The sequence below is a fragment of the Molothrus ater genome, chromosome 1 (assembly GCF_012460135.2).
Source record: "Molothrus ater isolate BHLD 08-10-18 breed brown headed cowbird chromosome 1, BPBGC_Mater_1.1, whole genome shotgun sequence".
NCBI lineage: Eukaryota > Metazoa > Chordata > Aves > Passeriformes > Icteridae > Molothrus > Molothrus ater.
The window spans coordinates 83,442,892-83,587,070 of record NC_050478.2 but is presented as its reverse complement, the minus strand read 5'-3'; the positions used below and the strand labels follow the sequence as shown (position 1 = coordinate 83,587,070).

At 39.0% G+C, this 144,179-nt stretch overlaps 2 protein-coding genes across 2 annotated transcripts in view; both read right to left on the bottom strand.

Annotated features, from left to right (window-relative positions):
• Positions 1–12,808, bottom strand: part of SPATA48 (spermatogenesis associated 48) — a 19,845-nt gene extending 7,037 nt beyond the window's left edge. Inside the window, 8 exon segments of the mRNA XM_054514926.1 lie at positions 3,190–3,292; positions 3,825–3,865; positions 5,099–5,166; positions 5,622–5,760; positions 7,109–7,215; positions 11,494–11,578; positions 11,580–11,722; positions 12,560–12,808. Coding sequence (XP_054370901.1) covers positions 3,190–3,292; positions 3,825–3,865; positions 5,099–5,166; positions 5,622–5,760; positions 7,109–7,215; positions 11,494–11,578; positions 11,580–11,722; positions 12,560–12,808 — 935 coding nt within the window.
• A 31,975-nt stretch (positions 12,809–44,783) lies between these two features.
• Positions 44,784–99,238, bottom strand: VWC2 (von Willebrand factor C domain containing 2). The gene is made up of 4 exons (XM_036379023.2): positions 99,151–99,238; positions 97,229–98,010; positions 90,432–90,561; positions 44,784–45,261 (listed from the first exon to the last, which is right to left on the bottom strand). Exons 2-4 carry the CDS (start codon positions 97,940–97,942, stop codon positions 45,110–45,112), a joined length of 996 nt encoding a protein of 331 aa, XP_036234916.1. The 5' UTR covers positions 97,943–98,010; positions 99,151–99,238; the 3' UTR covers positions 44,784–45,109.
• Between the last annotated feature and the right edge of the window lie 44,941 nt (positions 99,239–144,179).

The following is a 144,179-nucleotide window of genomic DNA, read 5'->3' as shown; positions in this document are numbered from 1 at the left end:
ATCAATGTATTCAATGTACTCATTAATTGTTGGGATAAAAAGATAAGTTTTAAGCCTACACTACATGTGTTCTGACAGTGTAGCCTACTCAAGCACTGAGCTGTACAATGGGATTATAAGTTTTATAAAAATTTTTATGAGGTCTCTTGGTGAAAGAGGACTGCATCAGAGAGAGATTTTCAGAATGCTCTCCCACAACAGCTTCCTAATTTTTTGACTCTCACTTTCAAAAAAGAACTTATTTCTATGTCACCCTTGACAAAGATATGATAGAAGATTCCAGCTTTTAGGCATACATTGCAGCATATCTGGGGATGAAAAAGAGCAACAAGTTCATTTTAAAGCAAATTCAGGAGTGCATATACAAACCATGAATATTAAGAATGATGCTACATTCCAGGGCTGGAAGAGACCTCAAGAGACTATGCCATTCATGATTTTCCCCAAAGGCAGGTTTTAATGAAAGCCTGGAAGAGAATGAGAAGAACTGAATTATGATCCAGGATTTTTGGTCACCTGCAGAGAAGAGTCTGACCCAAAGAGCACATCCATAGCTCTCTTTGGGCCATTTTCACTGATTATTCTAGACTGCCACCAGATTACCCACACAGTTATTAATAAGTTCATATTCATAAATTTTGCACTTCTAGATGAATCACAACATTTATGACATGGCTTTTTACATGTGCTGCAAGCTCCCACAGTTATTCGATATCTGAACCACTGAGAAAAGCTGGATGACACATGATTATGATTCCTAAGTTTTCATTTTTATTTCAGCCTAATTTTAAAGAAGTATGACCATCACTTCATCCTAATTAATATTATATGAAACCAAGTTTGAGCAAAGAAATATTTGAAAAGCCTAAATATGAGAGTTCAGTTTAAAAAACAGTATGTTTGGGTTCAGGATATATGAAGCCTTTTTCCTAACTGTGCTGCAGATTCCAGGAATTCACCAGGAATATGGTGAATGACCTTATCACCAGTATTGCACCTGGATTTACATCTGTAAGACTTCCAAGTTGCATGGTAAGGGCTTCACAATATAACCTAGAATGCGGGATATATGCACAGCAGCTCTTCACAACACTGATCTTGTATTAGGGGCTTTTAGGCTCAACTACAGCTCAGGTTAAGACTTTTATCTTTTTTCTAATTCCTTAAGAAAAAAGAAAAACAGAAGATGGTTTCCTGTTCTGCCAAAAGGAAGAGAGGGTGGGTGCAAGGCTACCAGAAAAAACATGCCCAGGTTCACCACTCTTCCTGTTTGTCTCTGCAGCTACATGACAGATGACTCTTAGTTACTTTCAGCTTTGCTAATAATTTGAATGGCAACCACTTTCTTGCATAGTTTGGGGAAGAACAGTGTCTCACTCTGGAGTAATGCCTGGGCACTGATGCTGTTGCCCAAGTGCTGCAAGCAGGAAGTGCTGCTGCTACTCTGTGAGAGTGAAAGTGACTGTTTATTAAGAGAGATTTACACTTTATATTTACAAAGTATATATCTGACTTTTTAAGGATTTTGGTTGAGTTCAATGGCCTCTACACATCTTTCCAAAATTACTGGCGAACACACAAAGTGAGAAAAACAAATTATAGGCAAAATTTTATGCCTTCTGACTTCCTTCTTTCTTCTGCTCAAAATCATAGCAGTCTTGATGTCTGACAGTCATGGATGAATAATAAGTGTGAAAATCTTAATAAAATTTTCCAGATGGAATTGAGTGTTTTACAACTGAGTTTTTTTGAGCTTTGAGATGTCAGAATCTTTTAAATCTCAGAGGTCTTGGTCTCCCTGTTGCCAAAAATCAATTAAATCCATAGCCTCACTCACTAAAAAACAGAAAAATGAGATGCAGCATTCCAGAGAAGGCAATACAGAATCACTTATCCACAAATCTTCCATTACACCATTTGATGCAAATAGTCCCAGATAGGATGTCTGCCTGCAGCAGAGTGCACACATCTGCTTCTCTTCTTCAAAGTTCCACCATAACGGCAGTATAGCAGAACTAAAGGTTAACGACTCTGTAACCTCACCTCAACCCAGACATCTCTGTTCAGCACTATGCTGTATTCTGTATGTGCTGTATTTTGAAAGCACAGCCATTTCTCAATAACCATTTAAAACTGGTTTTGTCATAATTTCAAGCAGAAAAGTTAAATGCAGGCTCTGAGAAACCAGATGACTTATGCAGAACGTGAGATAAAATAATCAGAATGGTGCATTATGTCATAAAAGCTTGGGATTAATAGTCTTGTTTGCAGTAATGTGGATCAAATGTTACCTTACAATCTTACAATGATTAGCACCTCACTTTACCTGTGAATCTGCTGCTCTGTGAAGAATGATGTGCTGCTCCCCACACAGGTAACAGCATGTGATGCACTGCAAAAGGGTATACATTCACCCTGAAACAGATGTAAGAAACATAAATGAACAGATCTAAGCTGTAGCGCAAAAATTACAGCTACTCACAAGGCAGCTCCCAACAGCCAGGTGTGTTTAGCACATGCTCTGATGTAACACCCAGCATCAAGTCTTTCCTTCAGAACAGGGAGGGCAATATTTCTACCGCTTTTGACCCTCTGCTTTACCCAGTGAAGTATCCTTCCTGTACTTTCCTCACAAATGTGAGCTGGGGAAGACCATTTTAAGGACACACAAGAAAGGCTGATGAAAAGAGAAATTCTGTTTAAATTTAAAAAATAAAAAAAAGTCTAGTTTCTCTTTTGTTTTATTATTTTAATTCTTATAATTAAGCTGCTATTTTGCCATTTTCCTTTCTCAAAAGTTTACAAATGAGCACTTAGTAGCTCAAGCTACTAAAGACAGGTTTAGGAATGGCTTAAAGTGAAAACCTTCAAATTTAATGATCTAGCTAAAAGTATAGTTTTCCAATAGCACTCAGGGAGCTTTTGCACACTCAAAGGCCATCTAGTGACTAAAGTTAACAATCACACACTTTTGACATGGCAATATTCAAATCATATTACTCACCAAACATGCAACAGATCATTATACTAAATAACAGGAAATATTCGAAGTATGAAAGTATGGCATAGTTTCAAAATAAACATGTTTCCATTCTTTTCACCCAAGATCAGATTCTTACCAGTTTTTCCCTTTTCCCAAGTAACAAGAATGCAAGAGGCAGTGTCAAAATCATGCTAAGTGAAAAGTAGTGTGCAGTGCTTGTGTAGTGAGGTTTGGAAGTTTGAACATGGTTAAGTAGGACTAAGTCTACATCAGCACTGCCTTCAAAATTTACTGCACCAACACAGCAGATAGAAAGTAAATCAAATATATATACATTATTCATTAGACAGCTGGTGGAGGCAGCTGAACCACACACTGCATGCTCCAAAATTCTAGTTATTTATTAAAATGGTCCACAAGAAAAGAACACAGAGATGAACAGCCCTGTGTGCTTGGCATATCCCAAGATAAAAGCAATCATCTGCTGAACTTGCAGCACATAAAGATTGACAGCTCTAATGCATATGTTCAGAGAGGCTTGGGGGAAAATGGAAATAACATAGAAATGTGTCATCTCTCATCTTTTTGGCTATTCTTATCATCGGACTGGGATCCTCTTACAAAGCGGACAGAATAGATTCTGAGTCCTAGTTTACAGGTAAAAAGTTGGAGATACCCACAAGCAAAGGAGACTCAGCATACACTCTCCTCTGCCACCAGAAAAGGCCTTAAGTTTAAATAACATAGTCCAGCTACAGTTCTTGTTTCAGAAAATGAGAGACTGCTTGGGCTTAATAAAAAATGACAAAAGTTGAAACAACCTAGGGACACTATACTTACACATACAAAGGGATATGACAGATTTGAGAGCTTTGGCTTATACTTTTAAATACAAAATGGATCAATAACTTTTTTTCCACCAGACAGAACATTCTGATAGAATATTTATGAGGTCCCAAAGACAGGTTGTGACAAATCAAAGTTTTGCTCTTGGAATAATACAGTGCTCATTTGAATTTGGTAAAAGACTGGCAAATATTTAGCTTGGCATATATGCTAAATGAACCAGCTCAGCAGGCAGAATCTTATCTTTTAACCTCTGCTGATATTAGGACTTCAGTAAATTTCATAGGACAGTATAAGCAAATTTTCTTTAAAATTTAACTACTTCCCTTCTAGCAACACTTATTTCATTGAGTCCTTGAGAACAATTGAGACAATTTAACATCAGGTCTGAATTTCTTTCTTGGTCTGGCCCTGCAAGCAACTCTCACTGTCCACAACTATATTCCCTTGAAAGAGTGTCATTCAAGAAACCATGATAGCATTATCTATCTATCTACCTATCTATCTATCTATCTATCTATCTATCTATCTATCTATCTATCTATCATCTATCTATCTATCTATCTATCTATCTATCTATCTATCTATCTATCTATCTATCTATCTACCTATCTATCTACCTATCTATCTATCTATGCTTCCACCCTGCTGAGGTACCTGTCTCTCCCACTGTATGCCTGACCCTGCCCAGCAACTCACCTATCCATTGAGTTTGCCTGAGCAAACCTTCTGGCTCATAGTCCAGAAGGGAGACATATTCTTATTTTTCTATAATACTTTGCTCACTTGTCTTTCTTTGTCTCAACTTAGTTCTTATTTGACCCCTTTTAAGACTTCTGTGACCTTTTCTTGGACTCATCAAAAATGCTTAATTCTGAGATAGATTTAAATAGGTGAAATACAGAGTAAATAAAAGACACCAGTGCAGAAGTGATTGTTTTGGACACACAGCAAAAACCCCCTTTAGTTAGTGCATGGGTATAATTACCATGGTGTTTTCATAGATGTCATGTCTTAATGCAAACATCAGATGTAGGAAATCATGAGAATCATTCCCTTTACATGTTTCTTCTGTTCTACTTTTTATATTTAACTCTCTCACAGGAGAAACATGCAAAAAATGTTTTTGATACAGTTATTAACTGAATATCTTAATTTCTCTAGTTACAGAATGCTGCTGAATTTAGTCTGCTGAGATAATTAACTGTCCACAGACTTTGTAAAAAGACTGTTCAGACAACTCCAATATTCACAAAACCTGAAATTTACAAACCACTAGATCTCTGTGGAGAGGTAAAAGATCTTGTTTGGACTCTGTCCCAGAAGTCTCCGACAACCTAAAATCATAATAGCAAAGTAATGTTTCTTGTATGCAACATTAGCTAATTAATATGACTTAATAGTTTCTTCAGGCAATCAGAACCAATTGCAAGAATGAATTTTAGTTTTATTAAAAATAATAATTGTTACAGTTAATAATCACACGTAAACCAAATTAATGTGAGATTTATTAAGTTAGATCATTCCTATCGATCAATTTTTCATCAATACCCTTGTACTCTGTTTTGACATTCTGCATGCATGTCTTCTGTATCAATTTACGGGGGGCGCAGGGAAAAAATATGAAATGTTAAATAATATGAGGCCACATGTGGTGGTGACCTCTAATGCATACTTGGGATTATTTTTACTTGAAAATATTTTTGTGGGTTTATGTGGATGACCTATACAAAATTTAGGCTCCCTTTCATTAGCAAACCTAAAAACACTTACAAAGAAATTATTCATTGACTTGGCTTATTTTAGGTTTGGGATTGTATCTTCTTTTTGCGAAATACTGGGAAACAGGATCATCCAACATCTCCCCTGTTGATATTGGAGGCTATATTTTGGAAGAAAACATATTATCCCAAGGAACTCCTTTGTAAGCTCTAGATCAACAATTTAAAAAAAAGAGTAGAGAAAAAGTTCCCATATAGTCATTAATGAATGACACTGGTAGATAGTTATAAGGACTATGTAATGTAGATGTAGAAAGTAACAAAAGTATAGACTTCTTTTTTGATAGGAAATGAAAATCTGAGGATTATATGTTGCTTGCTGGGGAACAAGTAGTTACTGCACAGGATTTTTCATAGGATTGTCTTCTCTAAAATGGTCTCACTCCCTAAGTGAAAGAGGTAGCTTCTTCTCCAATAAGCTTACAGTGGTGAAGGGATTTATTTTGTCTGAACTTGAATAATCAGTTAAGGGAGAGGAGACATAAGTAGAGACTGGACACCAGGCACATCATACTTCTGACAGGTGCTGAAGACAGATGTACAGCATGCCCTTTTGGAAACTACAGTTTCTCTTCACTGTCTACAGGGGAAGTAGAGATGAAAGGCACAGACTGGATACAAACTTCTAGATAACTAAAGTTCATAGATAAATCCTATGCTAAATGACATTAAACAGCAGAAATTCTGATTGCTAGAAAATTTTTTTGTAGTCTTGTATGTTCTGGTATCTAAAAGTGCTTAGTAGCACCTTAGAAGATAAAAAATGAAGTGAAAACAAAAGCAAAAACTGTTTTAAAAAGAAACAGCTAGTATTTGACTTGCAGACACTATGTATTGGTTTTGACCCTTATATTTTAAAATTAGGAATATTAACTTTAGTGGGCCCAGCAACAGTTATGCTAAATAAATGACGTTAAAATTACTTTTCCAGATTCTTTCACTTGATTCTTTGGTTAATTATTCTATTTCTCTTTATATACAAACGATAAAGATATTAACATTATTTCTTGTCTCTCTTTTAGTCTTTTGAAAGAAAAGGCTACAAATGACTCCTTGAAAACTACTTGTAACTAAGCATAAACCTCACCAGTTTATATTGGAGAGAACATACATAGCAAAATAAGCAACAGAAAAAAACCTAAGTTGTTTAATTAACAATGAATTATTCTGCTATTGGGCAAGGAAGAACAAATGCAAAGTGAAATATGTAACTGTAAGTATGATAAATAATCTAACCCTTAGTAAAACAACAGTTGTTTTATTCAATGGCACTCAGCCTTAAAGAGATTATTTCAAGTCTTTTACCTTATTTCCAGATGATCTATTAGCTTATTAGGCAGTATGCTATTACACATTTCATTGTTTTATGGGTATTTAATAGCACAGATATTTTTGAATATGCTGTAGGACATTTTTCACAGAATCACAAAATAATCTGACTTGGAAGGGACCCTCAAGGATCATCGAGTCCAATTCCTGGCCCTGTACAGGACCATACCCAAGAGTCACACCAAATGCCTGGGAAGATTGTCCAAATACTTCTTGAAGTCTCTCAGGCTGATGCTGTGACCACTGCCCTGGGGAGCCTGTTCCAGTGCCCAGCACCTTCTGGATGAAGAACCTTTGTCTAATATCCAACCTAATATCCTCTGACTCAGCTTCAGGCCCTTCCCTCAGGTCCTGTCACTGGTCACCACAGAGAAGAGATCAGTGTCTGTCCCTCCTCTTCCCCTCATGAGGAAGCTGTAACTGCAATGAGATCTCCCTTCAGTCTCCTGCAGGCTGAACAGACCAAGTGACCTCAGCTGCTCCTCATATGACTTCCCCTCCAGACCCTTCACCATCTTTGCTGCCCTCCTTTGGAAACTCTCTAACAGTTTCATGTCTTTTTTATATTTTGGCTCCCAAAACTGCCCCCAGCACTCAAGGGGAGGTCACCTCTGTGCAGTGCAGAGCAGAGCAGAGCAGGACAATCCCCTCCCTTGCCCGGGTGGTGATGCTGTGCCTGATGCACCCCAGGACAGTGTTGGCTCTCCTGGCTGCCAGGACACTGCTGACTCATGGTCAGCTTGCCATCAAACAGGACTCCCAATTTCCTTTCTATGGCACTGCTTTCCAGCATCTCATTCCCCAGTCTGTTCATACAACCAGAGTGCAGATTCCATCACTTCCCCTTGTTGAACTTAATTTGGCTGGTCATTGTCTGGACATCTAATTTGTCAAGGTCTGAAAGTTTGTAAATACTTCACTTGTTGTTTTTCAAGTTGCACATTTCTTTTCACTTTACTTTTTTTTTTGCTTCTGATTAAACTTTCTTCTTTCTATTTCTACAGGCAGTCAGAACTTTTAACTTACTAAGTACCTAAATACCGCCTAAGGTAATTTTCTATCAATATTTGAAATGGAAAAGAGGCTGGAATCCTACCTTGAGATACCTCTCAGTCAGTGTGATGATTACTTCTCTAGAGTAATGATTACTGTGGAGAAAATGCTTACTGGTTCAGCAGAGGAACCACTGGGTTCCCTATTCAAAGGCCAGAGGGAAATTAATATAATGTGACCACAAATATTGTGGTCACATTATATTAATATTGTGAAATTAATATATTATAACATATATTGTGAAATTAATATATAATAATATATATTAATTGTGAAATTAATATAATGTTACCAAAAATGCAGTAAGTTCTGCATTAAGCCTCTTAAAGATACAGTAGAAGAAAAATAAGATCTTATCATGGAAAAATAATTGGTTAGAAGATCACAGATAGAAGGAAGGGATAAATAATCAGTTTTCCAGGTGGGTAGAGACCACTGGTAGAGAGACCTCCAGATAACCCATCTGGGCCTAGGACATTTTTGCCTAATATATTTACAAATTATCTGTAAGTAGGGAGTTAGAATGTATGCGATGTGCTCAAAAAGCAAATATATATATTAATGAAGACAAATCTGTGAATGCATGACTATTAAAACACACAGTCTCCTCGTTGTGTGGTGGAATCCCTGATCAACAAATCACCACATGATTGGAAAATATTTGGAGGAAGGATGATGACTTTATTAACTATCCACAGTCTCAGATGAAATGCTGGGCTACATGGGCTTTTGGAGAAATTTAAAAATCTAGTAGCAGCATGAGTAAACTACTTATATCTTTAAAAAGTGGTTACTACCAAGTCTATAAGTTAACTCTATAGTATTTCCTATTTCTCATTTCCCAGCTTTGGAGAAAACTGTGTCTTCAGATGTGTTAGCTTCCAGCAGGGGCAAGAAATCATCTCTGCTCTTTATCAGACTTGTCAGATAACCTGGTTCATTCTGCAATCCCCATAACCTCTGTGTTAAGGCTTACAAATAGAACAGTATTTACAAACTGGGCAGGAAGACTTCATAACCAGGTCCCCAGTACAAATACACCTGTATGGTCAAATTCTGAGGTCATCCTCCTCCTAACCACTGCAAAGAAAGCTTGAGACCACGGAGAAAAGGGTAGAAAATTCTGTTGTCATATGACTGAGAGAAGGGGACTCCACAGGCAATCATTATTAAGGCCTGGTCTTCCAGCACAGAGCACCTCCCCTGTATGGAATACGTGGAGAATAGCTCCTCAGCTGTTGTCCTTTCTCTGATTCTTCAGTCTTAGAACAACCTTCTTCACCAGCTTCTCACACTTGCTTTGTTATTACAGAACTTCACAGAGTTTGCTTTGCTCAGCAGATGCAAAAGTCTGCTAGAGAAGTTCAAAGTTGTGGACTGCCAAAGCCACAGTGCTACATCTTCTCACAATAGAGAACTGTCTGCTGCAGATGTTTTGTATACCACAGCTCATCTGTCTCAAAGGCTCCTTCTCTCTCTTTTTTTATGTTCATCCCAGACACAGTGGAGAAAGTGACTGTAGAATTTGCTTATAAAATGCCTGACTGATCTCTCTTTCAGCACAACTTCCCCAAATGACTTAGCTGTGGAATGTTTTGGGACTGGTATCTAGAAGGGTTAGCAAGTTTCATCACATGCTTGGGGGTTGGTAGTCAGGGTCTGAATCATAAAGCTAAAATCAGGATATTTTTTTGAGTTTCATTAAAAATAGCACCTAAAAACTCATCAACTTTTTATATTGATATTTACACATTTGAAGTTAATACCTCAGCATCACAAAAAAACCTTGTAAATGCGTATTAGGTTTGGAAGAGCACTTACACCACTTCCTTAAGAAATTTATGCTGCACTATATCTGTTTCAAGGTTTGTCCCTGAGTTCAGTTTTACTTTTCCTGACAACTTTAGCAGGGTCAGCATTTTAGTCTAACAGTGACTTTCCTGAATAAAATAACATCAGAAAGCCACCAGACAGTTTCTTTCTGCTTCCTATAACTACTGTCCATTTCAGAGCACTTTCTTGACTATAACCCAGATTACTGACTTGATGTCATTAATTTTCAGGTTTTGTCTGTGTTCATTTCAGGTGCGTCTCTATGTGCCAGAGTATGTCTCTCTCTGCCTGCTTTTCTTTGCATTGGAAAAAAATATTGGGCAGATAAAATTGCTTATCTGAAATCTTCCTTCCCCTTCACTTTTCCAGAGGATTGCAGAGAAAAACAGCTGAACATTTTTGACTGATATCTGTAGTATTGTTTTCATATGTAAAAGAAGAAAACAGTAAATGAGAAAGATAAATAAAGATAAATAAGAGTGAAATAAAGTGAAATAAAGATAAATAAGAGTGAAAATTGCATGGTATGGGAAAAAAAGAAAAAAAAAGGAAAATTATGTAGTTATTTTTTATCCCTTGTGGTTTCTTGGGTTCCTTACAGTTGTTTTATATGGCTGTATTAAGCAAGAAGTGATTTAAAATGCAAAGTTTGTACAGAAATTGGGAACCAAAACCACTGCCAGAATTTATGGTACTTAGAGACTTTTTTGCTTGCAGTAACGTGCATAAACTATTGTTAACTGTGCAGTAACTGCACTATTTTGTAGCAAAATGGAACTAGGAGTTTATTTACATTTTGCTACCATGTTCAAAGAAATGCCTCCCCTCATCTATGAGCATATAGCGTGAGATACCACAAAATTTTGTTCTAGCTGTATTGAGCATTTCTCTATGAAAGTCCCTGAAAGTAACTTCAAACATATTGCTTATTGTTAATTACATCCTTCCTTATAAATCCTGGGCAGGTATTTCTGCTTTCCACAATTTTTATCAGAAAATTCTGAAACCATCAAACCAATTTTACTTTATGTTATAAGGAGTGAATTTCCATTTTGGTGCTACAATCACTACAAAATAATCAGACTCAAATTTATCTGTAAGACACTGATATAAAGTAAGAGGGTAATGCGGTACTTTGACCAATATGTGATGGCAGTCTTCAAAAACTACTGTTCTCTGATTAACCAGACATTGTAACAGGTCTCTAAATGTGCTGCATTGCAACTTGTCAGGAAATACTAAAATACACAGAAGCATCCAGGGGATTTCCTAACTTTGGAGTGATTTTTAGTTTCTTAGTTTGCAATAAAGTGGGTGTTCATTAGAGCTATAGTAAATAATTTCACATTTTACATAATCAGATTTTTTAAAAAAACAGTTAATTACCTTTGAAGTTGTTTTCCATTTTTTTTAGCATTAGAATTCTCATTATAATTTGCTGACTGGTACCTCTTTGCTACAGCAGGAATAATGAATAATAAAAACACTTTACTGCAGTTGTTATATTCAGTTCCACAATGTAAGATTGTTCCTTTAGTATTGTTCCTTAAACATAAGATTGTTCCTTTAGGACACTGGGGAATGGAGTTCAGAAACTCATTTTATTTATTTGTTAAGCACCACCAGTTTCTTCAGTGATTAAAAAAACAGTTTACCTCTGAGTCATACCCTGCACTTCCCCCTTCTGTCCTGGCTGGTTTCCTCCAGGAGGTCTCCATGGTCAGGCTGGGCTCTCTCACCTGTGGTGGGGACACTGGGGAGGTTCCCAATCACTGTAATCTGCCAGGGATTCATTAGCTCTTCCAACACTGGGCTGCTGTTCAGCATCTGCTGCTGGACTCACAAAACCTGAGCAGGGATCTGCTAAAAATGGAACAAGGAGTTTATTTACATTTTGCTACCATGTTCCAAATTTTTCCTGGACTGTTCCTCCTTTCCCTTTTTTTGGACCTACTCGAACCTGCTCCGGACTGGGACCTGGGAACACCGAGAGTTTGCACCTTGTGGCCTGCAGCAGCTGCCCCAGCGCCGGAGGGACTGAGAACAGAGTGACCACCCCCAGGAGAGACTTTCTGAATTTGCCATCTTTTTCAGAGCAGTGAAAGAGTGGTGTCATCTGGTATTGTTCATTTTGTGTGCTGGGGGGTGCTGTGCCTGTTAAATAAGCAGGTTCTTTCCATTTCTTTCTGAGGAATCCTTCCCGAACCGGTTGCGGGGAGGGGCCGTGTGGGTTTGCTTTCTGGATGGGCCCCCTTTTGGAGGTTTTTTTCCCAAACTTGCTCTAAACCAGGACACCCTGGTTTCTATTTTTTTTAAGGAAGAGCTGCCGGGAGCGCAGTTTCCCGCGCCCCTGGCCGGGTGCAGCCCGCGCTGCCGCAAGCCTGGCTGCTCTAGAGGAGCTGTCCCTGGACAGGGGACGGCTTGGGACAAGTTAACCAAACCCAGCTGCCGGGCGATTTCGGATGGCACCGCGGCGGCAGCGGCAGCAGCAGATGTTTCCCTGGGGTTTGAGGATGTGAAAACCTCTGCTCTGCTCCCCTCCCTTCCCTGCTTTCGCCAGAGGTGAGGGCAGAGCTGGCGCTGCGGCCGGGAAAGCCCCACACGGCCGCCTCCGCCCGGGAGATGCAGGGAAGGGAAGAGCGGCGAGCCTGCCCTGAGGGGCCGGGCGGGGCGCGGGGCCGCCTCACGGGCCACCCCTGCTTCTTCACCTCCTCCCACTCTTCCTCCTGCCCACCCTCCTGCCGGCAACCCACGCAACCTGTTCCAGCACCTGACAGCCCTTTGCGTTGAAGGCATTTTTCCTGTCATCCCATCTGAACCTCCCCGGGTGCAGCTTGAGGCCGTTTCCTCTGGTCCTGTCGCTGTTCCTTGGGAGCACCCCCTTGGCAGCCTGGCAGTTTGAAGTTGGCGTTGCTCTCTGGGACACGCTGTTCCATAATGCAGGAGCTTTCCCCCGTGTGTTTTGTTTTACACCTGCCAGCATTTACATTGCCATGCCGGTTGGAATGGCAATGATTATAGTGGCGGATGTGAAGTATGCTCGGGTATCAATGTCGATTCCTACTGTGCATATGTGGTGGGCTCAGGCGATAAAGCCTAGCAATCTGATAGATAGTATAGCTCATACTATTCCCATAAAGCCAAATGGTTCTTTTTTCCTGCATAGTAAGTCGTGACATGAGAGATGATTCTGAATCCTGGGAGAATGAAGATGTAGACTTCTGGATGACCGAAGAATCAGAAAAAGTGTTAGTATAGAACAGGGTCTCCTCCCCCTGCAGGGTCGAAGAATGTGATGTTGAGGTTACAGTCTGTAAGGAATATTGTGATTCCAGCGGCAAGGACTGGAGGGACAGGAGTAGGAGTACTGCGGTAATTAGGACTGATCAGATGATTTAGCCATCTACGCTCACCCAGTGGGATTGAACTTCCTGTCCCTGTATGAATTTGCAGACGGACGCAGGAAAGCTAAAGGATTATTTAATTTGATTCCTTTCCCCCATAAAAAAAAAGCAGAGAGTGCTGGAGAGAGGGGTGTTTCGCTTTCCCATGTGCCAAAGAAGTTGCATGCCAGGGTGGAGGTAACAGTCTCTGCTTCCTAGTGAGGTTTGGAAATTCAAACACAGTAAATTGCTTAAGCTTTCTGGTAGTATTAAACTAGGTTATTTAATTAGAGTGTGGATCTTATTCTATGGTCTGGTTGTGATCAAAGATGAAATTCAAAGTTCTACTTTCTGACAAAAAAGGGAAACCCACAAGCAGTATTTTAGTACATAGTCACTAAAACATCAGAGTATTTATACTGTCTTTGGTTTGAGTAGGCATGAAAGACATTGTCTGCTCCAGAAAAGACATTTCCATATTATTGCACTAAAGTGTTATTAGTACAATCTGAGTTTCAGACTGATGTAAAGAACATGAGACTTTTAATGTTAGTTTGTTTATTTGTTGGTTTTTTTTTTAATTTTTTTGTTTGGTTGGTTTGTTTTGTTTTTCCCTAGGTTTTTTTTTGTTTGTTTGTTTTGTTGGGTTTTTTTTTTTTTAACTTACTAATGTTGACAGTTTTGGCATTACATTTTACCCTAACTGAATAATTAAACTTCTTGTGGACAATGTAGAGTGTGTTTCTTCAAGTGTCTTAATTACATTTGAGTTTTCTGAGCCATCTATAGGAAGTTTTGGTCTTACTGAAGAGATACTGCATTTTTAACTTTGGCATACTAGATGGTAAAGTTTCTTTTTAGACTCCCTAATTTAGGGAGTTAATTAGGGAACTTAGGAAACACATGAGTGGTGTAGTTGTCAGACAGAAAATATAGAGATCCACTTGCACAACGTAAAACAGCTTATATCTTGCAGGCTTTTTGTCTAAAGAGTTACACTTAAATGAGACAGATTAGAAACTGAAATTATTTCTCCTGTATGACTTTAAAATGACAAGTAATAGAAATGGTAATATTTCTGCACAGCACTTACCATGAATAGGAAATTTAGAAATGACAGCTGTCATTAAAGTACCTGGATCTAGAAAACCAATCTTGACTATTAGCATGATTGAGAAAAAGAATTTAAGTAAATAGAATTGCTATTAATATAATCTTTTGGTACAGAAATCTGTTTACTAAAACTATCTCAAAATATAATTACTTAAAAAAAAACTTCTGGCAGTTACCATGACTTAAATATTTTCCTATTACTTTATAGAATTTTAATTTCTAATACATGAACTAAACCAATGCCAATTGAACACTATATTATTATAATATAATAATACCGCACTTTATTAATTAATAAATTGACTTAATTATTTAAGGCTCATTCTAAACTGTTTCCTGCCAATGAAGGTTCAGACTAAATTTAATTTTCTCATAAATTATTGTGAAGATACTTGATTTTGCAACTCTAATGCTGATTTTAAGGTGGAAAGATTCCGAAAAAAATATTTTATGAAATATTAGGCATAGGAATAATGTTAATTTGGTCTAACATATCCTGGTTCCTCCTTTGGACAAGAAGTAGGATGTACTTGATGTGAAACTTTAAGGGGGTGAATGTCATTTCCTTTCAACTCAATGGGCATAGGAAAAATGTTAATTTGGTCTAATATATCCTGATTCCTCCTTTGGACAAGAAGTGGCAAGAGAGCCTTCTTTACCTGAAGCTGTTGTAACTTACTCCTCAGGGTGGAGCAGGAAGGTCTGTTTTCCTGTGCGGGAACAATCCACGTACTATTTCTCATCTTGAATTGAGACTCCTCCAACATGCAAAACCCCTTAGAAATACAAGAGCTCAATTTCTCTGTGTTTCAGTAGTGTCTGTACTGCTGCCCAAGTAGATTTAAAATGCATTGAACAGGATGTTAGCATTTTTCACTTGAGTTTAACTCACTGCAGGCTCTTTTGGCCTGTTTCCATGTCATAAATTGGTAGCAAAGCTGTTGAATTAACTCAGTCTGATTTTGAAGTTGAGCAAGGAATCCTCAAACAACAGGTACTTTATATGTCAAATGTACCTTTTGAGGGCATGGTCATATAAAACTGGGAGGTTTGAACTACCCTGGACTTGGGAGTGAATTGGCCCAAACTTCTATGTCTCTGATCACTATGTAAACTGTTTTTCTTCATATATGTTCTTCTGCAAAAGGAACTGCTGTTCATACTTTCTATAATGCCTGTAAAAAGCACAAGCCATTGAGGAATCAGACCCTATATATTTCTAGAGTATTTGGCTGATTAAAACACTTAATTAAGGAGTTAATTCAGAAATTCATTTATTTTTTTTCTCAGAGAGTACTGAAATAGAAGATTTTTCCTGCTGCTTGCTAAGGATGGGTTCAGACAGAAGAGATAATTACTTTAAAATGGGGTTAAAGCAGTTCCCTTGTGCTTCATTTTCTGTGGGTCTTTCTGTGGGACTTACTGAGTTCTTGATACTTTATTTTTTCCCTATGGAATGGGAGTCTTTAACCTGGTCACATTCACTCTTTAAACAGAGAGAAGGAATGGGAAAATCATTTGTACTAGACACTGCTGCAACAAGTACCATTTCAATTCCAAAGGAATTCCAGTAAGAAATCTAAAAAAAAGTTTTAAAAAAAATTTGAGAGACTGTCTCAAATGTGAGGAAAGAAGTGTTTGAGAGTTGGAATTCATTTGTGGACAGGAAGATTTGCAGAGTGAAATGGCTGCTATGCGAGTGAAATGTGTGTGCACATGAAAGAGAATTTAAACTGACTTTCTCACAATATAGCATGCAATGCCACTGAAGATGCTAAGTCAATCCAGAAGTTCTACAGTATCTTCCTTTGGTAACTGTATTGCTTTCACTTTTTCTGGTTCTTTTTAAATAAACAGTTCAAGAGCTCCATCTTCGGGTTTAAGGTGTTATTGTAAAAAAAAGATTTCTATTTGTATTAATTACTCCCTAAACCTCCTACAAGTTATGTAATGTACATCTTCGCATATCTTGTCAGTTTGCAGTGCTTAACGTTTCTAGATACATTTATTCCGTTGCATTTTGATAAACTTTGAACAGACTTTTTTTATTATTGTTTTCAGTTTTTCTTTCATTAACTCACTTGGTTTTGGTGGATTATTTTTTCCCTTTCAATTATGAGATATAAATTAATTTGATATTTCATAAAATATTTATGGACCATGACAGAAAATAGTGGCAGATGGAATTTTAAAACAGGCTGCTTTTCAGGTAGGTTTTGTTTTTTTGTTAGGAATTAGTATGCTTTTATTAAAATGAGAACATATGCTGATTTTTGTCAATGGGGAATCTGTTCAAGTTCTTTTGGGAGCAGAATTTTAATGAAACATTAGTTTTGTTTCTGCCAGTGCAGCAGAGCTCTAAAAGACTTAAATATTACAGTGAGAAAAATTTAATCAATTTTATTTTTCAATAAAAAGCCTCTAATATTCCATGAAGTCTTTGGGGAAAATAAAATTATTAGAAAAATTTTGCTCCTCAAACAAAGTTGTGAGACTGGTACATAACAAAAACATATTGTGAAGTAAATTAAACTGTTAATCACAGAAATCCACCATCTATGAGATACTCTTATCAGTATCTTCTGCCTTTTTTTTCCCTATCAAGTGAAGTTTTATTTCTTCCTACTTCCTAGGTATCTTCAGTGGCATACTCTGCTGATATTCTGACATGACAACTACAGGTAGTTCTTTTAACTTACCCTGATTGTCTTGTCCTTAGAGCCAGAGAATTTGCCTTGCTTCTGTTTTCCATAACAACACTGTAGAGAAGTACAATTGCAGGTTTTGTAATAGAAGGGGTGACTTGATGGTTACCCATTATTGCTTAAATTGTTATTTAAATCAAGATAAATCAAACCCAAGTTGTGGTTTGGCCTCATATTTCTTCTTGTATCCAGCAAATATCTCAATCTGTTACCAGTTCATGTGACTATTTATTGTTGCTATTAGTTTTTGACTACTTAATCTAAGTTAACAACAAGCACCGATCTGGTGTCACATAACTATTTAGCCTGCCTTCTTAAAATAATGGCAAATATGTTTAGTATTTTATTGTTGCCTTTTGTATTTGAGAGGTTCTCCTCCATTGTTATTTATTTTCTTTTCCAGATTTTTCCAAATGAATTAAAAATCACAATGCCTTATCTCCCTGTAACTCACATTCTTTCCAAGCAGAAGGTGGAGACAAAGAACACAAAATGCTGAGAGGCTGAAAGCTGTCCTTATCTTCCTGCTGGCTCCAGTTCTGTCCCTCAGAAAACTCTGTCAGAGAACCTCAGATCTGACTTGTACTAGAATGCCACCTGAACAAAATGTCAGTTTTCTTCCAGAAGCCTTGAGCATCTTGCAAATCTCTGCAGTCTTTCTGAACGCTTTTAATTCTATTTAAAATAAATGCAAATTACAGCAGAAATAAAATACCTTATATTTCATCTCATGAAGAAATTAAGAAGGTCACAGTCATGACAGAGCCCAAGTTCATTGCTTCATTGAGGGCTGATGTATAAATGGACTGACCTGCTGACTGAGGGTATTGTAACAAGGCAGCTGAATTTTATCCATGTTTTGGACAGTGCTTTTTCCCCTTTTCCTCATTATGGACAGTCTTAATTTAAAATATGACAGGTCTTTCTTAAAACATGAATATATTTAAAACAAAATTTAAACTTAAGTGTTATTTAAAATAAGGGTGATTTTTTGATATTAGGACTTTGGCATTGCTTTTTGTTGCTGCAATGAGTCATGGTTGCAAAGATACTAAGCAGATATTAAATGAATTGAAGAAAACAACTATTAAAGAGTGTAGATTAACCTAAAGTATGCTGATCATTTTTTCTTATATATTAAGTAGTTGTATTAATGCCATTGTTCTGTCTTCCAAGTTCAACTCTTAAAGAGATTCTAAGTGTGGCACCAAGACAAAACAGCTTAAAAATAGTGGGATATGTTTTCTTTCCACTCTTTTTCTTTAAATATAAAGTAACAAATTCAGTGAAAATATTTTTAAAAGAAAAGGCTCTTCTTTATCAAATCCCTTTTTACTGAGTGGTTTTAAATTATTTTAAGTGTTTTGATTAATTGCAATTCTGGACTGACTGATTTATGCTTATTAGGTCATCCAGCAGAATATAACTATTTTTTAAATATTTCTTTGGATTCATGCTCGTAATTTTAATGAAACCAAGATAATTATTTTCTGTGATTGTTTTAACACTAACAACCTTCTCTCCACTCTTCCACTTGTCTGTAGGACTGCTTCAAAATATTGCTTTTTTTCTACAGTAAGTATTCTGACTTCATCTAACTTGTTATACTCACAGAACCTGAAGCCTGAAGTTTAGGTTATATTCTAAAAAAAAAAAAAAAGGAAGAGTTAAGAATGTTTTGCTTTCTAAGTTGCCTGTATCTAACTTCAGAATACAAAGTTACCACTTTATTTTCTCTTTAAAAAGAACAATTACTGGAAAATCTGACAGTTATTTTTTTCTCTAAAGGTGAAACAATTCTGGGAAATAACTTAAAGATTTCTTTTATTAATTTGTAATATTATTTAATGTTCAATAATGACTCTGAGTGGTATAAAGTTTGTCCTATTAGTGTATTTTTTGTCTCTTGTGACTTTAATGCCTGTAAACATGACTACTACTTGAATGGCTCAGTGATATTTGAAAGTTAATAGGTAAGATGTAAATGTTTTATACCAACTCTGTTTCTAAATAATTTAGTATTAAGAAAGAATATTTTCACTATATCTGGGACAGACCATTGTGAGTATTCTAGGCTTGGCTCCAGTGTTCTTTTGAGATGCAGGGCAACATCTTTATTATACAGTGGTTTTTTTCTTTTTTCCCCACAAAAATTTGGTTAAATACAGTCCTGCACTTTTTAAATCCTCTAATTTTAAAATACCTGACATCAATGTTCTTTTTTTGGAACACTATCTAATCTAAGATAAATATTTTTATGAGGGAGAAAATATGAACAAAAAGAACAATAGAAAAGAACTTTAATTAAAGAGTAAGACTTTATTTTGAAAGGAAAAAGAAAAGGTTGCAGTTGTTTTTTTCAGCCTTCATTTTCTATCAGATGCCCTTCTGTATCCTATGATACAGCTTACAAAACTGTCATGGAAATTTACAGTGGTATGATAGAATTTACCACCTTGGCAGGTTATGATGATAATGACACAATAATTTCGTTACTTATGGATACATAGGGCTTTTTTCCCATTTCTACAAGAGAGAACAAAGTGACTTTGAGGAAATAAAAAAAATGTGAAGAGGGAAACCTGCAACATATAAAATTTTGCCCCAATAAACTAATAATAAACTTGCTGGTTAGTAAACTTTGAGAAAAACTGTTAAAGATTTGCATTGGAAAATGACTAATCAGACTGGCAAATGCATTAACATGTAGAATTCCTGGTAAGTTTCATGCTTCAAGGTTAAAATGCCTGTAAATGGTATTTATTTCCATTATATGGTATTATACAATTGGAAATTTATAGTATGCTGTTTTCTGCAATATAAGGTACAGTAAAAAATCTGAGTATTAGCTGGGATGTCCTACTGATCTTAAGAGTATCAAACTTCTTTTTCAGAAAGATGCCTCTAATGATGTCATTGTCTGAATAATCTAGTATGGCACCAAAACTCTATATTATTGTCTCTACATGGAATAATTTGGGTTACTTGTGTGTTTGTTATTTTTCTCAAATAATAAGGAGATTGCTTAGATATCATGACAGGCTCATCAACAACTTCTTTTGAAGTCAGAGCAGAGAACCCAAGTTCTGCTTTTTTGTTTCTTTCTATGCATGTCTCAATTACCCTTTAGTGTAATTTCATTTTTTACAAAGAATAGGAAGAATGTTATGATTAAATTATAAGCCTGTTTAATCTCTTATTAATTTTACAATTTAGAATGTGAACCATTAATCCTTTTACAAGGCAAATCCTATCCTATTTGCTTTCCTCTTAGCCTATACTAGCATCTATCAGAACTCTGTCCTTGGTCTGATATTTTCCTATTACACAATCTGAAAAAACATCTATATCATAGTTGTTATTCATTCTTAATCCTCTACATGCCAACCTTCATGGTAGAGCATCTCTCGTTTATGTGATTTTTATCTAATACTGCTCTGTGTTTTTGCTCTCAATCTGATGATGGACTTGGCCTTCTGAATTTTTAGCATTCTTTGCCTCAAAATGGTTTTGTTTATATTTAAGGCTGTGGGCAATGTCCTTGTAGTTGAAGCTGCTAATCTCCCTTTGGATGCACACACTCTGGTTATCTGAGTGCCCTGCACTGTAACTGATATATTTTGATGTCCAGTCTGTGATGCATGACAGACACAGCCAGGAGTGTTGTCATGTGTCTAAGTACTGAACCTTATCTGATCTGACAGAAGAAAACCTCTGATTCACAATTAACAAAAATTGCCCATTTCACTCCTCTGGCTTCTGTTTACTCGAACTGCAGTTTCATCTGTGTAAAACAGAAAACCATGGAGACCTCAGACTTCTTCCAGTTGACAGGGTTAAAATCCTTAGGGCAGATTGCTTGAGTAGTATCCCAAGTTGCTATGCCAACCTTGGTTCAGCAGCAAAAAAACCCCTATGGTGGCAGGGATTCTTGGCTCTGTGGCAACTTCAGGTGTACTGCAGTCAGCAGCAGGAGGGCAAAAACCACTTCAGTAAGAAAAGAAAACTTATGATTCCCTGATTTAACTTTGTATGGGGATGAGTTAGGTTTGGGAAAAAGTATTTTTTAAAAATGTTAATCAAAGGACTTCATCTTCAGCCACCCCAACTTGGTAAATACCATGGAGACACTCCTTATTTTAGAGCTTTGATACATTTTTTTAATTATTCAAAGAAAATATAAACGGACAAAAAGCTATTTAAACTTTCTAGCTCATTAAATGTTTGCTGTGTAAAAAGAAGAATTTGATCATTTGCCCTCCTGTAAAAATGGGTGTAATCCTCTCTACATAGTAAAAATTATCTGGGTTTTTGTGTGACTACTGAGTCTTCTAACACCTTTCACAGCAGGTCTCCATTACTGTAAGAAATTAGGATTCATAAACTTTGCTTGATACATCATTTTATTTTCAGTGTGGTTGTAGGGAAAAAAATGGAAATGATGAATTATCAATCAAGTTTTAGGAAAGACTAATAAAATACCTCTTCTTGGGATGCTTTAAAATAAATAAATGCAATTGTTTAAGCATAACATCTGCAGGAAGAGAACCTATTCTTCATTGCACTGTCTGTCAGAGCTGGAAAAACCAGATTCTCTTTCAGACACATTAGCCCTTGACCCATACACTCCCTAAGAAGGTGTTTTTTGCCCCAGAAGTCTGTCTAGCTACATGCTTTCAAACATCATGACTACAGTAAAAGCCCACAAAGTGCAATAAACACTTTCCTTTCTATAGCATTAAAACCCAGTTGTTTTTTGAACAAGCAACTTTGTTCACAGATTGTCCACAGATTGTTCCATGTATAGAGTTATGAAAAATTAAATACTGCATGAAATTTAATTTAAAATCGCTAAAACTTTAAAATTAGCAAACCATTTTTCTTCAGCTGGCATAGTGGCTCTTTTGTACTGAGATCTGGAAATTGTACTTTGAAGTTTTTGAGCAGCTGTTGGGCTGGCTGAGAATAAGATGTTTTTAAAATATACTTTGAATGGAGGGAAAAAACTCTTCAAAATAATTGCTTCTTGAGTTCAGGATCTTAGAGTTTTACTGCATTAACCAGAATTTTTGATCTTCTAAGCAGCCCAAATAGAACAAAGAAAAAGATAATGTTTCAATTTTTATTTCCAAATGCAAACATTGGAATAGGCCTGTTCCAACTGGGTGAAAATGAACATAGGAATTTAGATTTACAGGAAAGTGACTGATTTTCATACACATCAACCACTAATATATGCATAGAAGGAATATATGTGTGGCAAGATTGTGAATGTCCTTTCATACTGAAAAAAAGAGCATCCTAGAATTTTGTAAAACAAAGCAAATGAATAACTGAGAGATCAAACACCTGCAGTCAGCTTCTCAAGTACAAGCTAAAGTCCAGACATTCTAAAACCTTCTATTGCTAAACAAAACAGTTGTTCTGTGGATAGGAAACAAAAGAGAACCAGAAAAAATATGACACAGCTTATAGAAGATTGGTCTATCTGTATACTCATTTTATCCTTATGAATGGTACATGAGTTATTTCCTGATAAGATTGTCAGAGTCCTACAAAACAGAGTGTATTTCATCTCTAAGAAGCTTTTCAGTTAACTCAAGTTTATTATATATGTATATAAGTACATATATAAATATATACACACATATAAGTTTTATATGTACATATATTACTCTATATGTTACCTTTTGTTTCTGTACATGAATAATTAATCACTGAATTTAGACATCTTTATATATTGACATCTTTATATTATTGATTTATATGCACAATAGTTTAATCTGAATTTATGTTTTGGATTGATATCTGTTTCTAAATGTCTAAAAATTCTAATTTTGAAAAGCCCATCAGCATGATTCTGTTGACATTTAATTTTGTTCTTATTGTATAATTTCTAAATACAGAAGTTGATCTACTGTAAAACTCGTCTGAATAGGAGATGGGGAGTAACTTCATTTTTTATCTGAAAGAACTGGAAGAAGAATAATTCTGTTGGTTTTAAATCAAGTAAACAGATAAACTAAAAATAGGGACATTTGCTTCAGATAAAATTATACAAAGTTAAGGGATTCATAAACCTTGCTTGATACATCATTCATACTTGTTCAGTGGGATTTAGAATCCATAAGATAGTTCTCACAGAAACAGCTCTTCTTTGCATCCTTCTAATTCCAGAGGGTCCTGGAAAATGGTCTAGCTCCCTCTCTATCATTAATTTAAAAAAGAATTTCAGTTTTAAAACATGCCAATTTCCACCAGCTCCAGGGAATCTCTGAATTTTCGTTTGGTCCATGGTGCATGTGAAAAGCATCCTGTGTAATCACAGAGTCACAGAATAACCTCAGTTGGAAGGGACCCACAAGGATCACTGAGTCCAGCTTCTGGCCCTGCACAGCACCAGCCCCAAGAATGACACCATGTGCCTGAGAGCACTGTCCAAACATTTCCTGAGCTCTGTCATGCCTGGTGCTGTGACTATTTCTCTGGGGAGCCTGTTCCAGTGCCTGACCATTCTCCAGGTAAAGAGCCTTTTCCTGACAGCTACAGGAAATAAGAGGCTACATGCAATCCCAAAATCCGCAGATTTGGACAGGTTTACCCAAGAGAACTGCTAGAGGTTCATTTCTAGTTTTGTTTTTCTGTCTCTTACAGTGGCATATAAAGGATTGCTAGGGGGAAAATGTAATAACAGACCAAAAATGGAATAAAGTTTTCATGGTGTTGACTCTTGCTCTTGGCAATCTGCAGTTTAGAGATACCCTGAACCAAAGTTGGTGACGTTAGTCTCTGACATGACTTTTATAATTTTTAACTGCTTTTAAAAACAAAACTCTAACAAAAAAAACCCCCAAAACTCAAACAAAAACAACAACCAAAACAAAAAAACCCAAAAAACCAAAAAACCAAAAACAAAACAACAACCAAAACAAAAAACCAACCAAACAAAAAACCAAACAAAACAAACTAACAAAACAAACACCCCACCATTCAAGTATGTATAATATTAAAAATCAGTGGGTTTGGTTTGCTTTAAACTTATTTACTTTTCAATGGGTACCCCTCTTTTCTATACCACAACAAGTGCTGAAAAAATGTTTCCTTTACTCCCTCGTTTAGTTTTACAGTTAACAGCATCACAGAATCACTGAATAAACTCAGTTGGAACTGACCCTCAAGGGTCATCAAGTGCAACTCCTGGTTCTGCACAGCACCATCCCCAAGAGTTATGCCATGTTCCTGAGAGCATTGTCCAAATGCTTCTTGAACTCTGTCAGGCTGGCGCTGTGATCACTTCCCCAGGGAGCCTGTTCCAGTGCCCAACCACCCTCTGGGAGAACTTTTCTCCAATATCCAATCTAAACTTCCCCAGACTCAACTTCAGAACATTCCCTCAGGTCCTGTCACTGGTCACCACAGGGCACTGCTGACTCATGTTCACCTTTCAATCAATATATTGATTAATATTTAATCAATATTCACATCACAAACCTGCTCTCTTGTCTTACTGAACCTACTGCAGAGAAGTAACATGATAAAAATGCTAGATTTTAGGGAAGGGTGGATACCTTAGTCACTTAAAAAAATTTGCTTTAAAAATAACTGTATGTGAACACAAATTCAGCAGAGTAGGCAGTATTCATTTAGATAATCCCATGGAGTAAGGTATTTTAGGTCTGGTTTCATTTATAGAACTGAGGGGAAAAAACCACACAAACCAACAATAAAACAGGCTCATAATTACATGATCTGAAAGGAGATCCCTTACACTCAGACATACCATTAAAATAATTAATGGCTCCCATGTAGAAATTCTGATCTTTTCTGGTGTATGAAGCATTCACTGTTCTAGGTAGGATACAAATTCTACAATAAAGTCAGGGACTCAGTCCATCAGAAAACAATTTACTTTTCCATTGCTGCTGATGTACATTGAAAAAATATTCACTGATTTCCAAGCTTTGTCTTCTGCAGACTTCTTGTCATTTTTGTAGTTCAGTAACATGTTAGAACAAATCTGTCCTTGATACATTTTAAAGGTGTTCCAGCCATTCAGTCAACTAACAGTGTTCTTGCTTTTGGCCCACACAGGACAGTTGTGTATGTCAAAGATTAGAACTACCTGTAGTTCTTAAATTGGTGCAGTTTTTCTGACAATGTGAATCTATCTCAGCTGTTGCAGCCCACAAGAGAAAATGATGTCTAGTTCACAGGCTAAAAACCAAACCATCGTTCAAAAAATGAAGGCCAGTGCACCATTATTGTAAGACCCTAAGCAAATATGGAATCCCAAACCATTCTTGCCAAGGAACTTGCATTTTCTTTTTAATAGTGCTCCTTTTTACTAGCACTTCAATTTTTTTTAAAACACAGTCATCTATATAACAAAATTAATTAACAGCTTAGTTTCTTGTGGAACAAAGTTGTCCTATATCCTCCTGCAAAGTACTCGAAGAGATGCATTCAATTGTGTTATTTTTATTCCTCAATATCTTTCTTAAAATCACAAACCAAGAAAACCAGCATGTGTCTACAGTAACATGTTGTTTAGAATAGGAGTGTGACTTTGAAGTGAATTGCTTGATTGTACCCACTTACCACATTTTGTTTGGATCATTGTCTGGTTTCTTGAGTGCACAAACTAGAATAATTTTGGATGAAGCTTATTGAAGAGGTTTGCTTCAAAAAATATATGCTCAGCCTGTAAAACCAGATTAGGACTAGTCTGAAGTAAAAGCCCAAAGATATGTGTGATAGAGATATTACATTGATTTTTTTTCTCAGTCTAAAAATACACAGCTTTTGCACCACACTAACTGTCTGAGCTTGTGTTGTCTACATAAAAGATCTGAATTATTTAGATTGTTAAAAGTCTTGCGGGGGGGGGGGGGGTTGTTTGGTCTGAAAATGGACACAAAATATTTTTTCTCAAAATATTTTGAGATATTGTGATAATATCTCAAAATGGTGATGATTTTACCTTGAAATCTATTACAACTGAGTCCAATAAAATCTAATATAGGCTTTTTCAACAGCAAGATGGGCCGCATATCATTATTATTAAACCCTTTATTGTTACTGCCTGAAGACTTTTGAGGAAAGGACACAACAAGTGTCATCAAGTGACCCACATGCAAGGTCAGTGCTCAATCCAGACCTTTAACAGTGCTTCTCTTTCAAATTAAAAACTCAGTTACGGAGCCATGCTCATGGTCTGTCCTTTGAAGTAGAGCCTACTTCCTCTCTGCCTTGAGCTAAGGAGAAGTGTTAAGACTTTGGCCACCATGACAATGAATAGCTTTCCATTCAGAAGGGTTATTTTACAATTTTAAACACATTTCTTATTTTGGCATAGAAATACAATTTTTGAAAGTCCATTGTGCAATACTTGCTTAACATAAACTTGCTGTCTTTCTTACTTTGAGGTTTACTGCACGTTAACACCACCAGCAGCTAGCTCATAAATCAGTTACGAAGACTGAAAGGTTGCTAGTCTGTTTTACTATACAGAGGTATAAAGAGACTATTTACACACTTTGTTCTTTTTTCCAGTAATTTTTTTGAGTAGAGTCTGCATTTTTTCCCATTATTTATAAACAGCAGTGAAACCTGATAGAAGCCTCCAAGTAAACTACTTTGCTTATATTGAGTAATCAGTCTAGGTAAGTGGGATGGTCTTGTATTGGAGAAGTTTTACTTTTTAAAATATGTCTTGCTAATTTAAAATAAATGGGCTTATTCAGAATTTAATATGCAGAGATAGGAACATTCTGTTTCTCTGGGAAATAGTTTTAATATTAGTCACTACCAGGCAGTTCATTTAATGCCATTTACACAGCCTTAAGTGAAGCTCAGTGGCTGAGAAACTTATGATACAGCTCTTGACTAAAAAAAGAAAAAAATCCATTAAATGTAACAAATTGAATAGGCAGTAATCCTTAATAACACTAAAATACTATAATTTTAAAAAGTTACTCTTTAGGAGATTAATTTTAGCACAGCCATATGACTTCATTTCACACATGTTAATGCCTTGATTATTATCTGATTGTGTTTTTAAAGAACATATAATTTAATGATGTAATACTTGTATCTTATTTTTTCCTGCTCTGATTAAATTTTCTTCTGTCAGCAGGTAAAAAGTCTTTGATAAAGTGAAATACTGTAAAGGCAACATTATTTATTAATTAATAGCTCTTATTTTCTTCTTTAAAAGATATTCTCTTCTTGGGGAGATGTAGGAAAGAGCTCCTATTGCCCTCAGCAGGAACTAAATCTGTTCTTTAATTCACAATGCATACCAGTGCTCATTGAGAAACACAGTACAGCTCAATAACTTCAGTTAACCTCTGAGGAAGTTTAAAATTTGGTCATGAAGCCTTCATTCAGAATAATCATGATTTTAGCATCTGGCTTCCTTGACAGAACAGGATAGGAAAAGGTTTATTTGAAACAGTTTTGACAGAAATGTTACAGTTTACATATATACAAAAAAACCCCAAACCATGGTACCTCTTTTTAATTTCCTTATTTCTATTTTCTATTTAGCATTGTGTTGGTCTTAAGCTTGGATAAGCAGAGTAGTTATCATGAAATAACTAGAAAAATATACATGGTACATTGGATTACTTGTAAAAGATGCTCAACTATGCATTTAGCTTCATAGTAAATGTGAAATAGCCAATCCATTCATAAAAGTAAATTTCTTACCTATACAGAAACACTTTCAGTTGCTCACAGAGAAGGAATTCCTGTTCATCTATTAGTTCATCTAGTAGTTAATCTTCTAGCTCTCTGGGGAAGAGGATTTAGTTTTTACACCTCTGAAAGTACTTTTATGATAGTTGACTAAAAACACGTACTATAACTGGCCAAAATATGTGAGATGAAATATTGTGCCACGTACTAAAGTATATGCTGCATGTTTCTAACCTTAGAGTACATATTCCTGATTCTCTTACTGTAATCTTCTGTTAGTTTAGAAACTATAAAAGAAAAATTACAATAATAAAGAGTAAGACTTACTTATGGATGTAAACAAGAATGTTTAGTTGTAAAAATCTCGTTAGTGTTTCCAACTGGCCCAGCATATGCTATTTTATCATTTAAAATTCTGTATGGATGCAAAATAAGTTTAGTTTATACATTGAGGATTTAAACTGGAAATTTTATTTTCAAATATGCAAATACTTTTCTTCTTTTGATTTTATATTTGTTCCTCATCCTCTTCCACATTTTTTCTTGAAGCTTATTCTGACTCTAAAACTTACCATGAGTTCAAAGCCTGGTATCAAACAGCCCTCTGCAGCAGTTCCCATAACACTTCTGAGGAAGTATTGCTCCTGACACTAAGGAAAGTATTGTCTGAACTTTGTGAGCAGCCATTAAAGTCAACTTGACATCATATAAAAATGCAGAGAGGAGGTCTACAGAATCTTACATCTTCAGGTAAAAATCTGCCTTACTTTAAAAGTATGATTAGAATTTTTATTTTTAACAGTATTTACTGCTTACATGCAGAACATTTTGTAAAGATTTAATAATAAAGTTTCTTGACTGTAAAAGTACATCTAAGTATTGAACGTGAAATTCATGTCAATAGAAAAAGGATAGTTGATCTACTCAAAAGTGCATATTTGACATTATTTCAAATAGCTTTAGAACTTCTTATAGCTGTGGATAGATGAAGATGTTTCTAATTTTGTATCATAAACCATTATAATGTCCCTAGTTGCACAGTAACACAGGAAGGAAAGTGATACAGTGCATTCTTTAACCGCCCTGAGAGCCTTCATCCAGCCACGTACAGCAGGTGCATAAATCACTCCATAGATGCTCCTTGGTCTTTATAAACAGCTTCCCAATGATAGACTAAGGCTGGATGTCTGATTTTCAAGAATTTAGTTGAATTAGATGAACCTAAATAGTTTCCCCTCTTGAACTGGCACCAGTCAAAGAGAGAGATGTTATAATTTTACATTTCTTTAAAACAAAAGGAGCTTGGATAAAACTGAGTTGTCAGAAATATTGAGTTGGGTTGATTTATGACAAGAGATTAGGTGTCTTGGGAATATGTCACCAAATTACAGGATGTTTAAGGATTCTTAATGAGTGTGATTGTGTATTCTAATAATTATAAAACTTTATATTTGATATCTGGGTATTTAGATGTTTGATTTTATACATAAATGAAGACCCCTCAGTGTCTTAGTTATTAATTTGCCTTTGATAGTGTTGTTAAAAATACATTTTTGCTTCAACATGAATTTGCTTTTATAAAATACTTTCATTACCAGATTTTCACTAAAGGCATTAAGTGTGGAAGTCAGAAATCTCAGTGCCATGTCAATCCAAAAGATTTTTTTTCCCTGAGATTTTTTCTTAAACCCTTCATTCTAAACACTGAAGCCACATGAAAAAAAAAAAAGTTTCATTTATGCTTTGAGTTCTGAAGGAACCTATAACAGAGTTCCACTGTAAAATCAGTTCATTGAAGTACTTTGTTAGTAAAAGAGATATCTAAACCCCAAGGAGGTGCTACTTAAAATTGTTGAGCTGAATGTACATTAGAACTTCTGCAGTATTTTCTTGGACCCATTGTTTCTAATTATTTTGGTTCTAAAAAGGCCATTGTTTCCCTATGTTTTATTAGATTAGTCACTATGTATCAAGGTTTGCAATTTGAAAAGATCTCTTTCTGAACAAAGTGCAGCAATTATGCTTCATTTTTTTTCATTAAAGCATTGAAATCTTTAGTCTGTTGTGTTTCTCTGAAAACTGTATTTATAGTGATGTACTTGAAAAATCTGCTTCCTCTCATAGGTAGTTAGTTAATTCTAAGGTTTTTGAGACTACATAAATGAGATTTGGCCAATGTGCAGGCTTTATAGAATATTGGAATGTAAGTAGAAGAAAGTCTTCAGTGAGAGATTTTGATAATGTAAACTTTGATATGAGCCAGTCATAAACTACATGGTCTAAAGTAGCTCCAAATCTTAGAAAGTACTTTTTGATTTCTACATAGCATTTGGTATTTCAGAATAACATCCGTGACAGAGGTAAGTAAAGCTTGTAATATAAAGAGTTAAATTCAAATGCTAACAGTTTATTTCATTCTTTATATGGCAGCTTACTCTAATGTCAGTCCTGGAGAGCAGTCCAGCAGCTTAGTTAATAATTCCCCAGGTCTTGACCACAACATGTTGGTACTAGCCAGCTGACAAGAAGTGTGGGGCCACGCAAATGGATTACTAAAATGTAATTATGCTTTTTCTTCAGTCTGTACTTGAAATCTCCCTTTGTTCCTATGTGTCAGAGATATTCCAGGGAGAATATAAAGGTTGAGTGCAGGAGGCTGAAGAACTGATATGTTTGTGTAGGGGGCTGGGGCAGTGAAAGTCTTTAAAAGCACTAGATATTAACCTGATTGATTGCTTTTAAGGGAAAACTCAAGTCCATAACAGAAACAGCCAGGAGCTGGAACTATTATGGTTACTGTATGACTGTCTTATAAAGCTGAATCTTCATAAAACTACAACAGCAGGGAAGCTGTGAGGGAGTAGTTTAATTTTTTTAAGCAATTCTGATTATATAAATCTGGGGAAAGGCCAAAATTATACAGTTCCTTGCCATTAGAATTTGCAAATAAATGACAGTTCCCATGAAATATTTAAGTATACTGAAAATTAGGTGTAGATGTGTGATGTTTATTAGAGGGATAGAATTCCTAAATACCTGCAACAAAGCTGACTAGAATCTTAACCAAATAAATAAAATAATAAATTATTTACTTTACTTTGTTCTTCTATAATCAGATTATGTTTTGTTACAGTTGCTTCCTTAGACAGAGAAAAGAAATCAGCCTGTGTCAGCAGAGTGCTTGTGATGCACCTCAGAGACTAAGCAAGGTACTGTAGATGGAAGCATAAAACAGCACCTAACATAATAAGCTACTCTCACAATAAAGAGTAACAGCACTAAAAAAATGAAACTGCCTTTGTTTAGTAAATTAATAAATCGATAGAAAAGTCCTAGTGGATACAGAATTTTATCAGTTACAATTGCTAATATTCTATTGCCAGTATGGGTAAGGCAGATCACACTATCAATCTATATTAAGAACATAAAAAGTGGTGAGCCAACCAGGAACCTTTGAACGACTGCTATTTTATAAATAACCAACATGCTGCTCTGCAGTGGGAGTGCCTTTCCATCACTTCAAAGTGATATTGTTATTGATTGGGCAGAATTTTAGCTGCTTGAGGGCATTTGGCTGTTACACTGAAGAAGCAGAAGCCGGAGTCCTGCTTACCAAGTTAAGTGATAATTCAAAGATTCTTAGAGGGGAAAGTAAAAAGGGGAAGGGAAGTATGGGGGAATAGCAAGAAAGAAGTATACTTTTGTATACCTATTGTGCTTTGGGATTCCAACAGAGGGGTGAGGGAGTTTAAAATAACATTGTAGTCATTAAGCAGCTTCCATCTTGCCTACTGAAAAAAGTCTAAAAAAATCTGTAGGGAAAGCTTGCAACAAGAGTGAAACTTTTGACAAAAAGGGATGAAGTTAAGAGAGCATGAATAAATTTCTTTTTGCCAATTTATGTGTGTACTGAACCTTGTAAGCATTAAAAAGATTTATTTTTTTTACTATTCCTTCTTAGCTTTCTCTCTATATAACCAGAACCTTTATACAAATAAAGCAGTGTGTGGATATGAAGCACTGACAACTTTTAATGTCAATTTTTGTCAGATTGCTTATTTTCTTTTGTTCTGTATTCCAAGTTATTTCCATGTTCTGTATTCCATTTTAGCCAGTTGGAAGTCATATCTTCAAATTTAACTGCTATAACTGAAAACCTTTAATATTCAAATGTAAAATAGTGTATAAAAATAGTCCAAAATTCATAAGAAAGTAAAGCATTTTTAAAAACAACCATTGTCTTTGGCTAGGGAGATGGAATAGGTGTGATGGAATAGAGCTCCTTTGCATTCTAACATTTATGTGATTCTGTGCTGCAGACCCTACTTTGGTTGAAATGAATGTTTTCCATATCAAGGATTGTATTTGTACAAATATTTTTTAATAAGGGCATTAGTCTTCCATGATTATATTTGATTAATTAATCATTATCATCATCAACATCATCACCATCATCATCTTAATTTAACTTGGCTTCAAGAGACTTCTGGCATTTTTCTTTATTGAAAAAAAAGATAATAAAGATGGAAGTATTTCTGAAATATAAGTGGACATAAACAGTAGTATTTATGCAGATGGAAAGCTCCAAGTCTACCGAGGGTGGGCTCCAGCTCTCTAATGTAGGCAAAGTTGCCACAGATGAGCTTTGAAAGTTCTATTTGTATAATTCTGAACACTTTCAAAGACATTGAACTACTTGATCAAGGTTTATCTAAACTAAACCAAACATATCCAAGAATATTACTTGTCCTGTTTCCATTTAGCCACAGCCCAAAGATTCAGTGGTAGGTCCTTTACATCTTAATCCTAACTCATACCTAGATGGTTTTGTCTTGTATTCTGACTGCTTTAAATCAAAGATTCTGAAAAAAACTGTATGCTTCAATTTAGGCAAAACACTGTATGGGATGTTTTCATTCTGGAACTGCCTGAAGTCAGAAGGGAAATTCCTGATTTCTTCCCTGTAATACACCACACTGAAGGTACCCTGCAAATGGCAGGAGTTGATTGCTATTGTCCCAGGAGTACCCAGGGGATATCCATGGAATGAATGTTCTAATACATCCATACTGTTGTCTTAAGTGCCAAATTAATTTATCATTGGAAGTACTAAATGGTACAATGCTTTTTTTTCTCTGATTGGACTCAGTACTTTGATACTTAACTTAGTAAGATTATTATGCCAGACTGTTTTGGGACAAGCCTGTCAAGGTAACAAGCACTAGATCAGGCTAGAACTTAGCTAGAACTTTAATAAGACCTCATCGATTTAGATTTCATGCCTGACCCTAAATTTCTGTGGCCTGATTCTAATTAAAAACAATCAGATTGAGTTCAGACCTCTAAGTAGCAATGATATTTTTTTGTCATTAGGATATAAAATCTGTAATCTAGCAAGGTATGTTTCAAGGGCCCTTTTACAATGAGGCAAACAAGATAATTATTTTTGTTCTTGAATTTATAAAGAGGGTCATGATAATGCAATGCTTTCATCTAATTACAAATTCAAATGCCCCATTACAAATCTAAGTATAATAAGGATAATAGGTACAATAATCGCTCTCTATAAATTTGCAAAATAAATCTGAATTTGAAAATCAAGTTTAGAAAAGCAGGGTTTTTTTAGGATCACTTGCTTTGCATGGACTGCACTTTTGTTTTGGGCTTTCCCTCAGAATATTTTACTTGAGACTAAGTTAATTTGCATTTCTTTTTTTCTTCAAAACACAACTTTCATATTAGCTCTGGTGGCTGTTTAACATAAGTAGCAAAAAATAACACTGTTTTCTTAGCTTCCATGCTCCATTACCTCCTGCACCAGACAGAAACATCACACAGCCCTACCCCAGCATCAACCCAAGCAGCTGATTCCTGTTCGCTGGGGACTGCAGCAGACACATCTTTGGCAGAGGTTTTGGCAAGCTTTCACATTTGAAGAACCCAAGAATCTGAAACTGCCAATCCTGACACCTGATTGCTGCTACTTCCCATGGCTGAGGATGTCCCATAGTCTGAGTGTCAGCATGCCCAAAAATACACCAGTTTCCTAGGCTGACGTCTTGGTAAAATCAGGAATTTCCTTCCCCAGAATCCAAATCACATTGCTTATCATCCTCTGCTTATCATTCTAACTCAAGACAAGACATGAGCTTCAGTTATATCTGAGAGATGTATCCTCCATAAGCTTTAAAAACCCCAGTAAGGCTACACAGACTCTCAAGGAAATAAAACTCTGTACTGCACATCCTCACCACTGAAAAGCAAACCTGTATCCTATGTGTCATGTTTGATTTTAATATCCTCACATAGGGGTCACTAGATTGTAACATGGTATTTCATATGAGCTCTGACATGTGCCTTTTACATCATTAGTTCTTTTCTCTTGGTCTACAGAACCTCTTTTGCCAAAGATGTCACAGCACACACTTCCCCTTTCCATTGTGACTGTTTGTGCCCACAGTCCTCTTTAATCAAACAAATATACAGGCCACTCTCATTCTTCTGTTTCTTCCTGCCTATTTACACACTGTCTTTATTCATGGCTTCTCACACTCTTATTGTCAGCATTGTCAATTGGGACTTTTTATGATAAACTTGTTAGTGGAAATATTTAGTAAGCCTCTCTAAATGCAAGCTCCTGAGTAACCCCTTTAGCAATTTCTCTCTAGCTCTCATTTCCCTTTTAGGATTATTCAATAATCTTTCTAAAATTTCATTCTAAACATTGTCTTTTTTGTTTAATTACATTTATATATGATGTCATACCTGGCACCTTCAAATTAATTACACGTTTATCTTAATTTAAAAACCACATCAGACTCCATTGCTTTACACTTACCTGCATGGTTTTCAGCATTCATTCATAAAGTCTTTACATATTACATAAGTCTGATCAGCTGGTCTGTGATTTCTTATTTTCTTATTTTTCCCTTTTCTGAAAAGTTTATAGTACATTTCTTACATTTTCAATGTGTCTGTGGTGATAGGCAATCATCACAGACACATTGAAAACCTCATATTATCTTCTGTGCGTCAGTCCCACTTTGGAACATGCAAAGAGATGTCACTCAAGAATTTCTAAATTTTGAGTAGTGCATCTGTTTCTAGTCTCCATGTCTTGATAAGGATCTGAGAGAAGGAAAAAGGTTATGGAGTAGACCCAAGAGCATGGAAAAATTAAAAAAACTATCCATAGTCTCTGCAGGTTTCATAACCAAGGCTGTTCTATTTTTACTTCTTAATACAGCAAAATAGCTTGATGTTCAATTACATCTGTTCTCTTTCCTCTATTATTTTTAGAATATCTATTTCCACGTGGTGTTTCAGTAGTTCTGCTCCTGCATACTGTTGTGCAGTGCATCATTTATTTCACACTGCCATCACACAATCTGTGCACTAAGCATGAACTCCTTTCACTTACTGCATCATCTGCCAATCCAAATCTTTGTATCAGAACTTGCATTCGTCTTCTTCTCCATGCATCAGCCTCATGCTCTTCAGTATCAAACAATATCCTGATTTGATTTTTCACCTCTACTTTTCTACTAACATGGCAGGAAACATTGAGCTATTGTCTCAACTTCTGTTTTCTAGTCTAAATCTCTTTCTGAATCCGTTAAATGTGTTACCCTGGTTAGCCATTGTGTGCTGTACATATCGATTGAGAAATCTTTTCGGCAGAAAACAGAGGTGGTAAAACATATCAAAGTTTTGTTCATCCAGTACTAGATAAGCCTCAGGCCAAGCTTTTACTGAGCAGTTTTGCAGAGGCAAAGTCTTAAAGACATAGAGTTAATGATGATTAGTAATTTCATTTAGTGTTCTGCTTCTGTAAAGCAGCCTTGAATAACAGAATTGATAAGCACAAGCATCTGAGAAATTATTTAATATAATTTTGTATTAATTTTAATGCTTTTCTACTTTAAAAATCCTGTTTTATGTGAAATAAGGAGTGTTTTTTTAGAAAAAAGTTAATTAAATATCTTGGCAACGTGTTTGATCCACTATTAAATTTTACTTAAGTGATGGAGTCACTTTCATGTCACCAAAACTTTTAATATAATTTGTATGTTTTATAAATATATATTATATATATAAAAATCATGTGCAGCTGTGAGATTAATACAGTACAAAATGTCATATGTTTCTTAGGTCTTCTCTAGAAGAAAAATTGATATGAGATGCTGTAGTAACTTAATGAAATATTTTTATTCTGCAAAGCTTGATTTCTGTGTTATTTTTAGTAGACTAGATACTGAATAGTCAGTTCTAATTTGGATTTCTTCAGCTCTTGCTCACAGTATGGTGATTATTTTTATTGCAGACATATAGTAACTTGAAAGTTCAAAAGGAAAGCATTCAAAGAACTTCGAAACAGTCCTAAAAATCAGAGAAGTGCAAAATGCTATTTAGTTTATAGGATACAAGAACAGATTAGGACGTGTCCATTTTGGTTTGTGATGTGGCAAGTATGTAAAATATGCTGTAAAAGTATTTTGTTAAGATTTCATGCTTTCAAAGTAAATATAGAGAAATAGGGGTTTTCCATTAGTGAAAAGATTGAAACAATTTAACAGTTAGAGTAAGTTTCCAGGTAGCTGGGTAAGCATGCTACTGCTTCTTACTTCTGATTCCTTTCTGTTTTTCATGATTTCTGATAGATAACAAGCAGATGACACTTCTAAGAAATAAAGTTTTTATCCCATTGTAAGAAAAGCCCACCTTCCTACATTTAAAGAAGCTGAAAATTCTGAAGGATTTGCTAGATATGTGCCTATAATCTTCAATAAAAAGAGAAGAATTATTCCTCTGGTGCACAAGATGATGGATTTTCCAGACAGAAAGGTTGCAAAATATCTTTAGTTACCTGTAAAGCTTTCTCTTTCCAATGAAGCCATCTTGGTCTGCCTGTACTAAGGTACAGCAATGTTCTGACATCACCTGAAGAGGACTCCTTCTCTCTCACATTTCATAACCTCTAAAACCCCTTCCATCAATAGCAGTGGCAAAAAATGCTCGGTGAGTTGGTTACAGCCCCTGGAGATTCAGGGAATCCTGCCAGCCTCAAGAAAAAAAATATAAACCAGACCAAATACTGAAAAACCTGCTGGAGGTTTTTGCAGCAGCGACTATGATGTCAACATTGAGAAAGGCAGAACCCAGTAACAAGGGAAATGCCAACTCTGCAAAAGGGAAGAAGGCCCTAATTATCTTTGCATACTGAATGCAAATGCTGTCAGTTAAAGGTCCATCCCAAAGAAAGGCTACCATTGCCAAATCAAGGCATGATTTAGGACAGTCATAACCAAGTAGCTCAAATCCTGCTTTTTTCTGCCAAGAGCACAATGCTGAGTTAGTCTTCTGCAGTGAAGTCATTCTGTGGGTGACTGTGCAGACTTTGTCAAATGGCATAACATGAGCCAAGAGGAGAAAAAGATTTCATTCAGAACACTTGTTCTGCATCATACATTGTTTTCTAATTTGATCTATTGTTTTTGCACTACTTCTTAATAATTACCAGAGTGTAAATTTCAGCTTTGTTTTGTCTTGTAGTACTTATACAAGGAGCTATAGAAGTGTATTTAAAATACTACTGCATATAGGCCATGTTAAAATGCAATTGATGGGCATATCCCCCATATGTAAATGGAGTAAAAAGTGAAGAAAATTATGGTTTAAGAAATGGATGATGTAGAAGATATATACAATTTTTTCATCATCAACTCTGAATGCTCAAGAAGCCTATTTCAAATAAAGATGAGCTGATGTAAGGAGTCTGAACTGTAGTTTTCAGTTCCCTGCCCATTCAGTGGTTGGTTTAGAGGATTAGAGTCAGCAGCTCATTGTGTACGAGAAAGGTCATGAATGATGCCACGTAGGCCCCAGTGCAAGAACGTCCTAAAGTCTTTCTTTCAGGGTTAATTGTATCACCACTCCTGACCCATTGGTAACTTCCTCCCGATGGATGTAACATATCCACTTGCGTCAGCCATCTGTCCAGCTTTAAGAGACCATGTTGAGCACAAGACTTCTGCTCTTACCAGGAGAAAAAAACCAGCGACATGAAGTACTGTGATACTTTTCCTGACACTCATCTACTTTTGTAAGACTGCTCAGAATTACTAAGTGGTTGACTCAACGCATTCCTTGTCATCACCATTCACTAAGCGCCTTGTTTAAGTTGGTATTCACTAGTGGACTCCTGTTTAAAATCCTATTTGTTTTGTATTTGCAAACTGCTTAGTTTTTAATAAGTATTACAGAGTTTATAATCTTCCACGTCTTTTCCATGTAATTCATGTATAACAATCAGCTAGACGTGAAAGTCATTTGTGCTGGTTTTGGCTGGGGTAGAATTCATTTTCTTCACAGTGGCTGTTGTGGGCCTCTGTTTCAGATTTCTGCTGAAGGGTTGATTATAAAGAGATGCTTTTGTTATTGCTCAGCAGGGCTTACACAGAGCCAGGGACTCTTCTGCTTCTCACAGACATGCTGGTGAGAAAGTTGGGGATGCTTGGGAGGTTGGGAGACACAGGCAGGACAGGTGACCCCAGCTGACCAAAGGAATATTCCAGATCATCTGACATCATGCTCAGTATATAAAGATGGGGGAAAGAAGGAAGAAGTGGGAACATCTGGAGTGAGGGTGTTTGTCATCCTAAGTAGCCTCTATGTGTGATAGGACTCTGCATTCTTGGAGATGGCTGAACACCTGCCTGCCCCTGGAAAGCAGTGAATTAATTCGTTGTTTCACTTTGCTTGTGCGTGTGGATTTTGCTTTCCCTGTTAAACTGTCTTTATTTCAACCCATGTGTTTTCCAGCTTTTACACTTCTGATTCTCTGCCTGATCCTGCTGGTGGGGCAGTGAGCAAACGGCTGCACAGACCTTGGTTGCTGGCTGGGGTGAAACGATTACACCATTTTCATCTCTCTGCCACATCTGGAAAATAAGGTTTGCAGGTATTTGTTTTTTTCAAGCACAAATATGGACCACCCTACTCTGAAAAAAAGGACTAAAAAGAAATACTGTCCTACATCTAAGAAATAATTTCTCAATATGATGTATTAAGATACTATACTATAAGATACCCACTAATATCTTGTTGACATGACAGAACCTGAAGCTCCAATTATATTATATTTTGTTTTGAAGAGAATTGAATAACTGAAAACAGTACATTTGAAAGTAACTACTAAGACTGTATTACTTGCCTTTCTGGTTTGAATTAAGTATATATGAAGTTTTCTGTATAAAACATAGGCAGATAAGGCCCTTGGAAGAAAATGGAAAGACCACATTTTTAGCATTCTACAGAGTTAGACTGTTAACTGCTCAAACATTAGTATAAGTGGCATAACTAGCAGAATATATAAAATAGCTCTTTTTATTAAATGACATTTGAAAATAAATAGCTGGGAAAGAACATTATAAAACGTTTGGCATTTAAGAAATTGAACTCTCTTTTACTGTAACCCTTGGAATGACTAAAGGCCACCTATTCCTTATTCCTCTTGTGATAACCAGAGTAGAACAGACCACTGGGTTGTTACATTAGGCAGGGGCACTGCATGTCTGTGTTATCTCCACGATTTCTCACTCACAACAGCACTAAATTAGTGAGCATTCATTTGAATTAGCAGTGGCTAACAAGAGAGCATCATATACAGTATTGCTTTTGTGAAAATACAGACTTTGGTTTTGTTAAACAGAACTGTAACATGTAATACAGCACATGGACCTTACTGAGGTATGGATAGCAAACATTTGAGAATTAGCCTCTGAAATGGATGCAGCTATTTAAGGAAATAGCCATTTAGGTTAAGCAGCACTTTGACATTTTTATAATTTGCCTTCCTTTATATCAGAAATGGAAAGCTCTGGTTGGCAGATGTTTTCATCAATTAAAGGCATTCATAGATTTGCATCTATACTTTGGAGAGAAAAATAAAACTGATGTATTTTTCACTGGGGTATTATACACACTGGAATATTGAATTTCTTCTCCATGCACACATTTATGGATTTAAGCAGAGTATAGAAATAGTGGGAATTGGTCCTACTGATAGGTGAAATTCACCTTCTTTCACAAGGTTTGCACAACCTTTAGGATTTACTGGAAAAAGCAAAGTAAATGATTATAAATAAAAGTTTGTCTTTAAATCTGCCTACTATGAACAAAGGCACTTTATACCAGGATTTGTGAATGCTCCCTCTCATTCATCGACTGTAGTCAAGTACAGAGACTTTATTATTTCTAGCTGTGGAAGAAATACTTACCCAGTTTTAACAGTGTTTACCTGGGCTTCTGAAAAACTCTTGTTTTATGCTGATTTAGCTGAGAAAAGAATTTTTTCCTATTAATGATAATTTAATATCATTATTTCCACTTCTCTGTAACTACCGAGTGACATGCTAGTTTGGAGTTTTCCTGTATTTCTTTTAAAGGCATATTAAATAAATAAATAAATAAATAATTAAATAAATAAATACTAGATTGTGTTTATTTTTTAACTGCTATGGAAGTTATTTAATGTGACATTTCAAGAGACTGCAAATTTTCATTTTCAGTGTGGTTGAGCCTAAATATATTTTCAAAGGAAAGAGAAATCTGGGAAGGAGTGGCTGTCAAAATGGAGCAAGTTATGTACTTTCTAAAGTAGTACTTACCTTAACCAAAAAGTGATGAAAATTTTGAATTCTTGTATAGTCAGGAAAATAGCCTGTGATATTCAGTGCTGTCTCCCAAGTTTGAGTTTGGTTTTTAATGCAGTAGGAAGTTGCATTTTTGCAGAGAGAAAACACATGTTAACATAGGCTGTGGAGAAAACTCATTGCCTGATAAGGGGAATAAATAGAGCATTTAATTGGATTACATTAGATTCTTAAATAATGTGTGCCTTTAAAAGCCTTCTATGTATCATGGAGCTATGATAACTTTGGTATTAAAGTTACTGTCAAAAGTAACATCAAATACTTTACAAGCATGACAATACAGTTCCCCATATGGGAACAGGACAGCTGTTTTCCAAAGTGAGGGAACCTTTCATCATATCTTTTTCTTTCTTGTATGTATTAAAGACTTTAATTCAATGTCATTTGAACCTGGTTTTTAATTTTGCACCTCTGGAGAGCATCCCATCCAATACCTTGCTGAGTGCGAGTTCAGCTACAGCAGGCTGCTCAGGGCTGTGCCCAGCATCAAAGATGGAGACTCCAAAACATTTCCGGGCAGCATCCTCCAGTATTCCTTCACCTTTACTGTGTGATTTTTTTTCTTCATTGCCAACTAGAATTTTTTGTATTTCAATTTGTGCCCAAATACTTTTCTCATTTACTTTTCTTATCATATTCTTTGAAAATATATGTTGGGTTTTTTTTTTTGTTGGACACTCCTATTGTAATGCCCAGCTCATCTGTCTCTCATACTTTCTCTTTTTCCCCTTTTGCCTTTTAAATCTCACATAATATTTGAGTATCAGCTCTTCCATTTTTGTGGCTTAAATGAGTAGTACAGAGAATCCCACTGCACACTAACAGTGCAATTTTATAATTACCTGAAACCATCTAGAATGTAATCTCTTCAGGTACCTGCTTACACAGGTTGGAGGACAAATTCATGTATAATGCACTCCTACAGAAATGGGTTGTCTTGATTTCAACTGGGAAGTAAGCAGAAATCTCTTATTCATGCCAATGCAGCTACACGAGAACATCTGAGAAGAATATTCATTATCCAAGCAACAGGCCTTCAAATACAAAATTATTCATGAGTTATTAGTGTGTCTGGAAATACAGCTTTAATAGACACAACCCACCTGCAAAGCCGAAGAACTCCTCATGTGTAGGATGCATAATCCTGTTTGCACTGAAGCAAAAACCAGCCGAGTATCTAGGCTTCAGTAGGGAAGAAAATATTCTTTGGAGTTTAGTTCACTGGAAATGATGCAGATGACTGTTCTCTTATTTTTTAAGGTTACACATGAACAGGTGTATCACATAACCAAAGCATAACATTTAGATTAGTACATGTGGCCACCACAGCCCTTCTGGGGTTGTTATTTTATTGCCTTGAGATTAAATTAGTTTAAAGGCAAATGGTTCCCAAATGCATTCCATAATGGCTAACTTTAAATATTTTACTTTTTCTATTTTCATTATCAACTCTAATAACAAGAAAATTTTAAACCTTTAAACCTGATGTCTGTGTGAAGTGACATACATCAGGCTGCAAATCTCAGCTCCCAAAATTGGCTGCCAAAGGCCCACGTGCTGCTTGGTGCAGTCACTGGTTGGAGTCTGGCTTTTGGGGTCTTTTGGTGTGTTTGCCTCTGTGCCTGTGTGAGGTTGCCGGCAGAAGCACCACATGCTGGGATGGAGTTACTCTCCAAAATAGGCAGTAGGATGCTGTGGTTTAGGCTTGTGACCAAAGCAACGCTGAAACACATGAGTGTTTTGGCTATTGCTGAACAGGACATGCACAGTGCCACGGTCTTCTCATTCATCCCCTGTGAGTAGAATGGGGTGGGTTAGGGCTTGGGAGGGCTCACAACCAGCAGGTGACTTGAACTAAGTAACCAAAGAGATGTTCCATGCCATATAGTGCTCTGCTCAGCAGTGAAATGAAGGAGAGTGAGGGTGAGGTTATCTTTTGCTCAGGCCACTGGCCTCTCCATGGGAGGTAGAGAGTGATTGCAATTGCCCTGCTTTTTTTGTTGTTTCTTTCTTGTCTCCTTTCTCTTTTTATTTAGTTATTTTCACCTTGACCCATGAGTTCTCCTGCTTTTTACTCTTTCTTTCTTTTCCACCATTCCACTTGGGTGAGCAGGTGGGGAGTGAGTGGCCATGTGGTCCTTAGCACATTGTGTGGCAACTGGGCAAGATTGGTGAGATCTGCCTAGAAAGAGTCACTCAGCCCATTTCCCCATCTCAGGGACAGCCAAAGAGCTCTCATGTGTTAATAGTACAGGCCAAAGCTGGATGTGGCCAGTGATCTAAGCATAAAGAAGGTCAAAAACAGAATAACTTCTACATTACTCCATAAAAAGGAAAAAAAAAATCTAAAAATACCTGAAGTTTGCTTCTCAAAAAACAAAAAAACATAATATAACTCAAAATATAACCTCTTTAAGGAACAACTCACATGCTGGATGTCAAGATGAACACGCCTGGGAAGTTTCACATGCAATCAAAAGGACCATCCTATTACTACAGTAAAAATGACATTAATATATTGGTACCAGGACTGAAAGACAGAAAAATATTTTTCAAAGAATGTGCAATAGAAAATATTTATAAAAGCTAGAAACTAACCCTTTAACTTTGTACTCACTGCTTCAACAAAGAGAACTGCCTAAAAGAACAGAAATTCCCCTCAGAAATGGTCTAAGGCTTCACAAGAACCTTCAGTAAAGAAGCAAAGCTTTACTAGTCTGAGGTGAGAATTCCAAAAACTTACTCATTTTGGCCATACATTGAAAGACGCAAATTGTGAGTTTCTCACAGTTCACTGAAAACACATATGTCTCTTAGAGTCACCAAGCAGCCCACTTGGAAAGGCAATCCCACACTGAGTTGTAAGTTCACCTTCCCTGCTCAAGTTTATGGCTGCTTCCTACATGGGTACTTCCACTTGTCTTGGGAAGTCATTCATGGAAGACCACTGGCACTCATGGCAGTCTCTCAGAGCTGTGCTGACACTTGATTTCAGTAAGCAGAAGCCCAATAGCCATGAGGCATGGGTCTGACTGGCTTAGGAGCTAGCTCTCTGTCATATGACTACTGACTCCTTTGAAATGAATTGCTTGGTATACTTTATCACAAGTTTTAGACAAAACATACATCCTTCACTCCCAAATAACTCACTCACAGTGATAGAAATATGCTCAAAATAAGGACATGAGGTGGTAACTGGGATCCACTGAAGTCACTGGCAAAAGTTCCTCAGTGTTCAGAAGCAGCAGAAAGTCATAATTTGTATGGATGCAAAGGTGCAACCAGGTTACACCATAGGAGAAATTAGCAAAGAGTAAGTGGGAATTTAAGCAATAATCTTCTGGTTTAAGACATTTATTCATCAAATCTTCCCTCCTGCAAAAACTTAAAAGTAAATACATATTTCTTGAGTCACTGCCTAAACAGGTATCCAAAACAGACATATTGTTGGATTTGGTGACAAACTAAACTAAAACTGAAATGAATTTAAGCAAAGGCTGTTGGTGGCTGGAGCAGGGAGATGTAATTCACCTCCCTTGCAGTCAGGGTCAGATTATGTGCTAGAAATCCTCTGATGTGTTCAAAGACAGAGTTCTAAACCTTTCACTTCAATACAGAGCGTGTACAGATTATTGTTATTATTCTGCCAAACAGAATATTGAACCAGGTTCCAACAAGGTGACAAGAGCAGGGCTAGGGAATGGTGCAGCTACTAACCAGCTCTCCTGCCCAAACTCAGCAATGTGGAGCCACATCAGTGAAGGCTTATGTGGCTGCTGTAGCCCTCCCAAGCTGCACTTCTCCATACCCATTATGCATCACATCAAGATGCTCTGTGATTACTTACCATCACTTCCACCAGCTTGGTGATGCCATATTCTGTCACAGCCATATCTGTCCTGCTGATAAATTTTATGTCTGAAATGAATATTAAGAACTGAATTCATCTGAATAAATTTTTAGCAGCAGCTATGAGAGACCAATTTCACATTACCCACTGCTCCAAGTCATCTTGGCAGTGGATCAGAAGACAGGAGCACAAGTAAAAGTAAGATTTGGAGCTGACTCACCTCTACATTACAGCCCATTTATGTTCATAAATGAACACATATTCTCTGAAAGCCTATTCTTCTCCTCTTTTTCCAAAATGGAGAATGTCAAAGTTTTCTCATGTGCTATCTCTTGCCTGCCCCAATAAACTCAAAATAAGCAACAGCAAAAAAATCCCAAACCCAAAACAAAACCAAAAAACACACAAGAAAATCTTCATATAGCGAAACTGGAACAGAACTGTATAGTTTTAGCCACGGCGCAGGTATACAAGAGAAGAGGCAATGCTACAGTACTTCAATCTGTATTGTCTATATAAAACATTTATTTTTAAGCTCTATAATGGTATTATAGAAATACATAGAATATTTTATAGTGTATTTAAGTGTACTCACTGTGAAAATAACACATTTAAGACAGGTATTCTTATGTCCAAATGTTTTAAATATATGCATTTCTTTGCCTTGCAGTATTATGTTACTTTGAAAAACAAAATATCAGTATTTTATTCCTTGCTCCTCGCCAGAATCTTCTCATTCGGATTTCCCTGGGTCATCTCAGGTGCTCACTGCTGTGGGATATTTTATAAAAACCACGAAAAGTTTGTAGATTTGTAGATTCCCTATATTTGCTTGCATTCGTGTCTAGTGCACATGGCTTGCCGTTCAATCCTCCACGTGCCTTCTTCGTAAGTACAGTGACATATAGTGCACTCATCCGTTTTCACCTCCCGGCCTGCTGGAATCACCAGGGTTTCTGCAAAGCAGTTCGGGCCTGAAAGAAGGAGAGAGTTCATTATGTGACACCAACACACACTGCAATCCAGCCTAGCACAGTCCTGGTCCTGGGCACGGAAAGCCTACAGCAAAGTGAGTAATGCTGGGCACATTACACAAACATGGGCATCGTGCACAGGGCACAAGAGCAGCACAGAAAACAAGGAGCTGCCTGCCCAAGTGGCTGGATGTTTCTGGTATGCACTGTCCCTGCTCCCTGTGCAGGAAGGTGCAATAAAATCTTTCTGTGCAACATGCAGCTGTGACAGAGACCTGGGCACACGCTGATGGTGCAGATGAACACAGACTGAAGCTAGAGGAAATGTCAGCTGTTGATAATTCAACAGTGCTACTGTAAGCTACTAGAGAGCCGTTTATACATTTTATTACTTTTTTCCCACTGGAAGCAAGCATTTTACTTTCTGTAGTAATCATACTATCACATTATTTTATCTTCCCTTTCATGAGAAAATAGTTTATTTCCAGCAGAGTGTAATAGCTTCAGCCTCTTCTGAATGAGGATACTTTTCATGTACAAAATGAAATATTCCATTTTATGTAAGTCAGTAAGTCTCCAAACACCTCTTTGCATAGTACACTGAAATAACTTCATTTCCAAGGATGAGGCAGGAGAAAAACCCACCAGCACAACATTCAGAAGACCAATCTGGTTCTTTCAAAAAGGAGAAGGCTGTGAGAGCTGGATTATCTACACTTCTGTCAAAAAAGAAAGTCTATTTCTGCCTTGAAAATCCACATGCAGAGCAGCATTAAACCCTCCAACCCTCCAACCATGCATCTCTCCACTGTCATGCCCCCAGTGGAACCCGGCCTTTCCATTTAATGAGCACACGCAGCAGCAGCTCAGGCACAGCCTGGCCACTTCACAGCACTTTGGCACCACTGTCATCAGGGCAGGATTTGTCAGAGGGGCCAGGATACACTGATCTGATACTGCTGAAATTCTTAAAGGCTATGGATGCACAAAACACAGTCAAAGTTGACTGCCAGCCTGTTTCTCATACAAATAAATATATCCCACATGGGCTCAGTCTTCCATTGCTGAGTGTTTACTCCAAGACCTACACCAAAGAGCATAGCTTCTTCTTCTTCTACAGAAATGTAGTCCACCTCCTGGGCTGTGCATTTTAAAGCAAAAACCAAATAGTGCACAAATCAGTTTTAACAGTTACCTCATTGAAACAGGTTATGTCTTTGTGTGCACACAACAGCCTGAAAACTAGATGCTAAATTGGCCATAAAGAAAGCCTCTCCTCACATAAGAGTTACCTGTAGAAGAGACCTGCAAGACCTGCAGAAATTTGCTTCCCCAAGTTGTACTCCTTCTTAATGCTCTTAATATTTAAGCCCATACTTTGTTTTCATAGAATCACAGACTGTAGAATCATTAAGGCTGGAAAAGACCTCTAAGGTAACTGAGTCCAGCTGTTAACCCAGCACCACTGTGTTCCACACTAAACCACATCCCCAGGTGCCACATCCACATACCTTTTGAACACTTCCATGGATAGTGATTCCACCACTTCCCTGGGCAGCCTATCCTAGTTTTGGAACTGACTGTTGACAATTATCTCCAACATGTGGCTTCTTCCACAATTTTGGGTGACTTCCTGCCCATCTGGATGCAGAAAATGCAGCAAAGTACAGCATATCTCATTTAAAATCAGCTGCTTTACTATCTTAATCTTACTGTGATACTTCTGCATTTTCAGTCCCTCCATCTGTACATGCAAAGTATTACTGAGCTGGAAACACTGGAAGGAGGACTTTTTGGGTGGAAGCAATGCTCCTGGGTCCCTACTGCACACTGGGAGATGCCCTGGGTTTCAACCAAGGTAAAGCAGAGTAAACTGTGATGTCCTTGGTGGAACATATTTGAATGCTGATCTGTACAATTCTGTTTCTCTAAAATACAGTATTCTTCTTGCAATTAATAAAGTTTCATCCCAAAATGAGGATCACCTGCACATTACGTAAAAATACTTAAATGTTTTTCATGCTGGACTGTAACAGTCCCATGATTTACAAAGCTATATGATATAAAGAGTTAAAATATTAAAAACAGAATCTACTTTCCAGGAAGAATTTATATGAAAGCTACAAGACTACTTGAAATTTAAACACTACTTAAAAGGCACCATAGGAAAAACAGTGATGTCAATCCCCTGTACAAGATTTATTTTATTCTGGAAAAGCAAATGTTATAGGTTATACTTGGTTATAAAACCAACTGGGGAATGAAGTAAAAACGGTGCAACACACCTAATATAATTCACTTGGATTCAGAATATAAATGCCTCCAGTCACAATTAGCAACACTTTAATGTCATGTATGATGAGTCCTTTTTACACCAGAAAGTTATTTAATGTAAAGATTCAACAAGTTAGATCTCAACTGTTAAACTATTTTATATGGGGGTAAGTCATTGCTTTGGTAAATCTACAGAAGAACAGTAATCATTGACCTGAAAAAGGGACCTGAAAAAAATAAATGGCAGCAACAAATATTGTTTTAGTACCATGGAAGTTTTCCTTAGAAAACTGCCCATTTTCTGGCTCTGCATTTGCCCCCACTCATTACTGTAAGTGCAAATCTTATATCGTACTTAAGCTGACAACAGTCAGCTGGCATCCTTGACCTCACCTTTTTCTCTGCAATATCACATTGTGGGTAATGTTACAGAAAAGGTCATGAATGAACAGGCTGAACTGACTGGATTACTGCAACATCATCCACATAAATGTCAGTGCAATACAGTGTCCAAACAAGGGAAATTATTTCCACAACTCTTATCATTTCTCAAAAGTCTCAGACTTCTAGGGAAAATAACTCTGAGCTTCACCCCTACCCTCATTCAATTTTGAAGCTGTATGAGCTTGTCCTGGCTCTTGGTGTCCTGAGGCTCCTTTCCCACCAGGCAGGGAATGCTCCTCCCTTTCCTCTTCCTCCAAGGAGCAGACACAGAACACAGACTTACATGGCTGGACTGATGAGACCAGCCTGCAGTGATGGGGTGTACATGGGACAGCACTGGTGGACCCTTGGTGAAGGGCTGCTCTGGTACTCCTGTGCCTCCAGAAGCCCTTCCCTGCCCCTGCCTGTCACACAATCACAGAATATTTTAAGTTGGAAGAGACCCACAAGGATCATCAAGTCCAGTTAAAGGGACAATGATGATGAAGCCACTAAAGATTCTCTGCCTGTCTAAAAGGGCAGTAGGGAAACTGAGGAATTGAAGATTTTGAACAGACAGTGGGAAGGCCTGGAGGCAGAGCAGGCACACAAAAGTTGGTTTTAAAAGTGTAAGAGTGCCTTTTCCTCAGTGTCCCTTTGAAGAGCGAGGTCCTCCACATTCAGGGAGGACGAGCTGTCCCAATGGCAAGGCACTCGCTGAAAGTACTGCTTTACTTAAAACTGGGCAGTTTACATTGATTGAGCAAGGTTTTCAAAAGTTGGTTCTTTTTTTTAACTTTTGAGTTTTTAAGTTTGCAAAATTACCTGACTTAGCTTACAAAAAGCATTTCCAAGTAAATTGGGGCTGCTCCAACCCCACAGCAGTGGTGGGTCTTCTCACTAAATTCTGCTGCTCCAGGAGCAGTGAATTTGTTCTCCTTGGTTTACAAAGATGCTTGCCTGCTTTCTGAGCTCCTTTTTGGCTACACTATTACTCTGCCCAACTTCAGCACCTGGTACTTGCTCAGTGCAGTGCTGGCTTGTTTGCTCTGCATTATAAACCCCCTGGCCCCATCCCCAGCTGTGTACACTTACATAGCACTAAGGCAGTCAGTGGTGCTGCACTTCTTCACAGCAGAAGAAGATCTTGCTGTATCACTCTTAAATCTGGCAGAAAATTCATTATGACATATTGTATCAATTCTGAGCGCAGCTTGAAATCTACCACGACACTCTTTGTTTTCCTAAAGTGTACAAGGGGTGCTGTCAGACTCCTCTCGTGCCATGCCATGCTGGTATCAGCACAGATTTCTTTCCCAGTTGCTGCCATTGCAGCCACGTCTCAAAGCAGCAAGTTCAGTGCAAATCCTCAGTTCTCACACTGAGCAGCAGACTGGCACGCAGCTCTTGGCTTCCTTGCATCTGAAACAGTGAATCCTACCTTCCAAAAGCAACATTTTTACTGGGATCTTAAGAGCTAAGAAGACAGATCTGGGTGGTTAATTCATTGAGTGATTATAAAGAGATCCTCATCTTGGAAACATTTAAAAACTAATAAAGTTTCAAAATATTATTGGGGTAAATGCTGCTGTTGTAATTTTTTTTTTAATAATTTAACTGGTCCTGTGGAAAGTTTCCAACTGCTTATATGCTATGCTTCAGTGTTGACAAAGGCAACAATCTAATTAAAATGTAATTTTTTTTATCTCAGACAGAAACAGCTGATGCCAGTTCTCAGCAGAGAATGCCCAAGCCACTCACCTATAGAAGCACCTGTAACCTTGGCAACCTCAGAAGTGCCTCTCTGAAACTACTCCTCCCCTCCTTCCACAAAACCACAGCTGTATGTCACAGAGCTGTTCCTGTTTCCTCTTCCTCCTGTCCTTGCTGTTGTATGGGCACATGTTCCAATCAGTTACAAAATATGGGATACAGCAATTTGGTAAATCACTATTTAATCAACTGTTTTCATCACGTGTTAAACCCAATCATGGACAAAGAAATCTGTTCAACTGCAAGTTAATGTGCTTGCCTGGAGAATAAGTAACAGCAGATTTATACCAATTAAAACTACAGTGACAACCTCTCTGTAATACACCACTTCGATGTAAGACTGCTTTGGGCTCTGGTTTGTATTAAACTTCCTCACAGCTGCCTCTCTAATAGCTCCTTGCAGCAAACAGGCCACTTCCAAGGCACCTGACAGCAGTCCCATCTACCCTGACAGTTCTCTGACATTCATCACTGGCATCATTCATTCTGGCATTATTCATGTGGTATTAGAGCACTTTGTAAATTACATAACTTCAGTATTTAGCCTACCCCCTTGGTTTTATTTACTCCTTTTTTCATTTTTCACAGAGACAGTTCCAATGGTTACAATGTGGAAAGAGAGGTCCTACACTTTGCCCTGGAAGTGTTGGGAACCATGACAGTATACAAGAATGAGCAGTGCTGGGTGAGATCAGAGGTCCACGTGCACGAGCAGGAGGCAGAAGGAGATGCATGGGGAAGTATACAAGAACGGAACAAGCACATGTCCAGCTTCCTGCACTGCCTTCATTGGATATTTGGTCAATGGCTCCTCCTTGCTGAGTTAGTGGAGTTAATGGATGGAGTTAAAAGGTTACTTTATGATTAACCTCTCCAACATCCTGCCAAACCAAATTCTGATAAACAGAATTTGGTTGCAAGGAGGTCCACAGCTATTGTGCACAGGGTAGAACCATTTTCTTTTGTTGTCCACCCACTACCTCAACTCGATATTTCAAAATCCTCATAGTGGAAGAGGTGGTAACAATCATCCCCACTTCTGTCATGCTGTCATGACCTATATCATGATTCCCTTCTATCCCATTACCTCACCTAAGGGTTGAAGAGGCCAGCTCTGCACTATCACTGTCCCTGCTGACCTCCCCAGACCTCCCCCAGTTCTGCTACCCCTTTTTAGGGCTGTGAGGATCAGACCTGTGTACCATACACAAATTGTACAAACACCATGGATCCGTACAGTAGCACAGTGATAGTCCCTGTTTTGTTTCCTATTTTCCTCCCATTTCCTGACATTTGCCTTCCTGTTGTGACCACTGACGAAAAAGTTGAGCTGACATTTTCATTAAAGTTATGAATTTTACATCAGATAGAAATCTTACAGAAACAAGCTTCTGCAAGTGTCATTGCACTCAAGTAAAACCTTCTGCTGCCTGTGTTATGTTAAAGTTAGGCTGTCCAGAAATGCAACTTGACAGTCTACCATGTACAGCAGAAGTGTTTTTGTTGTTTAGTAGTTTCAGGAACATGCTGGAGAAAGCAAAGCCTCCCTCCCATCTCTCAGATCTTTCTGACGTTTTGAGACTTTCTCCATTGCAGATACCAAGGAGACTAATGAAACACTGAGCTGGAAAATGTAGTCAACCACCTGCCCGCATTTCAAGCTGTCTACTGATGCAGATGACCTGTGATGCCACAATACAAAGCCAAGGATGTTTTGGAAGTTACACTGAGGAGCTAGGACAACTGAGGACCAAACCACAGGCATATGCTGGCTATGCTTGCCTCCCAGTGCACAGGAACACAAAGTCCCTTCTCACCTGCTTAGCTGTTTGAGATGGGATTTGAAACGTGCTAATGTGGCATGGTGAGACATTAAAATAAGGCTGCTGTGCCACAGAAAGATCTCTGAGACACGGGCACTCTTTCCCTCATCCCTCTCAAACCTAATCACTTTCCCCAGAGATGATATCAGTACCTGCTTTGTGTCCTTCCAATTTCTAATCTCTTCTAAGGGGTTTGTATCTCCCTGACTTGATTTTGTTTCCCTCTCACGTGGATGTGTGTGTGTATATATAATACATCTGTCTCCTGTGAAATGTCAGCTCAGAAGATAAAGCACAAACAGCAGCTGACAAAAGGAGTCTGTGACCAGGATTACAGCAGACTCTCATTCTCTCACAAAAATAAGTTCATCACCCCTGCTACTGTCATGGTTCTGACTTCTCCCAGTCCATCGAAATCTTTTTGTGATACTTGCCTCAGTATCTCTGGACACAACTGAACCAACCCCAAAAGAGAGTTTTCAACAGAAGAAGGATTCAGGTAAACCCAATTTTAAAAGCAATTTAAGACCCTGAAAAACCATGTACTATTTCCATAGTTTATCAATGCTTTAAGATACTGGCAGTCAGAGAACCATGGCAGATATCCTAACATACTTCCTGTAAATGTCTGTATATATTTATGTATGACAAGGAAAAGCAGAATAAAAGTATATCCATTTTGTGATATTTCCTACCTGCTATGGGAAGTAACAAAAAAAGCAGTAGGTGCAATATTCAACCCTCCATGAAAGGATATTTTTTTTCATGCTAGACAGAACTTTGGTGATTTTAACAATAATAAAATCCTTCCTTCTCTTAGGGCCGTATTTTTTTAGATGCTTAGTGAAATGACAGATTGGAAGAAAGAATTTAAAATAACATTTTGCCAACTAATTTAGAAGCATGTGTATAGAAGTGTCTGCTGTGACTGGACAGATAGAAGAGAGCCCAAGGAAGCTCTTCTGTAACTAAACAGGGTGACCATGCCATCAGTGGCACTGCTGTGACAAAGTGGCTACCAAAGCTCTGGCACTTGCTGTAGCCTTGTGTGGGTGTATGGGCTTTAATCCAGAAGATAAACCAGCTGTAATCTACTTAAGAATTGGGTTTTAATGTTCTGCTGATGAGACTTCCAAGCCCTGTTTATGACCACGTTCCCGTTGTTTTTCTTTTTCATTTATCACATGTGACAGCACCATTGATGAACATTTTATTCTGGCTCCAGTTCTAGAAATTGCAGTAGTGTCCAAAAAGACCCACAGAACATGAAACACCACAGCCACTGGACTTGATCCTTTTGACCACTGCTTCTTCCCAGCTCTGTTTCTCCATCACCTTGAACTTGTTGGTGATATTAACATCCCTGGAATGACAATGCAAAATACTACCAAAATCACTGACAATGCCAGTAGTACCACTACCAAAAAGGGCTGCACAGTTTTGCACAGATAGAAATGGCTTGCAGGAAGGGAACCGTCTGCAACTTGCCACTGCTGCTGTCACCTTAGATTTTCAGGTGTATCCAGTGAGCAGCATTTCAGTTTTTTGTGTACTGAATACAAAGAAGCAAAGGAACATCGAACACCACACAATCCAATACCACATGAGACAAATAGGAAGTGTTGAAGCATAAAAGGGCCAAATTAAACATGAGGTTTGACTGCCATAAAAATATACTGCATCAAACAACTTCTTTTATCAGAGAAAATACAGAAAGACTCAAATAGGCTACTTAAAATGACTTAATTACTTGTAAAAGGATATTGTATTCCACCCAGGAACAGCACCAATTAGACATGAGCTGAACATTGTGGGTATCTCACAGAAAATTACATAAACACTTAGAAGCCAGCAAGCTGTGTATCGATTTTAGGCTCAGCTTTCTTGCAGATCTGTCACAACCCAGATGACTAGGAAATTAAAAACATCAGGCTTGAATGTATGGAGAAAAATCATGTCAGATACCTGAGATAACAAAAGAATCACAGAAACATGTATGTTGGAAAAGATCTCTAAGTTCATTTGGTCCATATGTTAACCAAGCACTGCCAGGTCTACCACTAAACCACGTCCCCAGGTGGCACATCCACATGCCTAATCAATGCTTTCAGGCATGGTGACTCCACTGTTTCCTGGGCAGCCTGACCACCCCTTCTATAAAGAATTTTTTTAATATCCAGTCTAAATCTCCCCTGACACAACTTGAGGCCACTTCCTGTCACTTGCTGCTTGGGAGACGTGACATGCACCTGGCTGCAACCTCCTTCCAGGTAGTTTTAGAGAGCAATAAGGTCTCCCCTGAGCCTCCTTTTCCCCCGGCTAAACAAACCCAGCTCCCTCAGCTGATCTTCATGGGAAATGTATTCCCTACATCAGCTCCACTGCCCCTCTCTGATGATCCAGCACATCGATGTCCTTGTAGTGAGTGACCCAGAACTGGACACAGGATTCAAGTTGTGGCCCCAATGCTGAGCCCTGGGAACACCAGTGTGACCAGCTGCCAGCTGAATGTAGCTCCATTCACCACCACTTGCTGGGTCTGCTCATCCAGCTGGTTTTTTACCAAGTGAACAGTGAACCAGTCCAAGCCATGAGCAGCCCATTTCTCCAGGAGAATGCTGTGGGACAAACAGGAGCTCTTGGGGGCTGGCACTCCTATCCCTGCTTACCATTGTCCCTGCCTGCTGGGCCCAGGCACAGCTGCAGAAAGCTGCCTGCCTGCACTCCCCTTAGCTCCCTCCCTGCTTCCCCCTGCACCATCCACACTGGCCTGTGAGCCAGCCTGGCTAAAGCCAGCCTGGAAGAGAGGAGGGTGGTTTGGTCTGGGACAGGAGCTGTGGTGCAGCATTCTGCAGAGATGCTGGCAATTGAGTGGAGCCCAGGGAGTGTGTGGGAGTAGCACTGGCTACTTGGAAATTGCTTCTGAAGCCCAGAGAGGGCACTTATGTCTAAGAAAACAAACTGAATCATTGCTAATTTTTCCCTCTGTTACAGAAACTGCAGAAGCATTTGCAGGCACTGCAAGGACTGGCAGCAGTGATGGGGCAGTCTGTGGGCTGCAGTGGAGTAAAATGCCTGCCTGCCCCAGTACTTGTAGCATGGGAATTTAAAAACCCTTCTGTTGAGGTTAGCAGGGCTAATCCTTCCCTTTCTTAAGCTGTTTATTAATCCCAGTGACCCTGCTGGGCTTGGCAGGATAACTGAGGGCCTGGTGAAAGATCTGCTCAGCACTAAAACATCTTCTTTGCACTGGGAAACATCAGCTTACTCTTCAGATTAAGCAAGCCATGTGAAACGCCTTTGTTGAAAGATCCTCAACAGGTTGTCCTAAAAACTGTTATAAGTTTAAAAAGATTCTGCTCTTCCAAAAGCATGTGATACAGGCCTCAGAGATTTGCTGCAAACACTGTAACAAAAAACACATTTTAATTAGCCAAAACACTGCAGCACTGTGGGGCTGTAGTATCTATCAGTTAGACTAGTTAGGTCCTGAGAAGTGGTCAGTAATTTAGGCAAAATGCACAGTCAGGATTTTATATGTCCTGAAACACAGGCTAAATGCAGGATACTAATGAAGGATAAGATTTAGAGAATTATTTTGAGAAAATCCCTAAAGCTTACAACTAAATCAAAAGCTAAAGTGGTACCAAAATGTAGTATAATTCTGCTTTAGCAATGAAGCAGAATTTAAATCAGTGTATTTTTCCAGTCAGGCACTATAAATCACTGGGTATTGAGAATACCATATGTGAGGATGACCAGTGGCTACCTACTAGTACAAGGAATCATTCAATTGAACCAACAAAACATCATCAGTCAAGCATCAGCCATTTTTCTCACCACATTTTAGAATAAACACACTGAATACAGTTAAACCAGTGGTTATCATTCTCACTGACAATGATATATATCAAAATCCTAAATGTATTATCATTCAAGTCCTGATAGACCGTCACAGCAAACAGTGACAATTCTCCCAATTATACAGTCCCCTTGCAAGTTTAGGTATTTTATAAAGACTTGGTTTGACTTTTTGTTGTTATTTCATGTTTTGTGCCATCATTACTGATCCTTCAGGTTTTTATTTTTTGTTTTAGTTATGAACTTAGGGGCTTGCACACACAGACAGATTTCTAGCCACTCTTCACTAGAGTTGATTTATTCTGGTTGTATGTGCACAGATGTCCCTAACATGCCTTCCTCTAGGTAATCTGCTGCTGAAGTAATACACACTAATGAGAAAAAAGTGTTATCACTGAAGGAGCTGCAGTTTGGGATCTCAGACACCTGTGTAACCCTCTCATACAGACAAGCTGTGAGCACAGCTGACAGCTGCAAAAATAGGAAACAGAGGTTAAGGTTATAGTTTCTGCAGTAACAGAAATAAGTGGTCTGTGACATCTGAATTGCTCAGCTTTGTACTTGAGGACTTTGGCCCTATGGCATTTTCTTGATTGTATCTGTGATTTTGTGCTTATTTTATCCATTTCTTTTGAGTTACAAAAGGTAAGTACCTAGCCGAGACCAGCACAATTGTTATTTAAAGCATTAAAAAAATCAAACAGTTCCACAAAGGATATTCTTCAATATATACTGAAGACTGACCACCTTCTTTCCCTCTTCTACCTTTCTCATTTAGAACGTTTCCAATAATCTTCCTCCCAAAACCAGAAAAATAGTACCCCTTCTTACAGGAATAGAAATGTCAGGGATGTGTGCCAAAGAATGAACTACAACTGTCAGCATGCCATGCATCATTTAAAAACACAATGAATTCTAACAACGTCCTTTGCTGTGCATTGTTAGCTTCACTGACTGAAAGAAAAAGCTGTCCTTGTGAAAAACAGGTGTAATTCATGGGAACCAGAAGAGGAAAATGAAGAACCTGTTTAGTCAAAATATTACCATATTAATTCTATAGGTGTGAAAATTTACAAAATATACAGTTGCAATTGATAATTGTTTTAATGTCATACTGTTACTGTGTGAATATACCTGTAAAAAACTGAGTTTTTAAGTTTTCCTAAGGAAAAAATTCCTTATCAGCTAGCTTTAAGATGCACCTAGGTTACTCCACAACTGAGAAAAATCACAGTATTTTAAAGAGCAAAAGAGAGGTTATGTTTTGCCCTCCATGCTACTCAATCAATAATTCCAGCTTTTTATCCCCTTTAACAATTTTCCCCTGGTGGTTATGAAACACAGCCCTGACACAGCTTGCTTTGGAAAGACTGCATTTTGTACCTGTGGAGGAAGCTGAATTTAAAATCACAGAAAAATGTCTCTGTGAGAGCAGGCTCTTCCTGCCCCTGGTACCCCAGGCAGGGTTCCCTGAGCAGCCCTGCTCCCATGGGTGGCCAGGATGCAGTCTGGGAAAAGTTTGGCATCAATCCCTATTCCAGCACATTGCTTCTGGCCAGACACAGTTCTGGGCACAGGCACCCAGCTTTGCCACCTAAAAACGAGGGACCTGGTCCAAGCCAGCCACCCACGGACTCCACATACAGAGGGAAAGCAAGAGGCACCTCTGGGGACAAGTCCTTGTACATCCTGCAGACAGGTGCTGCCACAGCTGCTCACTGGTCTGGGCTTCAGGCCAAGCCCTGCACCAGCACACAGGAATCCTGCTCACATTTCAGCCCCATTTCTCACATGGGCTCCTTGGATCACTCCCTTACCTCATCAAGGTCTTGCACAGAATACTGAGTGAGATGCTAAAACAACACAATTTGGATGAAAGAAATACTCAGGATAGGAAGGGGTGCATCAAATATTAGTTATTTTGTTGATCAGAAACTGTCAACAACTCAGAGCTGAAAATCTGAGACACCATTCCGGAGGAGAATTCACACACTCCACTTAGGACTATGTCTAAAGCCAGCTTTTAAGAAATATGACCAGGTATTATGAAAATCTAAATATATTCAGTTGCAACATGAAAATCCATCACTACCTGAAGTTTATTTCCTCTTACTTCCATTTGCATCACTCTCACACAACTCATGAATCAAAAACTAGCTAACAGGGATGCTTTGGACTAGGAAGAGCAGGAAATCAGAAGAGGGAAGGGTGATTCATTGCAAATGCAAGAGATTAGGAAGCCATTGGTGTTGGAAGAAACCAAATCAGTGTGATTTCAAGCAGGAAGCAAAAAGGAAGAAAGCAGGCAGGGTGACTGGCAAAATTATTTTAAGGAATCACCTTTTTGCTGAGATGGAAAGACATATGGTTTAAAGTGAGAGACATGAATCAGGAAAGATATGAGAACCGTCTTTGTTAAATGTAAGAATTGCCTCTGTGAGTTATACAAATCCTTTCATTCAAGAGAAGTGCAGCAGCACAGAAATTTTGTCACTCACAGAGGCACACATAAAAGGACACACACTGCCCAAAAAAAAAATCTTCCACATAACATTACCCAACTTCTTCACTTTTAGTCTTAAACAGCATTTATTTTCCCACGTGCTGCAAAGCCAAGAGCACCATTTGATAGTGCAGTGCTCCTCTCCCATGATGTTCTTGGTGCAGGCTCTTTCTTTCCATTACACAGGTGTGAGAAATTGGGCAGAGCCCAGCAAAGAGCAAAACCCCCTTGGAGCAGACAGATCTCTGGCTTCCTGGACATATGCCAGCTGGGCCAGGGGCCAGTGAAAGAAACACAGAGTGACGATGATAAGCTCAATGTTCCCTTCAACATTCCCATGGACTTGTTAAGGGGTATCAATGGATTGAGTCTGCATGCTCAGCCACCAACACTATCATCACAGGGTGGGCTATTCTGGCTAGGAAGATTCAACATTTGATCCCAGTCACACAGCAGGATAAAGACACATTCAAAAAACACCAGGGCTCATGTACAGCCCTCTGGTTTTAGCCAGTGCAAACTCACAGTCTAAGAAGCCAAAATTCATATAATGGACATTGCAAAGATATCTGCTCCTCTAAGGAGAGACAAGATATTCCCAGCGAGGGGCTGAACTATTTAAATGCCCAACCACTAAGTCAAGGCACTAAGCCCAAGAGGAGGCAAGCACTACCAATTATTACTGTTCAGAGAAGTAGCCATCAAGCTCCTGCAAAGATGCTCAGGGAAAAGTAAGACATCGGATCAGGACTTTCATTAAATTAATAGCCCAGAAAACTCTGAAAAAAATAAAATTAGATTCCAGAAATGGCCCCCAAGATGGCCAAGTTGGCACTGGGAAGCTGGGCTGCTTCCTAGAACTTTCTTTTCCTTTTTTTTTCCCTAACATGTACGACCTCTGGAGCAGCTACTGAGGCATGAAAACCAGTCTTTGTATATACAGTAATAGAATTACGTAAACCTATTCATAAATATTTCCACATATTATATGCTTCTTCTTGTAAAATTACCTCCAAAGGCAATTATTATGGAAATAAAAGTTCTGGAGGAAAACAGCTGGTGCTTTTATGTTTATCTGAAAGCTATGTTTGTTTTTTTCCTAGGCAAAACCAAAGCATTATGAAACTGTAAATGATTCCCAAGACATTCTGAACTGATTTTTTTGAAACTCAGATTAGTGCACTAGAAAAAGAGCAATAAAATAATACAAAAGTGATAAAAGCACTAGAAAAAGAGCAATAAAATAATACAAAAGTGATAAAACTAAAATTTTACTTCTCTAATAAAGTTATTACTCCAGAATGTCCTACAACCAACAATTAAACACTTGGTGTATGATTACAGTGATAGCTACTCAATCTGTCTTGGGGATATTCTACCCTCTGGTGATAAAGTGATCACTGCTCAGTTCATAAGGGCATACACATCATAAGTGTAAAGAAGACTTGAGAAGTTTGTGTTGAGTAGAAGTTATTATTTTCAAGAACCTCCCTAGAAAACAAAACTAAATTAAAATGAAAAGCTCTTAATTACAGAGTAGATGGGAATGCTGTAAAACGTGAGATTCAGAGGTGTGGAAAGGAGATGCTTCCTGCAGAAGAACTGATGTCCTAGCAAAGGGGGGATATCAGCCCAAGTGGAAGAAAGCAGCGGATCTTCTAATTTACTCCCTTTAGCAAGGCAGTGCTCCTTCCTGTCTTGCTCCAGGGTTTAATTTGCAATTACTCCCTTTGCACTTGATACCATAACCATTAATAGCACGATATGTACTTGTAAAGTCTACAACCTTTACTGGATTAGTAATTTATTTTCTGATTCTTAATTCCAAGTCTATATGTAATTTATGCGCGTACAATTGAAATCCATGTATTAGCATGCATAAAAAATGAATTCTGTAGGGAATCTTTGTGGAACAAAAGCTGTGGATGGGTTTTCAGGAGAAGAGAGAAAATTGGTCAGAACAGGAGGTAAATCACCAAAAAACTCCAAACCAAAAACCAAAACTCCGCAACAGGTTTTAAGGGAAATCTTGACCACAATACTGTGAATAAGACCATGTAAATGCTCCAAAATAGACTAAAACACTTGGGAATGGGAACTTTCATACGGAATATGTATAATTCCAGGCACATTACAACAAGGAATAGAATGCATCAAGGAGTCTCTTTCCTGAAGCATGATTGCCATCTGATTTCTACTGTATTAGGAACACTGCTCCAGGTAAAAACATCTGGCAGCAAGGCAAAATAATACAGTTGCAAACATGAGATTTCATGAGGGAATCACACAAACAGATCTCCTTCAAACATCTCTTCAAAATGCCAGCAATAAAACCCATGGTTAAATACATCTTCATCTTTGGCTAGTGCTGCAAACACCAGAACTGTAAAAGGATTCTGAAACTAAGTCAAAATACCCTTATCATGGTTAAATAATTGGATTGATAAATTTATATTTCAGATTTTAAGCCTTCTTGGCACATTAAGTAATTTTTATCCTCTGGGCACAACGTCTTATCAAATGAAACACTTCTATACCTGTAGCTATGAGACTGATATTTCAGCTAATTATGGCATATCCATTCTTAATAATAAAAACAAAATAATCATGTTGTCAAGTAATGACTGAATACAGATGCTGACAAGCCAGAAAGGGGAAAACTCTTAAAATAGGATAAAATAACAGCTATAATGGAAGGCAGGAAGAAAAACTTTGCTTTTTGGTACTTCCCCTCGTTAGTTTTCACTTCTGATCAAAGTGGAACTCCTAAAAGCTGCACTCAGTCAATTATTTTTCCCCAATAACTAATCTGTTGTGGGTTCTTCCTGCAGATGACATTGCTTTTAAAATAACATTTCTAACACAGGTTTCTGGTTAAAAGACAGATTCCACTTCCAGGCTGTTAAAAAGTGAGAAAAAATGTCTAAAGGAGAGGGCCAGCCTGTGTGGTCATATCTGACCACATTTGACTCCCATCACAGACAGAACACCTTTGGCTTTGCTTCTTATTCATTTGCTTAGTGTTTGGAGAAGGATTTCAAGAAAAGCTTCAACCCTCACCACATTTATTTTTCCCCCTTAAGGTACAGTCCTGCCCTGTGTTCAGTTTCCATATGTGAGCTGTGTGAAAGGATTGTAGGAAGACTGTACAGGGCATTTAAGCATAAGACTTAGGAGAAGAGAGCACCTTGGCCATACTGCTGTAGAGAGTAATAGGGAATGATAAAAACAATAGTGGAAAAATAAGAAAGTAAGGAAATGAAAGAACCTACAAGGTTCCCATGCAGAAATGTGCAAGTCTGCATGTTAAGGAAACCAAGCCCAAAACACTAAAAATATTCCAAAAGAGGTCAGGCAATATAAATGAAACTTAAAAGCACTTTTTCTTCCTCCAGCTATCATGGCATGAGCACACCACATCTAAACAAGTTTTCTCAAACATACCCACTGCCAAGTCTTTTTGTGCTGCAGCCCCCAGCATCACCCTTAGCACACTACTTTTCTTACTACCCAAGTCCCTCACCTGCCATGTACACACAAGTACAATCTGTAAGCAATTTTCTTACCTTTTAATAAATTTTAAAGTTGATAAAATCAAGTTACAGTAAGCAAAGATCTCCAAGCTCTCGTTCCATTTATCTTTCTGTCTTCACCTCTAGTCTTTCTATCTCCTTCTGCTCCAGTCAGATTTACTTTGCTTCCTTTCTTGCCCTTAACTCCTTCTGATTTCTGAGACAGCTGCAGGACCCCATCATCTGCTGTGCAGCAGCACCATTTCATGCTGCCTGTTCAAGCCCAGACAGCGGACCTGACCAGAAAGGTGCCCAGCATCACATTCCCTCAGACAGGCACCACAAGTATTCCCAGCTGCACATTCACTTCAGGAATTCCACACCCTGGTGAGGGATTTGCTTTCTCCTCGTGAATACTGCAGCTTATATTACAGTAGTGCATGTTGCATGAATTCACCCATGCATCTCCTCAACTCCTGCAGAACACGGATAAAAAAGCTGGTCCTGACATCTTGGTTGTCACTAATATTCTGAAGTATATTCAAGGCTGATCAAAAATACTGCAACCACTTTGGTGCTTTTGAACAGCTGCTGTAAGTTTGCATCTCTCAGAGGGGCATTTTTTTTTCCCAGAAGAAATCAAAGAGCCTGATTAAGATCCCAACAGAAATCTAAAAAAACAATTGCCTTGTGGTTTTGTTTGGTTGTTTGTTTGTTTGTTTTTAATGACAGGTTCAGGTTCTTGAAAATTTCCATGTTTCTAATACAGGCTAGTCATTGACTTAAATTGATACCACTGGGGTAATACAGAGCTGCTTCATATAATTTCTTTTCAATCAGTAACATTTTCTTTCAATGATTTACCCAATGTGTAGCATACTCAATACCTTAATAAAGTTTAAATTGTTTCTTTTTCTCCATGCAATATGCTGTGTCACTTCACAGTTGTGGGGGGGCCCCTTACTGTATGACTTTTTGCCCTGTAGTCATTACATAGATTGAACTGCTAATTTAGTCATGGAATGCTGCTGACCATTCACATTTTTGCTCATTTTTTTCCTCTGCATTTTGATACACTTTTCTAAACCATCCAAAAACCTAAAGATTCCCTACAGGTTTTAAGAAAAAAAACATTACACATGCAACTTCAACCCAAAACTCTGATGTTTTGGGGAAACTGCTGGAAACTGCTGTCTTCATGCACCTGTGCACACACTCATATAAATTATTAACTCCAAAGTAGTTCAGTGAATTGAGGAGGACTCAAATCTCCTTTCACAAAAAGAATGAAACTGTGAGACACAGTGAATAATTATGGGCACTTGAGCACTTATAACCTATGCTTTTAGTATATTATAGATATACTCATTTTGATGTTCCCTAATTCATGCTTTTAGAATAATGGTACTTGCAGAAATCACAGGCCAAGCAGACTGCAAAGCACCTTTCAGAGCATTAATAGCAGCCTGTGAACTTCAAGGAGGGGACAAACAGACACCTGTCATCTTCTAATAGAGATACTTCAAGGCTATTTTGATACAGATTTAATGATGCACATAAGAAAACAAAATATATGATCAGTCAGAGCCCCAGGACCACCTGGCTAAAGCAGCCTGTCCTCCTGCAGAGCCCTAGTGCAGCATGGGCAGTGCTGATCTTTCCAAGGACCAAACAAGATGCCAGAATTAGAACTAATCTACACATTCAGCCAAATAAGACCCAGGAATAATGGAGGGAAGGTGTTTCTTTCAAAGAGTTTGGGAAGAAGGGGAGAACAAAACAAACTGGCTTCCCAAACTCATGCCATGAAAATTTCTGTACTTCACTAAAAAGTTATATATGGCTAAGATAATTCAAAACCTGATCATTTTCAAATAGGAACACACACTGGTGCTTGCTATGGTAATTTCCATATGCATTTGAAACTTTTATTTGCAAAGAATATATCAAGTCAATAAACTTCTACCAAGGCTTTGTAAAGTAAGAATATATTGGAGTCACAATTAAAAGTGGCGCTTTGCAGAAAGACCACTCTCCTCCCTCCCAACATCTGTTCAATAGATTAGTCTTAGATCATACTCATAACCTCTGTTGTTGAGTCTCTGTTTGGTTGGCACACACACAGACACACACACTCAAATTTCTATGAAATTTAGTATTACCTGTCTGTGCAATATGAAGCACCTATGCACACACACATAAACAGAGGAGCAGCATGGAAAGCAACTGAAGAGCAAGAACAATTGCTTAAATGAAAGTTATGTAGAATAGTAATATTTAATGCTCCAGCAGAGACCTTAATCATGATACAATGCACTAATGTATAATAAAACTTGTTCTGTTATAATTCACATTCAAGCAAGAAAAAAACAGATGAGGCAAGAGAGATTTTCATTCTCATAATTTTAAACATAAGAAAGTTCTAAATTCTTTTTTTCAAGGTCATGAGGAAACTCTGTGGCAAAGCAAAGGTTTCTATGAATATGTTTAGTAGTGTTCACAGCATGTGAAAAATGAGCCAGATCCATGGCTGTTATACACCAGATGAGCTCCATGGCTTGGAAGTATGAGCTTGAATGACCTGTATTGACAGGGCCTTGCTGCCAGCACAGATCAGTGCTACTTTGCTGCAAAGTAGTTAACTATATGATCATCAGTGAGGGGTGAGAATTTAAGCATTTTCTTTTGAAGGCAAGACTAATGTTTCAGCATATAGCCAATACCTTTGCAAATGGAAATGAAGCAAAGCTGTGCCCACCCTGAGGGAGATAAACCTTTTAGGTGTAGTGATGCCTAACTGGTACAGGACAAACACACAGCCTGGCACAGCAGGAAATGCCTCATGCAGAGAGAATTTTTTTAATAAGAAAACAGTTCTCGAGGAGAAACAATTGTTCTCTTGGGGAGAACAACTGGATGAGCCTTTGAAATGGATCAGGGTAAGACACATAGTGGCCAAGTCTGTGATTAAAAGCATTTCTGGAACATCTTCTGAAACTGATTCAAACATGAGTCTGCCCCAGACTCAGCTTGCAAGCTCTTCAGAGACCCATGTGTGCCAAGAATGTCCTCCAGTCCTTCCCAGTGACCAGCACTCCAAAAAGGGAAGAGCCAGAATGGGACTCATGGTAGGCAAACAGCTGAGGAATCTGAACTAAAGCAGGGAAACATGCACGGGCCTCAGAGAGCTCCCCCAGGGCAAAGAGGGGGTTGATGACACAGAGACTACACAACAGACCAGCTTCTGCCCCCTATCATCTTTCTGCACATCCCAGAAGAACAGTGCAGGATAAGCACCAAGCCTTCCAAACCACCCCAGTGTTGGGGAAGCATATGGACAATTTGGAATACCCACAGAAACAAGCACGGCTTGCAGGCTGACTGACCTCAGCTCTGTCCCCAGCAGCTGCAGACAGGATTTTCAGATAATTCTTCTAGCATCTACAGCTGACAATTCTCACCTGAGATTTTTGTCTCACTAATACATATGTTTCAAAATAACAAACCTCCAGTGCCCTGGTTTTAGTATTAGAATAATTTTCCACAGACCCCCCAAACATGTACCATTTGATTTTTTAAGAAACTTCCCCACAAATTATTCCCCTCCCCCCCACCAGAGCTTTACACTGCCTGCAGAAATTATATTAATTCTACAAAGACAGACAAAAGTTTAGTGGAAAAGCAGTCATCATTTAGAACTCATCACTGGATGTGCTGGACCAGCATTTGTGTCTCAGCTCCTGCTCCCTCGATAGCTAATGCAAAAAGCCACAGATGTCAAATAATTTTAGCAGCTGACTATAAACAAAAAAAAGGGCCTTTGAAAATACGTTTGTGTGAAGGATTAAAAGAGAGAAGTTATTTTAGGGATTAGAAGACAAATAGTAGGAAGTCTGAAACAGTGTCAACTACCTTAAGCTGCATAAATTCAGGTATGGGCCAGGGACTTTTAAAACTTGTGGGAAATTTTACCCAGCTAGAGGTGTAATTAAACACAGCTGGAGAGCAGAGCACACTTAAAAAGTGCCTCAAGGACTGCTCTTGGATGTATGAGTTTTGTCCATCTTGCTCACAACATGGAACTTGTCCAAGCACTTTCAGGAAAACACAACCAGGGATCACTCTGCTCCTCAGGCCCAGCTGGCACTCTTTGGTCTCACAATGTGCCAGCTTGTAACTCCTCAAATTGCTGCTCTGTGCTGATCATGCTCTCACAACAACAGGAAAAATGAAGTTCCTTGCAATGGAAAAAACATGTACTGAGAGGCAGTGTCCTTCAGCCTCATGCTCTTCTACTGATAGCTAGGGACTTGGCTAAAAAAGAAAGATTTTGTGCCATAAAGTAAAAAAAAAAAAAGCTGATTGAAGTGTGTCACACATTATTGCACAGCTACATTCTCAATAAAGTTTTCCAAACATGTGGGACACTACACAGTCACACTATAGAAGACCCAAGTTTCAGCTCATCACAGGACATAAGTACACGGAATATTCTTAAGTAATTTGCACAGATCTGTATTCCAAGTGCAATTTCAGCTTCTGACAATACTTTGAATTAAGGTAAATAAGAATGCTGATATCACTTTGAGAATTTACACAGATATACGTACCACAGATTTTTGGCTGTCAACTTGTCAAAGACTGCTGTGGGACATGTTATACTGAACAATCCCAGGGCACAGATGTATGTTGGCCCTATATTTAATATCTGAAAAGATCTGAGATATTGATTTTCATTACTATTATTATTTATTATTATTTTACTTTATTTCAGTTATTAAACTCTTTTAATCTCAACCTGTAGGTTTTACCTTTTTTCTGATTGTCCTCCCCATCCACTGGGGGCAGGGAGGGAAAGAAGTCAGTGAGCAGCTGCATGGTACTTACTACCAGCTGGGGTTAAACCACAACAGAAGCAAACAGCTGCAGCTTACAGTAATAGAGGTCAAAAACGATCATCTCATCAACATTTGAAGGCTCATGAACCTGTGGTCAAGGAAGGTTAGCTCAACTTATCTAACAACACAAAGGAGCTGCAAAACAAGTTTCTCCATGTCTTTGATGAGTTCTTCCAGCTAACCAAAGACAAAAAATCCTTCTCAAAACTCCTCTATACCACAAATTACTTTGTTTGTGCTTCATCCTATACTTAGCAGACCCACTTTAGTCCCCATATTAGCGCACACAGTGCCTGGGCTTTTGGTGATCTAACATCTCAAGAGCACCAGTAATTTGAAACATCCAACACAAATTAACCATAAATTAATCATGTTGTTAATACAAGGGCTCCAAATCCTCACAGCACTAACAGATCAAAGTGCCTTTTTGGTATGATAATCAATTAATGCACTTGCAGGAGAAGAAAATTGGGAAATCTACACAGCTGGACAAATATTTATTGGGGATTATACTCCTTTCTGTATTTGTGAGAAGTTTCTACTCAGGAACAGCGCTTCCACTGTTCTCTTGAAGGAACCAGCAATTCATGTGCCACCTCCACATCCCTAAGAGCACAATGACTGTTACCAATTAACACTGCTGCAAACTCCCCTGTCAAAAGGAACCTGATTCACTATCTACCGGACCAGCAGATAGGAGAACAAAGTTGCAGCTGGAGACAGATCCTGCAAGGCAAAAACCTCCTGACAGGACCAACAAAGTACATGGATGGAGCTCAGGGCTTTTGACAGCCATTTCCATCCTTTCTTACCAAATCAGTCACAGGAATCATTTAGTTCCCCTGTGGTATTTCAATAGCTATCAACAGATACTTACATTATTAAACTTTTTCCTTTTTCTTACAATTAATTTAAGCAATCTTGTCTCTAGCAAGCATATATATATATATATATGCTCTCTCTATATATATATGCATATAGATGTAAACCATCAATAAGAATGTATTTATTACTCCTAGGCTACCACGGAGAGGTAGTCATCAGGGCCAAATCAGAGTCTACAAAGAGGCACAATTCAAAAGAAAATCCCAAAATTTATCACCCTAGGCTGTAACAAGCTGAAATTTCTCAGTGAAGCTCAATGACTAAAACATATTGGGGGAGACACCTGCTCTATTAGAAGCATGGAGTGAATTATATATTCCAGGTATTATGGCAGCCTTTCAGTGGCATTTTCTGCTCAGGGGAGCTAGGAGAGAGACCAATTAAAGCAATTACAGAATATGTACCAAGGGACATTTACTAATGGGACTAAGCTGTGATCCTGCCATTAACTTATTGTAAGCAGATGATTTTATACACAACTTACACTCTCTCCTGGCCAATGAGATGCTATAATTACACCTAAACCCACTACCCCTGCAGGAGTAGGCTTTTCAAAATAAAGCATATTTCTGTGCACACATAAACCTGTGTCTACACACACATATAACTAATATATTGTGTGTATTAAATAGTAAATTATTGTAGAATGTATTGTAGATACAATTATTATATACTACACCATCTGTATGCATTGTATAAAGTGTAAAAGGAAAGACAGTATTCTACTTAGTATTATAAATCAGAGGAAAAAACCTGCATGTATTTGGTTAAAATATTCAAATATAGCAGCAAACACGAGCCTGTCAGTGACAATATTTTCTTCTTTTGTGACATCTGGATTTTCTGTACCATGCTGCTTTAGAAACAATGAAATTTTTTTCCAACACTAAAGCAGGATACAGGTTGCAGGGATAAACACACTCAAGCTGCCTGCTAACCAGCTCCAGAAGAGGAACACCAGACTCTGTGGCAAGTGTGTTGAGGCCACTGGCTCAGCATCATTCATTTAAAGCTGTTATTGAAGAGAGCTCAGCTTTGCCAGTGCTCACCTGCCCACATAGCAAGATGAATACTTGATCCTGGGAGTAAACAGCTTTGGTTCATCTGGCATGAAAACTCAGAGCAAATGAAAGCACAAAAAGACTGACAAAGTTTTTGTTCTGCAAGATGAAATTTGAAACTATAGGCTTAATTGTGAATCGTTTGTTTTTTAAAACCAAGACCATACTATCAAAAAAGCACGAAAACAGAGCTCAGCCTCCCTTACCAAATAAAATAAATGAGTACACAAGCACAGATTTCTTTCTCCACACAGCTAGCACACTCCTCTCTCATCCACATTCTGAGAGGTGCCTCTATTTGGACAGTGCTGTGCTGAAACAACAAACAACTGCACACAAGAAACAGGAGGAAAATTCAGATGAACTCTTTAAGTCTTCAGCCACTTCTCTTGAATCTTTGCCTAAAGGAGAAACTGCAACTGCTTTGAGGAGCCAGTTCAAGAGAATAACTTAAAGGTCTGACCAAGGCTCAAAACTTGGGCTGTTGTGCCAGGAATCAAAGGGCAGCAGTGGAATCTGATCCCCACAATGTATTCAACTGGATTCTCCACAAAGCTCAAAAGCAGGGATAAACTACTTCAGAATATTTTTACTATTAAGCATGTAATTATGGGCAATTATTATAGAGGTGATACCTGTAGTATCACCTGTCCAGATTCACTGTCATCCCCAAAAGATAATTAGAAGAGCCTGTGTTCATCATCCACTAATTATATTATACCCATTTTAATTATCTCCTCCACTTTTAAGGAGGTATTAAAAAACACTAATAATAAAATTGAGGAAAACAAAGAATTGTGCAAGCGTGACAGCATACTGTATAGGAAAACACTAGTTTGTGGATCCTCACCTCTGAAAGACTCAGACTATTTACTGCTGTTGGAAACACCTCAACCACAACCTCCATGTGGGGTTTGAACATAATAATGCCATTCCAAGAAAAGAGCAAGTAAAGAAATAATTACTCACAGGATTCTAATTTTGATTTATGTTTTGTAATGCACCAGGAATAGGGTATGATTTAAGGGTGTCTGGCCAATGAAATTTCATATGGTGTGTATATTTCTTACAATAGTTTTTACCAAGTTGTAAAACTGAAATCATTATTTTAAACCCTTAAAATATTGACATGATGTATTTACGACCAAGTCTTAAAAATAATTGGATCATTATCATTAAAAGCTCCTTAACTGTCTGCAACTTGAAAGCACTTGCAATGTGCTTTCAATGTGGCGATATGATGTATAAAATGAGCATGTTTTTAATCTTGTTTTTAATCTCATTTTTAATGCTATGTGATCTAAACAACCAAGACATCAAAGACTAGCATTTTCTAATAGTTTTTTGTTTTTTTTTTTTACTTAAATGACATCCACTTTTCCTCTTTGTCTCATGCCTTTCAATTTTCCCATTTATTTAAAATCACATTAAACCTACAGCAAAGAACAGATGTGCAATCCTAAATGCCTGGGTACATGATTCTCACAGTGGCAACTCCCAGCTGAGAGCAGCTAGCACCACCTCTCTCAGAGGTCACTTTATTTCCTTTTCAAATAAACGTCAGCTTCACAGCACAGGCAAATGAGTCAACATATCCTCTAATTATCAGTAATCCAAAGATGACTTGAAGAGATAATGAATGACAACTCTGATGCTCCAACTCTCTGCTGCTGCTTTTGTCCTCATTTTCACTGCTTAACAGAGTTGTCCCTGACCTTGTGAGAGCACACCTGACTACGACACTGCCACATACTAATGTATGTCCTTTAAACCCCAAGGTGGCTTAGAGATGATTTGCTTCTACCCTGCTCTGTGTGAAAGCAGCTTCCTGGTGCCACAGAGGCTCCTTGTCAAGTACTGCTGGCTGGCACAGCTTCCTGAGGCACTGCAGCACTCATTCCTTCAGCTCCAGCCATACATGCAAACTCCATGTGCAGTCACATCAGAAAATCTCTTGGTTTCTCCACTGCCAGTTGTTTGATGCTACATGGGCTCCAGAGACTGAGGTTTAACCCTGTTTTGCTTGCTGGGACACCTGGAAGCCAGAAGAGGAGGTAGCAGCAATCCACATGTGAAGAGCTGAGGGGGAAGGGGTTCCTGCCCCTTTGTGGGTGAGCAGGAACTTGGAAAGTGCAGAAAACTGCTGGCCAAAGATAGGAAAAACAGAGAGGCCTACATGTCTTGGAGAAAACTAAGCAGCACTGCAGGTAACGTGAAACCTTGATCGAAGGAAGAGTTTAGAGACCTCTCCTGAGTCAAGCCTTTCCAAGCCATCCACATCACAGCTTGGGACACACAGGAATGCTGTGGACAATCTCCTATGGTCGGACACAGTCCAAGTCATCTGTTGACACAGAGGTCAACAGGTCAGTAGAGACTTAAACTCACAGGGGGGAAAAGAGATCTGAATAGCTCAACACCTTGAACACTTTCAGCACTGAGAAGTACTGGGTAACAGAGCATCTTCCCACACCATGACAATGTGTGCACAAATTCATCCTCTTCCTTCACCAGTTCTCCTTATGCTTGCACAATTATTTATTTAAGATGTGAGCTGTTCAGAGGAAGGACCATCTGCTTTCTCACCTCACAGCTGCTCTTCCATTATCAAAAAACATAAAATAACCAAATCCTGTCTTTACTGTAAAGCACATGGAATATGGATATGTTGGTCACTTCATGGTGGTGTTTTTTCTGTGTGTTTATTACATGTAATAAACAAAACAAAAGACCTTGTCCTAGATCAGGGTCCTGCTGAAGTGCTGTTGTCTTGTTATTTTCTTCTTTGGTTTTTCTGTTTTGTTTATTTAGTTTGTCCAGAAGTACACTGAGCACAGTGTATCCTAGTTTCAGTCTGTTAGGACTGCATGATCACAGCTGTGCAACACAGCCAAATCAGACTGGGTAACCCAAAGTGCTCAGCTGCTGTATCTTAATGTCTATATCCAGGACAAGACATTCCTTTCTTGCAGTTCTGCTAAATAAAATCTGTAAAATTGTTGCAATGGCAATCTGAATTCTCCTGTTCTGCACAACTGCAAACAGCAGAATCCCATGGGAAACATTTATAAGAGTGCACACAAATCAACACCTGCACTGTCTATTCTGGAAACACTATAAATAGGCAATGACCCAAATGTAACCTGGCTATGGCCCAAACCAGTCAGTTTGAAAGTTGGCAATCAAAATTATACCAACCCAAAAAAACTACCTGAGAAACACTACACCTTCATTCAGATTTAAGTCCTTATCCAAGAACGACTCTCATACTTTTTTTTTCCAAAGGAACTGGGCAACATGGCAGTATTGATGGCACTAATAAATGCCTGAATACACATTTTCTTAATAAATGGTTTAAGTGTGGAAGTGGAAAGTTCCCCATGTACACCTTCTTTGTGGTTTAATAAAAACAACTAAAGAAACTGAAGTCAGGGTTAAGCAAACAAGCTTATTAAACTGGAACAATCATGTTTACAAGTAATAATTATTTTTAAAGGAGTCCTGAAGATTTCTTGCTTCATTCATTGGCCAAGCTTCAAGATCAATGATTGACACCATTCTCTGTTTTTTCAATACTTTCAAACTTCACATTGGCACAGGATTATCAGTATCATGTACTGAATTGTTCTGGTCACAAGTAATAAAAATTATTGGATTTTCTTTCCTCCTTACTTGATACACATCCTTCAATGCTATCCAAATCCACAAATGTTTTGTGGCTACAAAAGATGACATGTTAGGGTGAGAAAACCACCGTTTATAAGACAGGCAATTAATAGTTTAGGTAATGAAGTGTGGGGAGTATGACATTAAGAACTATATTAATGAAAATAACAACATAGTCCTTATAAGAAATGTGCATTTAGACTGTATACTGGTTAAAGCAGGGATTTACTTTTTATTCTCCACACAAATGCTCATGGATTTAGAATCTGTGGTACTATTGCCAACACAAGCCAATTGCAAATGTAGTGGAAGTCTCCCCAAGACTAGAAGCGTCACTAAGCAAGAGAGATTTCTGACAATGTGGTGTGAGGAAGGAGGCATTGAGATGCTGAGATACATTGATTGATCTGGTCAAGAAATCTGTGCTAGAAGTCCTTTCTGAGTTATGCAAGTAAACATAAAACCACCCAAAAGCAGGTGAGAGGGAGTAATTTTATCCAAGCAATGAATTCATTACCATTGCCAAAAAAGTCACATGAGCTACAGGTGCCACAAGACATCAGAAATGCTCATTTTAGAACTTCCTGTTTGAAATGGATGGCATGTCCTTAAAATGAGAGAGGAAGAAAAAGCAAATAATTCCCCAAACCTGAAATAATTTTTTCCAGCCAATGCCAGCTTTGATGGCTACAAACAGAATTGGGCATCATGGGCTCCCCTCAAACAACACAGCATAGGGATATTATGGACTCATACTGGACGAGATGCCCTTGGGTTCCCATTCTAAGTTTTTCATGTTCAGGATGCTTGCCCTAGACACTGAAAATCTGAGAGTCCCTAAAATACCTAACAAAGGATATGATATTGACCTTAGAACAAAGGGAGTCTTTCTCCTCTTTGCCACACGCTCTTTAAAAACCCCAAACAATTTACTTGTGATTTTTGTACTTGCAAAAGATGAAATGGTATCTTACAACCTGCAGCATGGAAAATTTGCCCACAAAGAAAAGCATCATGTCTGTTCACCCAGAAAAAAAACAACTCAGAAGTGAAATAATTCAATCTTTCCTTAAGTTCCTTTGTTGTTCACAATTAGTTTTAAGGTCATGATAAATCTATTATGACCAAAGGCAATAACTAATTAAAAAAATCAAATTACCAACAAAAAAACCCAATCAATTTTCTTGAATACCCCAGTGCCTCTATTGACTACAGATCTCTACCACCACATTCCCTTTTTAAAAGAAACATTTAGCTGTGCAAAAGTCCTGCTATGTTTCATACATAAAAAAAATAATAATAATTAAAAAATCTCCTGCCTAATCAACAGATCAGTGGTTTGATGAAAGCCACACTGTCAGACACATACAAAATCCCAATAATCTCATCAGTATAATGGCTGCTTAGCTCCTATGATGCTGGGAGGAAAGTTTTAAGATGGTGATGGATGACTTTGTTGAAGATGATTAAAACAATTAAATAAATCTGGGGCTGGTGCAGGACAGATTCAGGGAAGACAGAGACACATGCACCACACAGTTTGTGCCCATCTGCCTTGCAGGGTTATGGCCAGCCAAGCAGATGCATGCTAGGTATGTGCAGAATACACGGCCACCGCAGCTCTGCTTTCCATGCCTCCCACTCCCTAATTCTTTGTGGACAATCATTTTGACTTGACCATGTGGCTGGGTATATTCTTCTTCTCCAAACAAAGATAACAAGATAAATCAGACTACAATAAATGCACTTCTTGCCTACCTCACTATGGGGATACAATCATTTTCTTAAGTGTGTCTCTAATTCATCTTCTTTGACTCCTTCTCTCTTTCTTTCTCTTCATCCTTCTCTCTCATTTTTAACTCATTCTCATACCTTCCATCTCCTTTTCTTAAATCACTGAAGTGATATTTGAACTGAGATGCTGGCAGAATTAAAGACCAGCTTAGATGACCAAGAAATATCTACACCAGACAGGTGCACCAGAACAAATTTATCAGGAAAGGAAAAAATACCACTTTGTTTCATATCCCAGGCTTTTTCTGAGCTATATTCCAAACAAATGAACAAAATTTTTTTTTTGCTTAAATATTTCACATTTCAATGATGATAGCAGAGAAAGTGCCCATATTTTCTGTGCAACATCAGAAGAGAGGAGTTTACTCTTTTCACAAGTCTGCACATGTACAAGGACATAACAAGGGCTAACGCACTCTTGTTTGAAATTGTTCTAGATAGAGGTGGGGAAAAGAAAAAAAAGAATGCAAGCTTTCCTTATTTCATATTTTCAAATCTCCTCATATCAGCACGTTCTCCTCATATCAGTGTGGGGTTTTTATCCTTTTCCCATTCCTGTGCACATAATCTTTATCACAGTTTGGCACAGCTTTGCTCTGTGCCTCTGCAAATAGGTATAGCTCATTCCAGTGGGAAAATGGTCAGTGACAGAACTGAAGCTTCAAACCTCATGGCTACAAACCTATCTCAATCCCACCAGCAATCTCTAAGCTGACAGAGAAAATACACAGACTGCACACTGGTTTCTGGTTAAACAAAGAAAATTGGATTTTTATCAGTTTCACTGTCACCTTCTACGTAGCACTGTTTTGTCAAGAGCCACTAATGAAAGAGATTAGCAGCAGATGAAGAATTTACAGTTTTGACTGAATTCATAGATTTATCTAAAACATTTTCCAGCCAGAATTATATTACATTCTTTTCAGAGCTGAAATAGGATTACAAAGCATGGAAATAAAAGCCTTAAAATATATATCTATATTATTGCCTATGACTGAGAAGCTTCATTAATAAAGATGTCTCTACAGATTTCAGGTTTGTGCATAATCTTGGTGAAGGCTTAAATATAGTGACAGTACATGTCAGCAATCGGTATTCCTTTCAGCTGGCATTTTGAATGAATGCCACAGGAAAGAACAGAGGGATTAAGTAGTTCATAGGCTAAGACATAAGCCAAGAGTTAATACGCAATTTCCTTTTCCATCCATGTCTCATGTGCACATGACCAATGGTGTGGTACTTGGCACACCAAGATTCTTCTCCAAACTAGTTCTGTGTGTTACAGAGGCACTGTGTGGCTGAACTGCACTGGAGATGGCTGGGATGACTCATACTGTGCTTGTGGAGGTCTGTACAAACACTTAAAATAAACAATGGTAGCTGTAAGATGATGCAGCTGGAAGACCTGGAGGTCTTTCTGAACTGCCCACCTAATCGCTCAGCGGTGCAAGAAGAAAGGAAGAAACTTCTGACAAACTGAAGAGAAATTCTGAATCAACACACAGCTTTTAACTAAGACCAATAAAAGAATCTGTTTAAAAATAAAAATTATGGGATGAAAACACAAATCCCAATAGCAGAGCAGTAGAGCAAACTCTCACCATAAAACTGAAGAGGGAAACTCTTTTCCAGAGTCACATATAAGGCTACCCCAGGCAAGGCAGCTCCCAGCAGACACCTTCCCATGCATTCAAGGAATCAGAGCTGACTAAATAACATGGTAACCACATTATTTCTTTGTGCACACAAACTGCAGGAAACTTGTGTGCCTCAAGCGTACTCACCAGATGGGATAATTAGGCTCAGACAGATCACTGACCTTCCTAATAAAAATAACCCAGAAATAGAGGTTGACTGAAGAAATCTGTGTCATGTTACCAAACTCCTAAACAGTCCATGGAAAGCCATCCATACTGACTCACCCAGTACCTTGGTGTTCCTACAGGTGCATCTTGTGAGGGCACAAATCACTTGGTTTGGGGCATTCTTAAGTATTCCTTGAAATTTCTTTACAGAAAACAGGCACTGAGATTTCACTGCCGGGAACTACTCAGTTGTCCTTCTATGAAAATGATGTAAGCACATATATATGCATTTATGCTAAGCTATTCTCTCTATAATTATCACTGAAGCTGGTTTCTCACACTAAAACAATTTCAGAGAACTGAAGTCTTTCAAACATCACAAAATGCAAATGCCATTTAACCTTCCATAAATGGAAGGCTGGCACCCATTTAAATAACATCATTTTATCTGGAATTAGAAATGTAAATATTATCAAATAATCTGATGCTTGAAAATAAATTCATTAGAGTTTCAAAGGCCATATGAGACGCCATACTCTCCCTGAAATCAGGGAGGTTTCCATCCTTTCCCTATCAATTCTGTTTTTCCTTCCTTGATGTGTACCACAAGCCATGTTGATGAATAACCACATTCACACAAGGCTACTCTGTTATTTTCCAGGCATTGTCACGTCAGGTAATTCTCTTCCACATCCTAAACCAGAAAGGATTAGACACAGTGCCAATTATTGCTAAGCACAATCTGCTACAAACAAAGCACACACCGCAATCCCAAAGACAAGCAAATTTGCAAGTTCACAGGCAGAAGTTAACTGCAACTCCTCAAGAGGCTCATCACCCCCATGGAGATTAGGCCTGGCTCAGTGAGCTGCAGCAACTGGCAGCATCTTTTCTTGTACATCCATGGCCTGACATTCTCAGGCAGCCAAAAATTTAATGTATCCAGAAGCTTTCTATGAACACAGCCTACGAACATGTCCTCAACACAGACAGGCAGCTCCACTTGGCCAAGCACTGGATGCCCAGGCACAGATGGATCCAAATTGCTATTTGAGACTTAGATCTATGTAATTTCCAAAAGGAAAAACTAGGCATCAAAGGTTAGTCTTCATTTTATTAAAACACATATATTCCAAAAATCAAACTAACTAAATATTCTAATTCAACTCAGAGCGATACCTGCCTTTTACAAACAGGGCTTCTTTAGCTGGAGTATTCAGAGGAGATTGAAGGGACCTACACTAAAGTTTAGAGGCAGGGCTTTGGTGAGAAAGTTTTAGGTCTCTGATTCCACACAAGATGCACTCATACACATGGACACCACTTCCCATATATCCTTCTTTATAGGAGCAAGCTGCTGTCTTGCAAAAAGCAGTGAATCACAACAGCATTGTAACAGTATCTGTACATTTAACTTCTGATCCCAACCCCTGACTGAAAATTATGTTAACAGCTATTCAATTCAAATTCTGCTAAAAAACTAACCCACACATTTGAAAAGGAACACAGATATTTAATTATAAAGTAGGCAGGTAAGTGGGGAGGGGAAAAGAAAAGATAATAAGTCATATCATCTTGTTACTTATCTCAAAAGCAGCAGTCACTCCATCAAAACAAGAGATAACAAGAATGTATGAAATGACTCAACCTAACTATTTAAGCTCCCTATTTTATTCATTTCATTCAAGTCCTACCTGAGTCACAACCACCCACAGCTTGAATCTACAGACAATTCACTACGTGGTAAGAATAGATTTGATCTTAAAATTAATGCTGACCTCTAGTGACAACTGATGGGAATTTACCTTTCTATGGACCTGCCCATTTGGGAATACATCTCTGGCCTTCTCTGTAATTACAGAGCTTGCTCCAACTCACAGCTACACCCACTGCAAGGAATGTGCAGCCAAGGAGAAACCCTGAAATCACATTTATTACAGTCTCAGGCGAATTAAAGGTGATTCACCACAGTGTGTAGCAATGTTATGATTAAATCCAAACCTCTGATTTCACTTATTAAAAAGAGGAAACAACAACAAAATACAAATACTAGATTTTGAGCCTTGCAACTGTAACAAATGCATCACAGAATCAGCTACACACAACTAATGACAGACAACTGCCCACATCTTCAGGCTAACAACCAAAATGTCATCTTTCATCTCTGGGACCATAATAACAAGGAAACCTCTTGTCCTCTAGAGCTCTACAGCAAAAGCAGCCCTGCAGCTTAAGAAATACTCCTGCAGCTTTCTCTGCACAACAAGGGTGTGATGGGTCCCTGGGGGCAAGCATTTCCCCTGCACACCCACTGCAACATATCCAGATGGAAGGATACTCAGGTTACAGCAAATCACCAACCACCTGATCTCATGAAAGCAGGGAGGAAATGACAGCAGCCACTCCAAAACGAAGCCTTGAATGCTTCCAGTGATGGAGCATCAACAACATCAGCATCATAAAGAATTCTTCTTTATATCATGTTTAAATCTATCTTATTTCAGTTTAAAACCATTACCCCTCGTCCTATCACAAGAGACCCAATCAAAAAGTTTGCCCCAGTGTCTGGGAGGCAAAGTAAAAGGGTGATGCCTGTGGACCACTGTAAGCAACTAGTTTGAGAGGGCTTCCAAAATGGGAAATGTTTCCATGAAGTATGGTGATTGATGACCCTTGTACCATGTGTTTGTGTGTATATACATATCTGTGTACACTACACACACACACACACTGAAAGAACGTACTTAACCAGGAGGCTGGAAATCTGCCAGCTGGACCTCAGACAGTGAGAACCACCTTTGGAGGTGATCCTAGCTTAGGGTAAATTTAAGTGGGTTTTTGTTATCCGAATCTCTAACGTTCCCTTTTGCATTGTCCAGATGTTGTAACCTGTGTATATATCATTTACATGGACATGACTGGCATCAGGGGGGATTTTCACATTCTGTCAACTGTCCACCCCAAATATTTGTCTCTGGTAGAGTCCTCAAAACCAGAGTAGAGAAAAATTCTGCCATCCTAAAAGCTTGCTTAAAGGACAGTTAAAGTTTCCAGACTGCTCCTGCACTTAGCTGATAACACAGGGATTTTTATGGAAGCAGCTTCTGGTGCACAGCCATGGCCAGGTGACAGCACAGACAGCAGCACAGCCAGGGAGAGAGCCCCAGGCCCCTGAGGAAGCGTGCACCACAATAGAGCGTGGAGCCAAAGACTAATCAGTCACACCTAGGCATAAACCCATGTATATCAAGATAATTGACTTGACTCTTCAGTCACTCTGACTGGAAAGAATCAGCTGTCACAACAAACTTAACTTCAGAAGACTGGAGATTAAACACTCAGCTGATGTGAAATTAAAAAGTCCACTCATACTGACAAATACATCACCTTCTCATAATGAAGACTGCACAACGGTTAAAACATCTCTGCTGAACAAGCTGTGGGCAAGAAAATCCAAGGAAGTGTTTATTTTTCAGCACCACAGGCATATAAACTGTACACATGACATACACCTGCCTGCCAGCAAGCCAGGCAGCCTTTGCCAGCAAACCTGGATCTTCCTTTCCCCAGTACTTGGACTTGATGATTCTTCCAATGTCTTAACAGCTTATCTAATCACAGCAAAACACAAGAGTCACGTGGGAAGGAAAGCAAACCTTATTTAAACACACTGAAATCAAACTCCAACTTGCAGATTTAATGTCTAGGCTACAAAGTAGGTAAATGAAGCTTCCTCATGTATGCCAGCCGCATGTAGGAGTGCTTAAGGATGTACATATATAATTAGACTTAATTATCTAAGAGGGTTGGCAGGGAAGAGTGGAGGGGAGAGAGAAAGAGGGGGCAGGGGTTTAATAATGGATACAGAATTACCTCTAAGTTGTCATAATCATCACCTAGCTTAGACAGCAGCACAAAGTGGTCTTAATCATTCACTCATGTTAGTGGCTGTCAAAGCTCCATCTAATCCATTCATTAACAAAATATCAGGTTAGCAACTGCTGTGGCCAGAAGATAATTAGTTTTCATTGTGGGGTGGCACATTCTGGATCACATTGATGTAATAACTCCATAAACTGCTATAATTTATTTGCTTCTGAGCCCTCTTTTTCCCATTAGTTCTTCAGCAGATTGTATTAAACACGCACAAACTGTAAATACAGAGTCCAGTCTCAGAAGTCTTAGCCTGGACAGCTATTACACAAGCAGTTCATGGGTGACTTCCCTTTAGGTCATTTAAAGAAAGGTTGATAGAATAGCTGAGAGCAGACCATGCCAAAAAGGCCTCCTCATTAGGCTCCCATCTCCATCAGCTACAAGTACTGAGTAAGGTGCTACTGTGGCCCAGCACACAACACAAGGCTTGTGCAATGGTTGTGCAGGAAAAGGACTGCTGCTGTTTTAACATCTTTTCATTAGCTCTGTGTTCCTGCCTTCACAAGAAAGTACCCATCCAACACTGGTTTGGCTGGGCTAAAGTCAAGACAGCCCAACTCTTTTTCTGCAAAGTAATTTAAAAACAAAAAAGGCAGTTCAAAAAGGAAATTGTAAGATGTGGACAATAGAAAACAATGTTATATTTCTGTTCACATAAAAATTAGCAGGTTTCTGGTAGGCTCTACAGCATGCCACCCCAGCCAGTTTTATGGTAGCTAGGTTAAAGTATTTTATTCCTTCTATCAAAGACATGATCTTTATTCTAATCCTAGGAAGCTGTGTTTCAGCACTATCTTCTGCAGTGAGTTCATGAGTTAATTACATGGTGCTTTAAAGACCTCATGTACAATGTCTTTCTATTTTCTTGCTTCTCCCTTGACTTGTGAGCACAGGGAAGACTCTCATTGGTACTATCGCTCTCCCCTGGTACCACACTTTATCACATGATTTTTAATTCATGCACTATCACTACTAGAGGCCTCATCTGTTCTCACAGGGGAATATTCAGGGGAATTTCTTGCTGCTCTTCTCTGTACTTCTGCAACCACTTCTTGCTGAGTGATCAGCAAACATGGAAGATTATACAAAGCAGGTGGGAGGAACCAGTCTCCAAATAATAGTGTACTTCTAATACATGCAAGCTTTTCTTAATGAAACCTGACTGATGTTTCCATACAATATTTCACACTGATATGTAAATTAAACCCCTTTGCAGAAATCCTAAAAAAAGGTCATCAAAATACTCAGGCAATTTCTTTCACTCCTTAACATATGGTTTTGTTGAATTTTATTTACCACTGTGCTACCTTGTTGTTTGGCTTCATGAGATATTATCAATGGTCACTACTCCTCCTAGTCCTTGTTATTTGTGTATCTCCCCCAAAATTGTCCAGCTTAACCAGTGATCTCCCTTTTGAATTCAAAATGTTTGAGAAGGTATTGGCAGAAAGAAAAGGAATAAAAACCATTTTGGAGCACAAGAAGTTACTTTTTCTTGTAACTTGGAAAAAGCAATTAACAACACACTTCAGTGAAACTACCTCTGAGAAAGGAAATAACACTGCAAGTATTTGAAACACAGGAGGCCCAAACGCAATTGTTTGGATAGGGATCTTCTTTATTCAATGCTATTCACCAAATAGTATTTTGAATCCTGTTACAATGCACTGCTTGTTCTTCTTCTTGCCACTGTTCCATCTGATCAACTCCATTTGAAAAGAGAAAAAAATCTAAAATTAAATAACGCGTTGGGTGAGCACACAGTGAAGACTTAGTTATCTTTTCCATGGATAATACAGTGTGTGACTTGCTGCTCACAAGTACTTCAAAGAAAGCTGCTCAGTAACCAGTGTGCAATAGCAAGAAGAAATGATGCAGGAGAAAAAGCACTCATTGCCTACAAGACTGTAAGGTAAGTAGAATTTATGCATGCAGTTCTTTAATGGGCCCCTACCCAAGGGCTAGCAGCACAGAAATAACCAAACAGAGCTGAAGACTCAGCAAAAGAACAGGACATTTAGAAGAAAGTGATGTTTACCAGTAGGAAGTCATTCTTCTAATGAAAATTTAACAAGCACTAGTGTAGGCAGAAAAAAAAAATTACTGCTTCCCTAAATGAAAATAGCAATCAAAGTTTTTGATTGCTTATCAGCTTTGAAATGCTAATCATTATGGTAACTGTGTTGGTGAAGGTAAGGAATTACTTAAAGTGTGTTATTTTCTTTTTTTAGTTTGTTTTTTTTTTAATCACTGCTGCTCTACAGCTGCATATGCTCAAGGAAACAAAACTGTATGGATAATTACCCTTATGAAAGTAATCCAAAGGTTCATGAAGTAAAAGCTCCTTCCACCTTAAAGATCAAGGTTTTAAATTAGGAAAGTACTTAAGTCTCTAGCTGACAAAGGTGTTTGACCTGCTGGGCCAAGGTAATAGCCAGGGACTTAATTCAGGACTCTCACAGCACACACCACGGGGGGGATCCCCAGTGCAGTACTTTGAAACAGTAAGATGCTACTTAGAGCAACAAGAAAAACAAGCACTGCAATTTTACAAATATTAATAAAAAATAGGATAAGCTTTTAGCCTTTTCCCTAAGAACACATCATTTCTTTTTCTTCAGAATCCTTTTCCAAACTCTGGCAGAGGTCTCCCAGTTAGCCCCTGGTCAAGCTCATTTCAGGAAAGGAAACAAGTTTTCCTGTTGTTGATCAGATTTTGACTTCATTTACAAATACAGTTCCATCAGGACTAGAAGAAAACTTCTGAGACATCTGTCATGCCATGGTAAGACCTTCAACAAACTCAAAAGAAAGAGGAGTCATGCCAAGTTAAGACAAACCTGGCATTAGCAATCCTGCACTGCATGGAAAGGCCATCATGATTGCAAAGCTCAACCACAGGAAAGCAAAGTGGTAAGGAAATGAAATCTTATGAAATCAGCTAATTCCCTGTTTCCATCAACCAGTAAGTCACTTGGATCAATTCACATCTTTCTTAATGCCTAAATCTCAACTTCCTATGAAAATATAAGCAGAGAAAACTACACTGCACTTAGAACTATATGAGACTTTGATTATATCATTAATCATCAGAGGGCAAGTGTTCTTACATGAGAGAGATATACCAACATACCACAGCACTTTAATATAAGCCTCCATTTCCCTTCAAAGCCAAGCAAACTCTTGGATGCCTCATTGAACATAATGAAATAGCAATGAAAAAATGCAAAAGAACATAAAGCAAAATGCACAAGGTATCTTTCTTCATTGCTCCTTTTGATCACACCACAAAATACTAATACAAAATACTAATCAGCCATGTAGGCCTATTACTGTAGCACCTAGCTAGCTAACAGCTTCTATTTACAAACAGGATTATCTGCAAAGAACACAACTAAGAGCTCACGTGGGCAGTACAGTGGCTCAGCTGACACTGGATAATGAATTAACCTATGGTAACTCAATCTGGATTAAGACAGGGTTTCAGAATCTAAGAGCTCACAATTAAATCAAATAGTGTAGTGTTCTATTCAAAGGGAATTTTACTCCAAGGATGTTGCATACAGCAAGATGCACACAAGTGTTTCAGACCTTGGAAGCCTACATGTCCCCCAAATGTTTGCCACTATTTCAGCTAATGACAAAATAAAAATAGACGTCCAATAGCAGAATGGGGGAACAAAATTAGCAGTGGGAATATTTTCTCGAATGAAAAGCATAAAATAAATACTAGATGTAGGAGACAAGGCAACTCCCTTAATGTTTGTTTTCTTTGAACAGCAAAGAACTAACACTGGGGGAAAGTGTATGGAGCAGGGGGAGCCCATAATGTGAGATCTGGGATCTATTTTTCTCTTTTTACATCTTACCTATCTCCAGGTGTGTGGAAATAAAACTTCAATATAAACTCAGAAAACTCTTACATGAAGAACTTAAAAATACAAAACAAACAAATAAACAAAACCCCAAAGCAATTGATGACTTCATTTTGGGGAGCATGGGCTAGCTGTTCTGCTAGAAACCAAGCAAATGCCCAAATGTGGCTCAATGTACCAGAGAAAGTGTCAGGAACGACAAATCAAGTAAGAGCACACTGTTTACTCCAATACTCTGATGGGTACTGGCATGAAGGCACTCTCCTGTCTGAACCCTAACCAGCATCCAGAACTATACAGGATGGCAGATGTGTGAAACTGCCATGACAAGCACTGTAAGCTACATCAGATACATGAAAGTCGCTAGAAAATGTTCTCCTACCATCCCAGGATTTCAGTGTCTGTTCTTTTTCTATCAGCAGAGTAAGCATGTTCAATTTTCTGCTCCTGAGGCTGACACAAAACACACTTTAAGAAGCCAGGTAGCTGTGACACATGGAAGTTCTGAGCACCATGGGGAACTGGCAGCTTGTTTCCCACACTCACCTGGGACCACCACCACTAAACAACAGTTTGGGGCATATCATCATTGGCTTTTGCTTCAACTTACAGTAAAATGACAATCCCTGCAAGCAATTGTCACAAAAGTGGACTGAAACAGCAGAATTTAGCTTTGCTATATGACTTAAGCCTGCAGTATCAAGTAATAGGAAAAAAACTGAATGCTTTTCAGGCTCACTGTAACAGCCTGTAAAGAAAAAATATTGCAAAGTGAGTTCTGAAAACTTTATAGGATACACTGCTTTTATAGTTTAATAGGCTCTTCAACATCCTTCTACTTAAGTATAAAGTACCACATTAAATACCAAGGTTAGTATAATTTCTGATTGTCCTCATGTGTCTGAGCAAAATGATGGGACATTATATACTCAGGGGAGTTACAGCGGCCTCTTGACAGCAGAACTCCCAATTGAGAGCATTCTGGCATCTGGAAGGAAAAAAAAAATGCACACTATATTTATTTGCAATAAATACATACAGACTATATAAACTGATTTATCCATGTAACTGATCTAGGCTCAGTATTTGGATACTAATGCCGTATCTTCAGACAGATCCTTTTCATGGTCTGATGGGTTTCTATACTTAGGAAAACATGTATACCCTGAAAGTCAACATAACTTGTACACTAAATAAACACCCTTGGAGGCAGAAATAACACACCTATCACTCCTTAGCCAGCTGAACGCGAGCGATGCCAGCAGTGGATCCTATATCCACGCGCAGGCACGCACATGGATGTGAGCTGGATACAACAAGGCCTCTGTGGTTTTGGCATAAGGTTTTGTTCAGCCCACTTTGCAGTGCTGATCCATGTGCATCTAAACACCTTTGGATCTAAAATATGGCACAAGAAGCACACATGGCCTACGCAGCCACCAACTTTCCCACAGTGGAGAGAAAAAGTGAGTGGAGAGATGAAATGAGTTTAAAGGAATTCCTTGAATTAAGACAACACAGACCAAACCTCCTCTCAACTTCATCAACAGCAGAAACCAAGAGTAAAAACTACTGCAACTAGTTTACCAACTTCACCTACCAGATTTGGAAGCCACTTTAAACACCCAATGCAGACTAAAAGAAACAAGGCTGCTGTTTTCAATACATGGCTGCCGAAATATCTGCTACAGTTTTTCAACCTACCTGCATAATCTCTAGGCAATTTTAATCAGATACAGCTGTTCATGCAACTTAAATAATGTTTTTTCTCCCTGAAACATTCATTCCCCCAGAACATTAATATTTCTTCGTTAGGAGTCCCATATTATAAATCATTTGTGAAATACACTCTATTGAAGTGGAGAGTCCATGCAGAAGTTTTTGCTAAGCGATTCGTGCACACAGAAACGTGGAGCAAATGTTACCCTGCATACACAAGCATTCAAATGCAACAAGTTAGAAGGGAACAAATCACATTGGTGCATACTGTCTGGGCAGAACTGGGATTAGTTTTAAATTATTTCTTGTTCATTAGGTTATTACTTTTTAACATACATCCTATTAAAGAAAAAATAAATACTGTTTCAATATTATCAACTAGAACTTACAATCATTTTATGGTACCTATATCTTACATCTAGAAGAGGCCACCATAACCACCTGATTTGATCTCCCCCTTATAATGTAGACTGAAGAATCCACTCTCAGGCGATAAAACTTCTGGATCTCATTTGCTATATATAAATTAGCTGCCAAAGCATGACTGAAAAAGGTATTTAAAGTGACAATAGAAAAAGGAAGGGAGGACAATCAAAAGCATGGATTACTTAAATTTTACAGCAGTTACATTCGGGATGTTTGCAATAGTTATGCCTTGACCTCTGCTTGGACACCAGCATGACGATACTTTCTTCATTGCTGAGATTAAGGCATTTATGGTCAAGGTCATATAATGTTTTATTTAAACACACTGCAGAAGGACATTAAATTTTACAGGTCAGATTCACCATGGTCCTTGAGCAAAGCTGGGGCTGCAGGGCAGAGCAAACAGCCAGCTCACATGAGAGCTGCCAAGGTGCAAGTTCCCTTCATGGGCCCAGAATAAACATCCTCCTCTTTCTTATGGCCAGATACGTCTCTCAGCCCAACGTAGCCTCTCTCCACCTGGATCTTAGAGGGATGACATCAGTACTGCATCAACCAGCACCATTGTTTAACAGACCTGAGTCCTGAGGTGAGACAAAGGCCTGTTTTACCAACAGCAGCAAAAGGAGACAACAGCTCTGCCAGCCATTACCAGGGTTTTGCTCCCTTGAGAGCTCCTTCTCTCAGATGGAGGTCCCCACTTGCCATTCAGAAGCACTTTTAAGTCACCTTGGGCCTAAACACTGCAATTGTATGGAAAGGTACTAAAGCAAGCTTCAGTGAGTCAGCCTCAGCACAGGGATACAAAACCATCACCACACGCCCTCCCTAGCCACAGCACATTACACCTGCACCTCACTAGCAGCAAGCATTTCAACCAAATGATGCATGTATTTCAACCGTAACTATGAACACAAATATCAAATTAGGTCCTGAAATTACCTAAGGCACCTGAAAGGACTGCAATCAGTGAAGTCTCCCTATTGCACAACCAGTAAGAATAGACATCTCCTGCAAATGTTACAGCCCTGAGAACACACTTGACCCTCCAGGCATCAATGTTTTCATTTTTAACTGTACAGCTATGAGCCTTTGCTAAAAGGAGAAGCTCAGCTCTCCCTGCTGTAGACAGAGAAACAACACTGACACACGGATAGATGAATGCTAGGAGGGCAACAGGATCCATTTCATTTTATCTGGGGCAATCTTTCAGCCATATAATGAAATAAAAATCTCTTGGGGACCTTAGATCAAAATGTTTTTTGGTCTAGCAACCATGATTCCCCCTCAGGCTCCGCATGGGTTATGGGTTTAATCTCATCTTCCTGCAAGCACACCGTCAGGATCAGGGCCACCCTTGACTCCATCAGCTGCTCCATGGCTGCAGGCTTAGGCCAAGCAGAACTCAGCTGTGTATGTCTACTAGGGCTCTAATGCTGGGAATACAAGCGGAACACACAACCAAGGTAATCTAGAGAAAGACAATTCACTACTAGTGTTACCCCCAAATGCATCAGTGACAAGTACTCAGACTTTTCCCAATGAAAGAGTGACTGTATGCCCATTATCTTTACCCTTAACTCTGCACAAACTGTAGAAATTTCTGTACCTGAATCTAAGGTTATTGATATCACTGTGAGCAGTGATGTCTTCCACAAAAGTAACCACAATGCTAATATTGTATAGCACGATGGAGATCTGAACTGGGCACCTGTTACTTAATGTAACTTTCTGAAGTCAGATTTAACTTTCTGGATTTTTTCTTGTGGCTGGTGCTGATGGTTACCAAAAGCATAAAGCTTAACATGTAATCCACATGAGAAGGAAGCCTCTCCTCCATCCCCTTCTGTCCTCACGCTGTTTCCTTTCAGGACATTTATATAAGATAAACACAAAACAGCTCCCTCAGTTGCAGGGACTTGAAGCATAAAAAGAAGGAAAATTCTCCTAATCCAAAGATCTCAGTGAGGTGTTATCATTTGTCTCTTCTATATACTACTTTTCAGAGCAAATGTTCTTTTAAAGCACTCCCTGTCCCTGCTCACGAAGAAGTACTATCTTCAGCTATGGAAGTATCCAGGTTTCTTCTTGAAAGTTGGGATGTGATATAGATTAAATACTACACATACAACTACTCTTTAATTCCACAAGTCTTCCATTCACCACTGCTTACATCCAAAGCAAGTCTGTACCACCACATGAGCAGTTGTGCAAGCCCAATGCGCAGTTAAACATCCTCCCCTCCTTGTAAGGGCTGCCAGCAAACTTGTGAAAATAGAGAAGACAACTACATACCTACAACTACAACTACATACAAGGGATAAGGCACAGGATCTCACACCTGTCAATATACTGAATTCATTAATTTCTAATAATCACAGGCTTTCACTGGATCTCCTCCACACTCCTTAATTGGGCATTTGTGTATATTCTTACCAGTGACAGAGGTAGTCACTCAGCTCTCACTGTTGGGTCACTGCCAGCAATCTTCCACCAGGCAAGCTGGGAAGGGGTTATATGTTAAGAAGTGGCAGAAAAGGGAGGGAAATTGGTTTGATTTGTGTGCATTTTCAACACACCAATGCTAGTAAATGTAAAGAATCCAAATGCTAGTAAAGCATATACCAATGCTAGTAAAGTAGAGAATCCAAACTTCACCTCCCACCCCTTCTTGCTCTACTGCAGATCATGATGGCAGTTACCTCACTTGGATGCTTTCTATGGCTCCACCTTTCCCATCACTCAGGTTAAATGGCTGAGCTCCCTGTACATCACCCAGAGCCCTTTTGTGTCTCTAACACGATGTCATTAATGTCATCGCTGTAACAATCAACCCTGAAGCACAACACAATGATTGTTTTTCCAACCCACATTCACAGCACATTTGTTCCAGCAGGCTTGAAAAAGAGAGGATGAGGCAGGCTAGGTTTTCCTGCTCAGTAGGTTTTTGCTCCAATCTAATTAAAAACATTGAGCAATTCACTGAAGTTCCTAGAGAGCTGCACGTGTACCACACTTTAGGCTCGAAAAGCAAACAGTCCTTTTTTTTTTTAAATGCACTCCCTCAGTGGAGACGATTCCTCAGAAGTTTCTTTGTGGTATTACACTGAAACTGCTGATCCAGAAAAGCTGAGCTGCTTCTGAGCTATCTTGGTCTTGTTGTTATTGCTAATGGTTTTCTTCTTCATCTAAAAGCTAACAAGGAAAGCCACTGCTGGTTCTCTGACATGCAGAGAAGTGACAGTACAGCTGAGCAGAAACAGGCAGCAGTGGTCACCTTGGTCTGAAACTGGGTCAGAGATGCCAGCTCACAGTTATATGGGAGAAATACACAAGTAATATTGGGGATTCAGAGGCTAAGGACAAGATCATCCTTTTCTTGTTGGTAGAACTCAGGTAATACACCTTTAACAGCTCTGAAAAGGCAGCTTCCTCACAACAAAAGGTATGTTTCATGTACAGTTTTCGGGAACTTTTGCTCATTTCTGGGAAAAGTGTCAGGGAATCTGTGTGAACAGCCAAGCCAAGCCCTGCACTGCCACACCACCTTAATCCAAAAGAGAGCCATCAATGGGAGATTGCCACTACTGTGCATTACATTGCTGCTTGTGGGAGAATGTGTGGAGGAACACATTCAGATGTGTCAATGTCTGATGGACAGTCAACCCAGCTACAAACACTGTTAAGACCACTGGACAAGCTCAGTGAGAAAGACTACAGAGTCTTAACACATTCTGCTTGTAACTCCATCCCTGATATTGAAAACAGACCTTTTGCCAGCTAAAGTCACTTTGACCTGGGGAACTGCAGCAGAGCATGTCACGCACAATGTCAGCGACATTCTTGCCATCAAACAAGTGCTGAAGGATCCTTCGGACTAGCTAGCTATGACATCACCAGCTTCCAAATTCAGACTTTCTTAGGAACTGTCCCTAAATGCCTTGAAAAATGCCTGTCCTCATCTCCAGAAACAAGAGTGCCCTTAAGCTCTACAGCCGAGAATAAATTCCTTCAGGGTTGTAACAACCAATTAAGGAATATGAAGCAATTACTTTTATATCCATACAAATGAAACTCCTCCAATGCAATTAACAATCTCTTATCATCTACTGTTGAATTTGTGAAAACCATATGCTGTACACTCTCTCCTCCCCCAACTTTCCCACAATTTTAAGCAGTTTGTTTTAGCTAATGTAATGAAACCTACCTATTCAAGAGAAATAATAGATGTGTGCACATTATCTGAGTATTTTTAAATGTCATTTTTAATTTTAAATATAATTTCATTTGAGATTTTGCAGCTTTCATTTCTATTAATAAATTATCATTTCTTCTTTATAAGTGATGAGCTAGTATGTCATGTAATTTCTTTCGCCTAAATATACTAAGACTTTGATCAAATACAAGCTCTTGCTGGGAGTAGAGAGACTTTCTGTCTAATTTAGTTACAAAAAATATTCAATTAAACTTGGGAGTTTAATTCATTTAGTTATGAAAATTAGATGAGCTCAATAAGGTATGTTTGATTTGCCTTAAGAAAAAAAAAAAAGAAGAAAAGGAGAAGAATATCTGAAAGGGAAACAAATATGAATGGAGAACAAAAGTAGCTTTTCCTGCTCATGTTGAAAGGTGGATAATATGAAGAGTCTGAGTACCATTTTGTGTACCTAGATAAAACATAACCACAATGAGTTCATGCAAATTATATACATAAGAGATACACCAACAGCTGATACTAACATCCATGTAGGTCATAATTGAGTCCACCACAATCAAGGGAGATCTGATTCCTCACAAAAGGATTACACTGCCCATGAACAACTCCATCTCCATTTGAGGAAAAAGACAAGTATCTAAATAATTTTTCAAAAGCAGAACAGGGCACCATGGATCTCTCTGGCAGAGGCCTCCTCCTGGCTTTGCAGGCACCACTCACCATTTTTGCAGATGGGGCAGCACTGGTCAGGCTCATAGACGGGATCCACGCACTCGGTCTGGGGACAGGCTGACACCGTGCACAGCACTTCGCCATTGCCCTCACAGCGACACCTCTCACACGGAGAAACCTGAAACACAAACCCAGGCACCCTTTAGCTCTTCCTGGAGTGCACCCTTAATGCACTCCTGGAGTGTGCAGTGCTCCCCTCTCATCTGCAATGTTCTTTCCTTCACGTCTTTTTCCCTCCCCACTCTAAAACAAATGGGTTTTGTGGCCTAAATAATGCAGAGAGCAAGACTGGGCTCCTTCAAGATTATAGAACCACAGCAGGAAAAGATACCAAAACAAAACAGATTTTTCTCTGAACCTACACACCAAATGGGAAAGTCAGAGGGATGTTGAAAACAGCAACAGTGAAGACTTTTAACACAAATTAAACAAAAATTACCTTACTGAATTTCTAATGATCTTCCTGAAAATTAAGTTCATAATCTAGTTCAGTTCTATTAGAGATTCAAAAATAATTTAGAGAAAAAATTATTTTAAGAAGAAAAGTTTTGCTAAATGAAGTTTGAAACTTCTTGTAATGGTAGTCCTTACTGTAATTTTTTCAGGTTTGAAAGTATTTTGGTAGCAGGAAGTTACATTTTATTGAAAATTATATTTTTCAAAGAGAAGTCAGGAAAAAACCCCATTCTTTTGAATTCAGTTATTTCCCATAGGTTAATTGTTTTTGGACAATTCTTCTAATACTTGTAACTTTCTGGAAAAAAGTTGAAATTCAAAGAAAGGGGTGAAGGAAAATACAGGTAATCCTTTATACCTAATAAAATGTTACTGTGTTTGAAGAACTCTTGCAGAATAGGAATACCATGAGATACTTACTTGAAAGACCTACTTCAAAGAAATTAATTCCCAACAAAAGAGTAGCAAGACTCTCTTTAGTAAAAAATGGACTTTGAAATGTCTGCATTTGCCACATGTACAATTCCAGCTGTCCTCCTCACCATCCCTGACCAGACACATCTCACTTGCATTGCTGATAGCCTCACACCACACGAGATAGAGGGAAGCAAGGATTTGAAGAGCAATAAATGCTATATTGTAAATCTCCTTGCTGCACTCCAAAAAACCACATGGGTACCCATGCTCAGAACACAGGATGAAAATGCAGCTGAACGTTATTATTAGTGATCCTCTAAATCTAAAATCTGTGCAGATTACTGATTTACTTAAGGAGGAGGTTGTTCTTTTTATGGACTGTTTTTCATTTCAGATTCCAGCTGATGCAGACAATCCCCCATTTCACTTCTCCAATAAGAGAAGAAAAAATAAAATCTAAAGAAGAAAATAATTATTCGCCTTGAAGAATCACCCAGATGTCTAACTTGCAGATCATCTGCTTCTTCTCCCTATTTTTCAGGCAGCCTATCACATTTTTTCCTCAAATCCATTCTCTGCTTGCCTCTCACATCCTTCTCACTTCCAAAGTTCAAACATGCTGATGCTTGCAAAGCATCATCTCCAACTAAATGCTCATTCATGCTTTGCTACTTCCCTTCCCACCTGCCAAGGCTGTTATTCACTTATGTACTCAGATATCTTTCATGCCCTTCCCAATGCTAAGAAAGCCTAAATAGGGTCTCCTGCTGTCTCTTGCTTTCTGCTTTTATTACTATTATTTATTTCAGGTTTCCTTTGGTGGCTACTCACTTTGCATTTTCTCTTTGCTTTACACTCTACCAAGGATAACACCATGCATATGTTTAGGAAATCCCACACGGAGGCTGACAGTCCAGTGCAGAAGATCTTTATTGCAGACTTTAGGACAACTTTGTCCTGTAATCGTTTTTAAACTGTCACGTTCACTTCCAGAGCTGGAGTGTCAGCAGATGAGGAGGTTTCTGATCCAATGCTCAGAGTTGAAAGGCTCAGGTATTTCGAGTAATCACTTGAACCACATGTGAAGTTTTGAGTGTCAGCAAACCTGAGCTCCTAAGTATTAACTCAATAAGACGAATCCCTCCTTCTAGAGTTATATCTAGAAACAATACTTACTAAATTATAAAAATATGGGTTTTAAGGAGGATTTATTTTTAAAATATTATTTTTAATATAAAAATATCATACAATATATAATCCTACTTGAAAAAAAAACACCAGCACTCAGTTCCAAGGATCAGGATCAACAAGGCAAACCTACAGCTTTCAATCAAATTTGACACTTTTTGCCATGACTTGGAAAAGATGCAAATTTGCCAACTATCAAAGCTGAATGAGATCAGTAGCTACCACAACAGACATTGCTTAGTCCAGGACACTGCTTAGTAGCTGTGTCATTCAATATTGGAAGTGGTGTAAAAACTAGAGTATCTGATGACAATCAGGAAACAAGGCAACACACAGATGTTATTCCTAAAATCTCTCCTCTGTAAAATTCAAGCATGTTCTAATTATATAGGTTTACTAGATTTCCAAATTTGACAAAGGCTGAAATTCTCAGAAAAAATAAGTAATTTACTATTGGTTGAGAAACAAAACTGGTCAAATTCTTATCTAATATTGATGATTCATGATACACATTTCTGTCCTATATAGCATACACACCTGAAGACTACATATTTTGTGAAGAGTGCACTGTTAATGTGATACTGCAATAATGAAGACACTTCAAGTGTAATAAATCATAGGATTTCAGGGGAATACTTACAGTACACTCTTGGTAAGTACTGTCATCTATACAACCCACCAACCCAAGTAATGGCAGTGGGAAGGAGGGTCTCCACGAGGTTATTCTACAAAGCTCTTTTCAGGCACTCAAGTAAACCACAGTGGCTGCTAAAATGGTATCAGTGTCAGCCATTATCTGTTCATCCTTGGACTAAACACATTGCTTTTTACTGATCATCAGGATACAGCAGGAACAGTAGAAAACCCCCACTTTCTGCACCTTAATGGCAGCTTAATACTTGGAGACATAATTATCACTAGAGAGAGAGACAATAAGACAGTCCCTGTATGTAACAGCAGCTAAATAAATCAGAATGAAAAGACACATTTGGTCCTTCATTTCCCCTCTGTACTCATGCAGAGCAAGCGCATTCCCTGCAGCGCAGTTCCCAGTGGCAGTCGTTGCAAGGAGCATCCCACTTGTTCCTGTGGGGAATGACCAGACCAGCAGCACTCACACTCAGCACTTCTGACATAACCAGGCTGGACTAGAAATAATATCAATCTCTCTCTGACAACTAATGATACCACATCTCCATGGTCTACAGATGAAGCTGTTAACTCTGTAGTAGCAGCAGTTCTACCTATGAAAGAACTGTAGGAAGACAACAAGATGCAACAGAAGTCTTGTGTATTCACCAGGCAGCCATAAAACCTGTAGAAAATAGACTACAGATGGTAAAAAAAACCCTAGCACTTTAGAATTGTTTAAAGGGAAGTTTATGAGCAGAGGTATAGGAGTTGCAGACACTGTAAAAGAGGAAATGAACTAGTGTGCAAACTGCTTGTAAACTGCTACATTTTCCACTAGTGTGGTGTGAAGAAAGCTGTAGCTTAGTAAGGGTAGTAGGTCTATCCAGCAGCTTAATGTAAATCGTCATAATTAAGAAGTGACGAATCATTTGCAGTCCAAAGTAAGTTGAGCTTTCCCCTACCAAATGTCCAACTTTATTACAAACCAAAAAGACATCAAAACAAAACCAACAAAAAGCTGGATTAATAACAGATATACAATCTACATTTGGTTCCTTAAGCCTTGAGAACATCTAAATTGAAAAAAAGAAAACCTGTCATAATTCCAAATTTGTTTTCTTTCATGCTGGAATTTTTACTAATATTTTCTTGCCACTGACACAACCCAGGAGAACATGAATGGGGTTACACTGACAATAATAAACACAGCAGCCATGCTTTTACTCCTCTGTGCCTTCAAAATACCACTGATCTTTCAAAACTCATTTGGGTTTGTTGACTTCCAGATTTCCAAGTAACTTACCCACAAAACAAATACCACTTGTGGTAGCAAGGAAATTCTAGAAGACACAAAGCAACAGCTTTCAGAATTACAGGTCTTTTCCAAAACATTGCACTTCTGAAGATAATTCCTCATTCTCATAAGACTTTATACATCAGCCATAATTTTCAAATTTTATTTGGAAGATTTGGACCATGTGTCTTAGAAGTCTTCAGCTTCAGTGCAGAACTTTAACACCCATTGCATTTCACCAAATAAAGATTTTGCTACCAGTTCCACTAATATAGATGTTGTGATCACACTGCTATTCTGCCCCACAATACCCACAGGTGACCAAGTTTATGAGACTTCATCCTTTCCTTATACCCAAGCTGTGTTTTGTGCTGATATCCATGTCCTTTTTGAAAACACAAAAATGCATGCATACATGCACACGCAAGCAATGCCTGAAGGACGGACTGCAAATCAAAGAAGAAACACATCAAACCTCAAATTCCCTGGTGCACTGAGCTTCTGGCTCCAGTCAGGGCAATTCTTTGCCATGCCAAGCCATATAGGAATTTGATATAAGCAGACTTAAAAACTTGCATGCATAATTATACATCTATACATAAATGTTTATACAAAAAATGTCACTTAAATGTTAGGAGGTCACCTTTTTCTTCCTTCAGTGATGTCTGGTACTCTTGCCACAAATAGTAGGAGCAGATGCAGAGAAAAATCACGTCACTATCCATTTATAACTCCTTCCCTGACCTTAATCAAGAGTTTGCATGGTCAGCCTAAGACTATGAAGTTTAAACTCACAAAATCACCTTTGAAACTGTGCAGTTGCTTGCATTTCACAATTGCTTCCACTGAGCAGCAGCAACCTGACTACACCTACACCTTGTGTTGCCAGACAGCTCCACTGATTGCAGTGGCGTGGGCAAACAGCGGCACTTACAGCTTGTGCTCAAAATATTGGAACCAATGCTGAATCTCAACTAAAAAACAATGTTCTCACATAGGAAAATAATCAGGATGCTGTTCCACCACCTAATTGCATCAATAACTTTCCTTGTTTGTACTGAGCAGACATCCCTTCTCACTTGTGTTTCCAAAGCCAGGTAAAGCAAAGCAGTAATGTTTCTTTAGAGGAAGATCTGAAGCCAAGGGCTAAAAGCTGAATGGAGTTAAAAAGAAAGCTGAAAACCAAAATCTTTTCAGAACATTTCTATAAATGTCACTGTTCAACACTATTTTTACCAAGGCTGTCAGTCATATTCAAATGTACCAGGGAACATTAAGGTTCTACACTTACTACACACTTAACACAGTATTTTAGGATTGCTTTACAGCCATTACTACAACACCACTACAGAAATAGGCTGAGAAACAGAATTTCGTAGAAGAGTGTGAATGAAAAGCAGGGAGAAGCCTTTAAAACACTGACCTATGGAGAAGGTGCGAAGAAGCTTCATCTTTTGGCCACTCCTCAAGAATTAAGTTTACTGGGAAAGAAAGGATCTCAAAAGCCATCTCTGAAAAGGTCACACCAACTAGCTGCTGTTCCGGTAGCTGCTCCCTCTGAAGTAGAAAACTTCACCCTGAAGTTGAATGTAACCTTTGAGGATTACATGGAAATCGGGAGGATGATACAATGTTTTCTGCCATACCTTGCAATTCACCAGTGCTCTGCGCATTACTGCCTAAGGAGAGCAAATGACAATGCTCTTTCTTATTACGGAGAAAGTAGTTCTGCTCTGTTATTTATTTTCTCTTAAACTGAAGAACATGGAAAGACATTATGAACCAAAGCTAAGTTTTCAGGAGCGTGCAAATACCAGAGAGCAAAGGTGACAACTTACTTTCAGCCTTCAAATACTCACTTTCTATTTCTCCACCCTGAGAGGGGCTCAGCTTCCAGAACCTTGAATTATATTTCATACTCCCCTCAATATATTCAGCATGAAATTCTCCAGTGTATTCAGAAATGGGTTTTGGAACAGCCCTGTATCTAAGAGTCACTCACAAGAAATTTCACAAGCCAATCTTAGAGCCTGCTCACAGGTCTCAACCACAATAAAATACTAAATGGAAAAAGACAAGGTAAACAACCAGAAAACTGGCCCCAACTCCAAAACTTTTGAGTGCACTGTAACATCCTGCATTTTCAATGGGAACAACCTTGCACAATAATGCTAAAAAGACCCTAGTCTGAAAGGATTTCCCTGAACATGAAGCTTTTCAAGTCCTTTCTTTAGGTATCACTGCAATCAAGACTGCAAACTATGCTATTGTTAAAAAGAAGACCTATAGTCATCCACAGAAAGCAAACATTATGCAATCTTGGCGACACTACCTAAATAGTTAATAATGAAAAAGAAATGACTGTTACAAAAGAAGGGATCATCACAAACTGATTACTAGGAATAGAAGTCAGCCCACAAATCCCTGCTTGATCCCTTCAAGGCAGAAGTTTAACAGTTAATAGTTAAATAAGGAAACAAATTGCTGAAAATTGCTGAAAATTTTCACAAAATCCATAACACCACTGAGCAGCATCCTTCCAAGTAGCATTTTTTACTGTAAATAGCAAAGGAATTAATAAAGATCAGCACCCTCACTTAAAAATATTAGAGTGCCATAGAGCAAGAAAGGTCATGTTTAAGGGGAATATTTTACAGGACTGCAGAAGTAATATTAACACAAAGATGTGAAGAGGAGGGAGAGACACAGAACACTCCCTGAGAAAACAGTTAAAGACCAAAATACCACTTTAAACAAGAGAAAAACCCACAAAAAGACTTTTGGCTTCATTCCTTACCATGAACTCCTCTAGGGTCTGGTAGGTTTTCCCTCGGAACTCGCAGTAGTTCTTCCTCTCCTTGCACTGCGGGCAGCACTGCGTGGTGTCCACATGGATGCAGCGAGGGTGGAGCCTGGGGCACTCGGGCTGGATACATAGCGGGCCCTCCTCAGTGCAGAGGCAGGGGCAGGCGGAGGGGCCCGGCGCAAACTTCTCCCCGATGGCATAGACGAAGCCGCTCTCGTCCACGCAGCCCTTCCCGCGGTAGTCCGGATAGGCGTACTCCTCCGGGGGCTCGGGAGTGACGCTCGCAACAGATGCTGGGAGAGACGAATCTTCAGCCACCTGAGGTTCCTCAGGAGCAGCATCCCTTTGCTCTTGCACTTGAACGATCCCAGATTTACTGCTTGTCCCCTGGCTGTTCCAAGCCTGCTTTTGCTTAGTCCAAGACTCCTTGTTCGAGTAGTTCCTGTTTCCTTTGCTCTTCCAGTCCCTGCTACCCTCCTCCCTCCCGCTCCTGCCGATCTCATTCATTTTCCCTGGACCCGTCTGGCTGTCCCTTGCAGACGTGTGATCTCTCTTTTCCTGGCTCGCTTTTATCTCCTGTTTGTCTTGAGCCTTGGCCAGTTTTTGTATGGGAACGGTGGAGCTACAGAGGGCAACCATGAGGCAGCAGGTTACGAGAAGAGAACTAGAGAAAGCTCCAATTGCCATTGCAGTAGAGCTGGGCATCACCTACTGCATCCCACAGGGGACACTGCATTCACATCGGAGGGAAGCGCTTCGTAAAGCCACACTCCCTAGGAAAAGAAGGATTAGGAATACTTCAGCTTCTGCACTTCTTCCCCCCCGCACCCCGCCTCGCCTCCACCGATGCAACATCTCAAACAATATGCAACCTGCCTCGGTAGTTTATGCAAAAGGCAAACAGCCTGCTGCTGCATCCCTCCTCCTCCTCCCCCGCTCTGCCAACTCTTATAAATAGCAGGGCTCTGGACACGGACCGGGCGTCTTCGGCTCCGAGAGAGCACCGCGCAGAACTCCGGGGAGTCAGCGGTGGCAAAGGCAGGTGCAGGCAAAACTCAGCGCGCTTGGGGGGTTATTTTTAACTTTCAAATGACAACATGTGACGAGGACGGACGCCCCACGAATTAAATGAAGCTCCCCAAAATCTAGCAGGGTCCGGAACAGAAATTACCCAGCTGAGTGCTAGTCACTGTCTGCACACACGATGATTTTTAATAACCTTTTTTTCAGTCTGAAGTACGCTGGTTTGGGTTCTGTTTAAATACCTACCAGCGAGCACGTTTCTGTAACAGACAGCTAAAACCAAGCACACTAAAGCGAGCAAAGACAAACTACCTCCCTTCCGAACTACCCGAACCATCACACAACATCACCTCTTCCTCGCCCGTGTTCGAAAGGCAAGGTAGAGCCGCTCCGAGTTTCCGCAGCCAAGGTTCATTTAACCCACATCCTCCAGGAGTTAGGCAGCGCTCCCGGCTCCTCTCCCTGAAACACTGCACGCCAAATCGGGGGAAAAAACACCAAAACCCCCAAACCAAAATACGTACACTACTCCGGCCACGACAAGCAATGCCGCTGCAGCCTCCCGGCACGACCCCACCTCCGCGGTACCGCTCCCCAAAGCCATTTAAAAGCCTCTCTCTCTCTCCCTACCCGCCCGCCTCGCCTGCCCTCGGCGATGGCATCGCGGGGCACCGCGCTCCGCCCGCCCGGCACCGCTGCCCGGCCCGGCCCGGCCGCTGCAAGGGAGCCGGGGCTCCGCGCCGCCCGCCCAAACTTTCCGGAGGGCCGGGCAGCGCCGCCCGACCCCTCCCGGTGCAGCCGTGAGGGAGCCGGGCCAGCCTCTTCCCCAGCCCGTCCGGCTCCCCCGTGGCCCGGCTCGACGCCTCCGTGCCTCCCTCCCACCTCCGTACCTGCGGTGGCGCCGCGCTCAGCCCTGGCGGCGGCTCGGGCCGGCTCGGGTCTGCCCGCGCCCGGCTCCCATGGCGGGGCCGCGGGCGGCCGGGGCGGCTTGTTGCTGCCCGCTCGGCTCCGCAGAGCTGCCGAGCCCGCAGCGCGGCGCGGCGGCCGCAGCCGGTGCGGCCCCGCCGCCCCGGGGACGGGCTCCGCCGCGGGCCCCGCTGCTCTCACATGGCGGCCGGGCGCCCCCGGGGCCGGCGGGCAGGACGGGGCGCACCCTGCCGCGCTCCCTGCCGCTCTCCACGCCGCGGGTGCGGGCGGGCGCAGGGCGGGGACGCGGAGCCCGCCGGGGGGCGGCAGAGCAGCGGCCCTGCCCGCCCCTGCCGCCGCCGGAGGGTGTGCGGGGCGGGGGCAGCCCGGCTCTGCCGCAGGGCCCCGCCGCGGCCGCGCTCCCGGAGCGGCGCTCGGGCGGGGAAGCGGGGCAAGGCAGGCGCGCTGGGGGCCGGCCCCGCCCGCCGGCGACTGAAACTTTTGGCGGTGTTAGGGGCGTCGTTTCGGGACGCGAGCTGCGAGCTGCAGCCCGGTGCGGCTTTGGGCGCTCTCCCCACGGTGAGCGGGACGCGGCCCCGCTGCCGGGGCACACCTGCGGACCCGCCCCGGGCGCGGGCAGGGGCGGCTGAGCAGCGTTTGTTCAGTGTGCCCGCCTGATGCTGCCCGCACCGCAGCATCACGCAGTACTGTGCGTTAGCGCTCCCCTGCCAGCCTGCCCTAGCAGCGAAGTGGTACGCGGTTTACTAGTTGAAATACCTACCTGTGCTTTTGCATGGCTGATGGACAGTTCTGAAGTTAAATATAGTTGCGTTTTTCTCCTTTATACTCTTTGATACAAAAAGAAAAACAGGACAGCATGGTCTGTTATGAAATGACTGCTGCAGGAGTGTTGGGACAGAAATGCACAAGAAAAGCTAGGGGTACTTTTGTTCAGGATCTAAGCAAGGGCTTGGAGTCCAAAAGGTTATTTATTTATGTAGTTATTTATTTTTAAGCTGCATTAGATGACATATCAGTATAATCTTCTTTTCTGAATTTTGCTTTACAGATGTTCCAGAACAGCGCCAGCTGCACTAACCCTCTGCCACAGTAGCACTTCAACATCCACTGTGCCCTACTCCTGACCATGGCTGGATTTTGCAACATATTTGGCACTCTATCTGAAATTTTTAGGCTAGGTATAATTTTCAGGTTTGTTTTGTTTTGGTTGGTTTTTTTCCCCATTGAAATGGTATCCGTGCAATATCGGTACTCAAGAGAGCAATGAAAATCTGCTGGGTACTAATGTTGCATAGTTAAATACCTTTATGAGCACCTGTTAATTGTGAGAACCCAAATACTTAAATTGCTCCCCAGGAGGATGCAGGTGCTAGACTCCTTTGGCTGCTGGGTTGTTGCTATTAAAAAGTATTGACTCCTGTCTAATTTTAAAAAAATATTTCTCTTGAAATTGCATCATGTCTTCCAGTCAGATGTTCACCAACTAAATAATTCTCAGAAACTTTAAAATACAAGACATAAGTTTTGAAGGATATGAAAAAGTCAAACTTTTCCATAGTTTGCACTAATAAAATGAAATTCCATATTGCTAGGGGATTTCTAGACAAATTCCTAAGGAGTTAAGATTGACTTTTCTCAATTAACTGACTGCTAATAATTACTTCCTTTCAAACTACCATCTCATTACCTCTGAGTAAAGAATTTAATCTTTGCCATGTCTAAACCTAAAATATTTTATGCCTTATGTAGTTTAAACCCTGACTTGAGGTGAGCAACCAGTACACCCCATTGCTGATGGCAGAAGAACAACTTAAAATGATGGACCTACCTTTGAGCTCAAAAGCCTGTGAGCATTGCTGTTCAGCAGCAGCTGCTTGTGGCTAGAGCAAGGCAGAAGAAAATAAGGGCCTTGGGAAGGCAATGCTATGTCTGTGGTAAAGAGCAGAGAAAAGCCAATTTATGGTTCTGACATTTTCATGTGTTACATGATGAAACTCTGGAACAAAATCTGAGATCTTCAGCATGCAGGGCTCTCTTTGTCAGAGCTCTCCCTCTCCCACCCCTGGTTACATAGAACACGGATCATCAGCTGGAGGTGATGGTTCAAGACACTGCTCTGTAGCAAGAAGGGCAAAGCCTCAGAGCACTTTCGTAACAACAAACTGCAGCTCATCCTAGCCTACTGGGCAAAGAATTAAACACCCTCCTTTATTTTACTTCAGTCTCTGTTTAGGCAGATTTGTAGGGATATTAAGTGATTAATTGTATCGGACATTAGGACCCTTGCAGAACTGACACCTGACCACTTCATTAATGTCATAGAATCAAATTGCAATATGTTGCAGTCCAAATGTAGATAACAGATATGTAAGAAATGTTTGTTGTTTTCTTCAGTGAAGTCTGAACTAGGAGAGAGAATAATGAAAATCTGTCATCTGAAGGCAGCTTCTAACAATATTTTTAATGAGAAATTTTCTACTGTATGCTGTACCATGTAAGTCCTGGAGACTGAAATTCTGTTTATTCACAGAAAAAACTCAGTATAAAAATACAGCTCCAAGTTTCTCTCCTCTGATCCCCCTCAAGTCAACTGTAGCAAGGATAACTCTGTATCTGGATGAGGATGAAATTCTGCTTCCTATTCAAGAGTTTTCTCTGGGTCTTGTCTGTATTATGAGAACTTTGTATTAGCTTATTATTTAAATAAAAGCCATCAAGTGCACAAAACAGTTCTCTCTGTTTTAGCTTAGTTTGACTAAGAATTAGCCTAATTTTATAGGATGCAGTTGAATGGAAAGCAAAAGGGAAGTTAGTAGTTGAAATAATAATTGTTCTGGCAAGGAATAAGCTGACCATCTCCATTAGACCAGAGTCAAGACAGTGAAAGTGGACATCCATGCTGAAGATAGCTGGCTATTAGTCAAAAATACTTAATTAAACATCTTCTCATACAGGTTAGGGGGAGTGAAATTTTGATTAATTTTTTTAAAGAGTGACCTTTGTATGAACAACAAGAATTGAAGTGTAGGATCTTTTGCCAAGTTAAAATTGGTTCTCTGACTGGGTAATTACAACATAAACTCAAAACCTCACAGCTAGGCAGACATGACCTGGACATCTAAGAGCACTGAAGGCTCTTTTAGCCTAATATATGGATAAAATCTGGGATATGCACACTGGGGTCAGTGTAGACATGCAACCTTGCACTCCAGGGAGTCACCTGAAGTATCCAAATCCCTGTGTTCTCCCACAGGGACTATTTTATTGAAGGAGGTGTCACCTGCCTCCAGTGAGGAAACTGGGAGAGAAAAGAGGAGGAAGCTCCATGGGACCCTGGAAAGCTGGGCAGGGGAAGCAGAAAAAGAGCCCCAGTGCAACTGGGGAGTGGGTGTGGGTGTTGGAAAACCCCACAGAATAGCGAGGTTGGCTTTGGGGACAGCTGTCTGCAGAGCCCAGGGGCAGGACAGGGTGTGCTGCAGGAGCTGCGTGCTGCCGTGCCCGTGTCAGTGCAGCAGCTCTGAAACTCTGGAAGGTGAGAGGGGAGGAGATGTCCCCAGAGCTTGACTCTTCTGGGAAAAGGGATGGTTGTGCCTTTTTATGTTGCTTTGTTTCATTATTCTTCCTAAAAGGAAGAGAGTTGTTATACAAAAGGTATTTTTTATTGTGGTGCTAAAGTGGCAGTCTTCAGGCAGGTTGAAATCACAGCCTTGAAAAGGTGGCAATTTGTGCAATAGCATTAGTCCAGCCATATAAAATAAGGCCTTCAAATAGCAGTCAATCTGAAGACAGAAAGAGAGAGAGACAAAGCTGAAGTACATATTACTCTAACAAATCATGTGTATTTGAAAGGCTCAATTATAAATAAGCAGTTTAAACAACTCTTAAAAAATAAAGAAAAGCAAGCTTTCATAACTATTTTAAAGTAGGTTAGCTTTCATCTTTTCATTTTTATTTCTTGTTTTCTTTATGCCACTTGTCAAAGTACTCAAGACACATTCCTGTTCATTCTTTTTTTCACTTTTCTGATGCCTCTTTAGTTCTGATAAGTAATTATTGAAGAAGTATTGCACAGTATCACACAAGTTATATTTACATTTGTCTCCATTAGTTTTTCACAAATATTGATATGTTATAATATCATTTTTTCTGCTTTGTGTTCATGAAAATTTAACCCCCCCCCATCATTTAGAGTGTAGGAACTTCAAAACTCTCCTACACTTCTGTAAGTCACAGTTTGCAAGTTGGGAAATAAAAAATAATGAATTTTTTGTTTAAGTTTTGCCTGTAATACCAAGAAAAAAAAAAGGTCTGTAGACCAAGGGGAGATTTGAACTTTAGAAGTCATAGGTTTAGAAAACATCTTTTAAACAAGATTTTTGCTTCTACTGGTTTATGTTCTAGGAACTCCCCTTTAGCTTATGATTTGTCTCATTGTTAGGAAAAATATAAATCTAATGCTGTGCTGGTTTTGACTGGGGTGCAGTTAATTTGCTTCATAGTAGGTGGTTTTGATTTCTACTGAAAAAAGTTGATAGTTCAGGGAAGTTTTCATTGTAGCTGGGCAGTGCTTGCACAGAGCCAAGACCTTTTCTGGCTCTCACCCCACCCCACCAGCAAGGAGGCTGGGGATTCACAGGAGGCTGGGAGGGGACACAGCCAGATCAGCTGGTCCCAGCTGACCCCATACCATGCTAAATGGCATCATGGCTGGGGTGTAAAGCTGTGGGAAAAATAATGAGGAGTGATGAAGAATAAGGCTGGAGGGATGGTGTTTGTCTTCCCAAGGCAGCGTTACGTGTGATGGAGCCATGCTTCCGTGGGGATGGCTGAACACCTGCTTGCCCATGGGAAGGGGTGAATGAATTCCTTGTTTTGCTTTGTTTATGTGTGCTGCTTTTGCTTGAGCTATTAAATCCATGAATTTTATCACTCTTCCAATTCTCCTCACCACCCCACCAGTGAGTGAAGAAGCAATTGCATGGGGCTGAGATTACATCTGGAGTTAAGCCATGACAAATAGAAATAAAATACTTAATTTAATGCAAAATATCCTAATGAAAGCTACCTATAATGGAAGCTTGTTTCAAAATGTTGGAAAGACTGGTTTTGTTTAAAAAATCTCTGAAAATCTCTCCTTGAAAATATCAATTTCTTTGCCCTGCAAGCTCTGCAGAGATTTTGATGCACATATTTTGCCTTAGAGGGAAGTAGAGGTTGCCTTTTTGTATATGAGATGTCTACAAGTTCCACTACTTTTAATAATTTTCCTATTTTCACATGACTGTTGCATCTCTAATAGAGATTTTGGCAATATAAACTTGAGAAAATTATTACCATGTTAATCATAATAGTTATGTAATATTTAAAACTGCATAGTGAAACCTTTGGAGAGCAAGGACGATTCAATTCAGGACCTGTGCATATGGGCTAATTCTGAGGAAAAAATAATTTTCTATTCAATTTGCAGTGTTTTGTGCTTGTAATTACAGGACATAAGAAACATTGCTAAATGCATTTTGGTACCCCTATTTTCACCATCATTTCAGTAGCCTAGGGTAAATGGATGTTAATCATGGCTCAGAAGATTTTTTTATATTTATGTGTTTTTGCTCAAAGAGGGATAAAATATTTTTGCATGTATGTACATATAGGCATACACAAAATAATATGAAACATTTAAATACACAATATTTTGTATAAAGAAATCTTAATACTTTACCTTGTTCTTCTATTTTGCAAAGCCAAAGGATGGACTACCAATGATTTTAGTTTTTACATTGTCATTGTTTCGGAAAAGTGAGCAAAGTGTTTCTTAGGCTTGTGTTTAGGTTTCTTCACAGGTAATCTAAAATTTAACTAAAATTACAGAGCATTATTACTTTTCCCTTTATTATTTATGATTAAATTATTGGTTTATTTATTTTTAATATTTAAGTTTCTCTAGATACATTTTTGTTCACAGTAAAGTTCTTCAATAAAGGCAATATCAGCTTTCAAAAGGTTTATAAAAAATTTGATTTTATATTGTTCCACATTTTAAGTTAATAGAACTCATCCTTCCATTGTTCTTTAGTATTACTGGAGAAAAAACAACCCCCTAAAATCAAAAACCCAGCTTTGTTCTCTCTCCAGTTCTCTCAGGATTTCTTGACTTTTATTGTATTAAACATTGACCTAAATTTAATGAACAAATGGAATTGAAAAAAAAAAAAAAACAACCAAACCCCAACTTATGTACCTTACAGGAAGATAGGGCAAAATAGAAGTTATTATTGGCAAAATTGATTTAGCATTGTAACTCACACTAATATTTATTTCCATTCTCTAACTTTCTTTGGAACTTCTGTAGCATGAATTTTACTGTTTAGTATTTGTTTTCTGTTGAACTATTTGAAAAACAACCGAGGTGTTTTCTGAAATATGTATGAATGTAAAATAAAAATGTGTTTAATCACATTGTTCTTATTTAAATACTCTGTTAATATTGTTAGTGTAGAGTAAAACCATCTATTATAGGGTTGTTAGTTATAAACTCTTGTCTCCTAATCCTTGACAAATCCTTGAAAATAATGAAATTGTTTCCTATATCAAGAACTAGAAAGATAAGGAATTCACAATATCTGTGCAAAAGCCTCCCTTCTCTCCATTGTTTGTAGCATTAGAGTACAACCTACAGGCATTTGATACTGTAGTATTAAAAAAAAAATCCAAAATTTTAACAGTCAGCAGACTCAGAGAAGCATCATGGAGCTTAAGTGATATTCTCCAAAATTTACTGAGCATAAACCCCTAGACACAAAGGCCTCAGTGATATGCTTTCCAGAAGACATCTTCTTTGCCCTCTTGTTCTCTCATTATTACTATCCAGTTTGTAAAAATTGAAGCTTTTGCAATGACACTTCATGCATAATGCATACACATCTTATCCTACTGCCCCCCTTTTTTTTTTTGAATCTGCTGTCTAAGCTCAACCGAACTTAAGGAATTGCTTTCTCAAAGTTTCACAAAAAGAGGTGAATTGATAGCAAAAAGCAAGATTACACTGATTGTTCCCAAAGATGTGCATTGTTACACCCACCAGTGGCAGGAGATGATACCCATGGAAGTGCTCAGGACACATTAGGCACACTGAGTTTGCACCTTGGATGCTGGAGTTAATGGATTTAAAGTTACCAATCTATAACAAAATTCTGCTAATTGCTATGTTCAAATGCTTTTGCTTTCCTGTCATTATCCTTCTCTACATTACTATGGATGTCCCTGGGTCCCTTAGCAAGTTGCTGTGATATGGCACCAGGTGAGCAATGGATTATTTTGTTGCTCTTCTTAAATTACAGGCCCAATGAGGCCTTTAAATTAATACATATGCATTTGATAATGTCATCATTTCAAAAACTGGGTAAATTATGATTTGTAACATGTTGAAAGTTTCATGAATTGCAGATTCCCAAGTGTTCTGTCCTTAGATCTAATTACTGGAGATGATTACATTCAGGACCTTCTGAAATCACAGGGGCTGGTGATACAGTTTTCTCTCTAATGAGAGAAGTTACATGGCTCAAAATTCATGATTTAGGCTTCAAGCTGACAGAGCAAAGCAAAAAAAGTCAGAGAAGACAATATTTGGGCTAGAACTTGAATTAGGAAACAGACAAACAAAAGGCATATTAATTGTTGTTGCACTAAGGACTGAGACACTCCAGATAGAAACTGGGTGTCCATATATAGGCACTGCACAAATGCTAAAAAAATTGGTTGGGATTCCTAGAACTGTACATCCTTCAGTGACCAAGAAGGAAGGAAAAGGACAGAAATGAATGGCCTGAAATCATAAGCAGGTGTGGGTTGAGAAGTTTATAAAAACTCTTGCTTCTCTCTCATCTTCTCTTTCCATTTCACCTTTACCAATCCATGTTGCCTCTCTTCCCTAGTAGAATATTGACTGCACTGCTGCACAGCTGGTGCACTACATCCCTTATATATGTACAAAAGTTTAGCTCCTGTGTTTAAAAATCTTGGTGCTTTGTTTGGTTGTTACCACCAGGCCTTGATGTACTGATGTCCTTAGGTCAAGTGTAGCAAGGAGGGTACTCCAGCACCATGGTACAAAGTTTAATATTAAATTAATGGAGGTATTCTGTAATTGCAATAATGAATACAAGCTCTTAGTGCTGGTTGAATTTACTATTTGTTGGAAGAAGATAACAGGGAAAAACATAATGTCCCTTGCTACTCACAGTACTGCTTCAAAGTTATTACAGACAGGACTTGGTAAGTAACTGACTTTTCAGATTAGGTCCTTGCCAATCGGTAAAGACACTGAGAGTCTAGATGCTCACAAAAACTCCCTTGTGACACACTAGTGACAGTGAATCAGGCACCAAAAACCAGATAGAACAATAAGTTTCTTCCATCCTTCACCTGAGGCTATTTAACCCCACAGTCCTACCTTTCCTAACCACCAGGCTGCTAGCAATTAATTACTCACTTAATACTGCTCTGCTTTAAATAGTTTGCTGGAGGAAGACTGACCAAGACTCAGTCATCCTCACTGTCAAGGCAACCAACTTCAGCATGAAAAGGTGAGCAAACCTCATTTAATGCCCATCTGCAGCTCTGCTCAGAGTTTAGATGGATTAAACTTGTGATCCTAGAGCTCTTTTCCAAACTTAGTATTTCTGTGATTCTTTGTGTTTTCTTCTAATAATTCTAACCCTAATCAGAAAATATTCTGTAAGCAAGACCCAAATAAATTTTCATGTCAACAGGCCTTGTGCTCTAATTTGTCAGTCCCTTTGGTGTTGCTTGTTCTTCAGCTTGGTTTTGGAGCAGAAGGCACAGACCAAGAACTGACAAAAAAGTTTGGCTAAATAAAAAAAGAAGTTGAATCTTGCTCTAGGGTTAAAATGGTTGTTGGAGAAATATAAGGATATTAAATCAGCCGTGAATTGGTTTGCCTGACTCAACGATCCCTAACTTGGTAATCCTCACAGTGTTAAACTCTTTCCTTTAAAGGCTTTCAAAATGCATCATTCTTTCCGCCATTATTAAAATTCATGCAGATTTAATGCAGTTACTGACTTCTAAAGCAGATTCAGGCTGCTGATCCAGTGCAGTAATTCCATACAAAGCTATACCTCAGCTTCTGCCTGAGATCAGCAGCAGCATTAACAGAAGAAGAGAAGGAAGATCAATGCATGTGGTACCTTCAAGACTCAGGAAGGATTTGGCTGGCTAGGACTTTTGTCAGGCCAAGCAAATAGCTACAAAAACAAGGAGCCTGATTGTCAAAGATCCTCAGCCTGCTAGCAGCAGCCTGCTCTGAAGAATCATGAAATCACAGAACAGCCTCACCTTGGAAGGGACCTTAAAGATCATCTAGTTCCAACACCCCTGCTGTGAGCACGGGCATCTGTCCCAGAGGAAAGAAAACAATAAAATATCAGAGTTTTCTCTTATTTCACTGTAGGCTAAAAATATTTTTGCCATTCCTACATTTAAAAAACAGACTCAAAAGTCCATGTAAAAAATACTTCCAAAACATTTCTGCTTAATAGTAGTTTAACTGATAACATATGCTAATTTTGCAAGCAGTCAAGGTGTATAGCTTGGCACATGACAGAAAAACCACTCAAGATATAAACAGTGGAAAACAATATGTCCATACCCTCTTGAGAAATCAGAAGTAGTGTGGCAATTAGTTTTACAGAAGAAACAAATAAATGCCCAGGACTTCTGAAAATCTAGTCTTTAGCATGCCCTATAAGCACTGCCTTGTTAACTCAGTTCCTAGCCACCGTTGAGCCCCCATCATCGTTGTCCCCAAAACAGCTATCTGCTGAGAAAGTAATCTAGGTGTTGACATTGACATAAACTTTGTTTTGCTAGCTGTTTGATTTCTGAAACTTAGGTTCATTTTCCTTCATATCATCTTTTGCCTTTCTTTTCTTCCACTTAAGTTCCTTCTCCCTGATAAATTCAAAAAACAGGCGTTTATGTGGACATACAATTTTCTTTTACTATTGAAATGAATTCTATATATTTCATTCAAAAAAGTAATTTTTGTTTTACACCAGTAACTACTACATAAAGATCATTCAAGGAACTAGGAGCCTAGGTTATTCCTAAGTGCTAAAGCTATCATACAATTTGTATTATGCCTGACAGTCCATTGGAGTTCTCATTTTCCTCCTGTATCTTTTGGAATCAATCACTTCCAGTTGCGAGGTTGTTTTGTTTTGGGGTTTATTTGATTGGTTGGTTGGTTTTTTTAAATTAAGAAGAGCAACAATCGATATGGGTTGAAGCCACAAAAGGAGATGCCCTTGCCATTACTCCATCAAACTCTAGCTCGGGCCTTCAGAGAGATACTTACATAGCAGCTTGCAGCCACCCCAAGCAGTCATATTTCTCCCTGTAAATTAAATTTCTTTTAAAAGTCTCATTTTATCCTGAGGCTGAAATTCTGTTCCAGTAAATTCTGATCTACAGAGACATCTACTTCCCATTGAAGTTGATGAGAGCTGCAGGTGACCGGTGCCTCTATAGCTCAGACCCTTAGGCTGGATTTCTCCCTGAGTACGAATATGTTATTAATAAAAGCTAGCTATCTTGGGCTGAAAGCCTGGTGAAAAACACTTTTATGCTTTAAACGTAAGTGAGATGGTTGATTATGGCACAAACTCTCAATTCTCCTCAAAAGTTTTTGCCTGAGTTTATTTTAAAACAATTTTTTTTTCAAGCCAAGCCTTAAATAAGAGGTAAACATAAGAGCTGGCTCCCAGAACTTTTCTACTTTTTTGGTTAAACAGAATGAATGAGATAAACTGGAAAAAAGCAACCTTCTTCTATTGCCAAAGCTTTTTTTTTTTTTTTTTTTTTCATTTGGGATTAATTTTTCTTTAGAAAGATAGAGGTTATAACTGATTTTGGAAAAAGAAAATATCAAGCACACCTGAGGTTTTAAACAAACAGTTCCGTGCTGTTAAACAAATCCACAGTGATTTGTAGATAGAAGAAAAATCCCCAGAGCAGAGGCAAAAAATCCAGTAGTAGTTCACTGGATCTGTATCTAGGCTCTTGCTTTGGTACTAAAGGGATTTCTTTGGTATGTTGACTCAGGCTTTTGATAGAGGCAAGATTTAGTGTGAAAATGTTCACAGCTTCCTTTGCTGCCTTAGTTCATATGTTTGGTTTCCAAGTTTGGTGTTTACATTGCTTTTTAGAGTCTGCCTTGCTCAGCTCGCATCTGTAATTTAATTTCTCTGGTTTTTTGTGCTGCAGTGCTCAGAGAAAAAGAGAAAAGAGAAAATGACTCTGTTTTGATATGTACCTGACAGAGATTAATTTGCCAGTAAGTCAGGTTCAAATCAAAGAATAACTTTTTTCCCTTATTCTTAGCAACTCAAGATTGCTGAACACTCCACATGATGAAAAAAAATGCATGGATAGCTGTTAGTCTTTTCACTTGCTAGCTGGCATCTGGACAATCAAGGGCTCTTGAATTGATAGAAATGTTTTGTTGTTTGTTTGTTGATCTATGGCACATGGGTCCCCCAATCCTTCTTCATCTTAAAAAGAGGTTGCAATAGGTGATTTGGGGAGAAACCTGTTTCAGATTATGCATTAAGTTCTTGCCTAGGGGGGAGAAATTGAGTGTTGTGCTGGTGTGGGGAGCCCTCAATCCCCAGGGTTAATTGATACAATTGCTGGAAATGGCTGTCAAAGACAAACAGTCAATTACATCTAGCCTGCAGGAACCTGATGACAAGCCTCAGGTCAGATCTCTCAGCACAGATACATGCCATATTTTGTCAGTTGCATTGACACTGCATCATGGTGGGAAAGAAGCAGCAATAAAGGCAAAGCTGGAACATCACAACTTGGATTGTTTTGTACTCAGAATAGAACTAGTATAAAGAAATAATTAATTATTTTACCTCAAGTCATCTAAGAGGAGTTTTGAAAATAGACCTGAAAATGTCATCCTAGAATTGTATATTTTAAGCATTAAAACTAAACAAAGTCCCACAGGCCCCAAAAAACAAAACAAAAAATTCTCTGCCTTCCTGTGATGTTTTCCCTCCCTGTACAGTAAAGCCTCACTGGACAGGAAAATAAAGGATGTCTCAACTCAGCCTGTAGAATTGCTCTGGTAATGCAGCAAGAAGCCTGCCTGAGAGAGAGGCAGGGGAGTGAGAAGACAGCAGAGGACCAGAGGCCAGGTTGAACTGGGAGAGTTGGGCTGGAACATCATCACACTCTGCAAAATCCTTTGATTTTTGACAAGTATGTGAATTCAGATAAAAGTATGGTTAGAAAGTTTAATGAAGTAGCCCAATCTTCTGGTTTACTGTCTCTATTTAAAGTTTTCTTTGAGACCATCACACCATGAAAGGCAGACTATGGAACGTTGTGTTCAGGAGGGAGAATACATCTGAGAATAATTTCTGTGGTGTTTCTGGATGGCTGATGTATAAAAAATAAAGACATTTTGAATTCTTTTTAAGAAGTAGGAACTTGGATTGTGATCAAATTAAATAATTCATATTAAATTTTGTTTGATGGTGAAGAGCTACATAGTATTCCAGAATATCTGGTTTTCATTCTCAAAAGCCACAATTCAGTAACACTCTCAGTGCTGCATTTTCATATTGTCCAAACCTACATCTATGATTTATAGACATCAACATTCTCTCTCCCTATCAAGGATTATTTACTTAAGTCTGGAGAGAGAAATTTATGATTAAAAGTTCACCTAATGGGACTGACTCACTTGCAATTTGTATGGACAGTAAAGGAAACACATGAAGATTTACTGCATCGTGTGCAATTGCTACAACCCTTGAGTGAAAGTTATTTTAGCACCACCCAAATACCTTCTGATGAAAATCCCAGTGAAGCAGCTACAATTCCATGGCTGTATTCAATCTGACTCAATCAATCAGAACTGTTTGACAAAACATCTCATTTAACAGTCTTCATCCAGCAGAATGCAAAACTCTATTGCGAGGCTTTCATTTGCAGCAGAAAAGAATTTCCTCAGTTTCTTGCTCAGGATAGATATTTTTCTCCTTCTCTGGGTGTTTTTCTCTGTCTGGATTTAGCTGTAATATTGATTTTATTCAACTGCTTCACCAGATTTACTCCTGTGTGTATATAAAGTAAGAATAGAATGAAACTTCCCATCTTTCCCATTATGTGCCATACACCCTTCTCCTGCACAGCGTCCCAAATGTAGGTACAACCCAAGAGTGCATGTATGTTCTTGGTACTGACCATAACAGGGTAACCCCCACCAGTATATTGTATTCCTTGACCCCTCACTCAAAATTAATGTATTTTAGTTTTGCAGTGGAAATAGAAGCCTAGGCATCTTCTTGAAACAAACTGCATCAGAAGCTCTTGGAGGAAATGAGGCCATAACAGAGAAGCTAATTTAATTTTTTTTGTGTGTGTTCCCTGTGAAAGAAATTTTTTTACAGGGGCGCATTAGAGGTTGTATCTCAAACAAATCCTTGTTTCAGAACAAAGTTGATATGAATACAGCAGGCAGTTTTGATTCCCATCACCTACTAGTGAATGTGATTGACTGAGAAAAGGAGCAGAAAAATGTGACAAGCAGGAACCATCTTCTCGACCAACAAGGAGAAGCTCTACATGCCAGCACTCCTCAACTTAGAAAAGACACAACTCTATGAAAACATGATAGTCAGGAAAGACATAAAGAAATTGAATATAGAATGGTGATTCAATTTTTTCATAATATCAGAATTAGAAAGAAGCAAATGAACATATATTTTGACCATACTTTCCATATTGAACAGTGAAATTGACTGTCAAAAGATCTTGCTGATGGAAATGGGTTCAGGAAATAAACTCTCTTAGACAGATGCACAACAATGAGATGTGCTGGCTCTACTGTCCCCTTGTTACTAACTGCTGTCCCCTTTCAGAGGGAAAATACCCAACTTTGGAGTTTTAATCTAGCACACAACAGCTGGTTTTGCAAGTTTTTAATGCACTGTCCAGGAGTTGTGTATCTTCATCTCCTTCAATGAAGGAGATCAAGAAGATCAAGAATCATATCTCCTTCAGAATATCAAGAATTATTCTACATGTTTTGAACTTTTTACCCCAAAAGTACCTATTTCCTCTGAAGTTAATCGTATGTTCAGAGTGGTGGGAGACTTCTGGTTTTAATCAAATTTCTGGCAAAATGCAGTACTTCACCTCCAATTTTCTTCAATATACAGTCTTGTCATATTTCCCATGATCAATGATTTTAGGATTGTCTCAGACAGGCTTACAGTGTTCAGCCATGTAGTAATGTCTGTCATTTGCTGGGAGAAAAGGGTGAAAACTGAAAGATTTGTCAAGGAGCAGAGAATAGTTTCATTCAAAGTGACCTTGCAGCTGGGAATGCTAAAAATGTCAGTATGGGAAAACTCCATTTATTATGCCTAGTGTCACCTGGTATGAGAAGAAGAATTCCCATGGAGAGATAACACACAACACACTCTCAGACATGCCCAAAGCCTTTTGTTCCAGTGAGGCAGGCAGTGAACGCCGTTCCATCTGCAGGATGAGCTAAGCCAAGCAGATCCTGTGTCCCTGTGTGTCTGTGCCAGCCAGTGTTGTTAGTGAGGTCACCAGATAAATCTGCTCTTTGCATTTCAGCCGTGTTTTGGGGGCTGCCCTTGGTTACCTGGATGTGTCAATTCACACATTTTGCAATTTTTCTAACCATTTTTGAAAGCTAGACTACTGCTGCTGACCAACTTTGGCCTAGCTGAATCTGGAGAGAGATTATGATAGATGTCCAAGAAGAAGAATGAAATGCCTTTTAGGACTGGTTTTCCTAAATATAGGAAAGAAAAAAATCCCAAAGTGGAATGGAACAAAAGAATACAGTTAAAATATTAAAGTCAGGAGACTTTGATAATACAGAGTCATTGCATATTAAAATTCCATACCGAGATGCAATCAATATATATTAAATGTGTTACATAAGGGATAATTGACCACTCAGTCAGGACAATGATAAAGACTGTGTAGCGCTGAAAACAATTACATATACTGTAAGTATAGGATATTAATGATAGTAGAACTCACTTAGTAGAAATTATTTGGATATATTTTAAAAGAAAAAGTGGTGAACATACTTAAATTTTTGATGTTACAATGCCATTATGTTCGACTATTTGCTGGAACAATAAGAATTTACTAAGGCAAAATTTAATCCCAAGCAACAAAGAACCTGGTAATTTTGTATCTGACAATGATCCACCCTGTTACCATAGTTAAAAAACCAAAATATTCCCTACGTAACATTTAGGTTCAAAAAAGGGAATTACATAAAAAGCTATGAAACAGGAAAGGATAAAATAATTTTTGCTGTCAGATTAACTGTTTAGAGACCCTTTTTTGATAGGCCAGGCTAAGTCAAGATTACCTCTCAAGAGGAAATTGTCCTCCAGAAGAACAAGAAAAAGATGGTATGCTTTTAATAGCAAAGTAAAGGAGGTTAACGGAATTAGTAGATTCTTCAATGTCTGAAAATGTGTTCAAATGGAGGGAATATGAAACTGATGGTATAAATATAGAACTTCAATAAAATATGAAATAAATTCTGTGCAACACAGAATGTTTTTTAGGGATAGATTAACAAAATATAATAATATAATATACATACACAGAGTTGTTACAAAATATGAAAATTCAAAGTCATCATGTTAAATGTAAACCTAGAAGAGGACAGGTCAAAAAAGGATTTTTGAGGAACACTTGAGAAAACAATTCAAATTTCCAAGGATGTTTTTCAAAACATTAGAAAAAAGAAAACTATTAAAATGCCAAACAGAAAATGAGATACAATGGCAGTAGTTAGGGGGCAAATGACCTTAGGTAGATTTCTGTGCCAGAATCCTTTTTTACAGGATGCTAATTTGTGAAACCATGGTCCAAACAGAAGCATCAGCAAAACAGCCTTTGAAACAAATATATAAAATTCTTTAAAATAAATAATTCAGAACAGAGTTCTAAGATTTCCAATGGAATTCCTGAATTCTAAAAGAATTTAAATGTGAAATTACTAGAAGTACGGTGTTCATATACCACTTATGTTGGTCTTGCTGTCAGTGAAATAGAAGATATTTTAGAATGCCAGTTACATATTTTTTAAAAGGTATCCAAAAGTACTTATGAATCATCAATTTTTTTATTTAAATTATGTGAGGTCTTAATGCATATATGGATCTATGCAAACAGATATATTCTAACGAGGAATAAATCACTCCTCACAAATTTCTTAAAATTCTAAAAAAAAAAAAGTCCATGGAAATATTGTAAAGAATAATCTAGCTAGTGAAGTAGACTAAATTGCAGTTTTCCCTAAAAGCTTAGACAAAGTTCTTTACCAGAAGGTGCTAAAAAATGAAGTGTGGTGCAGGAGAAATATCTACTTGTGTAGAGGAAATTAGCTAAAAGGCAGGGAGCAACATAGATAGACAGGAGTGGAAGCATTCCCTAGGGCCAACTAATTTCTCTTTTTCACCATCATATGAGACATTTGGAGAACCAGTGAAAAAAGAAGTGATGAAATTTCATATAATGTGACAAGCAACATTAAAACAAAGAGCAAACAACTGATGTACTCATTTTGGGGTATACTATCACATAAGAAAGACTCCTGAGGCACTGTTGGTAGGTATTCAAAATCTACTCTACAAATCTCACTGGCAGTCAAAAAGAAAAAAGAGAAATATTAGGAACTCTTTGGAAGAAAGAGAAAACAAAGAGACACCATCATTATGACACAGCATAAATCCATACCTCAAATGTCACTATGGTACAAGAAGCGCCTATAAAGATAAACATAAGAGCAAGATTATTTTTAGAGTTATTGAATTATTTAAATTTCAGATAAAATAAATATCAAAGGCCACAACATTTTAACATAGAAATTACTTTTGGGCACAGGGAGCAAGAGGAAACAGAAATCTCTTGGATAATCTAGACAAATCAGAGGACTTGGCAATCAGCAACCAGATTTAATAAGAGTAAGTGTGAATTCTGCACCTGGCATGGGACAGCCCTGGATGAATGTATAGACTGGGGAATGAGATGCTGGAAAGCAGTGCTGAGGAAAGGGATCAGGGGGTCTGGTGGATGTCAAGTTGAACACGAGTTACCAGTGCCCGGGCAGCCAGGAGGGCCAGGAGTGTCCTGGGGAGCATCAGGCAATGAATCACAGCCAGGCAAAGGAGGGGATTGTCCTGCTCTGCTCTGAGCTGGGGAGGCCTCACCTCAAGTTCTGGGGGCAGTTTTGGGTGCCACAATATAAAAAAGGCATTAAACTGTTGGAGAATGTCCCAAGGAGGGCTATGAAGATGGTGAAGGGTCCAGAGAGGAAGATGTATGAGGAGTGGCTGAGGTCACTTGGTCTGTTCAGCCTGGAGAGGAGGAGACTGAGGGGAGACCTCAGGGCAGTCTACCTTGTGAGGGGAAGAGAAGGGCCAGGCACTGATCTCTTCTCTCTGGTGGCCAGTGTCAGGACTTGAGGGAAGGGCCTGAAGTTGTGCCAGAGGAGGTTAAGGTTGGATGTTAGACAAAGTTCTTCACCCAGAGTGTAGCTGGGCACTGGAACAGGCTCCCAAGGGAAGTGGTCACAGCACCAGCCTGACAAGAGTTCAAGAAGCATGTGAACAACACACTCAGGCACATGGAGTGATTATTGGGGTGTCCTCTGCAGGGCCAGGAGTTGGACTTCGATCATCCTTTCACCTCATCTTATTCTGTAATTCTGTGTATCTGTGAACTGCAAAAATAACTAAGGAAGGAGTTAGGGGAATAATTTTTCAGTATTTGTTGTGCTATAGGAAGTAGGGATACCCAATGAAAAGTAAACAAGTTTAAAGCAAAACAAACCCACTGATTTTTAATATTATACATACTTAAGTGGTGGTTTTCTGTTTTGCTTTTTTTTTTAATCAGAGTATTGTCTTTAAAGAACAGTTAAAAATAATAGAAGTAATGTCAGAGACTATTAAATGGGATGGTCCTGATGCAACCTCTGGTTCAGGGTGTCTCTAAACTGCAGACTGCCAAAAGCAAGAGTCAACACCATGAAAACTTTATTCCATTTTTGGCCTGTTTTTTACATTTTCCCCCTAGCAATCCTTTATATGCTACTCTAAGAGACAGAGAAACAAAACTAGAAATGGACCTCTGGCAGTTCTCTTAGGTAAACCTGTCTTGCGGATTTTGGGATTACATGTAGCCTCACATTTGCTGCAGAGATTTGTTTTTAAGTTTTATTTATAAGACATGTTCTTCAGTTTTCATAGATTCAATGCAGCTGGCTGCCAGTTTATTTTAAAATAAAAAAAGGACAACAGAAGTATCTTGATATTTCTTTCTTTTCACAACTTTGAATTTCTGGATTTTACTCATGTTTTTGCTACAAAATGATAGCTCTAGACTATTGTTCCCTAAAAGGACACTGGCAACTTGTATTAAATAGTTTTAATTCCCTCTAACTACTCCCCATAGCCCAAAACATTTTCTGAGATCCTAGGAAACACCATTTCTTTCCTCATTGATTTTTTCTTTACTATAAAACAAAGCATTGATTTTCTTCCTTCTGTCTTGTGTTTCTAATGGTACGTAAATTAACAGGGTTCATTTGTATGCCACCTTACCAGGACTCCTTGTCAGACGAGCATCACCAATAATAGAATGTAGGACCCTCCACCTAATCAGCAACCTGATAAATGCTGCACCAGTTGACAAGAACAATGGTTGGATTTGGTCTTCCTCTGCGCCCTTGAGCAAGACACTTAATCTAGCCTGCCTTTTAATTCTATGTGTACAGCATTGGGAAACTATTTATTTATGCCATACATGTTTGAAGATGATTCAGACCCATTAGTGAATGTTACATGGGCTCAAACACCTCTCACAGAGGCAGAACACACAATCCCATCATTTGGATTCAGAAGGATGAACATATCACAGTTTCACCTGTACAACCTCTCTCGTTGCTGCAGTAATCAATACATTCTTGAAGCTGTACTATTCATCCTCTCTTGCTGAAAAGTCTTCTACTTTACAAGTGCTATTCAGCATCACTAAATAAAATTTGATTTTACAGAATAAGCAGGATTCTTAAACTTAAAAAGAATTTGTTGCCACTTTCTCTGATTCTTATTAATTTCTTGCTGCTTCCTTGCTGTGTAACAGCTGCTAAACAGACCAATGTTGCCATTATGCCTTATTAGATATTCTCACGTGTTATTATATAATCATGGCCTCTTTGCTTAACATTTCTGTAACTCCCCAATACAAACCAATGCTTAACTAGGCTTCATTCATTTGCTCCATTATCTTTATCTTGAGCATGCTGGAGTTTTTTGAAGAGCTTTTTGTTTGTTTTGGTTTGGCACCTTTTTTTGTCCCCTTCCTTAATTTACAGTGACACTGATGTATCCAGATGCAGAGCAAGCCACAAGGACACAAATGTGAAGGGTTTTGAAACAGTTGTGAAGACTACCCATGGCTCAGGCATTTGGCAATAAAATAAGGGTGTTTTATATCTCAGGACAGTGTTCCTCAAACAAACAAGTCAGAACTGAGAGGTGGAAGAAACATTTCCAATAAACAAAGTTCTGTTCCTGCCAACACGCACCCTGCCAAAAGAAAACATCTGCAGAGCTGGACTTGCCCCCAGCCAGCGCTGAGAATCTGAATGAAGACCTAGTGTTATAGTGTTCATTCATTCAGCACAACTCAAAGCCGCATGGGAAGTGCATGAAGAAATGAAATCTGTTGACCGTGGCATGGGAGCTCTCCCCTTTAAAAAGAGTAGTTTCTGTGCTGAGGGAAGACAGGTGTAGAACTACACAGTCTAGTTATAACAGCACTTGGAAATACATTGGCAAACAGGACTTCTGTCAAGCACCACTGGCCTGAAAATGTTCCTAAGCAAAATGCCAGGACCAGATTTTACAGACAAGTCTCCAGTAAATAACTTAAAATTATCTGTTCTTAGAATTAAATGTTTCTAGAGCGGCATTTTCCTTATGCTTATGTTGTGCAATACCGCTAAGGCTGATGTTCTAAGCAGAAGAGTGAGAAGAGACTCCTATCCCTGTGGATGAAATGTGAAGATAATTAAATGCTCTATGTGATAGAAGAAAGCTTAATTATTATTTTTCTGTCAATAAATTATGTATCAATTAAAAAATAAAATGTTAAAGTGAATATAAGTGAAGTAAACCACATAGAAGAAATCAATGCTGAAAGTAAACTGATCCATTCAGGCAAATTTGCAACACAATGACTAGCTTGTTTTAAAGACAACTTTGCCGGTAAAATTGAGCACCAGGAGAAGTGAGTACTACACAGTAGAGAAATACAGTGTAAGTGAATCATTCATACTTGTCAGAATTTGCTGATTCTCGGAATGTCTTCTGAGCCTGAAATGCGTTCTTAAAGAAATGAAAAGAAGTCTTCAAAGCTGCACTCTGATTGACAGGCAGCATATTACCTTTTTTTTCCAAGCAATAAACCAAACAGTTAGAGCTCACTAGCCACAAGTACTTATTAAACAGCTAATTAAAAAAGGCAGGCCTAAAAGTGAAAGAATCTCACTTACACGCAAATGTTCCAGAGAGATGTGTGATCTTCAGCAGTACCTGCCAAAGGAGGTGGGCAGCATGGAGTGAAATTCTTTTCAGGATGAGAACAATTCCATTGGAAAACTTTTTATTTATTCAATTGCTTATGCTTGATACTGAACAGGGAAACTTTTACAGACCTCTTAATTTTTCAAGAGTTGATTCAAACAGATGAAAAACCCCTATTGACAAACTGTTGTGAAAGAGGTTGGCGATTTCCCTCATAGTAATTAAAATTAAATAAATCACCATTCACATAAATCACCACTGACATTAACTGGCATCTCTAATTATATTGCTAGTAAAGCCAGTAGGAATCCAAGTGGCACTAAAAACTGAAAAATGTTCCCATTTTGTGTACCTCAGCCAGTAGAACAGGAGGAGAGCCATGTAGGCATGTTGATCTGTTATGCAGTTTGAAAGGATTTTTCCATATTAGTCTGAAATGTTGTACAAAAGCTTAATTCCTAGCAATGTTTAACTAAAGGGAAGCCATATATGACAGCTTTGTTTATGGTTCATGAAGTGCCTTTTACAAGTGACTCTGCTGCTGTGCGTAAGCCTGAGGTTTTCAAGTGTTTGTAGCTACATAGAAAGAAGCTGTGTTGATGAAAATCTCTCAGCTATGACTTGTGAAACTGTTTGAAAACGTACCACCTTGTGCCCACAATGAACAAAGAAGCAGATTTTTACCTGTTCACAGCAGCAAATTAAACACATTGCAGGATAGCAGTGTACAACCTAGATAGATAGTTGGGGATGTAATATTAAAATGACAGAGGAAAAAAAGCAGATGAGTAAAGAAAGGTATATTCAACAGGTCAGCAAGCTTACCTAAGGAAGTCTCAGTCCTGGGAGTGGAGACAGTTCAGACTAAATAATCTCTTCTGATCTCTCTCCACAGCAAGAAGAGGTTTTCCCCATTCATTTATATGGATAAACAACACACAATCACAACTTCAGTCTGATTAAAATTGAAAACAGTCAATTCATTTGAAATGAATGAAGTCCACTTGCAACAAACTTCCTGGGCTAAAGTGAGAGAATGATGTAACAGAGAGAAAGGATCAGATTAACATGGTAGAACTTTGTAATAAAAGCAAAGAAGCTAGCAGCTGGGAAGCCAGGCTGTGAAAAAGGGAAGGATCAACACTTTCTCATCTGTAAGAGGGAAAAAAAAAAGAAAAAAAAAAGAAGTTACATAACACACTGCAGCAGCTTTGATTTTTTCCTCTTCCTGGCCAGAAAATCCCTATGGGGAGGAAAAAAAAAATCATAGTGAGCTTCATCCTGCTGTCCACAGGTAGGCAGAACAACAGGGCTCTGAAACATAGATCAGGTCATTAAAATAGGGCATGAAGACTTGTGCATTTCTCTCTGCCTTGGAGGCTGAGAGAACTACTCAGAGAGCACTAGGAATGTTTAAACTCCAGTCATCTCCCTGGAGTTGTCCCATGTAAAACAGATTCACTCCAAAACTCTGTAATCTTTGATACCTGTCTCTCAGGTCCAACAATTAACATTTCCAAATTTAAGTTTGCATGAAATAATCAAACAACAACTCCATGACTGCTGTCTGCTGGGCATGGTCAGAATTGCTCCCCTGTTGTTATTGGCAGGGATATTTGAACATCTTCATACCTTTTTCACTTTGATTTTGTGTAAAGGGGTCAAAGCAAAGCTGTGGATTAGCATGGGAGCTCTAACAGAATGGTGTCTCCTTGAATTAGGTGGAGTGCATGTATTTGCATTAATGTTCAGTATAAAAGGCACATGTCTTGCTATGTGAATGTGTTTGCAAAATCAAATAATTTCCATCTGACTGACAAACTCTATCCCAAAGAAAGTGCTCTGAATAATCCATTATATAAAAGGAAACAAAAGTGCAGCATAAAAAAGTGATGTATTTAAAGCTTGTTCATTTAAGAGACATTGGAACAAGAACAGACATCTAATACTCTAGCTTTATACCGAGTCAAAGGCATTTGTGCTTTACTGGCAGTAAACAATTTCAGGATGCTTTTGAAATGTCATTGATCTTGGTTCATACTCCTCAGAACTTCAGCTGTCTTTTACTGCATAGCTGGAGCTGGGTGCTTGACTTCATTCACTTACATTTTCATTTCAGGTGCCCACCTTGTGAGTTCACTGGGTAGGAATTGTGCAGATACCATGTATAGAACAGCAAGTTGTAGCCATTTGCTGGCAAGTCTTGAAGCAGACTAACAAAATACTATTTTCCTCCAATACTCAGACTAGAAATTTGCATAATGGTGGGATGCATCCTTTATTGAGCTTTAGTTTAACAACAATGGATTTTACAATATAGTGCTTCCTGCTTCTGATAGCCTTAGAAGCCTCTGGGGAAATATTTTTTACCCTGATGTTTGTAATGTGTCCTCAGTCAGGAAGTTCAGAAGAAAAGAAGAAATTAAATAATTACCAAAGTTAACCCAACTAGACAATAATTTTATTCTTTATAATTATTTGCAGGCTTCTGCTCACTTAATAAAGTATCCAACAGCTTAGGGCTGTTTTGGGGATTAGGCTAGGGATTTTTAATTGATGGCCTGATCTGTACCTACCAGAGCAAACAGCAAAGCTGCCCTTCATTCACTTTTTCAGTGCATAGAGACACTAAATAATACCCTTTTCTTTACTTGCTAAAATTTCCAGCTATCAAGCAGAAAATCCCTAGAGTTTCAATAATTTATCTATGCTTCTTGCATTCTCAAGGCCGAAAATCCACAATTTCAGCAACTGGTGGGCAAAAGGTGGAAGAGGAAGTATTTTCTTTTGATAAAAAAATAAGATGCTCTTTTTGAGCAGTATCACAGACAAATCATGGCTTGAAGCCCAACCCTCATAAAGGTGAACATTTTTATTTTTGCAGAAGACCAATTTATGACTTGAGAATTAGGGTTTTGTGAGAATTGCTTGCTAATGGTGCACAACAGATCAATACAGCCCCTTCTGCAGCATGTTTTGAAAGCATATGGCTTCCAAAAAGATGACAACAGTGTTTGGTACCCAAATCCAAGTGCTGTCTTCCCCAATGAAATATCCAACTCCTTCAGCTTTCTTTGAAGGTACCCTTCCTGTGCTAGACACATATGTGTGACTTGCCTGTGTTTAGTGCTGTTCCTCTCCTCATTACAGCTGACACAGCCCAAGACTCAGAGGTGGATGTTCCAAAGCCATATGCTCATTTCCTGAAAACTCAGTGAAATGCAAGAACTCGGGATTGCGTGTGTGAACCAAAACATTGTTGTTCTTCTCCCCATGCCCCCAAAAAACCCCAAACAGCCCAGCACTTCAGGCCATATGCAGCATATGAGTTGGCACCATAATTGTGTTTGGCAAGATTTCTATGGATGCTACTTAAAATAAAATTGGAAAAAAAAGCACAACCTCAGCAAGCAAAGTTTTACACACAGCCTGGTTGCACAATCTGCCATAGAGGAACATATACCCTGAAGAAATTTTTATATATTTATTCACTTTCAAATTATCTTCCTTTCTGAAATAGATATTAACCCTGCATAATCTTGTTCTCTAAAGAGAAGTGAATCTAGATTTCTTTTACATCAAAACCCCCTAAATTTGCCACAAAAATCTTGCAGAAAGAGGGCAAAGGAGGCCTTGCTTTGTGGAAAAAAAAAAGGCTCTTTAATGTCTAGCCAAAGGTTTGTTAAGTGGAAGCACTGACAAATTATTTTCCTTGTCACCAGGACTCGGAAGTCATTAATGGAGAAGTGGCTTCTATCTTTTCTTTCTCTGCTGGGCAGAGGGCAGACAGGAAGCTGTGCTTCCTTCATCAGTACTGCTCTGTGGTGTAGTTAACACAGCTTTTGGTACAGACTGCATCTCCCTCTCCCTGCACTTGCAGGCCAGCCTGGCTGCAGTGTGTGCCAGAGGCATAAATCTCTCCTCTGGTGCCATCAGAGCAAGTTTATCAGATTTGCTCTTCCAGGAATCCCAGTTTGTCTTTATATTTTTAGTCTGTCTGTGGTACACTACAAAACGAAGCAGACTGGCCAGCATCTCCTTGATATGAGGAGTGGGAGGGTGCCAGGGATATCCTTGTGTGGCTTGGGGACTCAGACTAGAGGAGCAGAGAAAAGCACTGCTTAGCGCCTGGCTCCCAGCACAGCAAAGAGTGTGCACGAGGAAATCAGAGGACATCCATTTCCATAAATACATGCAAAAATCCCTGTGTTCAGTAAACAAAAAGCACTGTGAAAAGCAGAATCTTGACTTTTTGATATAAGGAAAGGAAAAATATAATTAATCTTTAAAATTGTCTGTGCATATATATATATGTTTCCATAATATTTTTGTATGTAGACATCTCTATTATATGTGCAGATTTTTATGGAAATATTAACAAACTGCACATATAATAGAGATTTCTAAATGCATAAATATTATGAATACATGCATTAGAGACATATATACACATACACATATATATGTATATATGTATATACAATTTTATTTATACACACAATTTTAAAGATTAATTATTAAGATGTTTCATTTCTTTAGACAAACTAAAACTTCTTTCTCTAATGAGTACTTCTGTGCAGGGGAAAGTTTTAAATAATGCAAATGAATAAATATGTCCCAATTCCAAACAAATACAAGACTTGGAAGTTATTCTATTCAAAGCTAGGCATGTTGTAGCTCCATTTATGTATGTAGATGCTAGGCATCTCTGTAATCTGTTTTAGAAAAAATTGACTGTGATTGTACCTATATTCCATCATCTATTAAAAGAACAGTGAGATAGATGACATTTTAGGTGGTGAAAAAAGCACAGTACAGGTACATTTATCCCCTGATAAAATGTATGTCAGCAAATGTCTTTCAGAACTTCCCAGTCATGATTTCATTAAAATCCAGAAGTTTGTTTAAATTTCCTAGAGATGACTGAGCTCCTCTGGTTCTTCAGCCTGTGCTCTCAGACTTTGCAGGGAATTAGAATAAAGGATTTCTGTCTCAGCAGCTGCAAGCTCTGAGCAGACGTGTATATTTCCCAGCTTTGTTCAGCAGTGTTCAGTGCATGAATCATAGAACCACAGAACCATTAAGGTTGAGAAAGGCCTCTAAGATCACTGAGTCCAATTATTAACCCAGAATTGCTGTGTTCACCACTAAACCCTGTTGCCAAATGTCACATCCACAAGTGTTTTGAACACTATTCCAGTGCATGACCACCTTTTCATGGGACAAATTTTTCCTACTATCTAATCAAAACCTTCTTTAGTGTAACTCGAGGCCATGTCCTAAACCTTTCCTAAACCTTTCCTAAACCTTTCCTAAACCAGCACAGCATTCCTTTGGCTGTCCCTGCTTTACCTTTCCCCTTCCACAGATTCTCACATCTGCCCTAGTGATCCCTGGGCTATATGGAATCTTAGCTCCGCATCCATGACAGAAAATTTTCCCTCATGGGGCTTTTCTACCTAGGAAACATGGCTACCTGATATCTCTAGAAATGGTTTCACATCAGACATCCCACAGCGTACCATGGGACTAAGGGAGGTCTAAGTTGAGACTTTAAAATGCTGATAATTTAGCTGGTCCTGCCTGGTGACAGGAGGGCAGCAATTTTGCAAGTGTTCAAAAAATGAAGAAAAGGACATTTGTGGATGTTTAGTCCATAACTGTCTCTGGGGCGATCTGGCAAGGAACACAGAGCTATCAGTTATATTTACCTGGTTTCTTCATTTTGTGATTGAAATTTTATGAACACATGGTTGGTTCTGATTAGCAATTGTCTGTAATAAAAAAAGATACCAGTGTTAATTGAGGGCACTGCCTTGCTAGATCACCTGGAAGAACCTGCTTAGAGCTCATCATACCTATGGCAGTAATCAGTAGTCATTAGACAGTCTCTAATGACTATTGACAGAATGAATACAAAGAGGAGACAAATTCAAACACAATAACCTATTTATTTTCAAGGGCTGCAGTATTATCAAAACCTTTAAGTGAATGACAATAAATAGGTCTAACTGGTAACTCAAATATATCACACTTTATTTATTTAGAGGCTGAGGTGCTTTATATGCGCACACTCAAAGGGAAACTCAACACTACAGAGCAAAACCAAGGTGATGAGGTGCTGCAGGATGCAGTGCCTAAGGCTGGCAGGGCTGGGTAATTCTGATCTTTGTGCACAAGCCTCAGCCCTTGGGCTGTGCAGCTTTGATGCTCTGAGCTGCACGAACTCTTGCTCTACCATCCCCATCCTGCTTCAAATAACCCCACCTGGTCCTCTCTCTTTTCTCTCCTCCTGAACTGGAAGTGAGTTGCACCACTCTGTACCAATACCATAGCAGAGAGCAACCCCTTCACTTGGGTGGGTTGTCCTAGCCTGCAAGGAATGAGCGAAGGAAGGAGACCTTATCCTGATGATCTGTGAACCAGGGAAGCAAGCCAAGGTTTAAAGCAACAGCTGTCATGGCTGACCTGCCAGCCCAGAGCAGCCATCTGTGACTGACCAGCTGCCACATGCCCTGAGAACATGAACACAAAAACATGCTTCCCTACTTTTTCTGTACTGTATCTTTTGCTATTGTGTCTGTTTTGTCAAATGTGAGAAAATTATCTCTGTTTTCATAGCATTCAACTTGAAAAGTTAATAACATAGCCTTCTTTCTAGCTTTATTTTACAGCCTAGGAGACTGTCTGGCAGCCTGTTTGGGCCAAATGGGCTTGCATAAGCACCAGTAGCTGGTCTTGCATTACTACTCAGCTCCAGTTTCAGAATTAATTGTGACTTGATTTTGGTTTTGCCTTTCTTGTGTGTGTACTTTAAATAGTTCCAAAAGGCAATGTGTGTTTTATAGCCTCTTCTGGTAGAAAAAGTAAATTGAAAAAATTATACTCAAAGGCTGAACCTTGTTGATTAATATTTTAGGAAAAAATAAGATTTCACAATTTTAGATCCTTACATCTTGTTTCTTCTTTTAAATTAATTCCTGATTATTTTCTACAGTATCAAGGAATTGTCTGTTATGGAAGATGAAGTTTCTACTTGCAGAAACACAGGAACTAGTTATATGAAAAATAAACACCACCACTTACCAGAAAAACTTTAGCAGCCATTAATGCCTTCTTCCCTCTTTGCAGTTTGGGTTTCAGGAGGTAAACATCTACTTGCCATATCATTTCCCTTTTGCCTTGTCTGATGATGTCTGCCATCATGTCTCCACCAACAGGTAATTCTGGCACAGCTGCTCAGGAAAGGAGACTTGCTCTACAAAGCTCACTGCACTGGAATAAAGCAGATGCAAATCCATGGTATATCCTGTGTGTGGGTAAGAAAGGTATGAGATCAAGCACATAAAGAGAGATCCATAGAGAGTTACTGATGAAAGGCAGAGAGCTTTTCCTTGTTGCCTTTAAGCAACTAATCAGTGCATTCAGATGGCCTCTTTGTGTTCTCCAGGACCACAATAGCCTGCCCTCCAGGTCTCAGGTGCCTTCAGGCCAAACTGCCTCCAGTCCTTAGGCTAGTCCAGAACTCATTGTTCCTTCATTCTTTAGTAGCCAGTTAGGGAACACTGTCCTTGAATACTGGGACAAAAAGACCAATTTGTGTTGCATGGTTATCACACAGAGGTGTCAGCTTCATAGGAATTCTTATTTAAGGATAGAAAAAACAGTGCAGGAGATACTGCTGGAAGTGTATTTCCTGCCAAAAATGGGATCCTTGTTTTGCACGTCTTGTATATACCCAACTGTCATGGGAGGAATTGTGAGTAGAAACCTCAGGCAAATGAAAGGGGTTTCTTTATGCTCAGCATTTCCCTTTCCAGTATCAGAGAATGGCGTGATTCCTTTGTCTTTGGAGAGTCAGTTTTTCTGGAGTTTTAGGTGAATATTTTGAGTACTTAAAGCAGCTCTGTTGTTGCTCTGTCTTGTTGGCTAACATCACAGGGCAACTGGACCTACACAGAGGGATTTGCTAAAGCTCAATAGCACATCACTTTATTTCATGGCCTTTCTTTCCTTCCTCCCCTTTTTTTTTTTAATAAGCAAACATAGCTGTAGTATATGGTAGAAATAATTCATGCTATATATGTATAAAATATTGTAGAATCCAAGCTATGTCTTTGACCACCCTGGCTGGGAGCAGAGTCTTATGTTTATTCAAGTAGTTCCCGGACAACGTTAAGATAATATCAAGTCTGTTAACGTATGAATGAAACCTTCCCGGGACCATGAGTGCTGACTTCCCTGGAATGCCTAAGCCACTCATGAGGACCTGCACCTGGGAAGATTGCATCTACCATACTCAAGCACCGGGTGCCACTCTGCTACATGTGAATGCAGGCTCTTCTGAAGTGCTCAGACATCCCTCTGGACACCTGGACTTTCCTTTGTCTATTCCTGCACATGTATGGCCCCAGTTCTACATGTGAAGGGACACAAAGGAACGTTCGGTCATTTCTGCCTCAGGCAGAATAAACTGTATATAAGCTAGCAGCGTGAAGCAGTTGGGGTGAACCACTGGGGAGACACTGACACTTTGTCGGTCGGATCCAGGGTCACCCAGTGTCAGCACTCGGGGTTGACGCTGCCTTGGCTGTGGTGGTTTTTCAAAATTCTATTTTGTTAACGATCTAATAAATCATTGCTAAGTTTTCTTATAAATTTGGTTTCCAATTTGATCATTTATAACATAGCTTATAAAATGTGTGAAGGACTGATATTAATGTAAGCTATGGGGACTAATACAACTACAGTTCATGAAAACTCCTTTCAATTTTTTTTGTTACTGGGTGCATATTTGGTGCTTGTGTGGTCCTATGGAGAAAACATTCTATGCAAGCAAAAGAAAATGGAAGGGACTTGGCAGATGCTCTGCTCCTCTCCAAATGGTGCCAGCCCCTCTCCTGCTGCTGGTCTGAGGTGGCCATGCTCGCAAGGCAGTGCCTTGTGGCACACAGAGAGGATGGCAGATGTGGCAGACATGAGCATCATTCCCCACCCTCAGAGGTGCTGCCCTGTACAGTCTCATCCTCATTTGTCCTCCACTGATCTCCTTTACTCCATCAACCAATGCTAGATGTTTAAGAAGTCAAAGGCCTGCAGTACTATTAAGATGGAAAAGCCCATAGCACTTTCAAAAGAGTTCTTCTTGCCTGGGGAAGTGTTTTATGGCTAGCAGAGACCAGAGACTGGATTCCCTAGAAATGTAGCCCTCTTGCAGTAAGGCTGCTGCAGATTTTATGTTTTGCAATCATGGTTAAATGGAAATAGAGATCCAGACAGAATCTATACCTGAAACTTTTATTTTGCTCTTATATAGTTACAGGCTCTTTTTTTCTCCAATATTTTCGTACTGCCTGTAGCAAACTGATGAAATAGCTATAAAATGACAACATTTTACCATATGCTATGGTATGTTTGTCAGATAGGAGACCAAACCCATCCTAATCTGGTTTTAAGATCTGGTTTTTAGATCTTTTAAATTAGAGTTGCCCCAGAAGAGTGTTTCCCATACTGACATCTACAACATCTGCACTAACAGGAATTCATCTGTCAGTTATGTCATGTCAATTTTGGTCCAAGCAGATTTGGCTGATCCTGATTAGTTTTTATTATAGGATTGATTAGTTACTTGATAATAACTTTGCACAACTAGGAAAAAAAGTTACAGTGTAATAATTCCATTATTGATGAAGGTTTTGACCCAAGCTTTAGGTGAATTCATTTGTCATTATTTATGTTGCCTATCTTTTCCTGTTCATTGCAAATAAAGTATCTCTAGAGGAGCGTGGTGACTCAGAGAGATCCTGCTTCTGGTTCATCTTAATTGTCATTCTTCCATAATCCCATGTGTTTTCTCTGATATACCTTAAATGAGACAGTTTGCACTTTGCACCACAGAGTCACCAGAGAGTCTACTCAGGCTGTTTTTCAAACTCCAATGTTTATGCATTTCAAAAGAGAGTGAATTAAAATAAAAATAAAAATAAAAATAATTATTTTGATAAAGCCTTAATAGAAAGCTAAAAAAAATGCAAAACAAATGAGATGTGTTAGAAATGAATTATTAAACCTCTCAAGCTGAAAAGTTAGTCAGCTAGGATGTGGGGGACATGGTTTCAAATAACTGCTTATTTCATTTTCCTAGTGACTGTTCATATTAAAGCAGTAATAGAAATGGCACTGGAGGTTGATTAATAAGACATCTGAGAGGGTGAAAGCTCACATTCAAGTCCCTATTTTTAAACTATAAATTGCTTTTTCTTTTTGTTCCACAGATTGAATTAAAACAAAATTATTTCCTATAAATTGGAATTGTTATTTGGAATTGTTACTCCAAAATAACTGAAAATATTGAAATAAGTAGCCTATATCTCCATCTTTCTTAAAATGTGTGTCTGAGCATTTGCGTGGTTTGTTGTACATATTTTTAACATTTATAACCATATCTGGGCCCAATATCAGTGCCGGCTCCACCAATGTAGGACGGCCATAAGCAATTTGTTTTCTCTTGCAGTTTTGATACAAACTTAATAACTTTAAAGTTCTGGGAAAACTGAGGATAAGAGACACTGTATTATATTTACAGTAATTGTATTGCAAGTGTTTGCTGAAAATCTGAGAATTCAGCATATCACCAAGGTAGAATATATAAGGAAAAAATATGGCCATAATCATCTAGAAAATAAAATAAATGTGTTCTGACAACAGGAATGGCCCATGGCACTATACTTGTAGAAATACCAGCTAAAGGATGACCCAGCTAAAGCCATTTGCAAACCCTCTGAATACAAGCAATCGAATTGTTGTAAAATGAAATATGCCTGGAAGTGTGCTTAGGTATTTTTTTATTGGATTTAATCAAGGTATAAAAGTTTAACAGAGAAGGTTTCTTCATAAATACTGCATAATACTTTCATACAAATATCATGCTATTTTCTCAGATATCATGTTCTACATATTTTATCTTTATGGCCTTCAGTAGCTACTGTTATTCCAAAACACACTGTTTTCCTCTGTGGGAATGCACTAATAGGATTTTCTTCTTCTTGCCTGAGAGTCATGATTGTAACACTGGTAATTTCAGGAAACTGTGAATACACTTTATGCACTAAAATTAGATGTGTGTTTATGTAATAACCAAGGCATACTATTTTATCACTGCACAAAATCACAGTCTTCACTCAATATTACTGTCTGAGGACTCTGTCAAACTGAATGAATATGAATTTCTGAAATTTTCTTTTGATATAAATTCAGGCCTGTACTCTTCTGACAACAATTTCCAAAAGCAAATAACTTTCAGAAGAAGTCCGTAGCTATAGAAGAATATGGGAACCCTAAGGAAGACGTAGACATGTATTAAAATGAGATGAACATGTTCCAGCACATATACTATTTATTAGGCAGCTGTATAGTAAAGGCTTTAATTGATCTGTTCAGAAAAAACATTTATAGAATGTGAGAGTGAGCTGGGACACTTGTCTCTCTGGCTCAGGTGCAAGGCTTCATTTAAATTTTATTTAATGCAGAGGCATTCTCTTGTAGCTTCATAAATAACCCGTATTACACATATTCTTTCCTTCCTTTGTTAATTATTACAGTTTTGAGGCTGCCTTCTGTGCCTGAAGTTTTTTGCTTTGGAGTTCATGGCTCCCATATTCCCTTGTGCTGGGATTATGCTGTTTCACTGTGCAGTTGTGATGAGCAGAACTATTAATAGCTCTCTCCCTCATGCTGCACTTGCTGGGAACTTGTGAGCAGCCAGAAGAGATGCAGCGGCGCAGTGCTACGTGTCCTTCTGCTACGGCCTTTTATCTTCCCTCTGTACTCAACAGACTTGATTACACAGTGCAAAGCACATTTACTCTGCTCTTCCACATGCCTGGTGGGCCCTCACAAGAGGAGGCATGCCACTCAGAAGGGCACCTATGAGAATTCAAAGCTCTGGCTGCACATTTAGTTGCCATGCCTAGTGGTATCAAACTGCTTTGTTTAAAGAAGAATTATTTACTTTTTCTTGCCTGCAACCAGGGCTGCTTCCAAGCACATTCAGAACTGGCAGCAAGCTCTCAGAAGTGGCTAAACATGCAGGACCTTCTTCTTCACAATGATCATGCACCCTACAAAGCCAGAGTGACTGCTGCTTTGCTCAGATAAGGGACAGAAGCAGGATGGGGAATAAGATGGCAGTCTCACTCCAGTGCTTCCCAGCAGCAATCACAACCTGTCTCCTACCCTCATGCTGTCAGGAAACACAAAAGGCTCATCTGCTCTGGAGTTACCCCAAACCTGATTGTCCCAAGCGGTCTTGGCCTTCTGCATAGAAATCACCCAACCTTGGCCATCCCACCCAGCCCACCTTCTTCCCGCTCAGGTGATGGTTGAATCTGTTCTGCAGCTAGAACCCCATGTTGCCTACCTGCCTAAAAACACCTGAGCTGTATCTGCTGCTGGCCCAGGTCCCTCTGGGTCTTCCCTCTTCATTGTGCCAGCTCTGACTTCACAGGCCAATGTGCACACATAGAGAAACTTGCTGAAATCCACCTTTTTTCAGCTGTCTTGTTCAAAGAATAAGGATGTGGTTAAGCTCTTGCTAATTAACCTACTGGGAGTATCAGAATTCAGTTAACTATCCATTCCTCTCAAGATCTTTTTGCTGCAAAGCTGAAATTCAACTATAGGTGACCTGATAGGAGAACAGGTGATTTTTGAAAATGGTACTGAGGCACAGGTGATCTTTAGCTTGCTCTCAGTAGGAGAGATACCTCCCTTCTGCAGTCTTCTTGCCTCACATGTAGCTGCATAACAGGGAAATGGATGCACCAGTTTGCCTCCTAAAGTGGGGGAATTACATGGAAAAAGGTGCTAAAGGCTGTATAATCCTGGAGGTGGGGCAGACAGCAGGAGCAGAATGTGGAGACGGCCCTCCCTTAATGGGGTATAGCAGGCCTAAACTGGAGAGAGGGAAAACCTCTGGTTTTCTCAACATGCTGAGCTGGTGCATTGAAGGAATAACTTTGCATCAATTATTTTCACGAGCATTTGAATAACAAAGCCCACTTTAAAATAGAAGAAAAAATAAATCCATGATGGCATAGAGACTGAAAAACAGGGATGTAGAGAGGAGAGTTTCCTTTCAGCCATTTTAAGTCCTTCCCATGGTTATCTGTCAGCTGTGATTCCCTTGTTTTTCATATGTCCTCACCACCCACTTTACTATTTATTTATTTATTTAGTTGGTTTGTGTGCAAAGAGGTAGGGAGCATCCTGAAACTCAGGAAACAGCTGAGGAATCCCAGGGAACAAGACACCAGACCCTCAGTTTTCTAGGAAAATGTGCCATGCTTTGAAGAAGCCAGGTGTGCATAGCAGCCCCATTCAGCAGCCTCATTGACATGCTTCTCTTTTTTTTTTCTCTTTTTTTCACAGACAAGCCAGACAGGTTCCACTTTCAATAGCTGACTTTAAAGCTGTGGTTTTTTTGGGCTTCATTCTCTAAGGGATGCAGCAAGAGCACCTGAGGAGTGACTTTTGATGAGCAAGTAGGAAACGTGAGCTTTTGCAGTAGCCATCACGGTCAGGGTAAGAACTTGGCAGACAAAGTCTTTCATCTGTCTCAAGCCAAAGCACGATTTCCCACACACATTGAGAACGGAAGTACAAGTTTTTCGTCCTTTGTCAAGTGAACCTGAGCATGCAGCCTGCTGCTGCTTTAGCAGGAATAATGGTGCCAGGAAAGAGAGTTTACAAATAATCTTTTTATGAATTCAAAGTCCTACACCATGCACCAAGACATGGACAGAAATTGTTAAAGCCAGGTCTCAATGCAGGCAGTAAATGATTCCTTGTTTTTGACTCATAAATATGAAAAATGAGGCACCAGTGAATCTAACCAAACCAGACACTTTTTATAACTTATTTTGAATTAATATCTTTCTATCCTTCCCCTCCTCTTCAAGTTAGATTCTTACTGCAGTTCATTTACAATTTTCAGTGTATGATAAATGTGATTAGCTTCAGGAAAAGATCTGATGCTTCTCAATGAAGACTATATTTCACTTTGGGGAGAGAATGGGAGTTTGTGTGTGGGACTGTGGTGGAATATTCCGGGGTGGTTTCAAGACTGTTAATAATTTTTTTCCTCTTCTTATTCAAAGCTTTTCTTTTCACAGGGGTAATATTCAATTAGGAAACTCCTATGGAGCAGAGGAGGAAACCAGCAGGCAAGGAGTCAAAATCTCTGCAATCAGCACTGATAAAGGGCTGTTATTTTGACAAATGAGATAAAAATAAAAAGCATAAAAGGCTGCAGCAGGAGGCCTGAAACAGATGCTGAGCACTCTCCTTACTCAGCCAGGATGTGTTTGCCATGGTAAGCCATGCATGATTGTTGGAGGCTATGTTCTTTGATTTGTTACTGCCTTTTATCTTATTAGCAGTTTCTGTAGTTTGAAATGTGTTAAGCAGAGCAATGCTCTGTGCATGTAATGCTTTCAAGGGTTTGACTGCAGCATTCTGTATCATTTCACAGGCCTTCTATGTTGAAAGAGTGACAAATGGCTCAATGGTTTGTGTTTTGATGTCTGCTCTGGTCTAAAAGAGCATAAAAACTGGGTACAGGAGGCTCAGTTCAGCACATATGGACCGATGTTTCATGGGCCACATCTTTATTTACAAGGCATCATATCTGACATTTGGCTCTCTACTCTTTACCACATTTCAGAGCCTCTAGGATGGCCAGCAGGTTGACCAAAGCAGTTTCCTGTGGCTCCTTGAAGCACGGTGACTGGGGAAGAATGCCTCTGGAATGTTACCAGTCTAGCACAATCACTTTGCAGCACTGGCCTGCAACATGCAAACCTAGCACCATTTGCCACAGAAGAGGAATTGTACATGCCCTAGGAGCTTTTATAAGGCAGCCCAAACTGGCACTGCATACACACAGAGAGCAGTGGAGAAAGTCCAGGAGGGTGGATGTAGTGAGCTAGGTCTGAGACACTTGCAGCTATTAGCATGCCGAAATAAACTGGATTAATTTTGCAGTCACAAGTTCTCAAAAGTTGAGTCTGGACAATTAGATAAAATGCAGATGCATCCTTATCCAGATTTTCTAGGAAAGCTGTATACTTCTAATGGTTAGGACATCAGAGTGTCCTATAGCTTCATTTCTTGCTTCACTTGTCCTGTGCTGCAATGTCTGATAAACCTGTTCAGCTCTCATTGTTGAGGCTTTTTATCTGTAAAGCAGGATTAAAATACTTACTACCATCCCCTGAAGGACATGATGGATGCATGCACCTCAGGATGGAGACAATGATGAATTGTCTTTGTGAGCCAATTTAGAACTGAAACAGCTTTCCATGGACTTACTATGTCCAGTAATATCACATACAATCAAAGCCTGGCCTAATCTACAGAATCAAATTGTTTGGAAAACACTGAATGTTTCCACTCAGTGTGAAAGTCTTTTTAAACTTTTCACATACATTTTAATCCAAAAGAAGTAGTAGCATGTTGATACTAGTCTTCTTAGCAGACTGTGATACAATATTCATTACAAAGTGATCAAAACCGATCATACAGATATAATCTACTGAGAAGACAAAAGCTCTGAAAAAAAGCAAGAGATTAGCAGCTCTGCTATATATGGAGTATGATGATGACAAAAGTCAGCTAATTATTGCAGTTATGCCTCAATAATTTATAAAGTCAGCCATTTCCCCAAAAGATCTATAGGTCTCTTTTGACTTCTCAAAGGAAGAATAAATGTATCGCAAATAAAAGTCTAGGTTTTCCACAAAGGGGTCCGAATGCATGGTTAATGCTGATCTCTTGTCCTTTGAGAGAGTAAAATTTACTGCAAATTTACATGGCCATTTGAATGAACATCCTGAATTTGGGGCTATGCCTCTGGTCTCCAAAAAGGCTGGCCATGGAAAATAGAAAGTTTTGTGTCCCAGAATAGTTTTCTAAAACCCACTTGTAGGCCATAAACAAAAATGATAATACCCTAATATTATACCCATAAAAATGTCCTGAATTTTTCAGAATTGTTTAGTGTTTAAATATCCAGATATCAAGGTTTAACCTTTCAGAAGGTTCTAACCCTTTGCTCCTGAAAAACTTCTGTCCTTATCTGGTATCTCCAGTTCTTCATATAAAACTATAAAATTATTACTAACATATTTTTCCTTTTTTCTCTCTCTCTCTCTTTTTTTAAGCTAAAGGAAATCTCAGCCTAATTTGAAGCGTAATATAAAGGTAAGCCAGTCTATTAGGTTTAATATGGGTGCACAATTTCATTTCGTACTAATCAGTCATCTTTGCTATCTTGGAATGCAGGTAAGAGAGTTCATTGAGCAGTTACCTGCTTCAGCTTTTAGGAGAATATTGCAACAATTAAAATCATATACCAGTGAAATGTGTTTGCAGAGATTCAGGTGAATGTGGTTTAGGAAATTAAAGCATTATAAAACCCCAAGAGAAAAAGGCATTAATTTTCAACAGTGTTTATAACAGAGTTGCCTCCAGGCTCCACCTGGTGCCAGATTAGGCCTTTTGTGTTCCATGCTACTTGTGTGCAGTGGGCTGATATCTGTACATGTGTGTGATGCTCCAAAAAGGCATCAGGAATGCCAAGAATGAGAATTTAGATCATTTTCTATGTGCAGGTAAGGCTGCCTTGCAGCAGTGTGTGGTTTGTTGTGAGGCTTCCTTCCTCTTTCCCATCACTGCACTTCAGTGTGATAAGGAAAGGCCTCTCTGGCCAGTTTACACTTCTCTTCACCCTAGAGGGATCACAGGTTCATGTTGGAAAAAACCTTCAAGATCTCTGAGTCCAACTGTTAACCCAGTCCAACAGTAAATTTCCAAGTCCACCACTAAACCACTACTACATCTGCATGTCTAACACCACCACTTCCCTGGGCAGCCTGTTCCAATTTTCAGACAATCCTTTCAGTGAAGAAATTTTTCTTAATGCCCAATGTAAATATCATCATTACAGCCTATTCACCACTGGAAAGGGATTTATTAGGTTTGTATGAAGAAAATTTCTTCAAAGCCAAGGCTGAAATTTCACTGATTTTGTCGAAAAAACCCTACCACTTTGGAGTCATATAATTGTGGAACACTATCAGTTTCAAATGGCCCTTTTCCAGCTAAAATTTCCCTTAATAGATGGTGTTTAGGAATTGTACTTCCAAATTTAGCATTCCCACTGAAACTACTGTGAACCTCAGGCCACTTTCTCACTCCCTGCCTCCTCCTCCCCCACCCCTGCAGTGGGCTAGAGAGGAGAACTGGGTGAAGATCAAAACGTGCACAAGAGGTGAAGATCACATGGATTGATATAAGAACAATTTACTGGAAACAGCAATGAGATAAGGAAAGAAACAGTGACAACCACATACGAATGACAGAGGGCACAAGAGAAGAATTATGATAGCTCACCATGGAAACCCCTGACAACAAACACCCAACCACAGCCACACTCTCCTGACAGCTCCCTCTGGTTTGGGATCAGCACCACGAAAGCAACCTCTCTTCTTCCCAGAAGAGAGCCCTTTCCCTCCCCTCCTCCCACCCCTCTCCCCACCTCCCCTCCCAGCAGTGATGTGAGGTTGTACACAACAACCTCCGGGTCCCTGTCAGGTCCCTCCCACAGCTACTGCAAAAAATTAACCCTGCCCTGGCCAGAACCTCTCAAGGAAGCCTACTCTTCCTTTCTGACAGCAGGCAGCAAGAATTCAATTTCTTCTTCAATGGTCACGGCTAAGAAGTTACAAGAAATTATTGTGTTTTATTCTGTATTCAAGGAATACTCTATTTACATGAGAGAAAATAAGACATAATTGTAGCTCTAGTTTCATACAATGTCTAAGAATATGTACATTGTTGTTTGCTCAAAGAATTCAAGTTACAAAAGAAATTGTCGTGATGGCTATGAGGTAGAATACAAACTAATAAAATATGTGTGATGGGTGGCAAAATAAAGACATGAAGGCAGACAGCCTGAAAATTCAAAATTCTTAGCAAATGCAGCAATACATCCTATTAGTAACAGAACTCGCTAGGAGAAGGACTTCAGGTTATGGAAAGAACCCTCAGGTGAAATGAGCATCCACAGATTTCCCTTTTTTCAGCTCTGCTACAGCTCTCCTTTGATAATTTATTCCCACCCAGTCTCCAGCATATTGTGCCCAGTCATCCATACAAACATAAAGCAAACAAAAACCTGTAATAAATTAATCACACCATTTCTCCTGTCTCCAAGGAAGAAGAAAGGGAACTAGCTGTTATCTCTATTTCAAAACACTTGGGTGACAGCCGCATAAGTGTTTTAAGGTAAATAAGTGAAGAGCAGCTTCATTAAAGGAAGGAAAGTCTATTGAAATGCACGAGTGCAGTCCAGAGCTTTGACTGCACACTAGGAAGCGTTTTATTCCAAGTTTGCTATCAGGAGCTTTTGCAGCATCTAGCACAGGCATGCTTACACATTACTTCTCTTCTGTCACATTTAGCTGTCTCCTTCCTACCGAGCACTGTTAATCACACTGATGTTCCACTAGTAAATAAAAGAGGGTAAGTTGCTGGTCCCTAAGGATGCCACACCACCCCATAACTTGAAAATCAGCCTGAGGAAGCAGAAAATGCAATCAGCACAAAATAATTTATGTTTTTGGCTTTATTATGCTGCAAAAAAAAAACCCAACCAAAAAACCAAAAACTCAAAAAGAACCCTCAAAAACAACCAGCGAGAAAGGAAGATATAAAAGGCTCCAAATAATATTTGTCCCAAACTTTCAACTGAGCAAATTTTTCCTCGTGGCACTAATGAGAGGACAAGTATGGTCAGAATTGTGTCTTCACCTGGTTCTCAGGCATACAAAAGCTGTCTGTTTTATGACTGCAGCCTGCTTAGCCCCTGCAGAGGGAGCAGGAACACCTCATTATCAGAGATGGGAGATTTGCAAGCAGGAATCTTGGATGAGATGCACCTAATTAGACAAGACTCTTTCCCCCGTCATCAGAAAATAAGAATGGACTCAAGGATTTTTACCATTGGCAATGTGTTCTGAATGAAAAGGGCCTAATGTGTATTTTATTGTAGCATATTCTGTAGGAAGTGCATATGAAAGCCATTGCTGGCAGCCAGTCCTGCCTGTGCAGACATTGCATAATCAAGGCCAGAAGCCCTAGGGGCCTGACAGCCAGTCGCTTTAAAAAAATCCCGTGGTTTCACTGCACTTTAGGGAAGATTTTTGTAACTTTTGCTTTGATTACTTTCCTAAGGAAAATCCCCTATCATTTTTCCATTGTTCCTAATCTTGCTGTTTTTTTTTCCACTGAACAGGGTTTCGAAGGCAGACATTCATTTTAAATAATTGAATTACTCCTACTGCTGCGCAGTTTGCCTTAAACTCCATTTCTATGCCCAGAGCTATGCTCAGGGCAAGAGAAAACTTCTAATTATTTGGACAGTTTTGCTCTTTAATTATAGAAGATCTTTGGCTAGAATGACATTTTCAAGAAACGAAGAGAGGCTTGTTAAAGAGAGATTACAAAAGAACCCACAAAACCCAAAAGGCTGAAATCTTTATGTATTCCTTGTTTTGATATGCTACCCATTATGATAGTGTTGAAGCAGGTTTAAAGCCCGGGGTGTTGGAGGGAGAATAGATAACATGGTATGTTGGAGAGTGTGACAAGTACTGCTACTGTCAACACTGATTTTTCTATTCTCTGAGCTCAGTGTTAGGATATCCTAAGAACTGTTCCCAGTTTGTTTAATGTCCTTGCAGGTTTGGCTAAATCCTTAAAAAATAGAATGATAGAGATCTGTGGAAATGCAATGGTGACTAACATATTTTATGTCTCCTCTTTCTCATGCAGGGGGCTTTCATTTCCTGGGAAGATTCCCTGCTGACTCACTCTTCTCCACCTAAGTAGTGTTTGGGCATCCTTCCCTTCTTCTTCCTCCTCACTCTCTTCAGTTTAAGTCCCAGTGGACTGTCATTGTGCATATTGCCCCACCTTTCCAGTGTCCTGCCTGCTGTGACTTTTTCCATATTGTGTCCATTCCAGGTTCTTTGCTCTTCCTCAGTTTGTTTCACAGGGTGACATCACCGTACTTAAAAAAATGGTTCATTCCTTTTTGAATACAGATGCAGGAAGTGCTCCCAACCTAAGCTCAGCACTTCCAGAATCACATAATCTTCCTACTTCTTGAACTGAAGATAGCACTGGAGAGGGAAACTCATCCTAGGAAACAATGAATTATCTCATCAACTTCAGAATGAGTCAGCTCTCCTGGAAATACTCACTCCAGATTGCAGCTTGCAGCAGTTACTCCCCACAAGTTAACTGTGTGCTGCTGGGAATGTGGCAGCAGTTCCTGGCACTTGGAAAGGCTTTCAGACAGAAGCAGTATCATGCAGACACACAGGTGTTATGTGGAAGCTTCCCAGCCAGAGCAGCTTTGGCACTGATCCTGATGCTACTTTTCATGACACTGTAGGCACTAGAAAAGGACCGAGGTTCATGGAGCACATATCTCTAAAAAGTTAACACATGATGATACCTGACGTGAAAGGATTACCAAGCTCAGTTACCACAAAAATATGAGCATATTCTGCCACAAAACATGTTCACATAAGGAAAAAGATATTCCACTCACTGAATTAAGTAGACTGCAATTGAATATTGCCAGATTGTATCAGTTGCTAAGTGTTTAACATTCTCCAAGTACTTATGCGCGCTGAATTGAAGCCTGCCTTGTAACACATAGTGCCATCTCTAAAGACAATATTAAAGCAGCTGCACAGCTTTGGAGTTATTACCTCCAAGAGCTCAATAATTTCTTACTGTGTAGCATTTTCTGCAGGTTTGTGAGAAGCAGGTCTGTTAGTGAGTCCAGCAGCTCACTGGACTCAGTCCAGCTGCTGTCAGCATCATGCTGCTGCACCCACTTCTGAGATGGTCCTGGGAGGGATGTGTCTACCTGCAGGCTCTGGAGAGGATGATGCTAACTACAGCTACTGCCTAGGACATGCAATCACCCCATGGTGTTTTCCTTTGGGGTTTTGCTTGCAATGTCTTTTTGGCTGATATTTATCAAGTTATAATCTCTACCCCTCTAAATCAAAGACTGTCATCAGTTTAGAGATTCTGTAACTTCTCTTCCTCCACAGACATATCCTTTTTCATCTATAAACTTTTCCTCCCAGATCTTGTACACTTACCTTCTAATCACTTGCTGACTTCATTGCCTATACCCAGGGACTATGCTGATCCCCAAATTCATCACTCTGCTGACCTTAAGCACGGCTGGATTTTTTCCCAAATATGTGTCATGGATCCTTTACTGGTATTTTTGCCACAGCATATGCTACCAGCTGATTATATTAAACATAGGCAATCACCTAACAAGTAGAGGAGAAGCAGTAGTTCTGCAGAGGCTTCCTTCTGAGTCTTCAGCTGAGTGTTAAATTCCAAGAGTAAATAATAATTAGCTGAAAGTAATTAATGTAATAAAACTGCTGCAAATGGTACAATTTCATATCTGCATAAGCATCCCGTGCTTGATCTGGCACTCCCCTCCTGGTACAGTGATGGATACATAGCCCCGAGATCAAAGCATCTATATTTTCTTCTGGTTTCAAGCTTCAATTTTAAAGGAAAAGTTTTTAAGTTTCTTTTACAATTTAAAAAATTAACACAAATAATTACCTTTAGTTAGAACCAAGAAAAGTTGATATCATACACGAAACTATAAATGTAGCCAAACAAGTTGTCTTCTCACACCACACTTAGCTCAGGAATTTAGTTCTTAACTTAATAGAAGGTCATATCTTTCCTCAGGTGTTTCTGCTGAGATTCTGAAGCTTTTAAATATAAGATAATCTTCTAAGCAGAGACTAAGAAAAATAATAAGGAATGGGATACAGTAAGGCAATTATGCAGAGATTCAGGATTAAAGAGGCTTTATTACCATTTCTCTCCTACATCCTCCCCCTCATCATCAGGTGGATAAAGGGTTGTAAAAGATGTGTGCAAGGGAAGAAGAGAAGGAAGAAAGTTTCTTTGCTTCTCCAGCCAAATCAGTACTTGTTAGTACACTCCTTGGGGATTACAACTGGATCAACTTCTCTGTTGCTTATTTTAGAGTCAGCTTTTGCCAGACTGCTGTGCTGCTTTCCCATTTTGCTGTTCTCCATAAAATCTTCGCATTTTCCTTTCTCAGAGAACTGCTTCTGAAAAAATCATGACTCAGCCAAAACGCTTTAGAAAATTAAAAATTAAGGTCTTTGGAGTATTTTTACTAAGCCAAATGGGTCATTATGGAGCACCCTGCCCCAGCATGGTAGACCTCCTGCTCCCCCTCTTCCTCCATCCCTCATTTTAGTGCCAGTCACAGACTTGCAAAATTAGACAGGTTATTAGTAAAGAAATTAAACAATCCTGGCCTCGCTGTTTGTCCCTGTGGGATGTCACTTATTACAGGGCACCAGCTGAGTTTTGGGACATTAATGAACACTGTTTGAGCCTGATAGTTCAGCCAATTTTCCATCCACCTAATTGTTCACTTATCCAGACAAGAATTCATCACTTGGGCTACAGTGACCCTATGAAAGACCACAGCTTTCCTAAAGTCAAGTTATACAATATCCAGGCAACTTTTTATATTTCTCCTGGTAGTCTGCCCTGTCTTTCCCCCTTCTATATACTTTCATTTTGCACAAGAATTCAGCAAGGTGTTCCCTTTTTCAAACCTTAAATTTTCTGATTGAGAAAGGATGATTTAACCACATAACAAAGAGATTAAATTAGTCTCATAAGCATGGCAGAAGCACTCATACATTTCTCATGGGGTTAAAGGTACTACAGTTCCATTTGCAGAATTGAAAATAAGCCAATGCCTCTTGAACTACTGGAAGAGTAAATGGCTGAGAGACTTGAATTTCAACACTTGGCATAGATGTTTTGTTGCAGAAAGGCTGTATACAGATTTTGTGTATCATAGGAGTTTATATATCATATCTAGGTCTGGATGTCAAGCTACTTTTAGGGAGTATGACTTCCTTTTAAAATATCCTTTCAGTATTTTCTGCTTTGCTTCAGGCCTCTGGAATCAGCCCCACTTGGCTGGTGCATGACAGATCTGCTAACCAGACTTTCACCCAGCTTATGAAGACCTGGAGCAAGAAGGGGCAGAGACAGTGCCCCAGAAGCCTCACAGTTTGGGAGCACAAGGCAACAGGTGGAAGAATGAGTCTCCTGCTTAAAACCCAAGACACAGCATGTTTTGCTCTGGAGTTCAAGACTCCTGCTGCACCTAGCAAAGAGGAAACCTCAAGAACTGGAGCCACTGCTATAGCAGTAGACCACCACTATTTGGAGAGAGTTCATCTACAAATAGAAGGGATGGTGAAAGGTAGAAAACAATCTGAAAATGGACCATGAGAGATGGAAGATAAGATCTACCCATTCATTAAGAAAACTCATGTGACATGATTAAGACTCTACTAAATTCCTTACAGAACATCTACATGAGATCATGGTTTTCCATGAAATTATTTCTCTAGAAGAGTTCAGCAGACCACAGAACACCAAAACAAGAGCACTTTCTTATCAGCTTCAGAGATGACTAAATGTAGGAGAGAGCATTCTATTGAGAGCTAATGAACTTGGACTGTGAAATACCGACATGAATGAAAAATGGAAGAGACCAACTCACTTTTTATGGTTTTTATGTAATATTGTTCCTTATTGCCAACCATGAAGGGTCTGAACATGCAACTGCATGTCAAGGTAAGTCACAAGAATGTGAAGTTTTCCTACTGTCTTTTGCAAGCAGACAATGCCTGGAGGTGGAGCTTCCTTATAGATATGTTACTCATTTTTACAGAATAAGAGGAAGGCTCATAAGAGCATGAGGAACCTGAGAGTTTACAGAGGTTAATGAGATTAAATCAGTGCTGCTGTTCAGATCCTCTTTTGATTTCATTTTGACTTTCCCAGTGGTCTCTGGTTCTATAAAGGCCAGCCTCTCTTTGAGAGATATAAAACTATAAACAAGGTCAGGTGCAGAGAAGTACAATATATTTATTTTGTTATGCCCTAAAATACATATGGGCTTGATTTCTGTTTCACCTCAAATATTTTAGCAGTGCTAATGTAAAACACAAAATCATTCAATCATATCCAGAGAGACTTAAGAAAGAGCATGACTTGCTGGAAGGAGTTAATCCACTGTAATCATAACTGTGGGGTCAGAATTACACCCATCAATTTAAGACTCCACA

What these genes read in the sequence shown, in the direction of transcription:
- VWC2 (XM_036379023.2), bottom strand. Translation starts at nt 97,942, where the DNA reads ATGCCCAGCTCTACTGCAATGGCAATTGGAGCTTTCTCTAGTTCTCTT. An exon ending in AGACCCTAGAGGAGTTCATG is followed by an intron (nt 90,562 to 97,228) that starts GTAAGGAATGAA and finishes TTTGTGTTTCAG; the next exon opens with GTTTCTCCGTGTGAGAGGTG. An exon ending in CTGCCCCATCTGCAAAAATG is followed by an intron (nt 45,262 to 90,431) that starts GTGAGTGGTGCC and finishes TCCTTCTTTCAG; the next exon opens with GCCCGAACTGCTTTGCAGAA.